At 44.0% G+C, this 106,876-nt stretch overlaps 6 protein-coding genes and 2 long non-coding RNA genes across 19 annotated transcripts; 5 read left to right on the forward strand and 3 right to left on the reverse strand.

Moving 5' to 3' along the window:
• Nucleotides 1-2,690: 2,690 nt before the first annotated feature.
• On the forward strand, nt 2,691-36,538 carry ZNF532 (zinc finger protein 532). Of its 9 annotated transcripts, none has more exons than XM_050986660.1 (12): nt 2,691-2,838; nt 3,311-3,459; nt 5,066-5,175; nt 6,117-6,270; nt 12,156-14,515; nt 19,092-19,273; nt 22,138-22,314; nt 26,268-26,430; nt 29,802-30,080; nt 33,423-33,535; nt 33,873-34,020; nt 34,279-36,537. In XM_050986660.1, exons 4-12 carry the CDS (start codon nt 6,201-6,203, stop codon nt 34,771-34,773), a joined length of 3,987 nt encoding a protein of 1,328 aa, XP_050842617.1. In that variant the 5' UTR covers nt 2,691-2,838; nt 3,311-3,459; nt 5,066-5,175; nt 6,117-6,200; the 3' UTR covers nt 34,774-36,537. The 9 variants fall into 9 exon arrangements, with proteins under 9 accessions (XP_050842617.1, XP_050842618.1, XP_050842620.1 ...); XM_050986661.1 differs by having other exon boundaries at nt 3,317-3,459; XM_050986659.1 differs by lacking the exon at nt 2,691-2,838 and having other exon boundaries at nt 2,994-3,459.
• Nucleotides 36,539-42,221: 5,683 nt separating this feature from the next.
• On the forward strand, nt 42,222-46,135 carry SEC11C (SEC11 homolog C, signal peptidase complex subunit). Of its 2 annotated transcripts, XM_009099647.4 has the most exons (6): nt 42,222-42,356; nt 43,035-43,144; nt 43,584-43,733; nt 44,858-44,977; nt 45,505-45,562; nt 45,953-46,135. In XM_009099647.4, the coding sequence occupies exons 1-6, from the start codon at nt 42,315-42,317 to the stop codon at nt 46,004-46,006; spliced, it is 534 nt and encodes a 177-aa protein (XP_009097895.1). In that variant the 5' UTR covers nt 42,222-42,314; the 3' UTR covers nt 46,007-46,135. The 2 variants fall into 2 exon arrangements, with proteins under 2 accessions (XP_009097895.1, XP_018780319.1); XM_018924774.3 differs by lacking the exon at nt 43,584-43,733.
• Nucleotides 46,136-50,052: 3,917 nt separating this feature from the next.
• GRP (gastrin releasing peptide) lies at nt 50,053-54,587 on the forward strand. Its single transcript, XM_009099646.4, has 3 exons — nt 50,053-50,307; nt 50,822-51,072; nt 54,158-54,587. Exons 1-3 carry the CDS (start codon nt 50,169-50,171, stop codon nt 54,209-54,211), a joined length of 444 nt encoding a protein of 147 aa, XP_009097894.2. The 5' UTR covers nt 50,053-50,168; the 3' UTR covers nt 54,212-54,587.
• A 4,831-nt stretch (nt 54,588-59,418) lies between these two features.
• RAX (retina and anterior neural fold homeobox) lies at nt 59,419-61,007 on the reverse strand. Of its 2 annotated transcripts, none has more exons than XM_030237270.2 (3): nt 60,764-61,007; nt 60,390-60,685; nt 59,419-59,871 (listed from the first exon to the last, which is right to left on the reverse strand). In XM_030237270.2, exons 1-3 carry the CDS (start codon nt 61,005-61,007, stop codon nt 59,419-59,421), a joined length of 993 nt encoding a protein of 330 aa, XP_030093130.1. The 2 variants fall into 2 exon arrangements, with proteins under 2 accessions (XP_030093130.1, XP_009097893.2); XM_009099645.3 differs by having other exon boundaries at nt 60,390-60,619; nt 60,740-61,007.
• Nucleotides 61,008-67,237: 6,230 nt separating this feature from the next.
• On the reverse strand, nt 67,238-74,907 carry CPLX4 (complexin 4). Its single transcript, XM_009099644.4, has 3 exons — nt 74,725-74,907; nt 72,736-72,823; nt 67,238-67,465 (listed from the first exon to the last, which is right to left on the reverse strand). Exons 1-3 carry the CDS (start codon nt 74,889-74,891, stop codon nt 67,238-67,240), a joined length of 483 nt encoding a protein of 160 aa, XP_009097892.1. The 5' UTR covers nt 74,892-74,907.
• Nucleotides 74,908-77,524: 2,617 nt separating this feature from the next.
• On the reverse strand, nt 77,525-90,949 carry LMAN1 (lectin, mannose binding 1). Of its 2 annotated transcripts, none has more exons than XM_030237390.2 (13): nt 90,755-90,949; nt 89,792-89,946; nt 89,601-89,708; nt 89,079-89,140; nt 88,261-88,360; nt 86,938-87,061; nt 86,522-86,580; nt 85,816-85,948; nt 84,824-85,017; nt 84,647-84,717; nt 82,306-82,456; nt 81,479-81,600; nt 77,525-80,434 (listed from the first exon to the last, which is right to left on the reverse strand). In XM_030237390.2, exons 1-13 carry the CDS (start codon nt 90,936-90,938, stop codon nt 80,398-80,400), a joined length of 1,500 nt encoding a protein of 499 aa, XP_030093250.2. In that variant the 5' UTR covers nt 90,939-90,949; the 3' UTR covers nt 77,525-80,397. The 2 variants fall into 2 exon arrangements, with proteins under 2 accessions (XP_030093250.2, XP_030093249.2); XM_030237389.2 differs by having other exon boundaries at nt 84,824-85,020.
• A 34-nt stretch (nt 90,950-90,983) lies between these two features.
• Nucleotides 90,984-101,712, forward strand: LOC115485126 (uncharacterized). The gene is made up of 3 exons (XR_003945883.2): nt 90,984-91,041; nt 98,248-98,376; nt 100,919-101,712. It is a non-coding gene; the product is annotated as an uncharacterized LOC115485126 (long non-coding RNA).
• Nucleotides 101,713-104,043: 2,331 nt separating this feature from the next.
• Nucleotides 104,044-106,802, forward strand: LOC108963582 (uncharacterized). The gene is made up of 3 exons (XR_007780443.1): nt 104,044-104,307; nt 104,818-105,222; nt 105,944-106,802. It is a non-coding gene; the product is annotated as an uncharacterized LOC108963582 (long non-coding RNA).
• Nucleotides 106,803-106,876: the final 74 nt, after the last annotated feature.

A 106,876-nucleotide genomic window follows, 5' to 3' on the forward strand; every position in this document is an offset into this window, starting at 1 on the left:
AAGGAAAATGAATTTTTTTCCCAAGAAAATACCTAGAGATTAGTGATAGGAGCATCTGAAAAGGGGAAATTTAATTGTAAGCTGGTCTTTAAATATTGAATGTTTAAATATATGTCCTTAAAGGATAGTACCACTGCATTCTAAACAGTGATAAAAAGAAAAATATAAGTATTCTAAACCAAGAAGTATAAGCTTCTGCTCTGCTCTTGTTGATCACGTTACAAGAAATTTTATGGTGAAAAAAGCAATGGAATTAACAAACACCATTAAGCATTTGCCAGAAGCTGTAAAGCTATTGCTCTGAAAATAAATTTAGGATTGGAAATATGGAATCTGTATTTTACCCTTCTTGCTATAAGTTAAGCATGTTTTGCTAGCTAGAAAGAAAATGTTCTCTTATTGTTCCCCAAAAGTAGGAAGGACAAAAGGCAGTATTTATTCTGACATTAAAAAATCAAATGTAAATTGACTTCAGTTTTTATTGTGCCAATCCACCTGCAAAATCCTCTTTGGTCCCAGCACATCTTTAAAGTCCAGAAGGTCTGTTTGATGCAGTTAAAATTGATCCCTGTACAGAAGGCATGAAATGAATACACCACTGTTCAGAGTTCTGAATTTCAAGAGCCTTAAAATCCTTAGAAGTTAAATAATTAAGAAGTTATTATTGCACTCAAGTTCAGCATTCACGGTAGCATCAAAGTGTTCTGAGTTGGCAGCACTCCTTTGCTGACTGCTCAGAAGGAACAGCAGGCAGCACTGGAGGCATTTCTCCAGGAAAAGAAAAGGAGGGGCTCAAGGTTCCCAGAGAAAGAAGTACGAGTTATGGGACTCTGGGAGATCCCACCTCAGAGCTGGAGTCCAGCTGGAAGGATCCACTGGTGGTGGTTTCATTGGTTGGGATGGAGATTGTCCATGAGAGGACAGCAGGGCTGGGGACTTTGAACCTGGCTGCTGCAAAGCCAAGGGACAACACAGGATAACTCAAACAAGGAGAATTTCTTCCACCACGGGTTCTAAGGATTATGTAGCAGAGTGTCTGGGAGAGTGAACAGGACCTCTCATCTTAGACTTCAGAGCCAAGACATGCCAAAAACTCCCAATGCAGAAGTGACTTCATGGTGCTGAACCTCTTTTTTTGTGTGCTTGAATTTAAAAAAAACACTGGACAAGTGCTATCAGCCTGGCATGACTTGTAAAATATACTTAAAATTCTCTTCATTTTATGTGTTTTAAGTCAAATACTTAGGGTGACAGACTTTTTCTCCTATGGAGTTGTCAAGGACACCTGGCTGGAAGAAAAACAAGTAGACTTGTGTGAAAGGCAGCACAAGCAAGGACCTTTGTGCCATGTATGAACTGTGAAATTGATTAACATTTCAGATATTAATACCAGAGTAGTACTAGTAGCAGCTGCCATCTTCTTTTATGCTATTATGCAAGCCGACCACAGAAATTCAATGTAAGTAAAGAGAGTGTAGTTTTCACTTCTTTAATCAAATCAGTTTACTGGTGAATTGAGAATAAATAGGGTGTTGTAATTATCATGGCCTAATTCTACAAGTCACTTGTAGGATGAGCCCAAGGCTTGTCCAAGCTGAATTGCATGACCCATCTTTAACATTAAAACTAGTGCACAAATCCACTTTTATATAATCTAAAAATTGATTTATTATATTAAAATTCAAATCAGTAGAACCTATGTTCTGCTGCTGTTTTGGTTAATTGGAATAAGTCAGAATTTTTATGTGGAGGCAGGATTGGAGCAGCCAGAATATGGCACGATGGGTAATTTCCTGTCCTACCGATACCTGCGGGCACAGCTACTGGGGCAGCTTCCCAGAAGGAGCTGTGCTTGTGCAGAACGCATTTGGGATTCTGCTGCCTTCCTAACAGGCTCCTAAGAGACGCTAATACACTAGATGCTAATGCACTAATATACATTATTTTATCTAGAATATTTAGTATACTGTATGCCCATAGCGTAAATTTGAGACGGGTGTTATATTTAAAGCTTCAATAAAGCCATTTGCGTGCAAAACTTGACATTCTGAAAATGGTGCTACACGGTGGTACTGGAGAGGGCGGGATCCCGTCCTGCCGTTCCTAGCAATGGCGATGCCGCCAGGATGCTGCGCAGCCAACAAAGGCGGCCGGTCAGAGGCAGTGCGCGGGCCGCAGGCGCTGCGCAGGCGGGCCCGAGAGTGCCCGGGTAACGAGATGGAGAAGGAAAGGCAGCATCGCTCCGGGACACGGTTCCCGGCCGCGCCCCGGGACCTGGGGGGGTGACCCCGGCCGGGCCCGGGCACAGCGGCCGCAGAACTGGCGGAGGGGCTGAACCGCCAGAGCTGGCAGCGTGTGGCTCCTCCCGTCCTTTGTTGGCCTGCAACCGGAGCAGCGGCCGCGGGCTCATTCCCCGACTGCCCTTCGCGGCCTGAGGCGCTCGGGCACGGGGAGAGCCCGGCGGGCCCCGGGGAGCGTCTCTCACAGCACCCGGGCGGCGCCGGCTCCGGCGCGGAGGAGATCGGCCCCGGCGGCCGGCGCGGTTCTGCCCGCCGGCACCGCTCGGAAACCCCCCCGAGCTGTGCGGGCTGCGGGAGGCCGCGACCCGGCCCCGGCCCCGCGGCGCTCGGCGGCCCCGCAGCCTCCCCGCCCCCGGCACTCTCCAGGGAGCCGTTCCACACGGAATCACACGGGAGCGTCTCCCCATCTGTGCCGCCGAGCACCCCCACCCCCACCGCCCAGCCCCGCAGCCTCCTGCCATTATGTTCCTCCGACGCGGGGCCGGGCCGCACCGCGGGCCGTAGCCCTCCCCGAGCCCGCCGGCTCCGGCCGCAGCAGGTGTGTCGCATGGGGACCGGAGGTTGCATGCTATGGGGTCGCTTCCTCCCGGCCTGGCGGCGGCCGGAGCCTGGCGGGCACCCGTGCACGGACTGCTCGGGCTGGCGGCTCCGGGCCGGCCGGGCGGGGGCGGATCGTTCTCCCCGCCGCCGAAGGGGCCACGGCCTCTCCTCCCCGGCCGTCCCCAGGGTTCGCAAGGCCCGCTCGGACAGGGCCAATTCAGGCCGGGAGCGCGCAGACCCGCGGGGAGGTGCCCGGTGCCGCGGCAGCCCGGAGGAGGGAGCGGCCCCCCGGACCGAGGGGCCGAGGGAGGGCCGGCCGCGGTTGCGGCCGCAGCAGACTGTGTAGGGAAGACGGGCCGAGGCAGCGGAAGAACATGGTGGTTCTCCCCAGAACGGGGTGGGGATGAGGGATGCGAAGAAGGTGTCTCCGCAGGGAGGGGTGCAGGGTTGTGCCCGAGACCTCTGTTCAGTTGCAGGTGCAAGCCAGGGGCAGAGGGGCTTTGTCGGGGTCGCCCACCCAGCCGGAGGGAGCCCTGCAGAGCAGCATCTCCCGCAGCCTCCGAGAGGAGGGGGTTTCAGCGCGTAGGCGGAGGTGGTTACTGGTGTTCCCAGAGCAAGGGTGAGTAGCCAAGAGGAGAGGGGTGGCTTCTGTCTCGGTCTGGGTGCCTGTCAGCCATGCAGGAGGAAGGCCCTTGTGTGGCCGAGGTGAAGGGGAGCGGGCAGGACCAGAGCGGCCACAGGCACAGGTGGGTGCGGACCCCCGGAGCGGCGTGGGCACCGCAAGGGGCTGAGACCATGGGCAGGCATCGCCTGAGAGGCGCAGGGCCGGGCAGGCGGTCGGTTCGCACAATCTCAGCGGGGTGGGAGCTGCGCAGAGCCTGACCGGGCCTCCCCAGCCGGCGGGTGCAAGCCGGGGGGGCTGCCCAGCCGTGGGGCTGCTTCTCAAGGCCTCCAGCATAGTCGAATTGCAAAAGAAAGAAAAAAAAAAAAAAAATCAGTGTAGCAGCCAAGTCGGTGCTGCGAGGAGGGGGCAAAGGAACTATTTTGTAGGCATCTTGCTGCTGCGGAAATGGATTTCTTGAGGGGAGGGAGGCGCATTTGTGGGTACTCTATAGTAATGCTGCTCAGAGCACAGAAAATGCCACTCGGGCGGCCCCAGATAGAATGAGGAGTGGGGAGGGCAGATGGGAGAATTCCTTGATCGGGCACCCCATGGCCGTGGGCATGAAGGGGCAGATGTGACGTGTGCGAGTAGCCACCCCTCATCTGGGGGAGCAGAGGGGCAGCAGCCCGGGTTAGCAGCCTGTCTCCCAGGGCTGTGGCCGAGCCTGCCTGGTGCTGCAAGAGAGATCCTATGAGGATTTTTATTGCAGTCTCTTTGTTAGCTACAGACAGGCACGCACACACAGCTCTCAGCCAGGTTGTGGGAGGTAAGTGGGGGAGGCGAGCAAGGGAGTGTGTGGGGGGCTCTGGGGAGCAGGGGCCGCGTGGGCCGGGCAAGAGGGGAGCCGGGGCACCGGGCTGTGCCGGCCCCACGCCACACAAAAACCAGCCCCTGCGATTTTCAGGGTCTTGTTGGCAACTCAGCGAGGGTTGCCATAGCTTTTTATGTAGGGTGACCAGAACCGGCTGGAACTGGTTTGAGGCAGATCAGCTCCTGAACACAATGCAGTCACTGAGCTACTACACTGGGATAGCTTCCTCCCTTCATGGCAGCCAAAAGCAGAGGAGCTTGCAGAAAGATACCATCCCAAAACAGTATGTGAATGCACACTTTAGACACACAGTACTGGTATGTGGCTAACGTAGTCATAAAGGGTTCTGTATGTAAATGTACATATTTGCAGTAACTGAGATTACTTTGGCTTTTTGTGCCTTTTTATGCTTAAGGAATGGGCAAGAGCTGAGATTTATGACCCTTACTAAAATATTTTTGCTTTGCAAGGGTGGGACACTGGTTATACAGTCTATTTTAAAACTGAACTAAATAAAATGGATTGAATTATTTGTAATTGTAGATATGCTTGTGACTGAGGATGCTTTGCATGCTGTTTTATTTACAGGGTGCTGTCTTGTGGTTTGCTTCCTTAGGAAACATTAATGGGGGGGGGGTTGCTGTGCCTTTCTCTAAGGCCAGAAGGAAACAATATTGTTGCAGAATTGTGCATAAAAGCATTGAAAAGATGCTGTAAGGCATACTCATTTTCCCTTTTTTTTTCTTGTAGGCCTATTGATTGGGGCTGCCTTTAACCCTTTGGTGTTTGCAGAGGTAATGCGGCTGTGGCAGTAACTGAGCACTGGCTAAAAAAATCCCTCAAAGGTCAAGGTTCACAAGGTGAGACGTGGTGCTTTGGGCTGAATAGAACAATAGCTTGGAGTTACATCCTGATTGCACACTTGGCACATTAGGAAGGAGACAATTGTTTAAGCGTTAATGAAGAAATGCTATTAAGGTACTCCAGTTTTAAAAGGATTAAAGCTATTATTTGTAAAGACTTACTGGTATCTTGGTTAAATACAGTATTTTCATTGAAATATATCCAGATAAACTTTTTTTTCACAGTGTAGTGTTAGGAATAGGCCTCTGAATGACAATCATGAATTGCCGACCAGTTGTGGCAGGGAGCTGTTCTGTGCTGTATTAAGAGACTCACACATGCAGGATTTGCTGTCTGATTATTTACACGTTGTTGTTTGACCACATCTCAGTGACCCAATACTTGTTCTTTAATTAAGGTCTTCAGTGTTAAACACGTACTTAATATCGCCTAAAGAGAAAAAAACCTGTGCAAAAAAATAGTATGGATAGCTTTTCTTAAACTTTTGTAACCTGGGGAGGATTTTGCAGCAGCAGAAAGATGTATTTTGGGGGCTGGATGGAGCTCCAGTGGTGTGAATTATAATATTGTGCATAGGAAACTGGTTGGGCAGTGCAGCAGCTGCAAAGGGGTGACTGCTTTTAACTTAAAGCAGTGGATAATGGATAGAATTTTTAGTTTTTCTTTCTGAACTAGAAAATACAAAATGTGTACTTAGATTTGAGCTGACGTTTTTATCTTACAGTGAAATCTGAAGGAGTCAGAGAGAGGGAGAGGGGCAGAGAGAAGGAAGCAGTAATGAATCTAGCAAAGGGAAGAACAAAGGCTGTTAGAGCTTGCACAGTGGATCACTAAACATTTTGCCTGGGGGATTCTTTTGCTGGAGCTGTTACTTCCTATAACAGGAAATCAGCAACTCTAGAATCCTAACCAGTGTGATTTTTAAAAATCTTCCCAGTCCTGGCTGTGTTAGCTGGTTTGGTAACCTACAATCAAGATAATATGGAGGCAGAACATTGGAAATACTCTGTTGTGATGTGAAATGAGGGTCCTTTCCTCTGTGCTCAGCAGAACAGACAGTCCTAAAAGCCTTGAGAGGTTGTGGATACTGGGTAAGTTGTATGCTGGCTGCTGAGGCAGGGTGACAATACAAGGGAACCTTTTTGTTTCTGACTGCAGTAGATTACGTAAGGCACTGAGCTATTAGTTGTAGAAAAGTGAAAATAGTATACTAACATTTGGCCTGAAATTCTGGGTTTGTGAGCTTTACTGCAGCTGTGATAAGTTGTTTTTCAGGTTTGATAGAGCAGTGAATAGCTTTTGGTGGAGCAAAGTGCCTGACAGATCACTGTGCTGATTTCTGCTCCTGTTCTTCAGCATCAGGATGCAGAGGGTCTATATTTGACTATAGACGTCTGTGGCAGAATGATGCTGCAAACAGGAATTCATGTTGCATGCTAGGAATAGGATCTCTTCCTGATGAGGATGCGTGTTCTTTTCCAAGTGTCAGCTAAAATTCATATATTACACAAGAGCATCTTTTGGGATTTTTTTTTCCTTCTGCCAGAAGAGTAGGCAGCTTTAAAATTTTAAGTGACAGAATTCCTTGAATCTGTTTTGTTTGGGTTTTTGAATGCTATCTGTATTATGAATTTTTGTTTTTAGCAAAGGAGATTTTGAATTTGCAGGCATTTTTGGTGGCTGTAAGATGAGAAAACTGAATAGATGGAGTCTGCAGTGTTCTTGGTGAGTTATCTTTTTTCAGTCTAGTAATATCTGTAAACGCTCTTCATCAGGAGATTTGGATTGTGCACACAGGCCAGCTTTCTAGCAGCAAATGCTAATGCTGGAGGGCTGGTCTTCTGTATCAGCACCCAGGATCTCATTTTGCATTGGTCTCAGTTATTTGATCTTCAGAATGAGGGTAAGGATTTATCACATTCCAAGTCCCTTTGGAATGAATTGACTAACTGTTGTTTTCCTAGCCACATGCTTATGTGTTAAAATACAAATATGCAGCAGAGTACCAGGAATATATGTTCAGAAAAACCCAAACTTGACCCTAATGTCTCGGGCCTGCTTGTTGCCCTGATGGGCCTTGCCTGGCTGGGAGAGCTCCCTGAGAGGCTACAGTTGCTCCTGCTGTGCTTCGGCCACAGTTGTCATTCACTTCAGAAAAAGTACCTTAAAGGAAAGAGGTGGGAAGCTTGTGCCATTTAGAATGTAATTCCAGCCTGCATTCGTTTGGGCATCTCAACATTCTCTTCATTGTTGTTGTGCATCTGAATTATTCACGTGGTACTGCCCCAGCCTATTTTTCATGTAGAAGTACAAAATTAAGCCGTGATTGTAGTTAATTTCTAAGTAGACTGGAAAAAGAGTGGTATATAGATTTCCCTGCTTTTCAGGAATTCGTCTCTGTTTTAGGAGGGATATGGGAAGTAGGTAGATCCAAACCCTGGCCTGAATCTCTTGATAAATACAGGTGGTTTTCATGTGGCCAGCTGTAGCTGGGGATGTCCTGTTCAGCCCCATGCTGTGCATAAGGAGATTCCTTGCTCATGTGTTGAAACACCCCTGTTCTTTTTGCCAGCCAAAGGCTGATTGTCCTGAACTTTGAACTAGCTGTGTGTGGTTCTCTTCAAACTGTGCTAGCAGTGGCTCAGACTCCAGAAGATTCCCCTCCTCCTTCCCATCTTGTTTTCTCATACTCAAAGAGAACCTGAAATACCCAGTTCAGAAATTGATGTGTTGGACTACAGGATGAAGCTCCTAAGAAGTCATAAACTACAAGTAACACTATTTTGGCTGTCAGAATGGTGGATTAAGTTTTTTACTCATTGAGTCTTGAGCATGGAAGCAAATTGGATTTTCCCCTTTTTTGAAGGCAGGTGGATATGGTGTATAATATAGAAAAAGTAGGTTCTTGGGATAAATTTTAACTGTAAAACACCCCATACTTCACAAAGATGTTTATATTAGGATGGCATGACCTTACTCATGCTGGGGATGCTAAATGGATGCTAAATAAGACCGTTATCCTAAGAAATTGAAAATTCCTAGGGTAAGAATTTCTTTGCGTATTATAAAAGGAATTTCTGGGATTTGTGGAACTGGGTGTTTGTCTGGGTTTTGCAAAAGTAGACGGTCTTGGGCCCTTTGGTAGTGAAAAGGAACCTGTTCATTATGTATATAAGCATGAGAGCCATTGCTGACTGTGGTTGAAGTGGCCTCTTGCACATCCCACTTGCCTGCTGAGTATGTCAAACTAGGCAAGGCTGTGATTGGAGATGTGGTTCCCATTTCCTGAAGAAGGTTTTGTGGTTAGATTAGCGTATTGCTTTGTCTGTCCTTACAATGCTTGGCTTTCAGAGCAAATGACTGGAAGTGTCAGTCATAATTACTAATAACCAATGAACTGCTCATAATAATGTATTAAGATGAAGTTTGTCTAATGTTAGGATATATGTTACTGTGATTCTGATCGAATCCCTTATGTCTTCTCTACCTGATGAAATTTCTTATCACAACAATACAGAAACCAAAACCCCAAAACGTATGGTTTTATGCTGGTTAGACTGGTATTGCTCCCTGTATAGGCATTTTCTTCCAGAATGAGCTTGATGTTACTTAGGCATCATTACTCTTGTTTCAAAGTGGAGTAATTATTCCAGATTACTGGAGTTCTGCTCTGGAATAGTGTGTCTGCCTGGGAATCAGTAGAAGTAACAGACTAAGTCCTATATGTGGCTGTAACAGAACCAAGATGCTGCCATGTGCCAGACCCTGAAAAGAGGTTTCTCAGTGTTCTCACAGTGTTCTCATTTCATAAAACTGGAAGGAATGCTGGTGTTTTTGGAAGAACATGCAAAGGAAAACATCTTCATCCTACAGTGTGCACAGTTCTCAAATGTATGTAGTATAAAGAGCAATAAAAACAAGAGTTTAAGGCAGGTAAAGGAATGTAGTCACAAGAATGTGAATGCCATAGGTACGGGAAGATTAAATTTTGTGGTTTTCCTTTTTCCTTTGATAACAAATGGATTTGCTGCTGAGGGAACTGAAGTTGAGTAATTGTCCGAACAAAAGCAAGGAATTAGATATTTAGATGGGATTTGAAGGCAAAAGGTAGGAATTCAGTAAGGCAGAAAAGATGGTCTGGTCCAGTTAAAGCCGTATAAAGTTGTTAGACTTGTGGTTTAGCTGTTTAGAAGATCTGGATGAATAGGAAGGTGAGTGTCAAGGAGGAAGAGTTGGTTGGTTCTTCAAAGGTTAAGGATTAAATAAAAGAGTAAAAATTGAGCATGTATGACCATGGTTGTGATCCAGAAATTATAGAAGACTTCATTAATAGAAAATATTAATTGGAAAAGTATTGGGAAGGGATGAGGATTATTTGCCATTTCAGGAAATCTTGAAGCTGTTCTTGTACCTGATAGACAAAAATTAGGGGTCTTAGCAGTTTGCAGATAAGACCTGGCTGGGAGCTGCCAGGTTATTCTGTTTCCTTGTCTTCATTAGGCTGTTGAACTTCCCCAGAACGATTGTGATTGGACAGTTTACAATTGCTTGGCTTTACCCAGAAAAGCACCTTTTAATCTCAGCAACCGCTTCTAAGCAGTTTGGTCTTTCTGTGGAGATTGCTGGTCCTAATCTGCAGGTGTCCTGAAGCCAGAGCTACAAGACAAAACTGACTTGGAAAGTAAGAAAAAATGTGTATGTTTCTCTGGTGTGTTCCCCATCTCAACAGAGAACATGAAAGGGGAGGTTTGTTTTTCCTCATATGGAGAGAGTTTTTCCACCTGTAACAGGTACAGATAGAGGAGTTGAGGAGGAGTGATAACAATTCCATGCAGTAAAACAATATGTCAGTTCTTCAGAAGCAGCTGTTTGCTTCTAAGTCCTGCTTGTCCTGCTGGCTGCTTCTGCTATCAGAAGGCAGTTCTCATGGTCTGGTTCTTGTTTTGACATAATTCCCCAAGTGAGTGCTTCACTGGAATGTGGTATCAGGTGAACTGGAGTATAAAGGCTGACTGGGAGAAGCAAGGCAGTGGAACAGACAAGGAGTGCTTTGCTTTGGCTGAAATCTTTGCTATGTTCTTCATGATGTTCATAGGAAACAGAGGAGATGTGTTTCCAAAGAAACAACAACGTAGGAAGTCATGCATGTTTTGAGAAAGCATGAACACAAATAAACCACTGCTGGTTCACCCCTAGAACTTACTTTCAGCAAGATGCTGATGCACAGATACAGGGGTGGGTATTGTGATGGAAAAGATTCAGGGAAGCCATGTACTAAGGCTATATTCAGAATCTGTTATTTTACGTTATCTTCCCAGAAGTTCTCTCAACCACCATCAGAAAAGCAGAACTCAGAAACATTTCCCCTCACTGCTTTGTGGGTCCCTAGCTGTGTGATTCTGTTTGCCATATCCAGATTTTTTCCTTGTTATTTTTATCACTGAGTGATAAGTAAGCAAAGTAATGCTTGAATTTTTAAAGAAACTGGTATTCTGTATAACTTTTCTCAAGTATTCAGCGCACTTTTCTAAGAAATTACAGTTCCTGGAAAATCATTATTTTCTAGGGAACCAGGAGCTTGCCATATTTCTTCTTCTGAAGTATTTACAGGCATCATGTTAGCCCAGAGCAGCTTGTCTGGCAGCAGAGGTGTTGGTTGATTTTGATCTTGGACAAAAGGAGGAGTTTTATCCTTAAAGGAAAGAGTTACTAAAAGGTTTGTGGATGAAAAAAAAAAAAAAGGGAGGAATATGGCTAGAGTCCTGGCAGTTGGGGTGGAAACAGTTTATATACTGAATCTTAAGATGGGTGCCCTAGAATAGTGAGGAAGAGATTAATAAAATGGCCAGGTTAGACCTTCTCTTCCTTGTGTATCCCAACTGACTGTGTTTGTCTCCCTTTTTGTTTAACTTTCTTCTAACTTTTCAAGCAATGAGAGAAGTTCTTGATAAGGGCAGCAGTAGTTCTCAGTAAAGGACAGCTGTGTCTCCTCTGCTGGGCATACTTGGAGGAAGAGGAATTACGTATGTAAGCAGGCCTTCATTCATTGTTATGGGTAAATGTTAATTAAACTCCAGGGTATGTAATTGGAGGAAGTTTCAGACTAGGGACACTATCTAGTTTTTTTTGAGTTGTATGCAACAACTGTTAAAAGACACCTATGGACACATGTACAACCAGAAAGCAACTAATTAGTATCCCAGATTATGAGAAATTGTGTCAAAGCTTTATGTCAGTTTACATGGATTTGATATGCTTTGGTATCTGCAGTCTTTTCCATTTAATCCTCATAGAAACTTGCTTTGTGATTTTGATTCTATGCATGCATCTGTTTTTTTATTAAGAACTTCATAGGTTAGACAAAGGGTCCAAAACCATTAAGTGAACTGTATAAACAAATTTCCAAGCACTTCTATATTTATTTGAAGCTGTTTCATGAAATGTCTGTGTCTATTCCAGTATCTTTTAAAAATTTTCCTCAGTTGCCTTCTCAAAGTCCACAATGACTTCCAGGTAGCTATGTTGATGAATACCTAAGTCTTACAGATGTTTATTACTTTATCCTTCATTATTTTCGGGAAGACTCCTCAGATTAATAGTGCAACTGTTAAGGAAAGTCAAGACTTAGAGGAATTAGAAGTGTCTTGTGTTATTTTTATGCATGTCCGGGTATTTTGCAGTCTGGGTGGGTGAGGATAGGAGTGACTGTAGGAGAGGGAATAGGAAGAAAGTCATTGCAATTTGGGCCCAGAATAAAATTACCAGGTTACTATCTGCGGAGTTTATAAATTACTATAGTTCTTGGTATAATAATTCAACTGTACACTTGGACACTGTTTTGTAATGTATAATCTCTGGAAACATTACTTCAGAAGTGAAATAGCACTTCTTTGCATGGCAGATGTGAACAAGCGCTTGTTTTGTATAAGACTGGGCTACTAGAGCTTTAAGTGATGACTTTCTGCTTATTTTACAGATTTGCTTACAATCAAATACATGGCCATGGGGGATATGAAGACCCCAGATTTTGATGACCTTCTTGCAGCCTTTGACATACCAGACATGGTAGATCCCAAAGCAGCTATTGAATCTGGACATGATGACCACGAAAGCCACATAAAACAAAATGCTCACGCAGATGAAGATTCCCATGTCCCATCATCATCTGATGTTGGGGTGAGCGTCATTGTGAAAAATGTGCGTACTATTGATTCTTCCGAAGGTCTGGATAAGGATGGCCACCATTCCACAGGCAATAGCTTGCACAATGGCTTTCTAACATCAGCAGCTCTTGAGAGTTACAGTAAAGATGAAGGGAAATCACTTAAAGATGATGGGTCAGCTTCTGAGACTACACTGAAGGATTCAGCTTTTAACCAGTTCAGCCCAATATCAAGTGCGGAAGAATTTGATGATGATGAGAGAATTGAGGTGGATGACCCCCCAGATAAAGAGGAGATACGCGCAAATTTCAGAGCAAATGTCTTGGCAGGATCTCTATCGCAGCAGGAATATGACAAACTAAAGGCACTTGGAGGGGAGAACTTAATTAAATCTGGAATCACTGTTTCAAGTAGTATAGATAAAAATAAAACTGGTAAACGAGAGACAGAGACAAGCTCCATGAATTTAGGTGTATATGAGTCTTTTAAAACTCGAAAAACAGAGGACAAGTTGCTAAAAGACAGTTCTGAGAAGCTTCTTGAAAACAGGGTACTTGATGGAAAACTGAGTACTGAAAAATGTGACACAAATCTTGCCAGCATTTCCCAGTCCAAAGCGAAGTCATCAGCAAAGCTTTCATCCTGTATCGCTGCAATCGCAGCACTGAGTGCTAAAAAGGCAGCCACAGATAGCAGTAAAGATTTACAGTCTAATTCAGGAGAATCTTCTCCATTACCAAAAGACATGAGTGAAAGTCCCCGAGCTATTGAAAAATCTCCTGAGTCTCAGAGTCTCATTGATGGTGCTAAGAAGCCGTCTGTCAAACCACCTGATAGTCCCAGAAGCGTCTCAAGTGAGAACAGTAGCAAAGGGTCTCCGTCTTCTCCTGCAGGGTCGACACCAGCAATTCCTAAGGTTCGCATAAAAACCATCAAGACTTCTTCTGGGGAGATCAAGAGAACTGTTACTAGAGTGTTGCCAGAAGTTGATTTGGACTCTGGTAAAAAGCCAGAGCAGAGTGCTTCCATGGTAACCTCCATGACATCTCTCCTGTCTTCACCAACTTCTGCAGCTGTTCTCTCCTCTCCTCCCAGAGCTCCTCTGCAGTCCTCAGTTGTCACCAATGCAGTTGGATCTGCAGAACTTGCCCCCAAACAGGTCACCATCAAACCCGTGGCTACTGCCTTCCTGCCCGTTTCAGCAGTGAAAACTGCAGGTTCCCAAGTGATCAATCTGAAGCTCGCTAACAACACCACAGTAAAAGCCACTGTCATCTCTGCTGCATCCGTGCAGAGCGCCAGCAGCGCCATTATCAAAGCTGCCAATGCCATCCAGCAGCAGACGGTCGTGGTGCCAGCATCGAGCCTTGCCAGTGCCAAACTTGTGCCAAAGACAGTCCATCTTGCCAACCTTAACCTTTTGCCTCAGGGTGCTCAAACCACCTCTGAACTGCGCCAAGTGCTAACAAAACCCCAGCAGCAAATCAAGCAGGCAATAATTTCTGCAGCCGCCTCTCAGCCTTCGAAAAAAGTGTCTCGAGTGCAGGTGGTGTCATCTCTACAGAGCTCTGTAGTGGAAGCATTCAATAAGGTGCTGAGCAGTGTCAATCCTGTACCAGTTTACATCCCAAACCTTAGCCCCCCTGCCAATGCGGGAATCACGCTACCGACACGAGGTTACAAGTGTTTGGAGTGCGGTGACTCGTTTGCTCTCGAGAAGAGCCTGACCCAGCATTATGACAGGAGGAGTGTGCGAATTGAAGTGACTTGTAATCATTGTACAAAGAATTTAGTTTTCTACAATAAATGTAGTCTCCTGTCCCACGCTCGCGGGCACAAGGAGAAAGGCGTCGTGATGCAGTGTTCCCATCTGATCCTAAAACCAGTCCCAGCAGATCAAATGATAGCATCTCCTTCCAGCAATACTGCTGCAGCCATGCTCCAGAGCGCAGGGGGAGCTGGCACGCACTCGGTAACAAAGATCCAGACTGGCTTAACTGGGACAGTGATCTCGGCCCCTGCGAGCTCTCCTGTCATTCCAGCTATGCCGCTAGACGAAGATCCATCAAAACTCTGTAGACATAGTCTAAAGTGTTTGGAGTGCAATGAAGTTTTCCAAGATGAGACATCTCTTGCAACTCATTTCCAGCAGGCCGCAGACACAAGTGGACAAGTAGAGTATCCTATGTTTACATTCCAATGTTTCATCTATAAGCCTAGGAGACTTTGGATATGTTTTTACTTTCATTTAGCTGTTAATTATCTGAACCTCTGTGATTAAAATGATAAATGAAAACCACAGAAAGTCTTGCAAGCACTTACGTAGTGAATGTCAACACTTTTTAAATAAGACTTAGAATCTTTATAGGCCCTGAAGTCTGATATTGGCACTGTATATTTTGCTAAAATTTAGCATTAGCTTTCTTACAGCTGAACATGATAATACAGAAAATAATTGTGGGTATTACTAATCATATGTTAATGCTTCTTTCTGTGCTTTGGAATTTAACTAGCTTGTGGAATCCACTTAATTGGCACCCTCATTAACAGCCCGTCTATTCAACCTGAATGATGGCTCGAAGTGATTCATTCTAGATTGGTCTTCAGGTTTTAGAGTTTTCACCTAGTGCCCTAAGTGAGCGAGGCATTCCCTTCACATGCAGGGAGGGACTCAGGCAGTGACAAATGGCACACTGACTACTGACAGGAATGCTGCTGTTTGCCTCAGCTCTTCCTCCGAAAGTGCAAAGTGCTGTTCTCACTTGCACGTCTTCCTTTCTGTGTGACCATTGGGTTAGTTGGTTTGGTTTCTTTTCCTCTTACAAATGCTAATGAGTTCAACATAAAAACCATTTGAAAATTATTTACTAATGTATGTGGCCTGACCTGAAAGAAATACGTCATTCAATAAAACTTAATATTAATCAGTGTGCGATGTATTTTATAATCCTGGCAGAGTGAAGGTGGTTAATTAAATGATATGGTTGGATCTCTGTTGGGGTGTGCCAATTAAAAGGGATTCTGGTGTGTTTCAAAGCATTCAGGTGAGCTTGGTGCTCCAGCTTCTTGCTGCAGGGGAAGCTGAAAACCTGCAAGCATGCTCAAGACAGGAATGCCCCAGGAGTCTTTCTGGGAATCACACAACAGTGGATAGGCTAAAGATTTTTAAGTCCTGCAGTTAGGAAAAAAATGTACTAGTCCTAGGAGCACAGGCAGGTTCCTGTCAGGATCTGTTCACTACATGTAGGACCTATTCTGTACCACGAAACAGCTCCACTGCACCTACCACTACAGGTAGTAATGTAAAGAGATTTGCACGTGGAAATAACCTTGATTATGTGGCTGTGCCTTAGCTCCTCCCTTTAACTGGCTGGCAGAGTTAGACTGTAATTACCTGGATTCCAGGTGGAATGCCATGCAAGTGAATTTCTGTTTGTAAGATACTCCAAGTGTGCATACCTCAGGGAGTTTCCTTCAGCAGAACATGTCCATCCAAAGATGTTGCTGCAGTTCTGAACAGGATCTAATGGCTGACTGTTAGAGTATATTCTGCACCAACTCGGGCTAATTAATACTTAGGGTGTTTAGCTAACTGATTTGCTGATGCTTATTGGTTATAGATAATTTTTTTTCCCCATAATAAGCCCATTAGGTAACATTCCCTCTAAGGTCCAGTAGACCTTGCAAAAACCTGGTGGTTTTGGTACTGGAAAAGCAAGCAAGTAAGAAGGTGACAAGACAAACCAGTTGGATGAGGGACAGAAAATAGGTTGGGAGGATGATGCTGAAACAGAAATTGAAAGAGAAAGAGAACAAAGATAATGTGATGTTCTCACTTTCAGGATGTGAGGATTTTTGTCTTTATGGCCAAGTAAACAAAACCTTTTGCCCTTCCCTTTCTCCCTCTGTCTGGTGCTTTTGCCCTGTTGCTGCTGAGTTTGCTCTCCATATGTGTCCTTTAGATACTGTTTATCCTGGTAATTTACTAAAGGAAAGCAACTGTGATGTTCACAGAATGCGAAAATGCAGCTGCAGGGAGGTGGAGAGAGAAGTATGGGTTCCCCGGTACTGCTATTCAAGGAGGGAAGCCCCTGGAGCTGCAGCCAGCAGCTGGCCTGTCAGGGTGTTTGTGTCTCCTCATGGAAAGCCGCTCTGCTGCGCTGCAGGTTTTAAAAAAACAGTGCAAAGCACTGGAGAAAAATAAGCTATTTTCATGTTCTTCCATTTGAAAAGAACACTTAATAAATGTAGTTTTAAATGCTCTTTGTTGAAGTATCCTTTTACATCTTAATTACACTTTTTTGTAGTCCTTTTCATATGTCAAGCAGCCGCTGTTTTTTATGTTGAGTTTGGTTGCATCCTGTAGGGGTAGTGTTTCCTGGAGAAAGGCTCTGTATAGGCATTTATTACTAAGTATGTTGCTACTTTTTCATTAGATGTTACCTCTTGAGAAGCTTGGATGAGAAATACTCTGACTTGTTTTCCTTCTTGGTGCTTGGCACTGTCTTTTTGCTGTAAAATTGCCATTATTGTGGGGGAAGAAGACAGGGAAGTTAGATGAGATTGGTATTTTTTCTTTGGAAGGAAGAAAGAATTAAAATAAACACTTAGATTTTGCAAACAAGTAATAGGAAAAAAGGTTATTTGCAGCTTACTGTTATTTCTAGTGTCCCATCTAATTGCTCCTGAAATGGAAAATGTATAGTTTTGTGTTTCCAATGAGTAAGTAGCTGCTCTTATACTCCTGTTATGAAGGTAGAATGTTTTGTTTAAAATAAGCAATGGTAGAACAATCTTATCAATGAAAATAGATTCACTATAAAGTTGTTACCCTTCTGTAATGTTTTATTGCCACTAATATTCCTGTTAAAGGAATATCAACCTAAAGGAATATTCCTGCTAAAGGAGTATTAACCCTGACTCACTGATAGGTTTTCTGGCTGAATAAAACCCTCATCTACTTGCTGGGGGAAAAAGGTAGCAAACCTGGGCTAATGAATGTTAGTATTTCTCTTAGTTATAGATAGGAGTATATAGCTCCCATGGAAACTGCATAGCTCATGTCCCTTCATACTCAGCGTATGTGTGTATCTTTATTTTCCACCTGCACCATTTTTCCTTCTAACCCTTTTTTTTTTCTGAAACTTTGACTTTAAATGCAGGCAGGTGATGATTTTCACAAACTGTGTTTTATTTTGGTGTGGGTTGGAATGAGAGAACTGGAAGTTAATGCCACCTTAAGCCCAAAATAAAATGGTAAGCAAACGTGCTGAATGTCAGAATTTCGCAGTAGATGCTTCTTGTTCTACTGTAATCAGTTACAATTAAACATTTTCTGTACTCATTGAAATAGCAGCGCAGGGGCTTTAACTAAGAGCATTATTGGCATGTTGGGTCAGCAAATATGTCTGTCAGCTTGCTGCAAAATCAGGAAGATCACTGAGCTGGGGCTGGAAGGTTGTGTGGCTCTTCCGTGGCATCACATCCCCGTTTCCTTCAGAAGTCCTGCAAGCCAAAGGCTTTGGAAGGATTGTGAAACCTCCAAATGTTTCTGTTACTGGAATAAGAAGTTCTGGTTTGCTGTTTTCTTACGTAATCAAATTATGCTCCAGATTCTCCAGTATTGCATTACAGCTTGTTAATACAGGAATAGCCAAAGAGTCATTTGGGGAATGGTACTGAGCCCAGTAAATGTGGCACTTATTGCTGGTCAGAGGGTTTTGCCTTTATCTGAACGTAAGACAAAATTAACACCCCAAAACAATTCTGGTCAGCCTGAGGCTGTGAGTCCCCTATTTTTGGGCACTCTTTGGTCAATTAAGGCCAAATATTTGGCATTTCAAAGTGGGTATTTCTTCGTGTCTCAGTATACCTTGCGACTGTGTCCCAAAGGCTCTAAGCAGGTGCCAGTTTGAAATCTCTGTAGATAGCTGAACTCAGGGAGAGCCTTGCGGGAGAGCAGTACATCTACCCATGCTGAACACTGCTGTAGTGGGCTGGCAGGAATGCCAGTGGAACCTGCATTGCAGTGATGGCATGTTTTCTTTGCTTAACATGCTGTATATTTAATGGTTTGCATTTTGCCATATTGCTGCATCAGGACATGGGAGAAGTCTGTTTGTACAGAGACTGTGTTCAAACACACTGGGCCACAGTGCTCCCAGAGCGTTTATTTCAGGATTTCTTCATGCATATGTTAGTAAATAATTTATAGTGCAGATCTGGAGATCTTTTTTTGGCCAATATTCTTGCAGAGTGTACACATCCCTACATATGCCAGAACATTCTTAGAACATTCCTAAAAACATGCCAAATACATGTTCAAAAACATACTGATGTCATGAAGGAGTCTTGGGTTTGATTTTAAATCTTTTCAAGTTGCTGGTGAGGTTCACAAGTCCCAGGCCGTAAGAGACAATAGCAGTAATTTGATTCTGGAGTTGTATGTAGGCCCCTTGCACTATTTAGGTAATCTGGGAAGGCACCTGAGTAATATTTCTGTAAAGCACGTGTATCTCCTGTGGTCAGTGGTGTAGGAAGGAGCTTTGTAGCCCAGGATGCCAGTCAGTCTGGCTACCAGCACCTGCCAGCTCTGTCAGCAGGGTTTGGGTTTGTACTTGCCTACTGCATTGGGTCCCATCCCAGTTATGACATTTAACCTTTATTTGCTGTATTGCAGTGTTTGACACAAGATGTTATGTAGAGCTGAACCAAACCTTTTGTCTCATCTATTCTGGTTTATCATTTAGAAGACATGCAATATCTGCCAGATGCTGCTTCCTAACCAGTGCAGTTTTGCATCACACCAGAGAATTCATCAGCATAAATCTCCATACACGTGTCCTGAATGTGGAGCAATCTGCAGATCTGTCCACTTCCAGACCCATGTCACTAAGAACTGCCTGCATTATACCCGAAGAGTTGGGTTTCGGTCAGTATAATGATTCCTTTTGCTGTCAATTTATGTATAATTTATGGTTTTTAAAGTGGTTTTCCATTTTCGTAAGCACTGTTTGGACAATACCAGCTTCATGGGTTTAAGATTGTCATGGCAACAGTAGTATTAGTACTGAAATTTTGGAATAAATACATTAGGATTCTGCTTTGTTTTGGGCATCCACTTTTGTATATGATTAAATCAGAATATTAGCTGGTGTAACACAAATTCAGGTTTATAAAGTCTAGAGAATTCAGATGCATTGTCTTAATTTCAGGTTTTCAAAAACCTGCTTGAGTTTTTCCAAAACATTGAATTTTAGATTGTTCTTTCTGGTAGAAGAGTCATTGTCAGTACTTCCAGAATGTATAGTTGAGATGTTGATGGGCATACTGCATCTGTCTGGTTGTTCTCTTTTCTGTGGCAAGTCAAGATTCCTTGACTTTAACACTTTACATCACTTGGAAATTGCCTTTCTCAAACAACCTTGTCTTTTGGTTCTCCTTTGTTACTCTTCAGTTTCCCTTTGACTTTTACATTTCCCTGTAATGGCAACTCACTGAGAAAATGGGGAGCAGAGGCATTTCATAGAAATGTTTAGTTTTGAAAGACTTGAAAAAATGCTTTCTGTTAGCATTTTCCTTGCACTTGAATGGCAGGCAGCACAGCAAGAGATCAGAAGAGCCACCTGTACCATAAGCTTTGCTTAGCACTCCAAAAACACGTCCACTTCTCCCTGTCTGCCTGGAAAAAGGCCAATTCTAAGTTTTAGAGCAGGTAGCTCCTTCCACCCTTAAGGTTCCACAGTTCATTTTCCAGGATGTCTGTGCAATTGTTCCCTAAGGGATGAAAGCGTTTTTACTGCATCAAGCCTCTGTTATCAGCTTGAATTCATGGCCTGACATAACTCCAAGCTCTTTTCATTTCTTTGGGTTCTTTTCTTTTACCCTTTTCTCTGAAGCAGTAGTCTTTCTTGTCCTGCATTTCCTCCATCTGCTTCCTGCACTCCACTGCTCTTCCCTCTGATGTATGTCTCTTGGGTTTGTACATGGAATCACCTCTAGGGACTCCTGGCATGCCCCGGTAACACCAGCAGAAAGAATCCCCTTCACTGGGAATCTAAGTCACTAAACTTTTCAAAATGTCTCATAAACATCTCATGTCATACTGAGTCAAGAATTTCTTGATCTGGTGAGACTAAACCAAAGCCGCCCAGGCAAGCAAAAGCAGTCTCTGGGAATGTTACTGTCTCACTCCTTAGCTTCCTCAGCCTCTCCTTAGAACTGCGGTGCTTTTCCCTATGAGCAGCATAGCCTGTCCTGCCTCTCCACAGGGCCTCTGCCAGGAAGTTCCCTCTGACTCCAGTGATTTAGGCTAATTGTCTGCCCTGAATCAGCTGAAAACTTCAGCCTGAAGTTTCACTGCATCCTGCTAAGGTGAAAGCAAGCAGCTGTTAGAACAGTCCCCGAGAGGAAGGCTTGGACCTTAGGAGCTGTGTGATATACAATGGTGGATGCTGAGGATCAGTAGAGAATAAAGTCAAGGTGTGGCACGGGGAGGTGAAAATGCCACCCCGCTCTCCAGAGGGACACCTCAGGAGTACATGTGTTACTGAGGGCATCACGCTGTGTATGGCTGTGAAAAGTGCTCAGCTCTCTGTGAGCACAGAAGCTCTTAACAGAGCAAAAAAAAAAAAAAACCAGAATAATCTGCTTTAGAGAATGCATTGGTAAGCAGAGACTAGATAGGTATAAACTCAATGAATAATATTAAGAGTGTAAACTAAATGCCCAGAAAAAGAATGGATAACATTTCATAAAATTCAAGGGTGATAAATTTTAAAAGTAGAATGGGATCCTTGAATTCAATGTAAAACTGCTTTATTGCTATCATCAGGGCAGTAAAACTATTGAAAAATTAAATTGACATTTATATGGAAACAATCATACTGCCATGATAGATACTAAAATTAAAATTCTGAAAGGGTTGAGGCCTTCTACGTTTGAAGAGTTTGTAAAAGTCTTACTGCAAAATACTGATCAATAAGAAATTGGCTCATTTGACAGGTAATTGCTGATTGCACTATGTTCTTGGACTGATTTGGGAGCATTTGCTACTGGAGATGTAGAGCATTAAAGGGGATCATTGTGTATAAAAATTCTTATGTTCTAATATTAATTCAATTTTTAATTGTTTCATTTTAGAATAGATGCAGAAAGGTCACAAATTTTCAACACAGCAGAAGTATGTTTTTGAAAAATATTTTCTGAATTCCAATATTATATATTGATCTGATAGTAGGGATTTGGTTTAGTTTTCCTGAGTTTCAATCCAAGTGCTGATTTGATTACATGTACAGAAAATCATTACCAGTATATCTTCATTAAATCTAAACAAGGGAAATGGTGAAAATATTTTCCTTACTGGTTTTTCATTTGGTGGTAGTTTCTAAATTGCTGTGGTGTACTTTAAGGAATGCCCTGCATGTGATAAAAATGCATTCTGGAAAATCTCTTTCCAAATTTGCAGAGGATTTAAGCATTTTTTCTGCAATCAATAGAGTATTTGTCTGTCCACCCTTCTATCTGTTTTACTGTAATAACATAAAAACATTCTGACCTAATATCTCTTAGATTTTCAAATGACAGTGTGTGAGATTTCTTTCCCCTTATTTTGTGATCTACAAATCACTGGTTATGTTGATTCTTACGGGGTTTTTTAAGTTGACAGAGTAATGTAGTTTTATCCAGTTGTTAGCCATGTGTGTTTCTCTCTTCCCTTTGCTTGAAAATCCATGTTGATTATGTCCAGCACTGCTCAGGGCAGGCTGCACTGACTCTCCTCCGCTCTCTCCGCAGCTGCGTGCACTGCAATGTTGTGTACTCTGACGTGGCGGCACTCAAGTCTCATATTCAAGGTTGCCACTGTGAAGTCTTTTACAAGTGTCCTATCTGTCCCATGGCATTTAAATCTGCTCCCAGCACACACTCCCATGCCTACACACAACACCCGGGTATCAAGATAGGCGAACCAAAGTAAGCAAACTTCATCTTCTACTGCACTTGCCTGCATTTGAATGACCCGTGAAATTGCATTCTGTCCGGTGCTTGCAGGACAGCCACCAGTTTGTCAGCCTGCTGGTAATGTGGGATTTGTGTAGTGCTTTCACGACTTTTCAGCTGGTAGTTCACTGGGCAAAGGTGACATTGCTCTGAATGTACTAGCAGGTCTTTAAGCACTGCATGCTACAAGAGAGTGATTGCAAAATGTAATTACACAAATTATCTGGACAGGTGGCCAGAGCGTTGCTCGTTCTGATGTTTTAATCTGCTTAGCTCATCTGCATTTTTACTGTGAATTAAAATAATGTGATTCCTGAAAGAGATGCTAATACTAATTGGTGCTTATGTGGTGTTTTTCATAACGTGGTTGAGAAGTTGAGAAAAAGCAATTTTTTCTGTTTATATAAGTTTTTTTTCCAATAGGTAATCTCTTTCCAGCTTAAAGCAGAAGTGGTTTTGTTCTGTGGCTAGGAACGTCGCCCATAAAAGTGGTAGTTTGCTGAAGGTGGTGACGCAGGGTACAAGTAAGACTCGGCTTCAGGGTCTTTTTTTAAAGCTGTTGGACAGCTCTGCTGAAGGTGCTGCTGTGTGTGCAGACTCCAGCCCTCGGGTGTGAGCCTCTCTGAGCACCCCTTCTCTCCATCTGCCTCTCCCTCACTGCCAGAGTGCACTGTTGAGAGCAAATAGGGATTGAGCTCCTTGCTTTCTCTGGGGCGTGCACAGAGCACCAGCATGGTAACAAGTTGCAGGCTCAAGAACATAGAGGGTGTCATGTGATGTAATAACCAGCGTTCCTAAGAGTTCAGCTTCTCACGACTTCTTCTAACATATTAACAGCAGATTTTTTTCTTTGTTTACACTTCCATCAAAGCAAAATGACAAACTTGCCATGTCTGATACCAAATGGAAGTAATTTCTGCCTAGTGGGAAATGATACATTATTTTAATTCAGGATGGTATCCATCAGTCAGGGGCTGTTAGATACCAGCATTTAAAACTTTTTTCAGGTTCCCATAGTTCTCATTAGAGAAATCTAAAAGATTAAGATCACTCTTTGTGTAAGATGCTACACATATAAAAAGCGAACTGTGCTTGGATCTGCCAAATTGTTTCTGATCAGGTTAATGAATTAAGTATTTTGCATTCGTTTTTTTCCATATAGATGCACTTATAATTGCATTCCTCTATGAATTTACTTCGATTATAAAAAAATGAAATTAAATTGTATTATGTACTATTGTAATAAGTCACAGAATCCAGAGTGGAGCAGTCCTCTTAAGAAGTGGTGTTTCCTTTAAATATGCCAGTTTTAATCACAGTGCTGCCTTAAATGTATGCAGAGTGACTGTTAGGATTTTTCCAGCCCTTGCAGTGTTCAGAGTTCTTGGCTTGCTTAGTTCTGAGCAGAGCTGACAGGTTGTATTTGAGGCAATACATTCACATTTGGGTTAATTGTGCTGCATCATGGAGCACCCAGGCTGTGTGACTGGCACCCACTGCAAGCCTGCCAGCCTCATTCCTGACCCCAGGGGTGTGGCACAGTCCAAGGACACTGGCCATGGCTTCAGCAGTGCCCCATGGCTTCTGAGGGACTCTGGAGTAGGTCACAGTCCTCTGTTTACAGGAATTGGGCTCCTGGGGAATCTGGCTGCCTGCTCCTGGCATTTACTTGGAACTCTGTGATTTACAATTACATTACAAACAGTTGCTGCAGAACAGATGCACTAAACTATTTAGTGTATGAAAAATTACTTTTATATGCAGGGATTCTCAGTGGAATGAAATGAGATTATTTTAATATAGGAAAATGGATGGCTGTCTTGTCTTTCAACTCTGGGAAGCTCTCTCCTGTCATACTCTAAGCTCTGGTTTCCCAGAAGACCACAGAGGTGATCTTTTTTCAGTAAGCAGTGTCTAGGAATGGCACTAAGATATTTTTCATGGCTGATCTATTTTTGAATACTGGAGAAATTCTTGTTTATCAAGCCAAATTATGGATATTTATGGTACTATTGGTAAAAAGTGTATTATCTCACAAGTTCCTTTTTTTCTAGAAAAAGAAATTGGGAAGGAGGAATACTATCCTCTGGTGCAGACGCTTTCCAAATGCTAAATGTTTTTTATATGACTGAAAGTATTTTCCTGAGATAACATTTGTATTTATTCCAAGATAGTACATGAATTTGCTAAACAGAGTTTTGGCAAGTGAAAAGGCCATGCGCCTGCTTTGGTGTGTACTGTGGGATAGGAGTAACCAGCCTGGGAGTGGGACGGGATGGGACGGGATGGGATGGGATGAACTACCTGACTTATTCCAGCATCCCTGTAAATGACATCCTGTGGAAGCACAACTGCCTTTAAGCTTTGAACAGCATTTTAGGCAGTTGCATGTTAAACACTGACTACTTCAATTAAATTTAAAAAAAAACCAAAACCAGTGTACATGGTTGCATGTATGTTAAGGATTGAAAATCATGTTTTTGCTGCGTCTGAAGGAAATACTCCAGGTGTGTATAGTCATAACTCATGCTGCGAGTTGTGTTGGTATGAATTTAAGTGAGTACAATCTTTGCCCAGAGAGTTGTCTGAAATTTGGATCTTAACCAGATAGTTCTGCTCTGTGAAGGCAGGGTAAAGTACTTTAGCTGCCACAGAAGATAGAGATATTTAGCTCGTGGCGTTTTTAGAGAGTTACAGTTTTAATATGTGATAAATTAAGAAAGAATTTCTACAAATCTCCAGATCTGCAGTGAAGGGTTCACCACAGAAAGCAGGATAATAGATCATCAGAGGATGCTGTGTAAATAATACATTTATCTTAGCATGTGTGAGAAACTGGGACCCCTTGACAGCACAAAACCAAAGTCTTTCCCAGTTAATACGAAGAAGTGCATTGTTTTTCATTTGGAGTTACAGGACAGCTTAGACATGGAAACAATGCCAACAATGCCCATACTCTTGTCATCTCAAAACACAGTGCAGAGTGATCCCTAGAGCTCTGGAACAATGCACTATCAATGATAATTACTTAGAGGGATATAGAAAGGATATTATGTGGCTAATGAGAAGATTTAGCGCTTTAGCAGGTAGGAGGGTTTGGTTTTGTTTTTTTTTTTAAGTGGAAGTTACTCTTAAAGATGGGAAGCGCCTGTTGCTGTACTGAGCACCTGTGGTTGGGTTTCTTTTATTTTAGCTAAACTTTCTCTGCAGCACTACAGATTACATGGCTTAGATTTCTCTCTAATCTCATGAGCTGTGGTTAGAAAACTGCTGTAAGAACAGGAGTCTGGGGAACCTATGTTCAAAAGTCACATGTGCTCCAAGAAAGGAAGTGTTTGGTGGTGTCTCTACGTTTCTGTGACAGATTCATCAAGGCTTGGAATGGCAGATCAGGGAAATCCCATCCTGCGCTGTTGGAGCTTCAGGGCATTGACAGAGTCTAGGTTTGGCATTCAGGAGCATCACAGCCATGAAAATTGCCAAAAATGTATTTATCTTGAAGTATGTTACTAACTAGGATTGAATGAATCACTCCCTTACAATATACTGCATATACAATATACAGGTTTGTAACCTGGAGCAGGGATATTATCCTTTAGCTACAATGGGAATCCAGAAACTGAAGATGTTGAACTGTCAGAGTATCCTGAGCAGATGTTGTTGTATCTGTAACTGGCACTTGCTACTGTTTTCTGGCTTCATGTTTGCACTTTTAAAATTTTTTTTCTATTTTTCTGTTTCTTCTCCTGCCCCAATATTTTGAAATTGAAGGATGTTTTGAATTAGTTTAACTTTTTTCAGGCAGTGTGAAATGATTGCTTAAATATGTCAGATCTTATCTGTGATGAGAAAAAAAGTTAACGTCATGATTCTTGCAAATAGATCATCAACATGACTGACATTGTTTACTGTGCTTCTGTTTTTAGAATAATATATAAATGCTCTATGTGTGACACTGTGTTTACTCTACAACCTTTGCTCTATCGCCACTTTGATCAGCACATTGAAAACCAGAAGGTGTCTGTTTTCAAGTGTCCAGACTGTTCTCTTCTGTATGCACAGAAACAGCTTATGATGGATCATATCAAGGTGTGTAGGCATCTTCTCTTGTTTCCTTCATGATACCATTTGTCATGCAATACATGCTGTGAAAAGGCATGGAGTTACAAGACTGCTGAGAGAGGTGTTAATAATTCTGAGGGGGTAATCTGTGAATGTTGTTCTCAAATGTTAGACTTTTATATTTTGTCTGGTTTTCAGCATATCTGTAATGACCCAGTCGGTTTTTCTGTAAGAATGTTGATTTTTGTATCCTGGGAATATTTCAGCAAGTCCAATCCTAACAAATACTGAGTTTTATTTACAGTATATTAAGTATTATTCCAATTGTTAGGAGCTGAGAATGATGAGTGCATCACAAAATCAAACCTTTGATGTTCAGAATTCACCAGGAAGCAGTATATTGCTAAATGTAGAGGTTACTTGTGTTATATGAACTTGAACATGTGTGCTTTAAAAATAAATTCCAGTGGATTTCCTCATAAACACCCTTAAGAGCTGACGATTCACTGTGATCCTTGTAAGTCCTGGTTTGAAGGATCAGCAGCCCCCTGGCTATCATTTGTTAGCGAAGTGTTTGAGACAGACTCTTACATCATGTCATACAAAATACTGTGGAGCTTGCTGCGCTTCTCTGGCAGTGACATAATTTCTGAATACTGCTTCTTTACCGTAGAGTGGAAGACCAGACATCTTTTTTGGCTGCTAAAACCATAATTTTGCGTTTTCATCCCAGCTACGGCACTTGTAATCACAGAATTCTCTGAAGTAGTGTTGAAAAGAGGATCACAAGTCTTAAAAAAACCAGGTGATCTTAAAGCCAGTCTTCAGCTTGAGGAGGAGATGAGGGAAAGGCTGAGCCAGGATGTTCAGAAATACAAGGACTGGGTATTTTCATTGTTTCTGAACTAGTAGCACTAGTTCTTGCATGTTTACTGCAAGATATCTTAGATGCTCCTCTCATGCAGCAATGCAAAACTCTGATTTCTGTTTCCTTTGATCTGTTCAGATGGTTGGGGTTTTTTTACTAAATAGGCAAATTCTGTGTATTGCAGTGTAGTCTTGTTTCTGTAATTAGTTTTTCCTGACTCAGATATTACTGGAAAAGTATTGTCATATCTGTACATGAGTACTTCTGTAAGACCCGAAGACAACACTTTCAGGAGCTCGATCTGACTGCAGTTAGGGCCAGAAGCTTATCTTTACAGAAATCAGGGTGCTTAGTATCTCACATTTCAAAGATATGCTCTCTTACTGGGGCACTACTTCACTTCTTTGGCTTTAGTTTCCCATGACAGTATTTGAACTTTCAACCAGTGGGGTTTTAGCGTGATTCACGATAAATGATTCGGACATTTTTGAGACTAAAATTAGAGTATTAATCAATACATGTGCAGTAGCAGTATTGCTGGTTTTGCATTTAGGATGTGTGTATAGCATTAGTGACTGGAGCAAAGCATTGTAAATTGGAATTCAGTTAAGGGGGACTGAAAAAACAGTCACAGGTTATAGATAAAAGCAGAAAAGGATTCAGGGAGAGAATAAAAGCACAAAAGGACTCAGGGAGAGTACAAGTGCCAGACAGAGGCAGAGCTCAGCTGCACAGAAAGTAATGGTTTGGTATGGCTAGACATAAACCATCAAGGCATAGACAGACCTGGTGAAAGTAGGACAGAAAGGGACAGAAGGAAGCTCAGGAGGAGATTATTTAAAGCTACAGAAAATAACCCAGAATAATTCCTGCAGATGCCAATATTTCTTGATGGCAAAATGTATGTCTTATTTTCCTGTAATGATTTGCTACAAGAAGATTTCCAGCAGCCAGTGAGAGCAGATGTTGAAGGACTTGCCTGGCCTGGAGGTGTAATACTCCCTGTTTGGCCAGAACTGGAACTCCATACTATGCTTTAATGCTCTTGGTGTAGTTTCAAATAGAAAATGAAATCTTAAGTATTATATTTACAAGACATTTGGAAAGTTGAGCACTAACATGTTACATGCTGACAGGTTAGGCTGGAATGGAATCTCCAGGTCAGCTTCAGTTGCCTGAGAGTACGGGAACCTTGTTTCCTGCTCCCCTGTGCAGTGGATACTAAAGCCAGCCTCCTCCTTTACTATACACCTGCACTTTGCTCTTTGTTGTTGGCCCTATGCCCTTTGCTTTTTATTAACAGTTATGGGGGGTTAATTACTGGCTTTTCTGCTATTTAAATCTGTTAAATCAAAGAACATGTTCTACTGATGAGGTTGATATTTGTCTAGAGCCAACGGGTAGTCTCAAGAGCCAAAGTATTTACAAAAGAACTTGTTGCTGGAGTATTACGTCGATACTCCTATATTCCCAGAATCAAGAATGGATTTAATGGGTTTTACCTAAAGAAAAAATAATTCTGTTTGGGCTGGTTAAATGTGTCCTCCAAGAGGGTTATAGAAAGGGTCAGTAGGTGAGAGGATCAGAACACTGTCCTGGTAAAGGACAAGCCTTTCAGACATGACCTCAATTGTGGGTCCATGTTCAGCAGTGGATTAGCTCTGTGCTGCATTCATCCCTGCTGGCCCACAACCCTCGGTATTCTTGCTGTGTCCATGTCCACATGTGGAACTCAGACACAGAGCTGAAGCCCCCCAGCCCTTTCTGAACTAGTCGCTTTGTTGGAAGGCTCAGGTGTCACACCAGTGCACTACACTGGTTTGGAAATGGAGAGTGGAGGAAGGAGGAGTTCTTCCCTTCTTACTGACCATTGACTTAAAGTGCAGACATAAGTCCCTGAGGAAAGCTTCCAGCCAGGAACTTCAGGGTCTGGAGAACAGCTGCTCAGACCCCTCTGATGTGCTGTGGGGCCCTGCCTGCCCCACACTACCTAGCAAGGTAGCCCTAAATGAGTGTGCTCATAACCTGACTAGAGAGTAAGGCAGGGTTCAACCTCAGCCTCAACATAAAATGTTAATAAATTACATAGCTGTGTGATATTTCCAGAGTTGCCTTATCTTATTTACCAATATGCCAAGTCAACATTTAGTCAGTAAAAATGCCTTTCCTTCTTGGAAAACTCCAGTCACATAGTCTGGAATGGGGATGCTCAACTAACATGTCATGTAAGTAAAGCGAGAAATTAAACTTAACATAAAGTACTTCTTGAGCCCTTTTTTCATCCCTGCTAAACTGCAACTTAAACTTAACCTCCAAAGTAAGTGTCTTATTTTTTTTGCGAAAATACCTATATACGGTGTCAGTTATTGTTAGGTCATGCTAGGTCTTGCCTTTACTTAATCCTGTTTCTTTGCAAATGTGATCTGATGATAATAGTATGCCAAAGAAGTAACTGAAGGCTTTTGGTTGAATACAACTATGTATGTCTATGTCAGTTTTATACCTTTTTTTCCTCTCTCTTTTATTATAGTCTATGCATGGAACTTTGAAAAGTGTTGAGGGGCCACCAAACCTGGGGATAAATCTGCCTCTCAGTACTAAACCCACAACTCAAAACTCAGCCAGTCACAACAAGGAGGACACAAAATCTATCAATGGAACAGAAAAGTTGGAGAAGAAATCTCCTTCTCCCATAAAGAAAACAGAACCTAAAAAAGTCACTAGTCCTGGCTGGACATGTTGGGAGTGTGACAGGCTCTTCACTCAGAGAGACGTTTACATCTCCCACATGAGGAAAGAACATGGAAAGGTAAAGGAATATATTCAGTACAAAAAGGTGAATTAAACCTGAAAGGTGAAGTATTTGTTTCTAAATTCCATTTGTGTCTCTGAAAATAATTCGTTTAAGTCCCAGTATTATTATTTACTGTTCTTATATCTATTTCATCTTTTTTGCTTTGGCTGCTTAGTTTTTTTAGTTTCTACATCATTCTACTGGGAAAATCAATTGTAGGCTTGTTCATTCAGTACTGACATTTTTTCAAGATGGAAAGTGTGACAGATATTGCTGTATTTCATCCAAACCATCTAATCTGTTCCAGGTTCTTATTTCTTCTTTGTGCCTTCTCAGTTCCCTCTCTTTACGGTGGTGTGGTCAACGTGGCAGTGCTGGGGTAATGGTTGGACCCAGTTTTAAAGATCTTTTCCAGCTTAAACAATTTGATTCTGTTCTGTTCTGAAGCTCAGTGCCTGTTAGCCTCAGGGAGTGGAGACTCAGTCATGTTTTACTCATCCAGTGAGTGCCAACTGGTGTTTCATTTAAAGGCAGACACATTCCATAGTTGAGCTGTTGCTCTAATCTGACACTTAAGAGTTCAGCTGAGTTAACAAGTTGAATTTTGTATTTAAAGCACCTGAATTTGAGCTATCTTACTTAAAACGGATTGAAAGCAAAATGTGGGAATGTTGCATCCTCATGTCATCAGAGAGACTGTTTGATGTTCTTCCTGCGTTCAATAGCATTTCCAGTTAAATGAAATTAAAAAGACTGGCAGGCAGGAAGGCAGTAGTGACCCTGCTTAGCTGTGGCAGGCTCCAGGCCCTTGCTGACATGTGGCAGCCACCAGCCAAGCCAGTCTTCACCTTTGCAATGCTCTGACTCTTTCCTCAGCTGGGAACCAGAGAGCTAAACTGATGTACTGTGCTGCACTGCAGCAGAAGAGCAGGACCGAGAGGGATAATAGGCTGATTTTGTCTAAGTGGAAGAGAACCACTCTGAATGAAAATCTGTAGTTTTCAGGATTCTAATGTGCTGTAATAAATGATTGCACATTTCCAGAGGTTTCTATTACAGTTATTATCTCTAAAGCTGTTCTGCAAATTATTTATTCTGTTTATAAACGTTTTATGGAAACGCTGAAAATGCTGGACTACTGAGTGTCACCTTCAATTTTCTTAGGACAACTTCAAGCAAATAGCACCCCAGCATCATTGCCTCCAGTAACTCCCGCCCCATTCCTTCAGCTTCTTGCTGCCCAAATATTAACTCAGCAGAGCTTTTACTGGCAATCAGAAATGCGTTTAAGACTGAATGCATTGTACATTTATGCAATTCTTAAGAATAAAGCAGCACAACCTCCCAATGAAACTGTCACTTCAGAGTTAACTAGAGAGCGATATTCAGTCTGATTCCATCCACAGCAGAGTAGCCAAAGGCATGTAAAAGAAGGTTAGTAACATATCAATAATGCTTTTTAAATATTAATTTTAAATCTGTGTCTTTCTCTCTCTGATGTTTATGTGAAATGTTACTTCAAGAATAGCCCTTATTATGAAATATTAGATAATTGTTGCACTCAAATCCTGGCCTGAAGGCCTCTTTCATTGCTTCCATTCAGGTGCTGGTTTTTATCCCCATTCAAGCCATTCCCTGAATAACACGGGAGGCACACAGATACTAAAATAAACAGAAATACAATTCCATGTCTTTCAGAAATGGGGGATACAGACCAGGTGCTACATTCCTTCCCAACCTGTCAAAATTTTTAGTAATTGTTAGCTGTCAAAAAGACTATGTTGAAAAACTAAACTTTTACCATAGAGAAAATAGAAATGAGCATAAGATAACCAAGTATGTTATATGGATCTAATAAAGCGAGGAAATAATTTACTGTCTTATTTTCTTAAGAATGATAGGTGTGGGTTAAATGCTCTAAAAGGATCCTTTCAGAATGACTGTTTAAAACTGTAATTAAGCAATTCATGTGCTATTCACAAAATCCATTGTCATGCAAGGTATATGAAAATACTAGTTTCAAACTTCTAATTTCTGCTTTTGTAGGACCAGAGTGAAAGATCTGTAACCCCTAGCTGATTCCAGGCTGGATTATTCATAGGAGAGGTACTGCTATGTATATCCCCTTTGGACAGATCCTTAAGGTTCCAGCCCTTACTGGGAACTGTCTACGCAGACAGACAGATTCACATTTTCTCATCCTCTCCTGAGGATCCTGGATGAAGGGAGCCAGCTGTAGGGTAGGAAATTTTGTAGCCGCCTTGGTGTGACTCTCCACCTGATCTTAAAAGTGCTGCCAAAAAAAAAAAAGTTACCAGCCCAGACAAGGGATGGTTCCAACAAGCCTGTATAACTCCAGTCTGAAACTGGATCATGTGTGTCTACCTTCCACCAGGCAGCCATTTGCTGAGCTCCTTGGGCTTGTGTGCAGGCGTGTTTCTGTGAAAGGGCAGATGTTTTCCAAGTAGGAATTACCAACTCCAACTTAGTCATTGATCATCCTCTTCTGTATGCTCCACTTATTTACAAAAATAATTTTTCAGTTCTTTTTGGTTTCGCTGCCATTGCAGAAACTAATGAATCCAAAATCCTGTTTGGGTCTTTATCTCGAGTCTCCCCAAGGATTTTAGAACAAGTGTGAGGTCACAGCTAGCTACTCCACATAGTGCCCCCAGGTCCTGCTGAGCATCATCTTCCTCCTGCTTTTCTGACCACGGGCTTGATGCTTCTGCTCACTGCCGCACAGCTACAGTGTGTGACTGCTCCAACCCTTTTCAATTTCTTCCTTTACTTTTTCCTTCCACTTGATCAGCTGCCACATCAGCCCCACAGAATTCCCCAAACAGATGGCCATCAAGTTGGCATCAGATTGTACTGCTCATTTTGTCATGACTTTCCTGAACCCTGTTAGTGTGTCAGTGAGATTCAAGTTTGGTCCTTCTTCTGTGCTCTTCACCACTCCCTGTATGTGGCTGAGGAGCTCCTAGTCAGCAGCTGAGGACATGGTTTGGTGATGGGAAGGGAAAGCAACCTCTTCATCCTGCTGCCTTTATTGATCCAGAAATAGTCCTCTGCTCTTCCGTTTCTTTGGTGGAAGAAATTCTCTTCATCCACTGTCCTTGACACCAGTTTCCAGCTGGAGACAGGTGTGGGTGTGTGTAGCTCATGGGGGCCACACTGCTTTGAAAGAGGTCCAGCTCTGACTTGTAGAGTGTTGTTGAAGAGGGGGTGTATGTGAAGTACAGTACCAAAAATGGGTAAGTGATGTTTCTTTCCTACTTATCAGAAGGTTCAACACAAGCACCACTTTTACTGAACTTTTTTAATGAAAAGTCTTTCTCTTATCTTTTTTTAAAGCAAATGAAGAAACATCCTTGTCGGCAATGTGACAAATCTTTCAGTTCGTCCCACAGTTTATGTCGGCACAATCGTATCAAGCACAAAGGCATTAGGAAGGTTTATACCTGCTCGTAAGTTTTGGTTTTATTTATTTAGAAATGGAATACAAAAACCGTTGTGAGTTGAACATCTTTCCTTAACTGTGGAAAAGCCAGTGTCCCATTCTTTCAGATGCCCAGGACAGGCTAAATCAATTACCTATCCTGCCTGCAGAAACATGTCAGGCTCCTGAGAGTGCAGTGTGTAAAGTCTGAAATTTTGCTGAGCTGAGAGCTCTGTTCCACTTTGGGGAACCTGGTTTTCAGGAGTATCTCAAATACAAAACCATTCTTCCAGTCTACAAAAGGCACTTGTTAAGCATGACACTTGAATGTTTGTGTGTGTCTGTGTGTGTGTGTCTATCTGCAGGCACTGCCCAGATTCGAGACGTACTTTTACCAAGAGGTTGATGTTGGAAAAACATATTCAGTTGATGCACGGCATTAAAGACCCTGATGTGAAAGAAATGACTGAATCTACCAACATGGAAGAAAGGGAAGTAAAAGAAGACACAAAGGTAAAAGCTTAGAAGACTCATTCAATCACTGAGAATTTTTTTTTTTTTGGCTGTATATTCAGGATCATTAAATAAATACAGGTACTTTGATGCCATAAATGACTCATCTTCTGTGAAGTAGAGCCCCAAAAGGATCATTTATCAGAGTTGTTTTAGAATTTGCCAAGGGAAGATTCTGACATTTGCAAGTCACAAATAGTTATTAAAAGAGCTGCATATTTATGCTTACATGACACACCATTTCTGTCTCTTTGTTAGGTTCCTAGTCCAAAGCGTAAATTGGAAGAACCTGTAATGGAATTCAGACCTCCACGAGGTGCAATCACTCAGCCATTAAAGAAGCTGAAGATAAATGTTTTTAAAGTTCACAAGTGTGCAGTTTGTGGCTTTACAACAGAAAATCTTCTCCAGTTTCATGAACATATTCCTCAGCATAAATCTGATGGCTCTTCGTACCAATGCAGGGAATGTGGACTCTGCTACACGTCTCATGTGTCCCTTTCCAGACACCTCTTCATTGTACATAAGCTGAAGGAGCCTCAGCCAGTATCAAAACAGAATGGGTCTGGGGAGGATAATCAGCAAGAAAACAAACCCAGCCATGAGGACGACTCTTCCAACAGTGCGGCATCAGACAGAAGATGCAAAGTGTGCGCAAAGACTTTTGAAACTGAAGCGGCCTTAAACACTCACATGAGAACACATGGCATGGCCTTCATCAAGTCCAAAAGAATGAGTTCAGCTGACAAGTGATCAGACTGTTTGGGATGCAGAAATCTCGCTCCACATTGGAATACTAATGACATTTTTGCTACAGAAAGTTCAACGTATAATAGTATTAACAGTACTGTTCAGGCTGTTGCAATATATTCTGCATAAAAGTGTTCCCTTCGCCTCATTGTCTATACCCTTAGAACCATTGAAGCAGTATTTGAGTTGAAAAAGGTTTGTATATATTTAAACTAATAATTTTTATACTCTTTGGTTATGTGTTTGTATCAGTATCTAGTGGAAAAAAAGGGGTTTTTTTCTGGTTATTTTCTGTTCTTTTGTAGTAAGTTTCTTTAAAACAGAGTTCTGAATGCCAGGGCAGTTCCTTAGGTTCTCCTAAACTGTTTGGTTTTTGAATGCTTCTGAAAGAAAGTCTAGCTAATGGAAGTTTAGCATCAGGAGGAGGTGCTAGGAGGGGAGAGGAGAGAGGAAGCAAGCTTAGGGGAGATTTTAAATTCTTATGAACTTGGACCTTCAAATGTCTAAGGATGCCTTTAAACTTTTTCTTACAAAATATATTATAAAAAAAAGACAAAAGTACCACTGCATGTGTAAAATAAAGTGCTGGTTTTTAGGTGGCAACACCAGAACAGGTGCAGACCTCCCGGAGTGGTGAAGTACTTTTGAAGTGTATAAATGCACAACTCTGAGTATCATGAAGTGACTTTTTTAGGTTACCAGGTGCTTGTGATCAAAGCTCAAATTGTTACAAATGGGCTGGGCTGCTCTGGATTTAAGAAATAAGATGTAATTAGAGGAATAGGTTTATAATGATTATGTTTTTTTGTCATGTAATTTATTAAACATAGAAATGAGTACACAGCATTATGTATTTTCCTTGCTGGTTATTGAAAGGAAATAGCTGACCCTTGCTACAGGGGTTGGGATTTGCCAGCTCCATATGATCATGCCAAACGTTCTTGGTGCTCAGTGTCACACACAGCCACAACTGGGAAGGAGCCAGCCCCAGCCAGGAGTGGGACTGGGGCTTGCAGCTTTAGCACAGGCCCTGCAGAGCTTGGCCAGACATTGCAAACTCCTGTCCAGCACCACTAGTTTTGCTTGCACAAGTACAAAAAGGTACCATACTGTCCCTTTCAGATAGAGTTCTCTGTGAGAGTATATTTTTAGTTTGTTTTTGCATTTTATACCTTGTATGTAACCCTACAAAAAAATTTTGTACTTTTTTTTAAAACAAATTGTGTATATATAGATAGCTGCATGATAAACAGTAGTAATTGTTGGGTTCCTTAAAAGTCTTGCTGCTGTCAGATGTTACTATACACTATGTCCATTACGACTGTATTAAACACATTTCATATGTAAATAAATGTGGAGCATTTTGCCCCAAAAGATTTGTGAGATTCTGTTATTTATCATTAAATTCTAATAGTTTTAAAATTTGAAGTGTTTAAAAAAATATGGGTCCTCTCAGCCACGTCTGTAAAACTTAATCATTCTGGAAATTGTTTATCAGTTACATTAGTTCTGCTCTCTCCACCCTCATTCCTAATTTGGCTCCAGGGTAGATGCTTGTTAGCCCATTTCTATTACTGGCATATCAAGTGCTTGTGAGGTACTTCATCCTACAGTGGGCACAGCACCACTGCCACCACTGCCCTTCCCATTTAGTGGATACCTCTGAACACTTGTTTGTTCATGTGCACTGTCAACTGTACAACAAATGAGTTATCACTATGCAGAATGGTGTTTTGTATACAGTGAACAGATAATAAAAGTTCAATTTTCACAGCCATTACTATTACTTTTCTTTATTTTCCCTTTTCTCTGTCTTACACCGGCACGTAACCTGATGATCCAAATGGCATCATGGTGCCAGCATGTCATGCTGCCACTCATGTCCCCAGAGGAGCTCCTGCACAGCCAGGGACTGCAGCCCAGCTGCTTGGCAGTGGGCTCTCTTCAGGTCTAACTGGCAGAACAGTTTAACTCTCCTGCCAGTAATCTCTTGAAAGGTTTAAGGGACAGAGGGTCTTGAACTGCCCCATAAGATCCAGCCACATTTCTGTGTCTGAGCTGACATACCTCCTTAACAGGAGAACGATGTCCTGAAAAGCAGGAGGTGAACAGAAGGTTTTAAAGCTAAGTGAGATATGGTGAAAAGGCACAAATATCAGTAGGCATGCCTAGAGGAATTATTTCCTGTTGTAAACTGTAGAAAAAATGTTTATACTTATTTTAGTCCAAGATCTGAGATTTGAGTTGTTTGCTTTTAATTAACAATGTGACACTAATAGTCAGTGATGACATAAATACTCCTCTTTTTTACCCCTTTCCTGTGAGGATTGAGTAATGGATTAAACCTCATAAAATCTCTCTGAGGATTAGGAAAGGGATCATGTAGACTCCACCATTTTGCAGCCACTCCTGTGGTTGGAACAAAGGTGCCTTAACAGTACAACCTCAAATAAGCCTATATCTCCTCCTGTTGTGTGCCTTCCCATTCCATCCCTTCTGCTCTTCAAGGAAGCAGGGAGCACAACGAGACCTCTGTCCAAATATCCAGCTGCAAATTGCCCAACGGGGACTGCACCAACGCTCAGGTCCCCCTGCCAAGACAGCCACAATAACACTGTTTTTTCACCTGCTAATATTGGTTAGCACCTCACCTCAGGGCATGTGGGCAGTGACTACCATGTGCATCTGCCTGCCTCATCCCTGGGGTGCCTGGACATGACACAGGGGTGCTGTGCCCTCCCTGCACAGTGCCCCCAGATACCTCCCTCAAGAGCTGTTGAGCCCTGGCCTGCTTGCCTGGAGGTACAGCCAGAGCCAGCTGTACTCAGGCCAGCCACAATCCCTGTAATTCTCTACACTTGTCTGGTGTTTGTATTTCTGAAGGGCATTTACAGATGCACAACTTGACCTGCCAAAGGCCCAAATGTTCTCAGTTCTTAACCTCTGTCTACCTGTGGGGAATTCAGTTTGGCAAGCCTATTTACTTTTAAAAGGATTTTTATACAACTCCGACCTTTTCATTCTGTTAATATTACCTTTCTCAGTACACTTGGCGTACACACATAGCTGCCAGGCCAATAACGGCACACAGAAGAACCTATTTTAGTTTAAAACCTTTCTCAAATATTAGGGCAGTTCAGTAGTCAATTATTTGTATTTGAATTTCAGAATATTTCTCAAAGGTTATCTGCCCAGGCTCTGTGAAGGGTGACTAGGAACAGTGGGGAATGGACTGACAAGAGAAATAAGTACAGAACTGGTCACCCATGGAAGGCACAAGCGTTCCTGACCTACATCCCTGAGCTCCGTGTACAAAGTAGATTCTGCAGCCAGGTATGGATGTGGACGCAGGAGCACGAAAGAAGGAGCTACTTCCCAGCTCATCACTGGGCACTTCCCCACTTTGAAAAAAAAGATTTGATTTGCTCCTCAACAGTGGCCATACAAAACCTGGTTTTGACGTTATTTCTTTCCTAGTTGGCAAAAAAAGAGCTTTGCTCATTGAGGACCAAATGGCCCATCTGAGGGCATCGCAGTGAGGCACTGAACTGGGAATGACCCAGATTCACCTGGAAAATTAACTGGAAGCACTACAGCTCTCTTATCTGAGCCCCAGGATTCTATTTTGAAGGAAGAAAAGTATTTGAAACAGTAATGTTTCAAATTTATTATTTGGCTAATTTGACTATTAGCCAAGTAAGATGAGCATAGTACCCTTCTCAGATATGTCCCCTTATATGATTTGGCGAAAGACTTTATGCAGTTCATTTATTTTCTGTTCTCAAATTGTGCTACTTTGTATTCAATGGCTCTAATATGATGGTGGGGATATGGATGCAGTGCATTACCAGCATTGCTCTCCCTGGGTCAGCCTAGCACTTGGCTAACAGTGCCATACCTCCGTGGTCCAGACCAATATTGCAGGTCAAGGACAACAATATTTCCTGATTTAGTGATTGTTTCTGATTTTTTTTTTCCCTGTTCCATGGGAGAAGGGGAAGAAAAAGAGAACATTAGTCGCTAAATTCAATTGAGTGTTCAGATAGCTGGATCCTTCCCTCCCCTTATCCTTCTTCCCGTGCAAAAGAAATTATTCTCACAAATAAACTATTCCCTGAAACAAATCCACTCAGCTGAAATCCAGTTAGCTCTGCAGACACAGGGTCACAGAGCAGACTCAAAATGTTGACTCATACCCTCAGAAAGTGACACTGGGGTTGCAAACTGTGCCTGTGAGTGGGTCTTGCCAGCTCCCAAGGCATATGACAAGGCTCAGGAGAGGAGTGACACAAGATAAAAGCCACACATGCTCCCAGGCAGTGGCTTCCAAAGTGGGGGCGTGCATCCATGGGCAAGCAGGAAGCAAATGTCTTTCTACTGTTACAAAACTGCAATGAAACACAAGTATTAAAAGTACCCAGAAGAGGGGAGAGTTCTTTGCCCGTAACCAGTCCCATGGAAAACAAAGAGCTGTCATTCAATATTAAATATACAAGTAGCACTAATGCCTGGCTGTGTGCAAAGGTCTGGCAAATTTGCCAGAATGTCAAGAGCTACATTTTCTGTGTACTAAAAAACTAGCATGATTTTCTAGCTGCAGAGCTCCAGAAGATTTACTGTACAAATATTGAAGTCAAACATCCAGCACAGGGAAAAACTTCAAAATACATGTAACCTTTAATAATCGAAATCATGCAGACGGTAAAATAACAAAGCCACCAAGAGAGGTGTGGGTGATTCCCAGCATCTCTGGAAGAGGAAGAAAAGCAACTTCCTAGTATGTTTCTCTTGCCTCACCACAAACAACGGAGGAGTCCAAGTGTTTTCTGAGCCATCAAACACCAAGCACAATCAAACCAACAGGCAAAGGAAGTGCAGTGTCAGAATTAAGTGTGGGTTCGTGCCTCGGACAAATGAAAGTCCCCTCTATGTGAGCAAAAACATAAGCAGCTTCGATCCTCCCAGGTCTCAACACAAAGCTGCCTTCTCACTTTTCTAAATTCTCCATACACTAACTCTGCTTCTTTCCTCTGCTTGTTACAGAACAAGATTTTACCACCTCGGTTTCCACTTTTAATTCTCTCCAACAGGAATGACTGCCAGGAATTGTTCTAATACTGAACTTTGTCATTTACATTCTTTCAGCTGCTGCCATCTCCCTTTGCCTTGTCTTTTGCCTCCAAAAATGATATCCCTGCTTCCCAATAGGCAAGAACAATTTACTGCCTGTTTGATGAATAAAGCACTACCCAGAAATAACACTCAGAGATTATTCTTCTATGACAGCCATTTGTCTTTGTTCTGTGAGTGGCAGTAGTGCAACTTTAGTCTAGGATGAAAATTCATCTCCATTTATATTCAGCCATTCCTTGTGTAACCAGGTAATAGAAAAGTCTCAAATATTTACTGTTAAGTGCAAATATATAAATAAATACAAAGTAAGGAATAAAATTATTGTACTTTAGGAGGAATTTCGGTGTGATACACAGTGTTTTGGAACAAAAGCTGGTTTCTTGTGTTTTTGGTTTTTTTTTCATATTGATGCAGACATGGTACCCAGCATTAATATAATGAATAGCTAAAGTGGAATGCACAGCTACAACCACAAGAAATGACAGAGATTTCCTTCCAATAGCAAAGCAAATTTAACAAAGATGTTTTTGTCAAATTGTTTTGGATTGCTATGAGTTAGTGGTCTGAACCCTAGTGTAAATTAATGGTATGTTCAATGACGTTTTTAGACACTGAGGTTTGTTAGTCTCCCTTACGTTAATTGTACAGCCTGTATCAATTTTGTCCCAATCACCATTTTTAATCTCTGTTTTCTTGGGGTTTTTTACAAAAATAAAGGCAAGAAGATTTGTACACAAAGGCAAAAAAAATATATTAAAAAAAAAAACCTGTCCAAATAGTATGGTATGAAAAACCTACTCAGGGAATTGCAGAAAACCTTTTGCTGGGCAAGAGTCAATACAGCATTTCAGTGGGCAGATCCCACTTGTACAGAAGATACAACATTGTTACACACCTCTTTAATTAAACTCTTAATTGCACAAAGAAAATTCAGAATCTTTTCACCACCTTTGAGTCTGTTCTTGTATATTTTCCTTCTCTCTTAGTAATTACTTCTGAATATTGCATCTGCCCAAAGGGGATAGTAGCAGATGCGTTTTTCTGAGTATTTAAAGGACAGCAGAGAACCTGAAACTATGTAAACTTACAGGAACTCCTGTATAGTAAGTAAAAGAACAGTGGTGTCACATAATTAGATAAGGTGAAGGATCTTATCTAGATCAGGCCTACCTGGCATCCTTGGAGCTTTCTTTCCAACCTGCCATTTCTTTTCATTCCTGAGAGCATCACACCTTCCCCTGTGGTCTAATGTCAGTTCTGCCTCTCTTAGTCAGTCCTAATCTGTTTCATCCAACTGTTTACCAGCATTAAAGTCTTGATGTATTTCTAGCAAATTACAAAAACACTGCTCTGGTCAGATGGTTTGTTTCCACTTATCTTAGGAGCATTTCCACGTCTTCTCTGTTCACCCATTCTCAGTGTTCAGGGGCTAATTTTAAACTTGGTGAATGCCTGACTCGTTTTGGCCCATTTAATTCTCAGGAAATCAGGCTCTGCGCTGCGATTTGTATCTGTGTGGCTGCTTACTGCTTCAGGCTCACGCAACCATTGAGTGAAGAACTGGAAACGGGTGTGAAGTCTGCCTGTGGTGCTGGGGGTCTGACCCACTGCCAGGCACACCGAGCAGCCCCGGCCCATCGCTGCGGGCCGCCAGGCCTGCGGAGGGCACCGACGGGCTGCCGCACACGGCTGCGGCTTTTCTGGGCCACTGTGCTCTTTGATCGGGGCCGTGTGCGGTGCCTGAGCAAACGCCGAGATCACCGCTAGCTGCTGCCATGAAACGATTCCCTCACAGCTGCCAAGGAGGACGCCGCCGAGCCGCTCGCTCCCTTCGCACCCCTCCGCCCTCACGGCCCCTCACGGCCCCTCACGGCCCCTCACGCCGTTCCCGCGCTTTGCACAGCGCCCCCCGGCGGACGGCGCCGCCCACCCCTCACATCGCCCGCCCCCCCCAGAGCGCGCGCGCCCCCCAGCGGCCCCCCCCCCCCCCCTTCCCGCCAATGAGCTGCGCACACGCAGCGGCGGCCTCGGGGTGCCCGCGGTAGTCGCCTGACCCAAGGCTCTCCGCGTCCGGGAGAGCGGCGCAGCCGTCCCGATGTTTCTCGGGCGGGTGCGGCTCTTCCCGCCGAGCCGAGGGGTCTGAGCCTTCACCCACGGTCCCTCGGTACGGCCAGCTGCTCAGGAACCTCCAGGCGAAAAGCAAGGGGCCTCGACCTCAGGACCTTTCGCCGCGGTGCATCTGGGAGTTATGGTTCACCTGGCCGCGGAGGCCCCCTGTGCATCATCAGGGCCGGAGAGGAAGAAGACTACAGATCCCAGAGAGCAGCGCGGGTCCCGCTGTCATCGCCGGCGCTTCGCTGAGGCGCGGGCAGTGCCGGTCCGGGAGCGGCGGGACCCGCGGCGGGGCCGCCATGGATCTGTTCGGAGACCTGCGGCGCATGAACAAGCGGCAGGTACCGGAGCTCTCAGCCTTCACCGGGAGAGGCGGATTGCAAACGCCAGCCTGCAGGGTCCTTCCCACCGCTGTCCCCCTGTGCTGACGAGGAAAGGAACAAAAAATGAAAGAGTGTGGTTAAAGCGCATCCGCTGCTGGAAGGGCTGGCGGAGCAGGAGCGTTGGGGGGCAGAAAGTCAAATCAGTGATTTTCTAGATAAGTTTCAGTATGATAATTGCAGGAAATGATCTTTTGTCGTCCCTCGTGTCCTCCAGCTCCTCCTTTTAAACAAAAGTCCCTCTCAGAACGGCTATAGCCTCTGCTGACAGCCCGGTTTTCCACGCGTCCCTCGGGGCATTTCCGAGCTCGGGAGGGAGGGAGGCAGGGCCGTGCGACCCAGCCAGCTTCGGTCGCTTGCCAGGTCGCTTCCCCGGCTTTATAAGACTTTCCCGGAGTGTTTGCGTCTGTCACTGACACACAGGAGGGGATTAACCCAAGACTAAGGCACACAGAGGATTCCAGCTTTATGCTGCAGCTTGGTGGATTTTGACATGGCAACCTGTGCTACCAGACTTGTGTTGGAATAGGATTTTAGCATAAAAGCCTAGAATTCGTGGTGCACTTGAGTTAAAGTTCTATGTTGTGCTTCTGAATACAATACAGGACCTTTAAAACCCATTTTTCTTGTTTCACACAGCTATATTACCAAGTCTTAAATTTTGCTATGATTGTGTCTTCTGCCCTAATGATCTGGAAAGGGCTGATCGTGGTGACTGGCAGTGAGAGCCCCATTGTTGTGGTGCTCAGGTGAGTCAGTGGAAGGGCTTTCTGCTTCAAGTACAGGTATTGTTGTGCCTTTTGTCTCCTCCCCCTTCCCCTTGGATACAGTTGGAATTTGAAATGTCACCTATTTAAAGAAGGACTCAGACACTTTCTTCTAGCTGTGTTTGGGCTCTGGCAAAAGTCACACTGTCAGTAGCCATGGCCCAGTTCCCGCTGAGGTGTGTAGGAGCAGTAAGTGTGTGAGACCTTTTAAGATCCAAGTTCCTTCACTTAGTGGGGAATCTCCTGCAGATTGCTTTCTGGGATTTGCATTCTGTTAAAGGTCTGAGCAGTGTTACTGAATGGGTGAAGCTGCAGATCTCTGTTGAAATTGTGGGTTTATCTGTGAGAATTAAATGTTCTTTGATTTCATGGTGCTTCTTTCATTTATGCCAACAAACTCTCTCTTTTTTGTTGTTTGTAGTGGCAGCATGGAGCCAGCCTTTCACAGGGGAGACCTGCTGTTCCTAACAAATTTTCATGATGACCCAATCAGAGCTGGTGAAATAGTTGTTTTTAAAGTTGAAGGCAGAGACATTCCAATAGTTCACAGAGTTATCAAAGTACATGAAAAGTAATGCAACTTGGTGTTTTTTTGTTTGTAAAGCTCCTTTCCTTCCCCACGGCTTTCAGTGTCAGTTTAATTGTGGTTTAGCGTGTGAGAAAGGCAAGTGAGGATAAGCAGTGAGGAAAGCTCAGCTGTAGGATGTGATCCACTTCTGTCCCCAGTTCTGTGTCACACTTTGTGGGGGTCTGAGACCTTTCCCTCAGCGCTGGAGCAGGTGGAGCTGTGCCCAGGAGGAATCTTGGCAGCAGGAATGTGCGTGGGAGCAGAATCCGCTTCTATGCTGCTGTTTGCGCACTTGGGATTTTGGTTGGAAGAGCAAATTTTCATGGAAGGCGGAGATTCAGAATCAGGGTGCAGCCTGACAGTGTGTGAGCTTTGCTAACTGAAGTTTTCCAAATTTGATTCAGGATTAAAGAAGAGACTCTTCTTATTCTTGTGTCTCTTGGCCACACTGCCCATGACAATTCTTGCTGAAAAGCAGCAGGGAGAGGGCTTGGTTTGGCCGTGATTGCAGATGCCTACCCTGCTAAACAGTTCCTCCCAAAGCACAGTTCTGCTCCTAGTTCTGCACAGTGAAAAGCCAAGCTGGAGGTGGCAAGCCCTGACATATTTGCAGCATGAACTGAAGATGTTTATTTCTTGATTAACATCTGTTCTTCCATGCTTTTTTAAAATTTCCGAGAATCGCCTATTTAATTTTTTTGATTTCCTAATTTGTCTTTATGAGAACTCCTCATTTCTTGATATTAATACTTGAACAAAATTCATTTGAACACTGTAAACTTAAGAACTTTATTTGAATTTGTGTCCTGTCGAAGATGCTGATAAACACACAGGGTTTTGCAGAGGAGGATTAGTGCCTGGTCCCTTTTGTGTCCATTGTGTAATTGCTTACATCAGCTGACAATCTAGGAGTGTTGTAAAAAATGTTTCTTGCTAATATCTGTTGATAGATAAAGTCAGTAAAGTTTGTAATGTTAATGATTTAATGGTGGTTGTTCAATAAGCAGGGCTGAAAGCAAACATTGTTATCTAATCTTGTAGCACTTTTCATCCTCATTTGCTTTGTAGATGTTAATTGAGATTTTTAGATTAAGTGCTATTTAGTTTATCACCTCATTGCCTTCTAGAGGAAATGGGAACATCAAATTTCTGACTAAAGGGGATAATAATGAAGTTGATGATAGAGGCTTGTACAAAGAAGGTCAGAACTGGTTAGAGAAGAAAGATGTTGTCGGAAGAGCAAGAGGGTAAGTAAAGCAAAATGTATTTTGTAATTAAAGAGAAAAATTAGCTCTTAAATCAGTTCTGCTGTTGATACAAACCAGATCTGATGTATTTTTAAAATTTTTTAAATAGAATTGCAGTTTAAAAGAAAACCTGGAAAAGTTGCATCCTATAGTCCTCAGACTGATGTGGAGTGTGGGGGGAAACAGGGATATTTAACAAATAGTTCACCTGAAAATACCGTATTAACCAGCTTCTCCTTGTAATTGCTGGGAATTTCTAGGAAATTGTTTTGGCATTCCACAGGAATTTTATTGGAGGCTTGGGCTTTTGACTTTGTCTCCTTTTCCTTCAGTTGAGCTGAAGTCTCTTCAGGTTTTCTCAGATAACTTTGATTAAGGAAAACTAATGAATTTTACTCCCCATTTGGATCCGCATTAGGCATAAATTATAGGATTGCACTGAAATATTCCAGACTGAGTAACATTAAAATACTTCCCATGTAATGTTTGAGGGTTAATTTTACATTCACCTGTTTTATCGATTACAGGTTTTTGCCCTATGTAGGAATGGTAACTATAATAATGAATGACTACCCAAAATTTAAGGTATGTATACTGACATTTTGAATACTTGCATTGCTAAAATAACAAGTACACACAACAACCTTGCCTTAGGCTTACATGTTAATAAATTTGTGTCTGTGGTTTGGTACCTAATGTAGGATGAGCTGGGTTTCCTTGCTTGCTGTTGGGCAGTAGAATTTGTTGTTTGTAAGGAGTTGAAAACATGTCATTTATTAGAATATTGCTAGTTAAGTGTATGCAGTTTTGATGCCTGAATTTGATCACTTTAAAATCTTCCTGCAATTTCGTAGGACCAGAGCTCTGTCATTGTGCAAAGTGTGATGTCTGAGAGGGCACCTTTTGAACAGTTTGTGCTTTCAGAGCTCAGTGGGGAGGAATTGTAACGAGTCTGTGTTCTGTGTTTCTTTGCAGTATGCTCTCCTGGCAGTGATGGGAGCATATGTACTGCTCAAGAGGGAATCCTAAACACAAGAACAAAGGAAAATACACAGGGGGGAAAAAACTAATATATTTCAGATGGTTTCATTTCTGTATACGGTTACAAAACTGTGCGAGCTTTTGTCTTGTCTAAATAAATGACACCTAATGAGTGAAGCTGTTGGCTGCTGGCTAATTACAAAATGATGTATTTACCACCTTCTGCAGACTGCTCTCAGCTAGCCTGGCACTGGTTTAGAGGACTTGGTTTAGCAGCCAAGGGCTCTCCTGCCACGCCACAGTGGGTTTTACTGACTGGTGCTGCATCTGAACCCACTTTTGCCCTCCTGTTTGTTTTGGGGGTTATTTTTAATCTGTCAGTGCCCTCTTTTCTCCACGATACATGCTGTTTTGATCAGTGCTTGTAAGGACACAGAATCTCTGAACAGGTAGGAAGTTCTAGGAGTTTAGTCAGACTTACGCCTAAGTTGGCTGTTTGTGGCTGCCAAAAACAGCCAGGAAGGGGAGTTCCACTCAGACTTGCTGCTGAGCAGTGGGGACTCAGAGCTTTTTCTTGTATTTGAAACTTGCTCCATCACGGGGTAAGGAAAAAAGCCCAGGTGGCCTGATTTTTAGAGGCCTGGTTTTTAGGGACTGTGTGTGTTGCTAGCACCCAGGCTGTTGACTATCTGCCTTTTGTGTTCTAGCTCTTAAACTAACCTAACAAAAAGGTTTTCTGGGGCTGTAATAACCCTTGTGAATTACTGAATGAATAGCACAGCAGTACACTTCAGGGATATGGCCAAGACAGGGAAACCAGAACTCTTATTCCAGTTTGGAGAATGTATTATTCTCTCCTATCATATAACACCTGAATAGTGTTAAACATAAAATTGATTTTTCATTTAAAAACTTACCTAATAACTGTCTTTTATGAAATTTGGTATTTTTCTCTTATCTTCAAATGTCGATGTTGCACCTTCAACGAAGCAGAACTTGTTTTCCTTGCTGGCTTTGTTTTTGTAGCTTTGATAAGGAACAGCATGATGCTTTTTTCCTCTGGAGTTCTGTTTCTTCTGTAATCCCCTACCTCTGCAAAAATACTCTATTATACAATAATGACACCTTTTTTGTTGTAACAGCTCATGCTCAGCAGACAACTGCTGAATTTCTCCAAGCAATATTACTTCTTTTGTGTCCTACTAAACGGTTTTCATGTCCAACTGTATTATAAAAATTACTTATTTTGTGTCAAATTATATAGAAATAAAATTGAGTATAATAAATGGCATGGCAGAATAATGTTGGGATCGCTAATGCAGTCTTCCTGGAAGTGTATCATCCCAGTTAAGAAAAAATAATGTGGTTTTTGGAGGCAGTGCGTGTGTGGAATAAGATTTTTTTCTTTCTCTTAGTGTTGCTGAAATCCAGATTTATGCGTTCCACCTACCCCAATGCGAGCACAGTCAGCTCCGACTTGGAGAGTGCAGTTGGACTTTTGTAGCTGGCCAATGTGACACTGGGATCTAGTCACAGGAGTGGCTCAGAGCCGTGCCAGGGGGGATCAGAGTGAATGTCAGGAAGCATTTCCATTCTGAGAGGGTGCTCAGACCTGGAGCAGCCTCCCTGGGAGAGGGTGGATGCCCCAGGCTAAGCATTCCAAGAGCACTTGGACAGCGCCCTTGAGCTTCTGGGCAGCCTGGAAGGGCTCAGGCTGTTGGGCCGGATGGTCCCTGTAGGCTGCTCTGGTCCACAGGCATGTCCATAAATGCTTCCCATTTGAATTCTCCAGTTATTGAACCCCTCCACCTCAAAAACCATAAACCCAAACTTGTGGCTCCCACGGCAGCCTGGCACAAGTTAAATGTGCGGTGAGCAATCACTGTGCTTAAGTTTCAACTGTCCAGGGCTTCCCAAAGTGCAGCACAAACAGTGCCAACCGTCTTACACTGGGCCTTATTAAATAAATGTTATTATTTCATATTATTCAGCCTCTTTAAAGTTGTGGAGCTCTTTTCTGAGAAATGTCTTCGGTTCATCAGGGAACTGTTGCTGCACTGAGTCGATGTTGAGGTTATTTGCAGAACACCTGCCCTGAGTGCAGGTTGGAAATGCTGGAGATTAGTCTATTCAGCATCTTCAACATTTACAGAGTATTCCTCTGTGATCACGCCTGTTATTACGTTGGAGGCAGGCTTCCGCCAGTGTTTGTTCTGTACATACATCCTGGCTGTGTGTAACGCCAGGATCCCTACAAAGAAAATGATGAAAGGCACACCACTCTGATATTATCCCTTTTTATAGCCAGCAAATATGTGTTGCTGATAGAACAATGATGCTTTTCTAAAATGTAAAGGAAGCAGATTAAAGTGTTATCATGGTAACAGCATTTAAAAGCCATGAATGTTTTCCTGCTGTGAAGCACAGCAACATTGTGCTTTGCCATGGGATATATGAAAAGGGGAAGGGTATTTTAAAACAGAGAGAGCTGTTCCTTGATATTTAAACACAAATTGATGTTATCAGGCTTCTTCTTAAAGAGAAATATTGTCTTGAGTGAGTTGAGTCACTCACAGTTTGTAACATCCTTTGGTTGTACCTGGTTCCTTTTCTGTAATAATATTTCTCTATATAATCAAGTTACTATTTTCCTTAGAAGGGTAATCAATTAAGAATAGAATAAATCCTTATGAACAAGTAAATAAATAATAAAGGCGATAGTAATAATAGTACATACACAGCATATGAGAAAGGTGTATTTGTTTGCATGATATTTTCAGTACAAGAGATTTGGGACTGAGTAAGAATTCATGTTTGGTTGGTTTTGGTTTTGTTTTCTGAAAATGGACAATTTCCTGGATTTTTCAATTTCCTGCCTTGATTGCTCCAAACAATTAGAAGTTTCTCTGGATGGCAATATTTTATTTGATCAGCTGTCACTCAGCACAGAGCACATGTCGGTAGTTGCACTGCGGGCTGCACAGTCCAACTTGAGGCATGAGAATACTGTTGTGAATTAAGCAGGAATGCATAATTAATAACCAAAAGAAAAGAATGAATCACATTAATCAGTAAAAGAAGACTAAACAAACTGTGACTAAACAAGGGAACAATTTGGCTCAATACAGCAGGATGCAGGATTTACTTCAAAAGGATTTGTACAAGAGTTTGCCTGGAAATTATGTTAATTCACATCCGTGTGAGTTTCCAGTAGGGGTAGTTCAGTTCCAGTCATGTGGGGCTAGCTGGAGGAGCTGGCAAGTTCCTTACAATCAGCTCTGCTCTCTATGCATCCCAGCTCCTGACATCGTTCTGTAGACAGCAAAATCATCACATTACACGTGCCTTCATCCTACCCCTGCTGTTCTCCTGGGTGACAAACAGCACATCAGGACTTCATATCCCATCGTTGCTCACCCACCTTCACTGCAGTGAAACCACTGTCAGTGTTCCACTTCAGGGCCTTTCCAGGGATGTACTGCCTCTATCTTTTCCCTGCACTGCCTCTTCAGGCTGGAATTCTTTTCACCCATTTACTATAAAGTTGGCCAATTCCAGGTGCCTTAAGGGCTTCAGAGTTTACAGGGTCCCTGTTCAGGGAAAGCAGAAAGTCCTGTAAATGCGCATCCACTTTGCTGTCATTGGTGACAGGAAACTTAGGTGAAACTGGAAATTAAAACAAGCTCTTTGCACCAGACTTTCTGTTGCAGCGAGGGACGAGGCGGCCCTTTGCCCCAGGTGCAGCCGAATCGAAGCCCGCACGGTCCCGCAGGGTGAGGGTGACGTCGCCCCCTGCAGCTCCCGGGTCCCCTCCGCGGCCGTCGCCGCTCTCCGAGGAGCTCCGGTGCCCGGGCGCGGCCGGCAGCCCCGCCCCGAGGTGCCCCGGGACGCCCTCAGCGCCGACCCGCGGCGAACGGAGCAGGGGAGGACGAACTTGTGGGACCCGCCCGTGTTGCGAAGGGAAGCGGGAGAGAGAGCGGCCCCCCCCGCCCCGCCCGGGGCAGCGCCCGGGGCCGGCACCGCCTCGGCTCCCCCCGCGGGCGGCGGCGGGGCGGGAGCGGCCCCGTGAGGAGGCGTCAGGCGCGGGGCTCCGCTCGCGGGGGCCCGGCTCCGGATAAATGGGGGGCGGCGGCGGCGGCGCCTCGAAGCCTTGGCGGAGCTGGAGCGGAGCGCGGCTCGGGCAGCACCGGCAGCACCCGAGCAGGGCAGGATGCGCGGCGGGCGGCCCGCGGCGCTGCCGCTGCTGGCGCTGGCGCTGCTGACGGCGCAGGGCGGAGCGGCGCCCCTGCAGCCCGGCGGGACCCCCGCGCTCACCAAGATCTACCCCCGCGGCAGCCACTGGGCTGTGGGTAAGTGCGGTTTAACTGCTACAAAGGCGCGGGAACGCACGGTTCCCGCGTCCCCTGTCGAGGCAGGGTAAGTTTAAAACCTCAGCTTCCCCGTCCACTTTTATTCCAGTAAATCTTACCAAGAGCCTCTCCTCATCTCCACACAAAGCTCTTGTTAATCGCTGCTCCTTTCTCGGCCTCGTTTTCTCTGACCATGTAAATTGTTCAAGAGACAGAAGGAATTAATAGTACTGGGTGATACTTACAAAACCTTCACTCCCGGTAGTGCTACAACTCGACATTATCTACCCTTTTCCCTTCCCTTCCCTTCCCTTCCCTTCCCTTCCCTTCCCTTCCCTTCCCTTCCTTCCCTCCCTTCCCTGTCCCTTCCCTTCCCTTCCCTTCCCTTCCCTTCCCTTCCCTTCCCTTCCCTTCCCTTCCCTTCCCTTCTGTCAATAGCAGTACCACTGATGTTTGAACAGTCAAATTTTTACCCATTTTAGTTAATTTTGTGCTACTTTAATTGCTGTTACAGGACATTTAATGGGGAAAAAAAGCAGTGGAGATTTTCCTTATGGTTTTGAAGAAGAAAACAAGACACCATTTTCAGCATTACCTGACAATATCAAGCAGCTGGAAGAGTATCTGCAGTGGGAAGAAATCTCAAAATATTTGCTAAGGCTGCTGGAAAGGAATGAAAATAAAAGTGGTCACTTTTCAAAAGGAGGGCTCCCCTGGTATACCAGGAACACCTGGGAGACAGATGACAATAGCAGTTGGAAACATGTAAGTAAGATAAAGCCTGTAAAGATGCTCCATGTGTTCAGTTTTTGGTTTACAGTATCATATCAGCTTCCTCTAACTGGTGGATTGTTCAGAAAAACAGCAGAAACGCATATCATGTGTTAGACATTCAGTACAGTAAGACTCTTCTCTTGACTGCAGATTGTCGTTCACTGGTTGTATTTTTGGTGACTTCATTTGCTAGTGGGCATAAAGACAGCATGCATTCAGTGCCTGGGTTCCCTTCCAGCTGCTTGGTTGGGCTCTTTTCTCTTCCTCATCTCTTCCTCATCTCTTCCTCTTCTCTTCCTCTTCTCTTCTCTCTTCTCTCTTTTTGCTTAGGTGATCACATCAGCAGCAGCACATATTGCCCAGCAAAGCCAAGCTGGTGTGAAAAACAAGTGTGAGGCAGGAGGAATCACACTGACCACCCCCCATTCAGAATGTTCTGCCTTGGGCCAAGTAAAGCCACAGGGCTGCAGAATTTTTTCTGGTCCCAGCTTTGTCCCTGTTTCCTTTGCCTTAGGGGCTGGCTATTGCTGTGGTCATTCCTGGGTTTGCTAAAGGACTCTGGGGCTGCTGATAAACTGCCCCTCCTCATCCCTCAAGCTGATGATCTTCCTAGTGCTGTTGCACAAGACAACAAGGTTTTGGAACAGATTAATCCCTATTATTTTGGGAAATCCTATAAAATACACTGGGAAGGATAACAGTGATGTTTTACAGAAAGTAGTTGGGGTCTAATATAAATCACAGGATCCACCACAAAATTCCTTTCCTTATAATACCTCAGACACAGTCATGGCAATAAAGCTTCAGAATTCTTTTGGGTGACAATGAAATAGAATAAAAAGATTAATACGCCCTCTTAAAGACATCAATGTGAAGAATTTTTCCTTTCCGTGTTCTACTGCAATATGATGTCATTAATATTCCTGGGCTAACTTCAGCCTGGTTTCCCTCCTGGAATCCTGGTGCAATCAAGGCAGTGAATACTTAGCCTTTTATTTGAGTGTGGGCAAAAACTCACCCTTTAAATTAAGCTATGATTTAAGTCTCTCACACCAGTGATATGAATGCTGCCCATAGGTTTATTTTTGGCTATAGCTTTGTGATAGTGATGCATCATAGTAACTGATTATTAATACTATCTAAAAGATAAACTATTCCATCTTCAGTTCTGCAGTGTGCAGCTTTGTAATCAAACTAAATGAACAAATTCCATTATTTAATGTAAAGAGGGAAATGTTCTGACTTCTAAAAGTATCTGTCAATAAATCCTACTTAGGAGGGCTGGAAGTTGCCTCCGGTAAGTTGAATCATACCCATATGTGTGTACTTTCACTGTAAATTAACATCCGCATTTCTGTGGCCAGACATTGAACGTCCTTATAGAGTAATGAGGTTATTGCCTTAAGCATCCAGATTTCTGCAAGGATTAGTAAAACAAGCTTATGTTTTTCCTATGACTAAGATAGAGGGCAACTTGCAGAACCTCATTTGGCCATAGAGCCTTTGATGCCCATCATTCAACGGTTTATTTGTCTCCACCCTGAAGTAAAAACTAATTAAAGGAGCTGTAGCTGTACTTTCCTGCTGTTGGACACAAATATCTGATGATACACAGACAGGATATGATGTCCTGTTTTCCCCTTGGCTTCAAGAAAGCACCTGAAATTTAAGGTATTTCTGACATCTTTCTTCTAGATGAAGAAAACATGAAGATCAAAAGGAATGTGCTTTACTCTTTTGAGGGCTGCGATAGTTTCCTAAACATTTAAATAATGAAAATTATTTTTCATTTTAAAGTTATTTTGAACAAAAGAGGCCTTATTTATAAAGGTGGCACTCTGATATAGGGAATGGGACATTCCCTGTAGTGTGCATAGTCTTTGGTTAGACAACACCTTGGGGTAAGGGGCTGCTGTACCACTGTGGAAGGTGTCCACGCACAGGAGAGGATTACCAGGTACAGGAAGCTGAGGATGATGGCACAGTGCCTCCAGAAAATTTGTCCTTGGCATTAAATACTTTTCCAGGCATATTTCATGTGAGTTTGGAACAGAAACTTTTTCTAGGAGGAACCAGACACCAGATTTGCAGCGGGTTACTGCTCCCTGTGCAGTGGCCTGTTGGTCTGAGACACTAAATGTGACCAAAAGAAGGTAAATAATGAACCCTGCTGCCAGCTTCTGGAATGGCTGTCCCAGGAGCACATGCCCACTGAGGGCTGCAATTCCCATGCACTGACAGAGATGCCAACCACGAGGAGCCTGCCTGCAGCCCTGTGCTCCACCTGCTGCACATGGCAAAGACTGGCTGTGCTGGGAACAAACAGACTCCAAGAACTTTGTTTCATGGATGCTTTCAAATTTAGCTGATTTAATTTAAAACTTGAATTTTAAGTTTAAGATCAGGAAGCCCCAAAGCTAGAAGTAATCACTGATAAGTACCTCAGGTGACTCAACTCAGTGTCTCTCTTATTAGCCCAAATCATTCAGTGCATCACCAGTGATGCTCACACTGGGCTGCACATTTCTTAAGAATAAAAGAATTCTTTCTAAAGGACTCACTCAGAGGAGGGAAATAGCTGTAACACACAAATAGTCAAAAAATGGAAGACGTGAGCCCTATACTTCTTGGAGTTTGTTTTAGGGTGGTGCACCTGTGTTATTTTATTTTCAGTAAATACCTTGCCTGCTCTTTATTCTGTGAATAAATTACAGTTAATGTAGTTAAAGGGGATGCAAATCTCTCCTGCAAGTTGGACTGAGTGCAAAAGTAAGTTGGAAAATAAACTTTAAATTGTTTCTATTAGTTGGCTTTTTCACACTAATGAGACAGGATATAAATGAGATGGCACACAGAATTATTTGGGAGAATGACTTTCCTCCTACTTTGACAGTTGGTTATTACACTAACCAAGACAAATGGGGTCTGTTTCAGAAAGATTATTAGGAATATGTTTGTTATGTCAATGCACAGAGCAGTTATCTATTAGGTTTATTAACTTATAGAAGGTTTATTATCTTAGTGAATTACTTTTTCCAGGACTGGTCTATAAATAATATATTTTTCTTTTTATTAGATGATGGACTATCTGCTTCAAGTTCTGAATATGAAAGAGAGCACTCCAAGCTGAAAGAAGATCACTAAATCATGAAGAAATTTAATACTTTCTGTAAGAGACTATATTTCACAAGCACTTGATTGTATCAGATAATCAACACGGTCACTTTTCTCTACACAAGAATTCTTTGTGTAAAGTACTTAAATAAGAATTCTTTGTGTAAAGTACTTAAATACACATATTCTTGAATGGTTCGGCAAGGACTAAATCCTCTACTTCATTTTCAAGGTTGCATTTTCTCATTTGAATGGCTTTGATATATATATACAAAATTGTCACGGAAGGGTCTTCCAATTAATTATATCACTTACCTATCGAATCATTTCATCTCTTAGTTTGAAACTACATGACACTGCAACATTCGCAATAAATAGTACCAAGAAAAATGCGGAGTTTATGCTTTTATTTGAGTTAAGCAGTGAAATTCGCTGTGTACAAGCCAGTAGCAAAGGCCAGCGCCTCCCCCGGGGACAGCGCGTGTGGAGCCGCTGTGCCGGGAGCCCCCGTGCCCCGTGTGTGCCCGGGAGATGGCGCTGTGCCCGCGGCCCGGCCCGCTGGGGCAGCTCCGCCCGGCACGGGGGCAGAGCCCGGCCCGGCACGGGCCCCACGGCCTGCTCCCGCCGCGGCCGGCAGGGGGCGGCCTCGGCCCGGCCGTGAGGGGACCGCTCCTGTGAGCCCGGGACCGGTTGAGCCCCGGGACCGGCTGTGTCTGGGACGGGCTGAGCCCCGGCCGTGAGGGGAGCGCTCCGGTGAGCCTGGGACCGGCTGAGCCCCGGCCGTGAGGGGAGCGCTCCTGTGAGCCCGGGACCGGCTGAGCCCCGGGACCGGCTGAGCCCCGACCGTGAGGGGAGCCCGGGACCCGCTGAGCCCCGGCCGTGAGGGGAGCGCTCCGGTGGGCCCGGGACCGGCTGAGCCCCGGGACCGGCTGAGCCCCGATCGTGAGGGGAGCGCTCCGGTGGGCCCGGGACCGGGCCCCGGGACCGGCTGAGCCCCGACCGTGAGGGGAGCGCTCCGGTGAGCCCGGGACCGGCTGAGCCCCGGCCTTGCAGGGTGTCCCTGTGCGCTCCGGTGCCAGGTGAGCCCCGTGGCTGCGGCTGTTTGCCGTATCTCAATCGCACCGCAGTGCCCGGCTCCGCAATCCCAATCTTTACGGGGCAGAAGTGTCAGATGACACAGGAGTGACTGCCGAATGTCAGCCAGTTTTGACATAATGCCTTGGCAGAGCACAGATGCTCAGAGAGGAGCAGTATTTGGTAATGTCAGCGTCCTGGTCTAACGAGCTTTTGGTTTCACGTTTGTTTGTTTGGTTTTCTGTTTTCGTTTTTTTTTTTTTAATTGTTGTTGTTGTTTTTTCTTTTTTGTTTGGTTGGTTTTGTTGTTGTTTGGGGTTGTTTGTTTGGGGGGTTCGGGGTTTTTGTTTGTTTTGGGTTTTTGTTTCGTTGTTTGTTTGGGGTTTTTCGGTTTTGTTTTGTTCCACTATTTTTTCCAGTGCTAGCATTTTGCGGGTGGGTACCCTGTGGCTGACAAACTACTGAAGGAAGTCCCAAGGTTTATAGCAGCGACAAGGAGGACCGCTGACAGCATAGAAGAGAGAAGCTGAAACACTGTAGCTGAAGGGAACCCACTTGAATTAATGACTGTTCATAGTTTGTCCCTAGAGATGAGGAAAGATGTAACCAGGAGCTTTAAGCAGCTACTTGAGATGTTGCAATAGTAAGAAACTGAATGTCCATAATTGAAATGCCTGTCAGATGTAGCCTGGGCAGATGGAAAAAAAGAACTTTCAGCTTTCTGTGCAGAGGAAGGGAACAGTATTGCCCTCAACCCCAGCAGCTAGTAACAGAAATTCAAACTATGGCTGAGCAACGTGTGTTTTCCTGTCACAGGGGCTGTGAACTACCATGGCAGTAACACACACAACAGCCAGCCTGCTGCTCCGGAGGGAAGGACAGCTTCCGAGCCATCCAGCAGGGACTGAGGGTCCTCTGCACACAGAGACAGTCCTGCTCTTCCCATTGGGAAGCCAATGAGCTGAACCTCAAGTCAAAATTAAAGAGCTCAGGTATCTGCTAGTTTTCTTTAATATTGACAGGATTATGAGCAGGGATAGAGAGAAGGAAGGGAGACCAGAATACACTCTTGAGAACAAATTCCATCATGGCATTTTCCTCACAATTACTCATTCTCTGGTAGTCTTTTTTCTGTATTATTCTTCCTTATAACTTCAGGTGTTGAAAAGTATGGACACTAAAAATACTATGTTGCTAATGCAGTTCAAGCAAAAGAAAAACCTTCTGAGACCACTCAGAAGGCCATGCTAATAGCCTTAGCAAAGTTGGAGTAAAGAAGTGGTTAAGGATCTAGATGATTTAATCCAGTTTTAAGAAAAGGTTTTACAGTGAGCAATTAGATGCTGTTTAAGGAATTAATCGCTAATGGGTCATTAACTCTGACTGGTATTGTACAGTTAACAAGCCGAGGCAGGATTATTAGACTCAGCACCCAATTAAGGAGGAGAAGATATTTACAACAAAATGAACAAATGGGCTTTTAAAATGGAATGGGACAATTTGAAAGAAAGTGTAGGAACACAGAAAACTAGACAGGCTAGAAGAAAGATGTTTGCATATGCTTCTGTCTCTTTATTTGCCCACTTCTGCATAGCTGGTAAAATATTCATTTTTAACAATAAACTCACAGCTTTCCTTGAAGGACATGGCTGCACAAAGTCAATCCACTTACACGGTTCACCTGTACAAGGTGTAAGAAAGACTTGTTTATTATGCCAATAAAAGAACAACCACCATATCTTGCCATAATCTTTATTTGTTTCCAGGTGCTGGATCAGGACCTTATTAAAAGTGAGCAGGTATCTTCAGCTGCTACTTCTGCTGCCCTGTCATTGTAGTTTTATCTACTGCCGGTCTTTGACTATCTCAAGGAACCAAGCATCCGTGCTGGTGACAGCTGATCAGGAATTAGAGGGCTTCTTTCCAACAGCTTTACAGGATACAGAAGAACTGCAGGTAAGAGAAAGGGAGGGTAGTAATGCCAAAATATGTAAAAGCACTATTGAAATCTTGGGGAGTTGCTTATTAACCATGAGCAATAAGCACAGGCGAGAACTTTAGGGCAGCAGTTTAATGTGCTTACCTGCACAGGAGGGTTTTCAGCTTCAGAGCCACAGCTGGACTGCAGCCAAGTAATGACAAGTGAGATTGTTCCTACCCTGAGAAGGAAGAGTGTGCAGAGCCTGTGCAGTCACTCATTAATATGTGTCTCTTACTGTCACAAACCAGGCTATGCAGGCGCTTCTCATGCGCACCAAGAGAAATCCTTCTCTGGCAGCCACCAAAAATGCCATGCCTTCTTGCAACTGGTGATGCAAGCAAAACTTACCTGTGAAAGGACCATTAGAATAAGACCTAAAAACTGAAGCAATATGATTTTTGTTCTCCTTCAGGTTTTACTAGAAGTTAGCAAAATACCTCCCTTGTCCTGACAGCAATGGCAGTCCTTTTCTGGCAGCACTTCCTCTCTCTGCCAAGGAAGCAAAGAGATGTGTGCTGGGAAGGGTGGGCACCGCCACAAATGCACACACAGTAGAACTGTCAAGTCTGGAGCCCAGCAGGACAGTCTCCCCCAGCAGGGCTTCATTCCCCCCAGATTGAAGGGAACCACTTACTTGGCTTCCTTGCATGCCCTGGACCAGCACAGCTCAGGGGAGGGAAGCCGGGTGTCCTGAAAAGTGTGTGCTCTGGTCCAGAGAGGCAGGTTAGATCTGCAGGGAGGCTAGGGACAGAGGAAAAGACATTTAAAAACAAGAGGGATTCCTATTATCTGTAAAAGAAGCTCTCCATACAATAGATGGGGGCTGCTGTGGAGAAAGCTATGAAGGGATGTTTAGAAACCGCTGTCTGAGGTTAAAAAGCTCTCTGAAGTGAAGCTGAACAAGGCTGACATACTTGTTTCTGACTGGACTCTTAAAAGATACGCACAGATTGTGAAAATATAATTAGACGCCAGCCTTTGTCTGGCCACAACGAGTGGGAAATGGTGAAAGGAGAGGTCTCCCAGTCTGCATTGAATCATCCCCAGGACACAATGAGGGCACTTGTGCATCCTTCTCTCTTCCCTAATGAGAAACATTAATTGCCACAACCTCCCGAGTGTGTAGAGCACCCCATGCCCAGCAGAGGAGAAGGGGTGTTTCATTACAGCTTCTCAGCCCCATTACAGGCAGTAACGGAGATAATGAAAAATAAAGATGCCGCAGTTTTAGTTTGGGCAGCCTGGCGATGGGCACTGGGTGGGCAGGGGAGCGGGCATGGCCCAGCTCTGTGCCAGCCTCCAGGGGCTGTCCTGGACAGCCAGAGTGGGCAGGATTTACCTGCCAGGTCCCAGCCGGGTGTCAGTGCCCAACCCGAGACCATCTGTCTCTCCCTGTGGGTGAGACCAGCCCAGATGGGCTGCAGGGGGCAGGAGCCCTGGGGGTCCTGCCATTCCCCTTCTTTGCAGAGGCAAGGACTGTCACTGACTCCAGCCAAGCCCACCTGAGCCTGGCACTGCTCTACAAGTGCAATGTGGGGAGCAATGTGCCTGGCCCAAGGACTTTAAGGGCTCTGAGCCCCCCTGTGCCCACTCCCATCTGGGCACACTCTCCATCATGGGGATGCAGGCCCCAATGCCACAGCCAGCTTGGGTAGGGTTCTGCTGATGGAGGACAGAGAAGAGCCCACAGCCAGGCATCTCCCACCCCTTCGTACATCACACACAGAGCAGAGGGTCCAGCCCAAGATGCCCATTTGGGTTCAGAAACATGATACGCAGCCTCCATGCAGATGGTACCATTTAATGGTGTAAAAGTAGAACCCCCTCCCCAGGTACAGCCATCCTGAGCTCCCAGCCACCTTACATAGCTCTTTGCCCTACTGTAGCTTTTATTACAACTAAAGCATCCAGCCAAAGAAGGAGAGCAAAAGAGACTGTTTTTCCTAAGCTATGATCAGGCCCCTAACTCTTCAGGGGTTGTGGAAAAGGGAATCAAAACGACCACAAAAAACAAAAGCAAGTCAAGGCGTAGGGGAAAGGCAAGTGTAAGGGACAGCCCTCCTGTGCCTGGCCATCCATCCATGGCAGCCAAGGCAGGGTAAGGGTGTCCCTCAGATGTTCTGGAATGCGCCTTCCCCATGGCTTTCTCCCAGGTGCTGAGAGGGAGTTCAGATTGTCTGCCAGGGCTTGCCGATGGACTGGATGTGCTCCTTGGCCTTCAACCGCAGGGCGGCAATGCTGGTGTTGCGTGGGTCTGCCTCATCCAAAGGGAACTTGTCCACAAAGGTGGCCCCACACTGATAAGGCGGCGGTGGCCCCATGGCCCCCAGGGGCTGCAGTGCGTGGGTCACTGCTGGAGAGTTCAGGAAGGGTGGTGGCGTATAGCTGCCAGGCAGGCTCTGCGGCGAGGCCACAAAGCCAGGCAGGGTCTGCAGAGCCGTGCTGCTGGGCACCGGTGGGCTGAGCCATGTCTCCAGGGGCAGGCTGCTGCTCAGAGGACCCATGGGTGCTGCCTGTGGTGAGCGGTTGAACGAGAGGATGGGCGAGTCCTGCAGCTTCATGGAGGTCACCTCCAATTTCTCCTGCCGCCTCCACTTAGCCCTTCTGTTCTGAAACCAAACCTGCAAGCAGAGCTGTATCAGCCAGGCCCCAGGCAGTGGAAAGAGGCTCACCTCTGGCTGCAGCGGTGCACGCAAAACAGAGTGAGGGAAACACGCCTTGCCGGGCTGGGGCAAAAGGGAATTTGGGGGGCTCGGGCGTTCTTCCACCACCCACAGCCCTGCGCTCGGTAGAAAGCAGTCCCGCAGTGGAGCCGGCCCGCCCATCCACCCGCCACTGCCCTGGCACAGCAGATTCAGCGGCCCCGGGCTGGGACACGCCACACAAAGGGCAGCAGCACCGACGACGCGGCTGCCGGACGCAGGTCTGCCCCGAGCCCCGCGCTGTCCCGCCGGCCGGGCCGGCTCGCGGCTGTGCGGCAGCCCTGCCCAGCGCTCCAGCGGAGCCCCCAGTGCGACCGGAGCCGTGCTGCGGTCACGGGCCTGCGCGCCGCACCCGGGCTGCTCCGGTCGCCGGGACCACGGGGCTGCGCCGAGGCACGTCGGACCGGGCCGTCGCGGGGGGCCGGGCCGGGCGTTACCTGGACGCGGACTTCGGGCAGATTGACCTTCATGGCCAGCTCCTCGCGGCTGTACACGTCGGGGTAGTGGGACTTCTCAAAGGCACGCTCCAACTCGTGGAGCTGGTACGTGGTGAAGGTGGTGCGGTTTCGCCGGTGTTTCTTCTTGGGCTGTTCCTCTTCAGACGGCTTCCCCTCGCCGCTGCTGCCAGCGGGCAACTCGGGGCTGGCGCTGCCGGGACAGTACGGCTCTGCGAGGGGAAGACGGGAGGTCACCGGCGGGATCTCCCCGCGGGGCTTGCCCGGGGGCGTTGGGGAGCGGCGCCCACCCGTCCGCCCCCCGGCACCCGGCGTTCGCCCACAGCGCTCACCTTGGAAGCGCTCAGAGTGGCCCTGGGGCTCTGCTGGCGGCTGCTCCCCGGGCATCTTGGGCAGGCAATGCCGGGGCCCCCGCCGGTCCGCCTCCTTGGCGCTGCCGTCGGGCGGGAAGGCGCCCAGCAGCCCGTCTTCCTTGGTGAACCCCAGGATAGCCTCGATGCTGTGAAGCCTCGATGGGTTTCCCCCGGGGCTCCGCGCCGCCGGGGCGGCCAGCGAGAAGGCGCCCTCGGCCATGGCGAGCGGGGCGCCGGGCGGGTGCATGAGGCGGCCGGCCCGGGGCTCCGCCGCGCCGCTGCGGTCTTACCCGGCCTCAGGGCGGCGCGGGCAAGTCTGGCACGGTGTCGCCGGGCGGGCTGGCCTCCTTGGGGCGGGGGAGGAGTGCCAGGGGGCGGTAAGAGAGAGGGAAGGCGAGGCCCCCGCACCTCTTCGGCATGGAGGGGGAGGCAGGGCATCCCTCTGCCCCCGCCGGCCGCCCCGCCCCTCCCCGCCGGCCCCGGCCCCGGCCCCAGTCCCAACCCCAGACGGCGCCGGGCCATGCCATCCGGGGCCCCCGAGGCGGAGCGGGGCGGCCCCCCCACCTGCATCCGGGGGCTAGCCCGGGGCGAGCGCCGCGGTCGGAGCCCCGGGACAGGGGTAGCGCTGTCGGAAACCGCGGTGGGACGGGCGGCGAGAGGCACGCCGGGCACGGGGGGATAGAGCCAGGACGGCGGGAGCCGCGGCAGCCGCTGCCGGGGGCGCGGTAAAAGGGGACTCAGCGAACGGGACGGGAAGGGGCGGGAGCCCGCAGGTGCTGGGCCAGAGGACAGCGGGTCCCGACACGGCCCCGCGCTGTTCGGCGGCTCTCGGAGCCTCGCCGCGTTTCTCTTGTCCGACGGCCTCAGCCCAGATCTCTCCCGGACGGTTTGTAGGTGCGCCGGTTTCAGCGCGGCCGCTCGAAAGCTGCTCTGCGGGACGATCTGCAGCCCCGGCCCGACTCAGGGGCTCTGGGGTAAAAGCCGCTGCGCTGGTGCTCTGCGGGACACTCGCCCTGCGCCCGATTGCCTCCAAGGGCATTTCACAGACCAAGTGCTTCCGGGCAGGATAGACGCAGGAGGTGGGCTCAGCTTTTCAGACTTCACAAACTCGAGGAAGCTCTAAGCAATATTTGCGAGGAAGTTTTCAAGTATGCTGCTATAGGACAGAGCCTGTGAGAAGAGCTGATTCGGTGACCCGAATGGGCTGGTGGGCGGTAGCAGGCAGGGCATAGCTTCATGGGGGACGCACAGAATGTTTTTGGAGGTGAGGCAGGAAGCCAAATCCCACACATTTCTCTTTGTACTTGGCTTGGTGGAAGACGTGGACCTTCCACAGGACCAACCGGGTACAGCATCACGTATCCTGCATCGATCTTCTCCCTGCTTTTGTCTTTCTGTCATTTTCACACTAGCACTTCCCAGTTCCTCTGAGGTACCAGCTACTTTTTGTCTCAGCTTGTTTATGTGACAAAAGCAGTAACATCCAGAGTGGTTTGCAGTCTACACTTAGCTTCCATTGAAGCCTGAGGAGAGTGAATGTGGAAGAAAAACACCACTGCTACTGCTCGTTCTTCCAGATATATTATCTCGTCTAAGTATGACCTCTCTCAATAAATCTGCATTTTTCTATTCCCCTTCTGCCCCAACAGGCTCCATATCATGTAGATTTTTTCAGAGGAATTACTTCAAGATTGGTAATGCTTGCTTCTGCCAGTGTCCACACCTTTTGCAAGTTTATGTTCTGATGTCCCAAAGCAGATTTCTTTTGGGACTGCATGGCTTTTCCTAGCTTCAGGTGAGGTTTGCCTTCACTGACTGCTTGGGGGTTGGTTTGAGGCCGAAAGAACTCAGACCTCCGTTTACACAGAGGGAAGAGGCCAACAGAAGAGACAAGAAAAGGTTAGTGTGGCTTTTGTGGACACTATAAAAAGCCAGTCAATACCATTGTAGGGACATTGGAGGGTACTCAAAGCAATCAGCTAGGGGCCATTGTGTTCCTTTAATCTACATGTGTGTTTCCCAGGAACTCTATTAGTGAAGATGAATGAACTGTGCAATGTCCCTAATTTCTTCTAATTTGAAGCTGGGGGTTTACAGCACTCAAAATCAGCACAAAACACACCTGTCCCTCCAGAAGTCCCGGATAAAATTAGGAATCAGTTTTGCTTGTTGTAGTTAAAAAAGATAGGAACGTGAAATGAAGGAGCAAAAATCCTTTAGTCCAGGGCATTGGATCCTGGCACAGATGCTGCTTTTGGGGTACCTGCCAAAGTTGTCAGTTACAGAGTCAATACTCGAATTTTTTGCTGTTAATCACAATATGAAGGCAGAAAAAAAGCTTTCCAGCCCTGGAGCACGGTGCTTGAGTCCCACACAGGACACAAGAGACCTTCCTCCCTGACAGAGAAGGTTCCTCTTTGCTGAGCAGTAGAATATTCCACTTATGTTTTCCATGTGGAGCTACATTTGTCACTGTAGCATCCTTCTAGCAGGTAAGTGGAATTGTTGAAAGAGGAAGCCACTCCCTTAATCCCAATTTGAAAAAATACCTGAAAAAACCCCATAACCCTGTAGCAGAGCAGAGAGAACTCTGACTCTTCCAGCCCTAGATCTGTCTGTTCTCTCTTGCCATGCTTTAGGCACAGACTGTGTGACATGCTTGAGGCATTACAGTGCTCCAGGGAGGGAAGAAGTCTAATGGTTCCTCTGATTGCACAGAGGGTTTAGATAGGCAAAGAATGGTAACTGTACTTTCCCCTTAGGGTCTGATGTCCCGGCTGTCAGCTGAATCGCTTGCAGCCTTCTGGGATTTGTTTTGTATTAGTATGAAGCCTCAGAAACTGATCCTGTGGTACCTCCCAGCTTTGCAAAGACCATTGACCTTTGGAAACTTGTGGGGACAACCAGAATCAAATTCGAGAGTATTCGTTAGGGGATGAAACAGGCAGGGTTTGTTACTTGCCTTTCCAAGGGGTATCCCCATTTCATCATCTTTTTAATTTTTTTGCAATACATTATTAAAATTTCTGCTGAAGTTATGCTTGGAAAGGGACAGAAGTTCTCAAGGCGGACCATCTGTAAAGTGCAGCTGTCTTCTGTACCTCCTTCCACATGTATAGTGGAGACTAAAGGGAAATAATTTTCATCCTGTTGAGACATATGCATGGGATGTGGTTTCACGCAATCAAATCAGCACCATAAAATGCCACAGGTTCTTCCTTCCTTTTCTCCTGCCTTTTTTTTATGTCCAGGTGAAATAATTACTGCCTTGCAGAGCAGAGATTTGAAGCTGAAGTCACACTGCAGGAGAGCTATCACTCTCCAGACCAAAGATGTGCAGCATGGGGGACCTGAAAGATAGATGGGGCTTCCAAGGTTAGACTGCAAATCTACAGGAGGGAAGCAAGGAAAAGGAGGAAATATTCACCTAGAGTGAACCTGTACCCTCCTGATGTTTGCACGCTCTGTATCATCCAGCAGATTGTTAAAAACAACCCAAAAAAGGGAATTTTTCCTCTCCAAAAATTCCTAAGGGCACAGTTTCAGAACCTTCTTGAAAGCATAATGCATGAGGAAGCCGTCTCCTCCTGTCTCTGTATTGCTCACACTTTCGTTGTTTTTCTGCTGAAACTTTGCTTAATCTGCCCAGGAGAATCAGCTGTGTTTTCTCCACCTCCCAGAGTCCTGTCTGGCACCCATGGGTTGCACAGAGATCTTGTTGTCCTGCTGCCTGTCCAGGTTGTGGGTGTGGAATAGGCTCTGGGAGCCAGGCAGCCCTTTCCAGTGGGAGCACCAGTGACTGGGTTTGAGGGCGCTGGCATTTAGGCTTGCCATGCTCATGGGGGAGGTTCATGCTATAAGGCTATATTAACGCAATCCTTCTTTACTTGTTTTCCAATTAGCCTAATTGAATTCGGATTGCTTAAGAGTGGGCACTAGAGACATTTATCTTGATGGGATGACGGTCTTGAGCTCCAGCGATCCTATTAACTCTAAGAACCCAAATCCCAGGTAGGGTCGGTCCAGCAGTAGCTGCCATGTGACCTAACCCTTTAATCTGCTCCTGACAAAGACACACGGACACACAGACCTGTCCCTGTCCATTCTCACACGTGCATAGCTGCATGCACATGCGTGCATGTGCATTTGTGCACAGCTATGGACACAAACATTCCCAGACTTGCATACCAGCACATGCAGTGGCTGCCCTGTGACCTGTCCCCAGGGCTAAGCACCTTGAGAGCTGCATGTACCTGGGGTGGCCTCAGCACCTCCTACTCATGTGCCTCCTCTGGCCTGTGGCTAGCAGCTGAAGACAGGAACAGCCAGTGCTGGAGGGATGAGCCCTGCAGGTGCTGCCAGGAGCAAACAGCCACCTCCAGCAAGCTGAAGATCAGGCTCCTGCTGAGGGCAGCACAGATTTTCCCCCCTGCCCTGGCCCTGACACTCCAGACTAAATGTGGGAGCTCTGGTGTAACAGTGGTGCCTAAGGCAGCTCACTCCTGTACCAGCAGCACTTCAGTGGGGCTGGCCACCCATCCTGTGCCAGTCCCAAGCCACCTCCCAGTCCCGCTTATCTCTGCCAGCCCTGACACTTTTTTAGAATCTCTTTAATCGTTTGTTTGGTGATTCTGACTGTACTTTCTTCTCTGACCCTTTAAACTGTGAAAATTCTGATCCTACATCTGCTGGCAAATTTAATTAGATCCTTTAAAGCACCAGATGCTTTCAGTAAGATTTTTGGGATGTCCCAAGAACATTTTAATTCAAAGGTCAAAACCCTTAGGCTTGTTTATTTTGGTGTTTTATAGACAGGACAATTCAGTTTGTAAAGCAACAGTGCAGAGGTAAATGCATTGAGCCTCACAAACCTCATGCTGGTTGAGCTGAGCTGGTGACTATTTTATCTACTTCATGCAAAGACCTCCTAAAAGACCCCACTTATCTTTCCACATAGATAATTAGAGTCTGTGGTGCCATGTGAGAGCATAATCCCAAGAGGAAGAAATCGGATCAGAAGTCTTGGTAGTTTTAGGCAAAACAGCTCTGATGTTTGAGGGACCTGCTGAAGATAGGTTTTGTCCTATCTTCAGGTAAAGAAATTACCTGTTGAATGAGGGCCATTTAATGCACTAGGACATCCTCTGGAAAGAGCAAGGAAGGGCAGAACTTGTAAGCTCTGTGTTTCCTAGGTAAGAAGAAAATGAGCAAGGAAAAAAAGTGTATTTTCTCAATGCTACAATTGGGAAGAAAATGGATAGCAGGTTTTCAAGCAAGGGGAGGGGAGGGAGGGGAGGGAGAGAAGACAAAGAGAAAAGGAAGGAAGCAAGCAAGGAAAGAATGACAAGAGAAAGAAAGGAGATAAATCATACTTAGTGAATTTGTTAATTTAAAATGATTATTTTTACTTGATTGTCTGGAGACAGAAAGAGGGAGAGAGAGAGAGAAAGAGACTTATAAACCTGTAGGAAGGTGCTACATGTATTAATTTCCAAATTTAATTTCCAGGCTAGCTCCTGGAGAACTTACAAAGCCATTCTTTTTATAGAATTCCTGGGGAGTAGCAGCCTGCATGTCCCATAGACATAGGCAGATTTAACATTAGTGAGAGCTATGCCTTTCCTCCGGTTTAGGTGCCCCACCCTGGCATAACCCTCCATGTTTAGCCTTCGATGGAGACAACTCCCAGAATCAGTGTGGGGAGCTGGTTTTAGCCTTGTGCCGGTACCCCCAGCCCCAGAATTTGGCACACAGAGCAGACAAGCAGAGAGTCACTGCTGTCCCTTGGTGTCTGAAGTCTTTGAGAGGCTGGGAAATGAAAGCAGACTGGAGAAGCCTGCATTGCTCCAGAGCAGGGCTCACTGAGAGCCATCAAGCCTGACTTTCCTACACGTCCCCACTCAGTGTATATGACAACATTTTTGACCCAAGCTGTTGAGTTACGTGCTTCACTTTTTGCCTTTTGCTACAGTTAATACAGAGACGATTTTAAAAATCAAGGTTTTGCAGCAAATGTCAATATCTGAGCACTGTGTTTGCCTCAAGATGCTTGAAACAGACATGTTCTTATAAGAAATATATGTGTTTATTTCTGAAATCAGAATTAAATGAGTGGTTACCTCTAAGTGATGTATCAGAAGTACAATTTTGTTCAAACATACACATTTAATAGGATTTCAGTCATGTGGAAAAAATGGAAAAAGGCACATTTTTTCCCCAATTTTAACTCTTTTAAAGCCATTTTTTTCCATGGGGGAAAAAGTTATGTTCAAAACTGAGGATCAATTCTAACTTCCCTCTAGGCAGTCCCAGCAGGTGAAATTTTACTCTCCCCTCAGGATTTTAAGTCTCTCTCTCATCACTTTTCTATATTTACACTGAATGCTACAGAGCTAAGTGCTTCCCTCTGCCTGCTCTCCCTCTGCATCCCCAGCAACACAAGACTGAAGTTACAGCCTTTGGGCAGTGGTGGCTCTTCTACATCATGGAACATTTCTGCTCAGCTGCCTGTTTCATCTCAGTGAAGGTGGCTTGTGCCTTTTCTTTGATGGCATCCATGTCCATATTCTGGATGTTCTGCAGCTGGCCCAGGATAGAGTCCTTGTCTTCTTCCTCCTCCTGATCTTCTGCCACCATCTTCTGAAGGTCTTCTGGCAATCCCACATCATCTCCAGCCATTTGTATTTGATTCTCATCCAATTCACTCTAAAGCAGGAAACAAAATCAGCAAATGAGAGTATTTCTGCTCTCCCAGGATCTACCAGTGAGCCTCTTGTTCTGTTCTTTTTTGGGATTTTAGGGAGAACCAAAACATGCACAGATTTTTCAGTCAATTTTTTGTGTGCCACTTAGGAATTCAGGGCCTCAATCAGTCTCCATGAAAGTTCTAAGATTTTTGGGCAATGCAAATTATATTTCTTTGAAGTGCTTCAGGACTGTCAAAACTGAAGCCCTCAGTGTCACTTGCCATTTTAGAGATCTTTGCCATGCTGATGGTGCAGGAATTCCATTCCAAGTTATTTGTAGCCCCCAAAACCATGCTGCAGGACACTACTGAGCCTGTCAGCTGCTGTGCTCTGCCTGTCAGCTTCTGGTCAATGAAACAAGAGCTTTAGAAGAGCTGTGGTACCATTTCCTTATTCAATTGTTGGGCAGGGTAAGTAGGGGGGATTTTTAGGTATCAGCACTAAACTGAAGCCTTCTGGAAGAAAGATGCATTAAACTTCAGAATTAATAACTAGAAAAAGGGTCCCCCATCTTCCCAAACCACATCTAAACTCTGTCTAGGTCTTTGGTTGGCCTCTCTGAGTTGTGATGAAGAGCAGGGGCTGCCTGACACATAATCTGTGTTGCAGTGCTGGCAAGTGGGGTAATAGGAGGACTTGGATGACAAAAGAGGAGGAGGGAGGTTGGTTGTGAGTCTGAGAAAGCAAAAGGAGACAGGAGAAGAAACTGGTTAAGCAATTAAAAGGGCTGAGATGCAGTAAGCACTACACACACTTGCTTCCTGCCTGCCCACTGAAACACTCCATCAGTGGGATTATGTCAATTTTTCAAACAATGGTGATTTTGTTCACATTTTCTGGTGGATTCTGATGGATCCAGAGCTCAGAAGAACAGGATATTTCGACACAGTTCACACATCAAAGATAAGCATTAATGCCTCATTACATCTCAAAAATTAACCATGACAGCAGCAAAGGCCTGATATGAATAAGCAGCAATGCTATCAGCAGGAGGTGTTTTTTAGAGTGAGGGGTCTGGGTTTTGCATGAATGAAAGGACAAATGAATGCAAGGACATATATGAGCAATGTCTGTGTCGTTGCAGGCCGTAGCAAGGACAGGCAGGCTGGGGGTGGTCAGCTGCATAACCACTCCTTATGGTTCCATATTTCCACACTTTCTGTTTACAATGACTGTACTTCCCTTTAATCTGATTTCCCCCCATATCTCCTGTGAAACTGTAGGGAGCTCTAGCAGGATTGTACTGCTATGTGGATAAAATGGGTGAGGACATTCCTTCACCTTTTTGATAAGGGTTGCTGGAGTCTGATCTGTGGGAGCTAGAAACAATCTCCTGAACAGAAGAGGTATTTTTTTTATTGATTGTGTAACAGGAAAAATTGTTTTAAGCTTTTATTCAGCAACTGATGGCTATCAGATGAGTTAGCCCTTTTGAAATCCTCAACAGCAGCAGTAGAGGATGATAAAAAAATGTTAATTACTGAACAAGTGCCCCTAATCAGACAATCACACATGTTCTTTCCTTTAGAATTATTTCCAATTTAAGACATCATCACTGCACATTACTGTAGTGATTCACATCTTTGACAATGCAAACAATTGTCTGGCATGTTCTTGCACCGAAGACCACTGTCCTGTGGAAATCTGGGATGTGATGTGCAACAGTTTGGGGCTTCAAAGTGTTCTCTGACCAAAAAAGAATACACTGAGATATAGTCTACAGCAGTACAATTCTGCCCAAGCCACCTGCCTCTACCCACTTGGCAGGTGGCTTGGGCAGCTTTAGACCTTTAGCTTTAATAGACCTAAAACAAGTTTCAACAGGGTGGGGCTGCTCAACAAGAAGCAAAGAACCACATGATGCACGTATGGCCTCTTCGCTTCCTTCTAAAATTTGAGTGTTACATTCTTGTTTACTTTGATTTGTAATGGAAAAGTGAATACAGAAGCAACATCTATTTTACTAAATTAAATATGCCTGGCACTGGTCTCTTGCCCCAAGGCCAGCTGACCTGGAAAAACCCACTGGGATGCTATTGAACTCTGTTGCCCTACCAAACAGGGTGGTCCTATGTAACTGCTGATTGGGAACGCCTGCCCTAACTCCCAAACTGGCCGTGGGAACTGCTTGGGAGAGTGCCCAGGCCAAAAGTGGGTCAGACATTATTCTGACAATTCAACAGCATAGGCAGTAGAGTCTGAGTGCGTGTTAATGTTTTTTGACCCTGATTATGCCTCTGACGTAGTCAGTCCCAGATCTGTTTTGCTATAGATGCAACAGAGTTCTTTATATATACAATGATACACTGGTAGGTGTGGGCAGAAAAATGTCTAAATATCTGCTTTGTTACAATTTGACAGTAAAGTCCTCTGCCCAAATTAAGGCGCAAGGGTCCAGTTCAAGCATACCAACTTTATTTTGTAGCTTTAAATGTGTACAGAAATGAGAAAAAAGGTGAATGAGAGAGGGAGAAGGATTAAGACAGTGCAAGCAGGAGATGGTCACCATCTGATATCACAGGGGAAATTCCTTCTCTGGCTCCCATGGGTAAAGGATACAGTTTAATATTAGACAGCTCCATGTCCCCTGGGCAGGGAAAGCAGTGTCCCTCAGGGAGAGACACAGTCCGTGCTCACAGGAAAAGCAGTGTCCCTCAGGGAGACAGCTTCTGCCACTAAAAGTTTTGTCAAGCTCCCTCAAAGGGAGACAATGGCCCTCGACGAGAGGAGAAGAGCAATCAAAGTTTGGTATTGCTTGTTTAATGGCACTTCTGGTCCTCTGAGCAATGATGTTAAAGTCTTCTGTGCAACTTAAGGAGCAAAGAAGACCAAATGCTGGTTCAACGCTGCTTATATGAAGTCTACTTGTAAACGAAAAAGACCAAAGCTCTCAGACTAATCCACAAGGGAGCCAAACTGTTTTCCAGCATCCCTGTGTGAAGCACTGCTTTCCTTGTGCCTAACTTATCCTGTCTTAACAGTTACCTATGCTTATGTGCAGAGATCCTTAGGTAGCTGACTCCAGACCTTCTCCTGTGATTCATCCCCTATAATGCACCAGTAACATACAAAATCAGAGTTCACCTTGCCTTGACCTGCAGGTGGGACTTAAATTAGCAATACAGCAGCAACACCGTCCTTTTGCCACTGAAGAACTGCAAGTACCTTGCTAGTAGCTACAAGGAGCCAAATGTTGGAACCAGCAGCCTTCCTCCCCAGGAACACCCTCAGAGAATGCAGAGATCACAGCTTGGAGCACAGAGCTGGTGAGTGGGGACTGCTTCCTCCTGACATCTGCACTGGGACTCCTTTTTCCACAGCTCACCATCAACTCATGCCCTTGGGTTTAGACCTTGCAGAAATTAATTGATTACTGAATCCCAGTTCAGGAAAAAGGCAGCAAGTGGATAAGAGAGTTTGGTGAGTTTTTTGTAAAAATCATAATTATTATTAAAATATTAATGTCTGTATTTATATAATTTTAAAATTGTTTTGTATGAATGTGATGCACTGAATACACCAAAGATGAAAAAGTTGTCCATAGATCAAATGTCTCATGGCTAAAAACATCTTTCTGATGACAAACCTAAGTTGACAACTTTGTTAATAGGATTAGGTTCATTAAGGGTCTACTTTCTCTTATAAATCTGGCCTGGATAGCATGGAGCTTTAGATTTTACATGGCAAAGGGGGGCCCTGCTTAGTCCTGATTTTCATGCTTTTACCTAAAATGCTTGCTAGTGATTGATACTGGTAATATTCAGTGTTTCTAGACCATACTAGGCTACCTGAAATTACTTTCAATTTTCAAATTATTTAATGCATTATCACAAGCCTGAGAGCATTTGCTGCCAGTATGTTGTATTACAGCACAGAATTGTTTTTCAGGGACACATGAGCATGCATGTAGTTGTTTCATTTTCTGCTATAACATGTTTTCATAAAGGCTGATGAAAACCAAGACATGCTATACAGGGAGAAACAAATGCAGGAAAACGTATCCTGAAATATTGTTTTCTGGCTTAGAGCTACTCTCCTACCTTAGAGATAAATCTTCTACTGTTATTACTGAAATATGGCCCCAGAGAACACTTGGTACATGCCAAAGCCAAGATCCTACTGGAGATGGGTCAGAACACCACTGCATACCAGTGTGTCTATGAGGTGCTCAGACCCGGATGCCATCTCCAGCTGTAAAAAGCACTACAAGTGGGAGAACTTGAAAACCTGAGACACCCAGCTCCACTGGTGTTTAGTTGAGACCTGGACACTCAAGTATCCTGGAGCTTTCCAAAGCAGCCCCTCTTGGAGCTGAAAGCCCTGGCAAGGGGCTGGGTAAATGCAGTTCAGGAGCTGTTTCAGTCGATGCCTCCAAAAGGAAAGCAAGGCCTAATGATATTTTACTCCTCAGCTGCTAATTAAAATGCTGGTGTTTAGAGACTTAGGCCTCCAATCCAATCAATTACTTAAAATCTTGGACTTAATTTTTTGCATAATTAATCTTTCTGTAATTAAACTCACCCTCAGGGTATGTTGTCCAGCTAGAGCACCAGAGGATCCAGGCTCTTAGGGGTGGAGTACATCTTACCTGAGTTCAGATGTCACCTGGCTTCCCTCTGGAAGAGACACAGCCACTGGGAGGTGACCCAACTCCACCTTGAATGCTTATTTAAAAGTTTGGCTAGATGAGGCTACAGATGCTGGTTTCTTTCTGTTGATGATGAGTCCCTAAATGACTTGTTTGGATTAAGCACTACATTTTTTAGCAGCTAAATTTACAGGAGAGAGATTCTTTACCTTCCTCCATTTTAAATAATCAAAAAGCATGGGAAAGTACTGATCAGAAAATGAGTGGTAATGACTCAGAGCTGGCAGGTGAGTAATACAAATAAACTTTCAAATTGCTAAGAAGCACATACCCTTGAGGGGTATAAATGAAATATGCCAACATCTTCCCAGAAGTGACAGATCAGAGCAAACGTGTGATCCAAATCCCTGGAAAGAGTACTCTGTCCTGTATTACCTCTCTGCTGCCCATGGCAGAGGCCTAAAAAATAATAATTTAAAAAATAATTTGAAATATGTTGCTTGAAGCTTTTGCTTTCAATATTTTGGTTTTCCTGGAAATATTTGACAGTGCCAAGATCACTAAAGAAAAAGGAATGGGCAGTTTCAAATTAGTTGAAATTTGGCCTCTGGACTAGATGAGCTCGTGAGCTACAGGCTTACCTTGGGCAGTCTGTACTTTTCTCTCAGGTGAACCCTCAGAACAGCTCGCTCTGCTTTTTTCTGTGCAAATGCTGCATCTCTTTCCATCCTGGAAACGAGAAAAAATGTTCCTTCAAGATGCTAATAAAAACAATCGTTTGAACTGAACCAGTTGCTTGGCTGCAAAAAGCTACACATGGGAGTTACTCCCCAAGATAAGTAACTTGTCCAAAGGCAAAAAAGGAGCAATACCAATAAAGTGATGCCAAGGGGCCACACTTCCTGTGTTTCTGTTACCTGTGAATTTTCCTGGTCTTTCTTTGTGCATTATTTGCTTCATAAAAGCAGTGAATTCTGAAGCTTCCCTGTATGGAAGAGCACTGACTTAATCTGTGATTTTATAAAATGTTTTACTTAGATTTAAGAACTGGTCTGCATAAATTTTTTTTTCTTTTAGATTTCATATGCATTTATTTGCAAAATGTGTCTCCTCAAAGATTTTTGGTAACATTTGATAACACTCACCTTTCCCTCCCCTCTCCCTTTAATTTCTATTTCCCCCAGTAGCATTTTCATGGAAGTTCTATTGCAAAATTGATCTTGTTTCAGTATAGGTATTTCGGCACATAAAAGCTACTTCCAAAATGAAATATTACTTTTCCTCTGCTTCCAAAATGTGTGTTTGGATTTCTCTCCCTCAAAAAACATAAGCCCCACAAACAAATCTAAAATCTGAGAAGCACCCAAAGCCTGGTTGGTTTCCGGTTCTAAAGTGCCTGAGCACGACTTCAGCAAGGCATATTTACTCTTCTGGTCTCCACTCCTGCACTGAACACTGGGCAAAATCTGTGGAGCTTTGAAACAGGACCATACTCTGCCCATGTCAGAGATTTCTGACAGAGCACCCCATCTCCTCCAGAGATGATCTTTTCTCTCAGAGTTTCCAACTGTCCTACAGGGTTATTCCTGCTCTGCTTCCTCGGTACAGCTCAGCAGGGAAAGGACACGTGCCCCACTTAAAAACAGTATAGAAGTAATCGTTTTCCCAGGCATTTCCCTATCCCAGGAATCCTGTGTTTCTTCTCAGTCTCCCTAAAGCATCTTCCTGCCAGCAGGTGGTAATTTCTCTTTTAGATATCACTTGCCAAAAGGCAGAGCAAAACATTCTGTGCTTTTTTTCCAGACCAAATGAGACCTCTTCAGGGCTTCCTGATTGAAATATCTGATGCTAAATACAGACCTGGATACCTCAAATTCCATCAGTCATTAACCTGGCACCTATAATCATCTTAGAAGAAGGATTTACACAACTATTATGTAATTGACCATTAGAGGAACAGATGCATTTGAGATTTAAAAGTCAATCGTTTTATTTATAATTATGCATGGTTTGAACTCTTACACACGCCAAGTCCTCTGTTTTACTTGTTTTCATAAACACAGCAAGTGATAAAAATTGTCTTTACAGACAAAACTGAGACTTAATTGATTTTAAAGTTCTGCTTTATTCAGTAGATTTTAGGAAAAAAAATAACCATCTTAAACCTTTGCTCAAGATGAGCAAATGAGTGCAAATGAGCACTCAGTACATTTCAGGTCTGCCATAATAAATGTGGACAATGAAATATTACATATTGAAAGTGTACTCCATGTGGAGTTCTAGAACAAATCATATGCATTAGAGAATTAAATCCTGCTCTACAAACATATTGGAAAATTTTTCTAGATAAAGTAACATAACGTAGGAATGAGTCCAGCATATCAATGGAGATAGCAGGAAAGCATAGGAGAGAGTTACAAGGAGGAAGGGGGGGCAGGAAGAGGGAATGCAATATTTTACCATTTCCAGTTGGGGAACTTTTATTTTGGAAAGTCTTTCTAGCAAAGATTCATCTGCTTTTTAAAAAAATAGCAAAAAGCAGCATGTTTGGCTTTTTCTTGGGTTATTTTCATTTGCACAAAGTTACCAAGAATCAGCCCCGTACTCATAATAAGGGAACAGGTACTCACTTCTCCTCAACCATTTGCTTTTGATATTCCTCATACTCCTCTCTGGTCATTCCTGCAGCTGCTGCTGGATCAGAAGGAGTGCTTTCTTCTTTGCTTTCGTCCCCTCCACCTCCAAGTCCCAAATTCTTTACCTGGTTGCTCAACATACTTTTCATTAGAAAGGCCATCTTCTCAAAAAAACAAAAAAACCCCAACCAACCAAACAAAAAAGGAGCTCTAAGAAAACAACTACAAGAAAGCCAAACAAAAAATGTTTTCAAACACAACAGTTGTAAGCGAGAGAGTTTCTACAGCCACATCAGCTCTTCAAGGGCACAGTGCTAGTGAAACGTGAATGCCAAAACCAGTTTGTCAGCCATAATCTGGATTAAAGAAAGAACTCCTTAATATATAGAGGCAGATGGTTCAGATTACTCCAAAAAAATCATTAGATGCAACTACCTACTTTTTCCATTAATACTTTAAGCTAATTGTACACACACACACAAAAATCAATTGTAGTGTGCAATAGCATTTTGACATCTTCAGTCTTGAAGTTTGCTCTCACTTTCACAGGGATCACAACATTCCCTGGATCTGAATTTAAAACCTGCTTGACTCAATAGCCACAATAAAATAGCGAAATTCAGGCTACTGAGCTGAAAACCCTCTGATTTGAGATTTGAAAACTTGAATTCTTCATTAAGCAAAACCCCTTATTCTTTTTGTCCATTAATATTTTATCCCACTGGACAGAAATATTTTGTGTGGTTTTTCTTCAGCCCCTCTTCATATGGTTGGTTTATCTTGCAGATGAATGAGGCATCACTGTTATGTTAACTTTATTTCAAGAAATATAGTTGAAAGCAAGTCAGATCTTCCTAGCCTACTTTCTTTTGGGTTTCTGTCTGCTCTTCCCCAGGCTGTTTCCACCTAGACCCCTGCTTTGGTGCTGCATAAAACACCTGTGGTTTGTAATCCTAACTGCTGATAAAGCATGAATAAATCTGAATCTGTATGCCAGAAAACAGTATGGATACCTTTTGAGTTTAGATTGTTTCTGTTGGTCCTTATCCTTCTAACCTTTAGTCACATCATTACCCTCACCAGCTCTACTCAGGTGAAGATTTCCAGGATCTGCTACCTAGGTCATAGACTATTTTGAGAAAGAAAATCACCTGCTAGGTTTCCAAAGTTCATGAGTTTGGGTTTTGAGCATTTATCCTACTGCAATGACTACACAGGCCTTAATGCAGCATTCTGGAATTTTGATTATCTAAATGGTTCTCCCAGCATTCTCATAATTTTGATGAGAACTGGGAGATGGGAGGATTTCAATTTGCCTAATGCCTTAATCTATATTACAGCCTTTCTAATTAAAGCAGACCTATTACTATTAAAAAAAAAATCAAAACCAAAACACCACAAAAAACCCCCCCACAAACTCCCCCCCAAAACAAAACAAAACAAAACAAAACAAAACAAAACAAAACAAAACAAAACAAAAAACCCCAAACAAAAACAACAAGAAAAAAATCACCACAGGACACTCTGAAATCCTGGATTATTTTTTTAATTAGTGACTAAACAAGAAACTTTTTCTTTTTAAAACTATCACTCAAAATCATGAATTCCAAGTAACAACTACTTCATCTTTATTTAAAATTTTCCTAGCTGGAACTTTGTAAACACTGATTTTTCCAGTGTTAGGTCTCAAGTGTCTTCTCCAACTGTACGGAAAGTGGTACCTGTTAAGCTTTGTGCTGTTGGTCTTTACTGAAAAGAAGCTTCCCTGACTTTGATGTAGGCGTTGATCCCTCTAGAAATGTTTCTAACATAATTTTGTGCCTAGATCTGATGCTTTCACAGGATTGAGAAGGGCGAGGACTGGCTTGGGGAGAGACTGCTAAGAGGTCTTGCCCTCCAGCTCTCAACCTTACAATCAGCAAAAGGCTTCCCAATGTTAATTTTGAGATCAAAGATAACAAAAAGGGCTTTAACAGTTACTTGACCTATTGGCACTGAAGCTGCTGAGAAACACAGGAGAGACTGGTGACAAAAGGCACAACCCACCCCAGAGTAATTCTGTTCCAGGCAGGTGCTCTACTGCAGTTTAGAAACTTACTGCTTTTTGTTGATGACAGCAATCCCAAACTTCATGAAAACATACAAAACAGCAGCTAATAAAGTACACATGCTGTCACTTCGTTTGCTTTAAATCTATGTTTTTTCGTTCTAGTCTAAGTGAAATCAAAATTAAAGACTCTGTTCCTGTTTTATCTGATGAAAGTGGGCGATATATAAAAGCCTGTATTCCACACCCAAGGAACACACAGATCTCTAACCCCAGCACAAAATTCAGTCTTGAAACAGGCAAATTCCAGAGGGAGGCCAGCCCAAAAATGGCATCCAAACTCCCAATCTTTTCTAGATTCTTTGTTCCTATCAGTCACATAATGCAAAAATACTTACATGTTCTTGAAAGAACTAGGACTCTGCTTCTTCCCCTGCATCCCTCTGCTTCCTCCCTTTACCAAGAGGATGTAGCCTTTTCTAGCAGCTGGACCATCAGAAGGAAGTGTTTTAGGGTTTTGTCAGCTAGAATAGATTCAATTCAAGATTCCTGTCCTCCACTTGCTAAGAACCTTGCTCCTGGCCGAGGAAAAGTCACAGAGGGAATTCAGACTCAAAATGCCATTAACTCCCCAGTGTTAGGTAGAACTAAACCCAGATCTGTTCTGACTCTGAACTGAGGGTAAAGAATGCTTCAAATACACTTGCTTAGATTTCATGGACATGTACCAAATGAAAAGAAAAAGGCTTACTAAAAATACGCACCTTTATTCAAATAAGGTTATCTCTGAACTCCAAGTATCAATTTACATCAGTCAGAAACAAACATGAAACTGTCAGCTGTTTGAATTTAAAATAATAAAAGAAAAAAGTTGACATTTCTTGGTGTTACAGTCATCGATCATTGAGAAAGGTCAGATTTTCTTCCCACAGAAGTTACAAACCAGAGCAATTAATTTACAAACTGTAAACCAGGTCATTTAAAAACCATATTGTGCATTTGACTTGTGAAAGATTCAGGGGTGACCATGTGTTTAATAAACTCCCACCAGTACAATCCCATTATCTTGTCATTGCCAAATATTTGCGCTTATTATCCACAATTCAAATATAACTTGTTCTCCCTAATACTGTCCAACTGCATTCTACATCTTTTCCTCCCAGCTGTGAAATCTTACTGGATAAGAATCAAACACAATTGTCACTGCTGAAAGACACCTAGCAGGAGGCTACATTGACTGAAAAATATTCTTAAAATCCTGATTTGTTGCTATCACTTCAAGAACAGACAGGATGAAATTTGAGCTGGGCAGCTGGGAGTTTTCTTTTGATCCAGTAAGTGATGGAGGCTCCAAGGGGAGACAGCTGTGAAATGATTCATGAAGCAGTCACCAGTTTTCTGGTGTTCCATATTAGACCTTCTGCTCCCTAGCGCAGGAGTTTTCTCATTGCATGTGGGAGACATGTCTGATCCAGCAGCCTCCTCCTGAAAATGGTAGGCTTCAAGCTTCCTTCTAGACATCACCCCCAACCTGCTCTTCTTTCTAACCAAACAAACAGAAGTATGAGCTGCTCCAGCTTTAAATCAAAGGAATGGGTGGGTAAATTCACAGTAACAAAAATTCAGGCTCATTCCAATGGACTCATCAGAACTGCTCCTGATTCTGCCAGATATGTATCAAAATATTTTCTGCATAAGGGGTTTTGCAAAGCCTGCTGTGAGAGGTGTTCTGTTTGGATGTTGCACTGATGCAAGAAGGTCTGCAACTGAAAGGAAACACCACTGTACAATTTCAGAACCATTTAAGAAAATATATTAAGTTTCATTACAAGAGTCCGGGTTGTAATAGCTTAGACTCAAGGCACCTGGAAATATTTGCTGGTGTTGAAAGAACTGAAGAGATAAATTCCAATGGGTTATTCTGCTTTATCTGAAAAGTTGTTTATTCATTGATTAGCCTGAGGCAGTAGTTTCTCTCATTAGTACAGCAAAATCTGCTCAAATTTAGAAATGAATCTATAAAGCTATACCACTTGGAGTATCCTCCATACTGCAGATGTGTTAATTGGTGTGTAGCCAGTGTCATTTTCTTAGTATAGCACAGACATTCACTTTTTGGACACTGTATACTTAAAGTAACAAAATACATTGCATAGATTTATCATTTCTCCAAACTGACAGGCACGATACTGAAGTGTTCTTCATTACAGTGAATTTGGCAGCACGTGTTGAACTCCAAGGGAGCAGACTGCAGAAATGCAATAGGAGTAGTCATATTACAGATCATTTTTGCAGATTCAGACAAACAAATTAACAGTTCTAAGTGAAATATCCTGATGCATTTGTGTATTCTATAGAATTTAGGAAACCACAGAAATACTTATTCTAATTCTACATACAACTCAAGGACAAAGTTACCACAGATATGTAAACAAGGCAAAATTAACTGACTTCACATTCCTAAGTTGGGCCCTCTGCTTTCTTTCTTTCCTGAAGCAAACGTTCACTTGATAAGCAGTATCAAAATCATATGTTCAGTCTTACGCTTTTGATATCCAAACAGGAATTGACACAAAACACTGGTTCTACAGATTAACAAACGTGCCTGAAGCAAGTTTGTGAAAAATGGGTTAACACTCAATAGCTGCAGTTTACAATATTCACCACGTCAAGATTTAAACCAAAGCATCTGTACTTGATTTGTGAAAGACACAAGACAGCTTTAGAAAAATAAAGACAAATTCACACACTAAATATATCCTTGATACAATCAGACTGGAAGATGGATAAAACAATCACCTTTGTTGGGAAAGTTCCACAAATCTCCCCAAAAAATTACAGACAGACTTGAAACCATAAAAAAAGAAATCAGCCCCACAATGTACTTGAAGAAACTACTGTATCACATTTTTTCTCACTGCCCAAAATCAAACTCCAAAACTGGGAGAGAAGCCTTTCTTTGCATAATTGTATAATTATATATTGTTCTGTATAATTGTTTTTTTACATCAAGTATCAAGAGTCAGGGTCTTAAAGGCCTGTCTTTGTGTCCACATATTAAAAAGTGTTTTAATAAGAATTAACTAAAATATTCTTATACTGTTAAATCCAAGTGGTAAACAAATAAAATGTTTATAATATTTTTTTACCCACCAAAAAAACCCCAAACCCCATAGAAGAACAGTTCTTTGAGGTCTGGGGTTTTTTTACCTTTTTTTTTTTTTTTTTTTTTTTTTTTTAAACTTCTATGTCAGGACACTTAGTAGCAAGTTTTCTGCACAAATCATCCATCTGCAATTCACTCTGAACAAACACCAAGCCTGGCTGTTTCAACTCCTCCTCTGGAATCTTAACAAAAGCAGAGGAATGGGGAGTTTGTCTTTCAGTATTTATGAAAAAGTCAACTGAAAACACAGACAGGGTGCACAGTCTTACCCCATCCAGCATTTGCTCCCTGTTTTTAGCATCAACACTTTAAATGGGAACTCATTTTATTTAACAAAATTCAATAATTTATAATATTGAAGTATATCCAACACTAAATTTTCCCTCATTTACAGAAGTGTAGAATTTTCTGTGCATACAGACTGTTGTCATGCATGCACAAACGGAACAGGTCATCAAAAGAACTTTTTGGCTGCTGCTTCTTGTTGGCTCCTGAAAGAAAAGGCAGAAAATAATTCTTCAAGTCTTTTTAAGTGGAAACTAGCTAACTGCTTTAAATTTTCATTTATTTGAGGATTAGGAGATTCCATTCCTTATTAATAGAGACTAAGAGAAAATATAGTCATATCACAAAAACAGAATAATTTTTCTATTCACAAAGACACAGGTAGCATCACTGTACTTCCAATTTTGCATCAGACACAAAAGGAAAAAAAAAACCAAACAACCCCACATGAACAAACAAACTGACTTTTAAAATACTCTTGAACATTTTCTGAAGCTTCTCAGTATCTGATTTGCCTAAATATCAGGGAAAGAATTGACTTTAAGTGGGATTTCCTTTTACCCTCTGGAACAGATCATTAATTTTCTTAGTGGATACAGACACTGTGGATCAACCACATCCAGGTGCTGGAATTACAAATGCATCACAAAGAACTGCAGGGGACCAGCTCCTTGTTTGTCTTGGAAATCATCATTCCAGCTCATGGCAAAAAGACTACCAACATGGAGGTTGTCCTTTTCATCAATGCAAATAGAATTTCAACATTATGACATCACAAGGAGGGGGAAGAGAAGAGAAAGACAGAAGGGAGAAGAGGGAGAAGAAGGAGAAGAAAGACAGAGGGAGAAGAAAGACAGAGGGAGAAGAAAGACAGAGGGAGAAGAGGACAAAACAGTCAGGTTGAACCAGGTCAGGTTCCCACTTGATACATGGTGGGTGAATGGGGGTAGAATAAACCAAACTTCATTTCGATAATTCAGCATTTCCAGTGGGTCCTGGAATAGTGGTAAATTTTGCATTCTTAGAGGTTTTGAAGACCTGACCAGTTTAAATCCCAAGTGATCCTATCTGAATTCAGCGTGGACCCCATTTGGAGCAGAAGACTGAACTGGAGACCTCCCAAGGTCTCTTCCAATCTGAATGATTGCTTGTTTTAACAAGATTAACACAATGATACCATTCCAATGACATTATCAGTCAGCAGTTCTAAAACTATTTGCCCTGCTGTCTTTAAGCCACACAAGACTTACCTATACATTACATAACCAATGAATAACACAGTTTGCACTGCCACAAATATGAAGAAATGCATTGTAGATAAGCAGGATGGAAATGGTGGCAACTCTGGACACTTTTGTTTCTCACTGGATGGCTAAAAACCAAGAAAAGAGCAAACAAGACATCCCATCAAAAGACTTACAAAACAAAGGCTTTGCAATGTGATGTAAAAATCAGAGAAGATGGAAAGAAATGACAATACTCTGAAAAAAAATCTTACTACTCATCTCACTCTCCCCTTCCACCTTTACATTTCTCAGACAAATTGCCTGATGTTAAATTGAGGTTTACATGGGAAAGAATACATAGATATGGTAAATTAATCAAGGACCTTCTACAGATCATAAACTAATTCAGCGTAACTGCTACCTAGGCTAGACTAAGGTACTGCTGAATGTGAACAGAGTCTTTTTTTTTTGCATCAAGAAGCCTTAAGCAGAGCCTGCCTGAGTTTTCCCTGATTAAAGCTCTCCCTTGTGTGCAGAAGCACCACAGAATCTCCTCTGTACAGAGCTGTTAAGTAGGGGGGAAAACACACAAAAAAAAAAAAGCACCTAGAAAACCTAATTGCTTGACCTTGTTTCCACAGGAAATTAGACTAAAAATCATGCTCTTTGTGCAAAACTTCTCATCAAGACACAGATCATGCAGTTAGGTCAAGGCAGCATAGTTTTAGTGAAGCAGCTTAATGAAGGATTAATTACTCCCTAAATTGCATGCTGGCTCTTCCTAGCTTTTCACTAACAGCCAAAGACAGCCGTGTTACACTCATGCTTTACACTCCCAGCACATAAATTACCGTGTTGCGTTGCACTAAATGCTCTATGTCCCTCTTTACTACATGAAGGTGTTCTTTGATGTCATTGAAGTGCTGTGCTGTTTCATAGACTCCTGCAGAGCCAGGGTGCTGAGCCCCACTGATGGATCTCAGAGCATCAGTCACAGAGCTTCTGAAACAAGACAAATAACAAACCAGCTTTCATCACACACCAGCTTTTCTACAAACAGCAGCTATTCTGGACAGCTTTTAGCTCATTAGAATTAGGCTGAAATACGTAATTGCACCAAAAGGCAGCAAATTTTACTAGCTTTCAAGAATACCTCTCAAGAAATAATCCTTTAGTCAAACTACAGTTTTAAAAAATAGTTAATTGTGCAGACAGTTGCCATTTGTAGAGTGCCCCATCTCTCAGTCATGCTGAGAATAAGAACTAGCAAATATTCTGTTGCCAGATATTTGCTTTGCCTGCCTGACTGCTGAGGGCTATAGAACAAGAGTTCTGTCTGAGGCACTAGCCAAGGCTTTAGGATCAGCAGAGTTTAATACAATCTTTGAAGAAACCCAAAAGCTGTTTGAAAAATAAACAAACAAATAAATAAATAAATAAAATCAGTCGTGTAAGAAATAAAAACAAGGAAGAGGCTTTAGGGATAAGAAAAGATTTAGATACATCCTTGTTTCATGATTACCATTTATATGAGGAACTCAATTCCCATATGCATTGTCAAAATACTTAATATTGTCTTATTGTGAATTCATTTTTCTTCTACAACAAATGAAATTAAATCCAGGAAAAGTTGAGGTTTCATAACTAATTTGGTTTGAAGTAAACTAGTCAATGAGAGAAAAAAACCTTAATCTCTAATCAATATGTTCATATAATTTTCCCCTACTGTGCTGTTTCTTTTGAGTTGCAAAGAGGATTATTCTACAGCTAAAATATTTATCATGTGAATTATAATCTTTTCATTATTAACAGAATAGACAATCAAAATGTATGCCTTTGGATTTCTTTTTAATTTACTTAGAACTTTTCATTTGGTCCAGATGGAAGCATACTTCAGTGCTTATTTGGAGCACTCCTAACGCTCTGTAGAGTGGTCAGCAATTTTTCATTTACCTGGACTTGCAATTAGTGTTACAATGATACATTTTAGAAGTAAATTTCTCACTGGAAGGTTTTATCTTGCCCACTGCCTAATAACCACTGATAGTAATTCTGTCTTTCCACACACCTCACAGTGTTACAACACAAGCGGGACACTCACTTGTTTCTTCTCCCTCCTAACAGAACCATCTCTACATAATGAACAGAAATCGGCACACCCACCTTCCCCCAGACCAATCCAGACTTTTTGTTGAAAGCAAAATAACTTCCCTTAATAGACACGGCTGTATCAAATTGAATTTATATTGACTTTTGTGTTAATAACACCCTGCTGACAGTTTCTATTGTAGGAACATGCAAGATTCTTCTGTAATCAGGTGATTAAGAAATCCACATTCTTGCCAAGAAAATTACTTGGCCCCTAAGTCCTTTTCCTGCGGGATGACAAGCAATGCACAGAGGGGCTGTTTATTTCTCTCTCTAAATAAAGCATTTCTTTAATCTAAGAAAAGTATTAAGATGATGTTACGCAAACTGTGAGCTGGTAAGCAGTCACTAAAAGGGCAGACTGCCAATGTTAACAAGAAAATCTAATTTGCTTGCAAGGTATAAAGATTTGTCAAGAATATTAACATAAAAGCTTCTGTGGAAGAACAAGTGCAAAAATGGAAGCACTCTAATCTTCATTCTACAAAAAACTGACCTACTTAGATAAATCACAGGAGCTGCCCTTAAACTAATATGGGGGTGGGGGAAGCACAACTGAAGGAATTGTTTTTCTCCTTTTTTTTTAAATACAAGGTAAGTAATGTCATGTTTTAGCTGCTGCAAATGAAGGGCTAAACCAGCTTAAAGCCATTCCTGATTTAGACAGCAATAGTAAAACAACTAAAAAGAAGTATTGAGACACCCCCACCAAACACAAGCATCTTCAGAAATCTATTTTAGCAGTATAGCACGTTCAAGATAAGGGGTTTACTTCATTGTTTTTAAAGGGGATGAACTTAGCTGCTGAATTTCATTATAAAAATCATGGAATTTCATTATAAAAAAGAGACAAATTAGGGCACTTAGCAATCCTTGGGGCATGAACTGACTTTATTACAGAAGTTAAATATATGCAGGGAGTCTTCACTAAGGAACTGACACAAACATCAAGTTTGTCAATACTGTCTCACTGAAATAATACAGAGGATTTAAATGGAAATCATAAAATTCAAACCACAGCCATAATATTTGGAAGGTGTTTACCTTATTTCCTTTACTTGTCTAATGACCTCTTCTTGGGTTTTCACAACTGTCTCTATCTCTTGCTGGGAAACCTGGTAGGGGCAGGGGGGGAAAAGAGATCAACATATCTTGGAAAAAACAAATGGATCGCACTGCTGAAATCAGGCTGGGCTCTGAATCACCATGGGTTTTATTTACCTGTCCCTGCTGACCTGGAAACCCAGCTCCTCTTTTGGCAATCTCTTCTGTGACTGCAGAGACGTATTTCCTCTGCTCATCCAGAATCATGTCCAGCTGTCTGTTAAGCTGTTTGATTTCCAAATGAATTCGATTCTGCCCCTCAAAGATTTGTCTCAGTTCACGATCACTCACAGTTTCAAAAACATCATCTGCTGCTAAGGAAAAAACACAGGGGCTTTTTACACATGTGCACATTCCTCACAAGTTGCATTGGATCATTATTGCTCCATTAAGATATTCACATCCATCTACCTTCTACAACTTCACCATCCCAATGTCCAAAAGACTCTGGACGGGCAAAGGGATTATTTCTTATCAAAGAAAGGCTGAACCATATCTCAAAAATGCAGACCAAAATAACCTATAGGACGTTTAGAACAGTCATACTATATCACTGTGCAATTAAGATGACAACCTGAAATCTCACATCTAGATTCCCAAAGTACATTCCCAGTGTAATTGCAGTCATATACAGCTATTAAAATCCACAGAAGTAACAAATGGCTTCTGTTATATCTTCAAATAATTTGGTTCTTGTCTGCCCAGCATTAGGCAAGCATTAAAAAGCTTTTCCATGGTAAGCATATGTTCCAAGATATACTCTAGCCCACCTCTAAAAAAGTTTTCTATGAATGTGCAGAAACAGACCAAAAAGATGTCCTTTAAAAAATGAAAAAAGGCTATGCTATCTTAATCACAACTTTACAGAGATGCATGACCTTCTCTCCCTTCTGTTCATAATCCCCACCATGTTTCCAGTCATTCATTTTGTTCTCAATACAGGAACCACCAGGATAACTTTAAAATCAGGAAATAAATTACAGCAAAGATTTTAAAATAATGTAAGTAACATCAGTGGGAGCTTAGCAATATCAGCCAGGGTATTCCTAGTTCAGAACATCCTGGAAAACAAATGTTCTCCTGGACATATGAAAAATAGCTCAACTTGCCTGGCTGTCCTTGCACATCAGGATGTTCCTTTTGAAATTCTTCCTTCTTCTTATCCAATTCTTGCTGAAAGTGTTCAAACTCTTCTTGATACTTCTCTTTATCTTTCTGAGGGATTTCTGCATCTGGTGTTGGCTTTAAAACATTATCAGAGGGAAGGCCACGTGTGAGATTTTTTCATGTCCTCCCCCCTCTTAACACAACTGACTCTCCTGTTCAGATTTCAGATGTGAACACCTAACAAAATTACTGCAGCACATTCATACATTTAGCTGAAGTGAAAAATCACACATTCCCATGTAGATCAAATAGAAAATTTTCCCAACAGAAAATTAAAACAAGTTTAACAAGGATAAATGTTGTTTAGCAGTACAGAATCATCCTAAAAGTAGGGAAAGTTCAAAGTGAGAACAGGTATTTCCCAATTCCAAAAGAAAATGTACTTTATAGTACTGCATGGTTTGATTTACCATCATGTTGTTTCAGTGGTGCTTCCAGAATTCTGGTATTGAGAATATTAATGACAATATTACTGAAACATTACAATACTAGTTTAATTTTTCTAAACCACATGACAGCACAGCCACATGCCAAAATTGTGAAACAGGAATGCCACGTGTGACTTAAGAGGAAATACCATAATTTGGTGCTGCACATACAATAATATGTCAATAAAATATTTTACTAATCATGCATAAAAATTCTTACTGCTTCCTTCCCAGGTTCAGTCAGCTGGAAGGTCAGAAATGAGAGCACATCATGGTCATCTGTATTCAACAAACAAACAAAAAAAAAAAACACCTTACAAACGTGTCTAACTCCCAAGCCAACCTTCCACTTGCAAAGGATCTTCAAAAAACAGCATCCTCACAAGAGTTTGTGCAGTGGGGAATGAGACTATACAGGGGCTTTGTCAGGAAAAAATTAAAATTTTTTAGCTGGAGCAAGGAAAAGTCCAAAGCATGTCTGTAATTTGGGACTGCAAGAGGGTTAATTATGTCATCATGGTCAAAAATTGGTATAATGGATCAACACTAGTAGTCAAAACCCAACCACCCAACCAACCTTTCTTGCAAGCCTTGCAAGTCCCCACAGCATTTGCCATAATTTTTAATGTTTTCTACCTGCAAGTCCCCCTGTGGCTGCAGATATTCCAAAATATCCCTGTGATGGCAACACCATATCTTCCACTTTGGCACAAAATTCATAGTCCTCTTTATCCGGAGTAAAGCCATTATTTATTAATACCTAAAAGGACAAACACTTATGATTTTCACCACATTTGTGTTAATTATTTTGTCAGTTTGCAGTAATGCTCACAAAATACAACTGTATTGGGTTATTCATTAGCTCATACTGGAAACCAAAAACTATTTCTTTTCTGAAAGAGACATTTTACCAACATTTTACATAAGCATTCTATTTGCAAAAGTCCACATCCTAAGAAGGTTCTGGGCAACACAGAACTGATCTACACCAGTCATGCCTTGCAGTTATGATTCAAAGCTTAAGGAGATTCTGCAACTGCATTTCCAGAGAGAGAACTGCTAAGTTTAGCAGCCACATCTGGGACAGAGGAGTTCCTAGAGGAGGCATCAGGGCCCAGGTGAGAATAGAGTAGCCTTGGAGGCAGAAGTTTAACTTTCATTCAAGAGTGACAGGCAGCTTTTCCCATTACAACATGGTACAAGGTCTGTCCTCTTCTAGGTGCAGTCATGTTTACTTTTAGAGAAACTTCTACTACAAAATGATAGCTCTGCACTTTATGGCTGCTACCTGTGAATATATGAACAGCACCTTTCCAGAAGGGATCAGATGCCAACAAACACACACTCTGTAGCTTTCACAACCCAGCACCATATTAGTATTTTTCTCTCCTTACCTAGAAGGAATTCACAATCAGCTAGTATGTAGAGAAGCCTTAAAGACCCCCTTATACCAGTGGGTTTTAATCTTTAGTCTTGAAAGCCCTACTATTTTTTTGGAGGTGAGAAGCCTCAAGTAGAAAATTTAAATCTACTGTAGAATAGTTTTAGGGTTTTAGCCACATCCACATTTCAAGACCCTCTGGTTCAAAAATCAGCTATAAAACCCTCTCCAACTCTTAGATTTGCTTAAGAAATACCAAGCTCAGGAGCAGCTCGATCACCTGTAGCTTAAACAGATCCTGACTTTGGTACACCTCTCTAGGCAAGTCCAGAGCAACAGAAGGGTTTGAGCACACCATGAGTGTGTTTGCACAACTGCCTCCTAAGTCACATTAGAAAAATCAGCAATACCTGCATTCTAATGCAGCCAAAAGAACCTGTGTAGCATTTAAACACAGCACCTCCTTCCAACCTCTGCTGCCAAGCTCCACATTTCCAACACCGGAACTGACATATTGCAACCCAGTCTCGCATTTAAGAAGCTGAGAAAGACAAGTAATTCTGTTATTTCAGACTTACAGTCAGTGTTTTTTGGTAGTATGTGATCTTGACCCGCACAGGATAGGGCTTGTTCCGAAAGTCCCTCTGACAGGATGCCAGTGCTTGTGTGGATCCATCACTGTGCAAAAAGAGAACATCAATAAAACTCTGTGTTATGATTAGTCAGCTGGGACAAAAGAAGTGTCTGACTCTCACTAAGCAACTCATCCCAGTTTTTCAATCTGCAAGCTTTTCCAGGCTGTTCTGCAATTGCACTGAGCTTTCTGCAGGGATCTCCAGTACTGCGTGCTGTACTCAGGACACAATGCAGAGGGAATGCAGCAATGAGGAATTCTGTTTTCTAAGATACATCCTAAGATACAATTTTCAGATATACTTCTGCACCCAGGAACCTAGATGGAAATAAGCAGTAGTGATTGCACCAAGGTAGACACCTCTCCTCTCCAAAATCCAAAAAATGTCCATTGTGCTGCTGATAAACAATTAGAAATCAAAATTAATCCAACTAATTTACCAGCAATTTGCTTTCAGTTAGTCACTTCTGCCAATTATTAGCTGTGTGTGGAGGACCCCCAGAAGCAATAGTCTGTACTGTACTGGTATTCATCTGAGTTCATCCATCCCAAAGGGCATAGCCAATAAAATATCCACCAGTTGCCAATTTCTCTGCTGTTAATGCCAAAGCAGTGTTTTAACAAATAAAAACCCTCAAATGTAAAGGAAACAACAAAGTTTTGTATGAAAGAAGCCTTTATATAATGCTTCTTAAAGGGTTTCATGGAACAATTCATCATTCAAAAGCAAGCATTCAGCAATAACACTGAAAATAAACTTACTTCTGATGGTCATACAGCAGCTTTCCATTGTTGCCCACCACAATCACTCCAGGATTGTTTTTCTAGGGAAAGAAATGGCACACAAATGGATTAGTTTAATTTGAAAGAAAATATCAGCAACATCTCTGAAAGCCTTCTGCTAACATCAGTCTAAAATGTCTAAAAGCAAGCCAAAGGTGTGCAGGGAAAGCAAAAGCACCAAAGCAGACCTACTATGTATTGTTTAAGTTTCAGGATCATTCTGGACTGGAAAATTGAGACTAGAATACAGCAACTGTCATCCTCATCTGCTACACAATCTTTGCTGATGAGATGCTTAAAGCAGATTTCTTCCAAGAAAAAAAGAATCTCTGAAGACATGCATAGAAATTGGTGTTTCCAGTGTAAGGGCAACTTGACTATTTTATTTTATCCCTTTGAAGTGAAAGGGGGGAAGAGTAAGAAAACAACATCCTAGTTTCTTCCTCAACAGGCAGTAAATTAATTTGTCATCTTTGCTGCAAGAGTTTCCTTCCAACCAACCTTCCCATCATTGTCAAACGAATCAAAGAAAATTCCAACACCATTCCATTTATCAGCTGCCCCGAAAACAGGACCTTCCAAGCCTTGCTCTTCTGTAAACCAGATTGCCTACAAAGAAAGCACAAATTCATAAATCAAGATTCACTTTTAAAGCACATTTGTTTTTCTCAGTTAGATTAAACTGCTCCTACCAATCCATCAGCTCCAATGCGGCCTCTTCCTGTAACTCGAAAGGTCACTTCCACTTCCCAATATTCAAATATTGATTTGTTTTTTGTCCACACTGAGCCCTTCTGGCTTTTCAAGGAGGTTGTTATACGGATCTGATCTGCACTTGGGATGGCATCTAGAAAGAAAACAAGATGTTCTAACTTTCTGTTTAGCGGTATAAAAGAACAACAGGCATACATTCAGAGAGAGAATCATTTGCTCACATTAAATAACATTACTTTTAGGGATTATTGTCTTGAAAAAGAAGGGGGAAAAACTCATCTATAGACAGTTGTCTTCATGTCACTTGCATCATAACGTCAAGTAAAAAAAGGTACATTTAAGAATTAAGCAGTAGCAACTAAATTAAAGTATGACAAAAACCAAAACCACAGCAGAAGTCACTGCAGAGAAACTATATGAACATGGAACTGTAAATGTCAACACCTTTCACAAGGGGGGACACTCAGGAAAGGCAACAAGCCTTTCGGAGCATCACGGAACCCTTAACCCCAGACCGCACAGAAACAAACGTGGTTCAACCAAGTCCTATCTGCCGAGGCACACTTAGCATTTCGAGCTTTGAGACGACGAAACCCAACAGTTTGTCGGGCAGCACGGCCCGGGCCGACCCCGAGCGCGGCAGCAGTGACACATCAGCACTTCCCGGCAGCGCCACGAGTGCCCTCGCCAGGGCCCGCAGCCGCCACACCAAGAGGCCATAGGTGCCTTCGCACCGCAGGTAGGAGCCCGGGCACCTCCTCGCCACCGCAGCATGTCCTCTGCCCCTCCGGTGCCACGTGGAGCCCGAGGGCACGGCCGGCACCCACGGCCAGCTTCGCCCGCGGCTTCTCCCCGAGATCCCGCGTTCCCCGACCGGACACTGCTGCCTCCAGCTCAGGAACGCCACCGGCCCGGCCCCGTCACCCCCGCCCGGCACTTACTGCCCGTGTGCACCCAGAACGGCACTGTGCCATCCGCCTGCACCAGGTGCGGCCCCTTGAAGCTGTACTTATACTCGAAGCGCCGATGCGGCGCAGCCGCCGCGCCCTCCGTGGCCTGTGCACCGGAGAGCGCCGGGCAGCCGAGGGCGAGCAGGAGCACGAGCGGGGCGAGCGGCGCCGCCATCTTGGCCGAGCTACGGGGCACTGCACAGGGCCAGCGGGGCGGCCCCTGATTGGACGAGCGCAGGGGCGGGCACGTGAAGGGCGGGGAGAGAGGCGGGACCGAGGTGAGGGCGAGGAGCGGGAGAGGAGTGGGGCCGGGCTGAGGGCGGGCCGGGGGCCGGGCTGAGGGCGGGCCGGGGGCCGGGCTGAGGGCGGGCCGGGGACCGGGCTGAGGGCGGGCCGGGGGCCGGGCTGAGGGCGGGCCGGGGGCCGGGCTGAGGGCAGGCCGGGGGCCGGACGCCGGGCTTCGGTTACCGGGCGCGGTGGCAGCGTGGTCGTGATCCCTGTCCCTCCTGGTGAATTTCCCAGCTGCCCCGGGTCCGAGGGGACGTGCGCTGTGAGCTGGTGTGCGAGTCAGCCACGTTCGTGCGGCCTCTCAGACAGCTGCGAGCTGCTAACAGTGCACAGAATGTCTAAAAGATAAATACCCTGTTCGTTCTCCTCAACATTACTTTCTTAGCAAAGACAGCACTTCCAGGGGCTCTTTTCAGTTCATTTGCAGAGTAGTCAGAAGTCCCGCGGGAAAATCCACACTGTTTCTCCCAACATGCGAGACCAACCTTCCGCAGAGGTGAGCCAAACAAAGCACAGGTGACAGGCAGGCCCCAGCCGTGACAGGTGACAGTGGTGACAGGTGGGAAGAGCCCCGACACTCTGCCTAGATGAGAAACACGGCTGCTTGTCAGTGTGCAGCGTCACAGAGCGGGGCAGGGCTTGTCTCAGAGTTAAACCAAGCGCTGAACCAACAGTTAAGAGTTTCCTTTTCCATTCTCTTCGTTTTCAGCCTGTCTTACAGCCTTATTGGAGTAGAAAATAATTATCAAGAGTGTTTTTCTTTTTCAGTTTATTTACACCCTTGGGTTTTGTTTTACATTTTTCATATCCGTTTGATTCTGGCATCTCTTCTTTTCCTCTTAATCTGCAAGTATGAGCAATCTAAGACTCAGTAAATAGGTTCAGAGCCTGCTAAAAAATAGGATGACCTTGGAGGCATTTGGGAGAGATTAAGTTCTTTTTCTAAAATGGCACACATTTCCTTCAGCATGGGTGAAAGTAAAACCTTGCATTCTCACTTCTTTTTCAGCTACACGAAAGAGTAAGCAAATATATGACCAGAAACTTGGCAAGCAAAATGTTTCTGAGATAAATTTTAGAATGGCTACATATAAATATATTGAGGATTCTTGTTTCTATAGAGAAATAAGTGTTTGATGTTTTGTTTTGTATAGTGTCTTCCATCCAACAATACTCTAAACCATCCCTGATTTATGAATCTATTTTGCTTTTTTAAAGCATATATGTGGGAGATGTCAAGGGAATTGGGAGTTTCTTCTTGGCAGCTTTCTAGGCACAGAAAACTCAGCTGTTTTTCTGTTCTTTAAAGATCTAGAAAGTAATTTTTGCGGTAAAATTCTGGAATTACTTCAGGAGGATAAAATGGTGTGTGCCTCAGAGGTCCAAGCAAAGCAGCATGGGGCCCTCTCCTGTCTGCTTCCTCGATTTGCCAGTAACCTCCGAATTTATGCCTATGAAATACCAGAACCACGCTGAAGGAGACTAGAAAACCAAAAGCACAAGCCTTGAAACAATTCCCTCTTACCCAGTCACCCACACATGTGAGAGCAGGCTGAAATTTTGCCATTTAGAGGCATTGGCATAGACACTGTCTTAGCAATTGTGCATGGAGGATTTGTAAAACCTCCTTTGAAAATGTAAACTCCTTTAAAAGTCTTCTTCCCAGGCATGGAAACCTGCCCTCCAATCCACTGTGACATGCAGGAAAACATCTAGAGATTCCCAAAATTATGGATATTAGCAGCTTAGACTCTTCAAGGTGTCTCCTCAAATTGTTTTGCTACATGAGCACACTAGAGGAAACAAAAATGTTTCCTATTTGAAAGAACTTCTTGAATTCTGTCCTGAAAATTACATTTGAATTCAAAGGCAGTAACAGGGAAATGAAGGCTCAGCAAAGAGAACAGAGAATGGCCCACCAGCCTGAAACACAATTGGATTGGCAGGAGCTGCCTGCACTGGCAGTTTGATAATCTGTATAATCATAATTCTGTACAATCATAACAAATGAAATACCTTAATTGTCTCTAATTCTGTCTGGAAGTAGTTAGTATAATTTCTCTATCATTATTCTTATAAAAATCCCATGATATTTCCCATAGGTCTTATCAGGGAAGTCAAAACCCCTGTGAACACACAGCAACTACAAATCTCTCCTTCAGCCTCCAGAGCTCTGAGCATTTGGACACATTAACAAGCCCATACTGGAAAGGGCAGAGGAGAAAAAAGGAAAACAAATGAGGCTCCAGTGAGTGAACTCCTAAAAAGTGTTGGGAGAAGCACCGCTTATGCTAATAAACTTTTGAGGTATCTTGTGTTGAACTTGAGGATTTTGAGTAGAAATGCAAGACCTGTCTGGTCTCCTCCCATCTCAGTGACCAGTCCATGATTTTTATAAATATCCCTGAAAGCAAGCCTTTGCCCACAGGCAGAATTATTTCCTGTGTCACAATAGATGGGAATGCTGAAACAGACTGGGTTTTTTGCACTGGCTGTGCTTTAATATATGTGCAGTTAATTAAATGCTGTGTGGAAGTCACAGAGGATTTTACTTTTGATTTTTGCTGAGACCATGCCTTAGCATTTGAGCCTTAGCACAGCTTTATAAAGCCACTCATTGAAACCAAAGACTCACTGTCCTTGAGCTGCCCCGGGAAACAATGGATAGGAAAAGCACTGGGCATCTTAGAGAGCCTTACTTTTTCTCGTTATTTCTGTTCATCAAATCAGTGAAGGGAAGGTGGGCTTTCAGAAATTTTAAGCCATTCTTCAACAACCAGCCCGATTTAATCGCTACTCCAAGACATCTGGAAGTAACAATTTTTCCTTTTAGAATACCTCTAAGATCATCAATCCAGCCTTTAAAAAAACCTTTTTTTTTTTTTTAACAGAAGAATTTCTTCAGATGTATCACAATTTTAAAAAAGACAATATATTGAGCCCTGTTTTTCTGTGCTTCATCTCCCTGTCATAGCCTTGCGGATTCTCCCTCGCTCCTCCTCCTGGGCCAGCAATCTGTGTGTGAAAGTGTATTATTTAATTTCAATTACAATGTTAATTACAGAAGACAAGTGGTTACTGAATCTTGCACCGTAATTAATCAACCTGATATTTACTTACTCCGTTGTTCACACTGGATTAAGCTGGGTCTGGACAAGCAGGGCAAGGAAAGTGAGTGACAGGAGCATTATCATGGCACACTGCCTCCCATTGGGAAAGTTCATCTTCCTTCTGAAAGAGACGCCTTCAGGGATCATGGAATTTGAATTCCCTGTGAATTTGGTGTCATCTTAGCTTGACCAGCTCTGGAAGAACATATTAACCTCCTCTTGTGATTTTCAGAAAACCATTCTAATTTAGCAAGTAATTAAGGGTCACATGTAGGATAAAGAGCTAGATAAGCTTGGATTACGCACAGGAAGCTTTGTTTCCAAGGCAACCCGAGCAGAGGGGGTGTTAATGCTGAGGTCAGGCACTTAATGAACTGGGAATGGTTTCTGGCTGCAAAATGTATTCGAACTGGGCAAGGCGAACTAACAACTGCATTACCATTTAATGATTTGATGAGAGAAAACAAATGCCTACAGGGCTACTTATCGGGCAAATACTGAAGAAAAAGCTTACAGGCGGTGCCACCGTTCTGCTAAGCGAGGTCAGGAGAAGTCCAAAACAATGACGCTTGACAAGCCCGAAATACTTCAGTCAGCACGGATGGATTTCGTGACTTCCCAGTGTGAAGGTGTCGCTGTGTGCGTCAGCTGCCGCTGCTGACACACTCACCCTGTGCTGCGTGCTCTTTTCCTCCCGAGGTTAGTCCTGCCCGGAGGTTGCTGCCTGTGGAATCACCCTGGGGGATTTAACGCACTGAAAAGCAAGACAGCTCTTCCTAGAGCTCCGGACGCAATCCACTCCTGGGACTTTAGACTCTGGGAATTAATCCCTCGGGGCGTTTGACAGGGCAGATCTCATACACAAATACCATGCCCATAGATAAAGTGGCCAAATCTGTAGCAAAATAGATGGATTTAGTCAAACACATTAATGTTTTCAAAATGGATTCTTGCATTGTTTTGTTCTGTATGCCTAAGGAACAGCTGGGAATGAGATTGCTGTGCTTGAAGAATATTAGAGAGTACAGAAATTAGAGATGACCAATTATTAAATATCTGCCGCTTTCTCAGTTCACTTGGACCATAGCTCTGTGAGAGAAAGAATTGCATAGGCACTTTTCAAAGCTTTCTTTAAAACAGACAGGCATTCTCTGCTTTTTTGGACAATATAGACAGGATATTCTGTAAGGCTGGGGTGTTCTTGTGGCAGGAACACAGGCACCTCTAATTTTGTGCTATGCTTTTTCAAAATATGTGGATATATAAATCGGGGCAATTTTAGAGGTCAGCTGATCTCTCTTTTTCTTCTGTGTAGCCTTGGAATAAAAGCGGGTGATTTTACATTAGGCCACCTGTTTGCACAGTGGAAATTGAAACACTCTGCTCTCTCAAACAGGAACTGTAGGACTTTCAGTTAAGGGTAACTGTGCTGAAGGTGAGCTGGCAAAACCTGAGCCGCTCACAATATTCAAAAACAAACCAACACACAAAAAAGCCACCAACAAAAAAAAAACCCAAACCAAGCTAACAAACAAACATCCAGAAGGGAATTTACCTTCTTTACTCACAGGTAGCCAAAAGGAAAAAAAAAAAAAAAAAAGTAATAGCCTTAAATAAGTTAAAGATTTGAACAGCGGCAAGGAGAATTTATGCAAAATATTAAGGGATATTTTGCTTTTCTTCCAACTGCCAAATACCTGGCGAGAGGGCCAACAGGGCTGTAGCCTCTCTACACTGGATTTTTGAGGATGCCATCACAGGTTTTTTGGTTGATATTTTTTTGAGACACAATTGGATACTTATTCCTGGATCAAGGCTAAATCTTACAAATATTAGCTGGGCATCAATTAAAGGGCATCATGCCTTCCACAGCCCACTTCCTAAAAAAGGCTAGATTTCAAAAGGATGCATCAATTGGGTGCTAAATCCACTAAAGGAACTGCAAAGAGCTTACCGTGCTTGGGAAAATCAAATGCCTTAATCCAACTTTGGCCTGTAGAAACTTCAAGGTGGCAATTACTGGTTTGATAGTGACCAGAGTAAGGCCATCTGAGATGGAATCAAGCTGCACCATCTTCACTTTCCTCTTCAGTGAGAGACCCCTTTCTAAAATGTCCTTCTGTGGTGATGGATGGCTCTTTTTTATTTGAATTTTATTAAAATGAACAATTGGACCATGTTTATCTCAAACAGGGATGAGCTGAACAGATTTTAAACCATCTAAACCTCTTTGAACATTAGGAGTTGTCAAATTTAGACTCTCTTTAATAGAATGACCCAGAAGTGAGCCATAAAAACCATGGGAGCAACCCTGCCTTTGAACTTTGGCTTCTGGACTGCAGGCTCTGGATGAGCTGCTGGTGTGATTCTCAGCACAGCTTGAACCACCCAATTTCTCACTGCTGCCTCGCTTCTGGTTGTGTGACAAGTCCCTGTCACTTGTCAGATGTCTAGCCCACACTCACCTCTGCTATACTTTTGTTATCTCCCTTGTTTTATCTCCCCTCCCTACCTTTGCTGATTTCTTTCTCTAGCACATTTCTCTCTCTGCTGACTCTAGGTCTTCTCTCAGCTCTGCTCAAGTTTCCATGGCCTTGTTGTTTCTCTAAAGCCCTATATGTCCCAGTCTCAGTAGGGAGGGCAATAAAGGGTATGATCCCTAATGCATCTCTTGATGAACAGATAATTCCATTTTTAGTGCAAGCACATCACTGCCACTTTTCTCTATTTCTGTATGTGAGCAGGAAGGAGTTCTCAGTGGGTTTGGTACCAAAGGAATAAGTATGGGGAGGTCCCCTTCAATTGAGTTTTACTGAGAAGAGCTCTTGAAAACACTACGAAGGAAGAAACCCGTGGAACCCCGGGGATAATAGACCCACTGACACACCCACACCAAATTCTTTGCTGTCACCCCTCGTGTTTTTTGCCTCCAAACGAAATTTGTAAATCTATTAAACATTACCCCATGTGAATTCCTATTGAACTAACATTTCTAGAGTGACCAAAATTGAGGAAAAGCCGTTTTCAAACTATGAGACAAAGCAGCAGGAAAGAGGATTTCCCAGCCTCTCCTCTACTGCTTGCTTGCTTTCTCCAGCTTCATTGATGTCAGTGACTGATGGATACACTGCCATCTGCCACCTCTCCTGCAGGGATAGCTGCCAAATTCCCTCTGAGGTCAAAGATGAGGTTTATTGGTCCCTGATGGTAGAAGCCACAGATGAGATGGCCTGAAAATGCAATCAGGTCCCACCAGAAGCAAACCAAAAGATGCTCTACTCTAGCAAAGGCAATGCTGCTTACAAAGGTGATTTGGCACATGGCACTCCAGGAGCTCTGCAACCACTGAATTGCTCTCTGTGTCTGCTGGAAAAAGCAGGGTTTTCCAGTTTTGCATCTTTCTTGGCTGTTTTATAGCTGGATGGCTATGGGCACCCGTTTGGAGGAACTGGTTGGAACTTTGTTCGCTAGGAAATTTCTTTCTAGCAGCCAGCAAGAGATCCCTCGTTTTCCTGACAACCAAAAGAAAATAAGTGACCATGCATTAAAGTGAAAAGAATCCAGTTTAGAATGTGGATAGAGCTACAAGTTACCAAGTAAACACAAACCCAAGGAACTCATGGTTTGTATACTGATTGAGTTTTCTGTACACATGTAAAAAAAAAAAAGAAGCGAGGAAAGGAGGAGCTCTGACACTTTATTGCTCATCTACACAAACAGATAATCAAAATTGTCTTACTGAAAAGTTCATTGTGTTCTTGAGCTGACTGGAGGAGTTTTAGCTCCACGTTCCTCTTTTTATCCCATAGGAAACTGCTTAGCTGCTGGATTTTGAAGAATTTAGAGAGCGGACTGTTTGTTCTGAGCCCATGCCAGAGATTCCGAACCTGTCATCATAGGGCAGCCTCTTCCTGAGGCCTAAAAGTGCTGCTTACTTGGACAAACAGCCTGAAAAAGCGTCCTGTGCCTACACGTGTCTTAGATTGGATATAAAAAAATTCTGAAATATGAGAGTATTGTGTTTAACACAGGGATTTGCAGTGTCACCTTCAAAAAGCTCACAGAATTATTTCTGTGTCTTGCCAGGCAACACCAGCAATACTGCAAGGCCTTTTTGTACTCTCCTTTTGCACTCAGAATACTCTCAGTAGCTGGGAACTACAGAATTGGTCTTGAAAACGAGGAGCTGGTATCAACCCACCTACAGAATACACGGTAAATACTGAGTATTTAGTATTATGCTAACCCGTTTTTTAGGAAATGAATTTGCATATGGCAAAGGCCGGAACTCTGGCTCCAGTTGTAGTGACCACAGGTTTAATACTCTGATGGCAGAACTTTAAATTAAAAATAGAAAAGAAAAAAAAAAAGAGAATGCCAAGGACGCTGGACAAAATGTGGGCATTCATTTAGTGTTGGAAGAGTCCCTTTCTCTCCCAAAACTCAAACCCTCATAGCTATTTCCTTCATGCAGTCATTTCCCTTCTCGGTTTAGTTTTGAACAAGAGGAGTTGATTAGGGTTTTTGGGTTTTGAGGATGGTTGGTTTTGGTGGGGTGGTTTTGGTTTTTTTCGTTGTTTTTTCTCCTTTTTTTTTTTTTTTTTTTTTTTTTTTTTTTTTTTTTTTTTTTTTTTCTAAGCCCTCATTAACTCCACTCACGCTGTCTTACTCTGTTTGCCAGTGGTTAAGTAGTGCTTTTTTAAAAAAGCAACCAATTAGCACTTCATCAGCTTCAATTAGAGGAGACAAAAGCAGTGTAAAGATAACTCAATGAGAGGGGGTGGTACAACATCATGTAATCACTTAAGACAGCGGTGAGCATTCACTGTACTGGCTCTGCTGGGCTGGGCCTATTCACCTTTTTTTGCTTCTTTCTGGGTGCATTTAAGACCTTTTTTTTTTTTTCTTTTTTTCTTTTTTTTTTTTTTTCTGGGAAGCCAGGCCTCCCAGGAGTCTCAGAGTCTGTCATTCAGGGCTACCTGTTTACAGCTCAGCGACCAGAAGGACCTAAACAATCCTATATTGTACGCCCAGTGCTTCCTTAAACTTAGGCCTCTACAAAGGCATGTTTTCAGAAGCTGGGCAGAATAAGTTAAAGGCTGGCTTTATACTCATTAAGTGTTCTGCTTGTACTGTCTTCTAATTACATGGTAGGGCAACAATGTCTTTTTTTTTTTTTTTGTCAATGGCGTTCTTTGGAGCAGTTAATTTGGTGCCTGTACTAAATGCCCCCAAACATTAATTAGTGTGGAAGGAACCCTAATTTCCTCGGCAGCTTTCCTCTCCATTTACTTCCCTTGTTTTCACATAGGCTTGGATGAGCCTCTATAATGAAATTACCTCATTAATGCCTTTATTCTTTCAAAGTAATTCATTCAAGATCTACCATTTAGTTTTAATTTGATGCTGTCAAAAGCAAAAGGTGCATTCATGTCTTTGATTAGTGCATTTTTTTCCTCTCTAAAGAGTGGACAGATTTAAATTATTAAGATGGCAAGTAGTGAGTTATAATTGGATACAAGCAGCACTTCAGTGAATATTAAATGCTTTCAAAGCCTAGCCTATCTGCTCTGCTGACTATTAACTGTGTCCAGTGAGTTCTTCTGTGGGGTTTGAATTAACGGCACATTAGCTACTGTGAAGCAAATGAAGTTTAATTTTGTTTATAAAAAACGTTGCAGTTGCATTTATCAACATGACATTTCCTTGTAGCAGAGCTCAGTTTGCCCCATTATCCTACTCTGACCTCATTGCTTGGTTAGTCCAGCTCACACGGCAGCTCATCCTGTGCTCAGCCTTGCAAAGTCTGGAGACCTACCTGGGTATGGCTTGGAGGATAAGACCTGGGAAACTCTAAATATTGTCACCTTAGCTGCATTTAACCACCCTGATAATTTGCTTACAGAGGGGCAAAAAGTGTATTGATGATTAATGGGCAATGCACTGGCATGGACTGAGCAGGGAGGATTTAATACCAAATCTTTGATCTTTTAATGTCTCCATCCTTCCTCCTTTCATTCACAACTCACGTCACAAACTACCTGAGATGCATCAGAGAAACACAGATGGCAGAAGACTTCTGCAATCTGTTTGGCATGTGCAATTTAGGACTAATTACTTAGACTTTATTGGATGGATACAGTGCTCCTAGTCATCTATGATCAGTCACATAGTCTGGCCAGGACCTCTGCAGGGGCCTATGCTCCCAGGGCCTTTCAATTTGGAATATCTCCAAGGATGCAGATCCCTCAACCTCTCTGGGTACCTGTTGCAGTAGTTACCTGACTCCAGATGTTTTCCTTCACTAATTGGCAGGGAAATATTATATATTCAATGCAAGCATCAACTGTAATAGGATAATATGAATTTATAATATTTTATTAATAACATCTATAATAACTTTATATTGTATTATATTTATTAAAATATCTGATATATTTAGTGCATATTACATAGGATATGTGTAATAGATAAATGTTATACATCTATTATGACTGCAATCACAAGGCACACACGGAGCTGCGCTGTTTATATTTACAATCTTTCCCACCTGTGCTGTAAAAGCATCTTGGGTTTGGATTAATTTCTCCACCCAGCAAGAGCAGGAGCAAACCTTTGTATTTACATGTTCCACGGTGGAGCAAAATCGGGGGAGTTTTGAAGTAATTTCTGAATGCACGGCTTTCACCATGAGCTGTGTCTCACTGCCCTCTCATGGCTAGACTATCCATGGATATTCCACTCTCATCTCCCTTAGGTTCTTGCACGAATGTTCTGGCCAGCATAAACTCTCTGAATTCCTGCTCCTCTCGGCACAGCCAAACACCACAACTCCATCATCCCAAAGGAACTTCGGCGTTTGCCTCTTTACCCCCTCCCTTTTCCAGCGGACGCGAGTAGGACCGGGCTGACAGAAATGTCATTCTCTAGGCAGTTTGTCCCAGCAGATGTGAAAAGAGTTCCCGGGAACATGAACACAGCCTCTACCTCCCACCTGGCTGAGCTCGGAGTCCATGCAGCACCCACCGAGAGCTGCGGGGAGCTGAAATTCTCCCTGGGAAGAATTCTGCCCTGCCCGGCAGCCCGTGCTCTCAGCCCCGGCCCCCGCGCCTCTCACCTCCCGGCAAAGAGCGGCTGCCTCCTCCTGCTGGCTGCTCCGGCTGCGGGCACCTCCGCCGACTATGCCAAGGGCAGGTGACAATGCCAGTGGGTCACGCCAACGCCGAGGAACCTCAGGCTGTTTGCAGGGAACAACCAGCCAAGCAGGGATGCTTTTCCGCTGAAAGGGGACAACCAGGGACAAGAACTAAAGAAGCTGGGGCAGCACAGCCACCAAAACTGCCCAGTCTCCAGCTGCCACACGCTTCCGTGGCCAGACAGGACCCAAATCCACACCCAAAACAGCCTGGAGGGAGGTCCAGCTGCTCATCTCCAGCCATGCCCAAGCATCCAGTTCCAGTGTCTGTCAGCCCCGTCTCCTCTCTGTCCTGAACTACCGGCGTCTGAGCCACATTGGCACCGCTGCATTGATTAAATACCCATTAACACATATTGCCAATATCAGATTTCTCTGCCCATCCAGGCATGCCAGTTAGGTGTGTCACTTTCTTCTACACTCCCAAAAGAGACCTTCTCATTCCACATCCCAGTTCAGGGAACACCACCTCAGCCCTGGGCTGGGAAACGAAAGACAGCAAACATTCAAAAAAACATCCCTGCCTTGAAGCTGTCCAGGCCTGGGAGAAAACACTTTCCACCACCCTCTTGGCCTTTTCCCAGTCCAGGTAACTGAGGAAACGCACATTCAACCCCAGAACAGACAGGCTGGAATGTTGTCTGCACACCAAACACCACAGGCCCATGCACCGGCTCTGGATTGCACTTCACAGCCTCAGTCAATGCCACATGGGAAAGCTAGGTGACTTTTCCTTCACTGAGAGACAAAAAAAACCAGCAAGGGCTGTCCCAGCTGACCTGGCCCTCGCGGACATCTGCATCACTGAACAAAATAAGCCACCATATCTCACTCTGCTGTAGGAAAACACTGCAAGTGTGGGGTCTGTGTTTTAAAACCTACATTTAGATCAGCAAAAAGGTCCCTGGCTGGGACAATTCACTGAATTTACTGGTGGGTCCCAAAATCCGTTTCCAGGTGCATAAAAACCCAAAGGAAAAGCTGAGCAAACAGAAGTTCAAGGTTCTTTGGACGCTTTTGGATCCCTGAACTGCAGCAAAATGGTCCCAAGTCTGCACTTAAGCTACACCCCCTGCACCTGGTATTCTCCAGACCAGTCCCCCTATCGGAGAAGGCCAGGGAGAAGGGAGGGGGCAAGGGAGCCATTCTGGGAGTGAGCAGTGATGCTGTCAGTGCCTGCAGCCCTCACCCCAATTTGTGTCACTCAGTGGGTGGTTCCTGATGTGGCACTTGGGGACGGGGTTGGGGGTGGTCTTGGCAGGGCTGGGGCAGCAGCTGGACCCACCAGTCTCCAAGGGCATTCCCAGCCTCAGGGATTCCATGGGACACTCTGCGACTGTCCTAGCTGCACAGGCAGGCACAGGAAGCTGTTACACACAGATTATATTGCCATGAGCCAGAGCACTCCAGGTCATCCTTGAGAGAGTGTAGAGAGCAGGAAAAAGACACAGCACTGATCCTGCTCCATGCTTTCCCAGTGGTGTATGAACACCATTTCATCCTGATGCTGAGAGCTCCAAGGAAAAAACTACTGAGATGGCATAGAAAATGCCACTTTCCTGACACTCCTGCCCCAGAACCACAGCCCAGCAAGTTTCTGTGGAAATTGGAATTATCTTATTAGTTCAGAAGCTGTATGTCCCTAAAGAAATCCCTTGGGAACATGAAGCTTCCCGCTGGCATTTTTTACTCCAATGTACACTTTCAGTGCACTGAGACTGTTTAAATCAGAATGAAGTGACTTGGTGACAGCACAGCACTAGATCAGGGATGCCAGGAGACTCGCCAGACAACATTCACCATGGACTCTCCATTCCCATTGCTCCCGCTGCAGCATCCTCATTTCTCACAGTTCTGTTTCAAGGACTCCCCTCAAGAAAAGGATCTCACTAGTCCCAGCAGCAAATACCCAAGGCAATTTTTACTCCCTGCAAACAGCAGGAATGACCAAGGACAGCTGCTGTCATAGGAAAAGCAGGGGATTGTGATGATCACACACCTTCCCTGGTGAAGGCTTCAGTTCCAATCACTGCCCTCGAGCAGCTCTGCCTCGGTCCTCTCCACCTGCTCCAAAATGGCTCCCTGGGGTTTAGCTCCAGCTCTTCGGACTTGTCCATCCCCACTGCTCTGCCAGGCAGCAGCCAACAGCACAGCAGAGGAACACCTGAGCAGGTACAACCCGAGGCACACCAAGGGCACCAGGTCCTGCAGCACAGCTTCTTGTGTTTCAGGGCCTCTGATTTTTGGTAGAGAATCACTGGAATTTATTTATAAATTAATTTTGAAATATGCCCTATCGATCTACTGTACTATATACAGGAATATAAGAAACTCTGAAGATACATCTGAAGGTTTTGAAAGTAATGCCGTAACGTTTTTATCTAGGAATGAACCAAGCCGTGCCCTGAAAGCATAAGAGCAGCTGCAGGGGCTGAAGGGATGGAAAGGGCTCCGGCTCCTCTTGCCTCCGTTCTCCGCCTGCCCCCGCGGCGAGCGGCAGCCCCGGCAGTGGCCGGCGGCAGTGCTGCCGCCTTGTGGACAGGGAGCGGAACTGCGTGCGTGCACCTCTCAGGACGGCGCAAGCAAGAGCCTGGCAGGACCCTTCCGGAGCCGGGCCGAGCTCCAGACACCCTCAAGACGGCGCTGCCCCGGCGGGATTTTCCGCGGCGTTTTCGGGGGTACGGGCACGGGCTGCGGGCTTAGCGGCGCCGAGGGCGGGAGCAAACAGGCAGCGGCGGGGACGCCTCTCTCTGCGAGGTCCTGCCGACATCTGGGGGGTGGCCCGGCGCCGTGGCGTGCCGGGTGCCCGTCCTGTCCCGGGTGCATCCCCGCCGTCCCCGCTCTCCCCCGGCCGGGGGAAATGGAGGAAAACACAAAAGATCAGGGCAGAACAGTCTGCCCGCAGCCGGGAGTAGTCAGCAGGAGCCAGCAGCTGCTCTTTGCCAGTAAAGGTGAGACGTGCGGCGGGAGGGGGGTTTTCCTTTCAGGACTTCCCAGAGGAATTTCAGCTCCCAGCAGCCGAGCGCTGCTTGGAGTCCGGGCTGAGGCAGCCGGAGGTGGGGGTGCCGTTCACGTCCCCGCCAGCTGCTGCTGCCCGAAGGGCAACTCGTGGCAGCCTGGTGTCCGTGTGTGGAACCAGCTCCAGTGCTCAGGCAGCCCGGCGCAGTTCTTCATTGGATGTGTAGCAAACGTGGTGTTTCAAGCTAGGAGAGCTCTGTTCCCTGGGTGGGAAAGTCCTTGAAGTAGCCAAGGTGGGCTTGAATTGCTGAGAATTCCAAGCCTCGTGTCCCGCTATGATTCTTGATGCAATGTTTAAGTAGTTACCATCGAGTTGAGGCAGCATCGAGTGCATTTGTTAGAGTGACAGAAATTATTTTTCACATGGAAGTGTATTGGGATAAGCAACCCTCCTTAATGCGGAATGAAACGGTTTTCCTTCCTTTCCCTTTTTATCTTTCTAGACTGTGGAGCATCAGGGAGAATATTTGGCATAAAGAAATGAAAGGCACGAGGGAAGCTTCGTATTCCCAAGGGAATTCTTTGGGCACCACCTGCATCTTCTGAACTGCACCGATAATCCCGACTCTGGCAGAAACCTTCCAAAGCTGGAAGGAACAGGGAAGAAAATTCCAGGAGCAGTGGGAAGTGCTTTCTCACAGGTCACGGTGGTGTTGAGGTTCGCATGAGTTCCAGACATTCATAGGGCCTCTCCTGTTGCCTGCCCAGGACGGAGGCGGTGTTCCTTGAGTGGCTGCAGTTCCCTGCATGTGGAGGGAGCAGGTCCGTGCTGGAGAGTGGGAGAAAGGTCCCTGCTGCTTGCCGTGTCCTTGGTGGGCAGGCAGCTCTGCCCTTGGCCGGATGGGCTGGTGAGTATTGGATCAATGCTTTTATGTATTTAGTGACTTCTACGGATTTATTCCTCAGGTTTTTTGAGTTCACAGAATCATAAAGTAATTCAGGTTGGAACGGACTCCAAAGATTACTTTGTACCAAGCCTGCTGCTGTAGGCAGGGATATTTGCCCTAGAGCAGCTTGCTCAGAGCCTCATCCCAGAGCACCATTGGGCCTTGAACACTTCCAGGCACGGGGCAGCCCCAGCATCTCTGAGCAACCTGTGCCAGCCAGGTGCCAGAGGAGGAAGAAAGCCCTTCCCACCGGGAGCAGAGGCTGCTGCAGCTTCGTGCAGCCTCGTGTCACCGAGTGTGTGAGACAGAAAGGCCCTTCCCATGGATGGATGGCAGCACTTTTTCGGAAAAAGCAGAGCAATGGAACACCAAAGTAGCCTTCGGTTCTTCCAGCAGGTTTGGGAACAACTTGAAGGAGGAGCAGAGCTGGCCTGGTGCCTGCCAGCTCTGCAGGCAGTGGGGATGGAGAAGCAGCAATTTTCTGTCTTCTCGGCCGAGTCTTTAAAAATGAGGCGCTTTTCTGCAGCTCCTTTTCAAGCATTACATGAAAGTTCCCCCTAGAAGTCCAAAGGCAGCTTTTTCTTAGCAGAAGAAAGTCAGGAAGAGGCAAAGCAGGCAAAGACATCAGATAAGTCTGGATAAAAAACTTGGCTAAACTATTTTTTCTCCCTTTTCCAAACAGCCGATTTCGAAGCATTCTGCAGAGATCTGCCTGGGAGGAGAAGCAGAGCCAAGGACTGAGAACTGACATGTGAGCTCCGGTGAGGACTGCCGCTCCCCCTGCCTTGGTGTGGGACCTCCTGAGCTCCCCTTCCTGTGCTGGGAGTGTTTCTCCTCTCATCCAGCCAAGCCAGAGACCTCCTAGGGAACAAGCAGGGAAGGTTTAAGTATCGAGATCTCCCATGTAAGAAGCGACATGACAAAAGGAAATGGCCTCAAGTTGCAGCAGGGAAGGCTTAGGTTGGATTTGAGGAGAAATTTCTTCACTGGAAGGGTGGTCAGGCCTAGGAGCAGGCTGCCCAGGGAAGCCCCCATCCCTGGAGACATTTCAAGGGTGTCCAGATGTGGTGTTTAGGGACCTGGTTTGGGAGGGGCTTGGCAGTGCTGGGGCAACAGCTGGGCTCAGTGACCTTAGAGGCATTTTCCAACCTAAAGGATCCTATGGTTCTGAAAAGCCTTGACCCCTCTGGCTCTAACACAGCATCTGGATGCTGACAAAAAGAAGGCTGGTCATAGACATTCGAGGTCCCTATCCCACAGGGAGGGGACAAGCCGGTGTCACCTGCAGGGAGGGTCTCATCCCCAGAGAGCAGTCAGTGACTCCATCCCTGCCTGGGGCTCTGTGTGCACCCTCGGAGTGGACACCTGCCCTCAGGTTTCCCTCTGGGCATTCGGGGAGAGAACCAGGTCCATCCATGTGACAGCTCCAGGGCTTGCAGGCTTTTGGGCCTTGCAGCTGTGCGCCTTGTCACAAGGTGGCAGGGACATGACACTGCCTGGAAACGCTCCTGGCCTTGGATCCTTGCTGCTTTCCTCCTTAACTGATATGGACTTGCCAGCAATCCTCTGTCTTTTCTTTGAAACTGTCCTTGGGGTAATTCAAAGAGAGGATAAT

The sequence above is a fragment of the Serinus canaria genome, chromosome Z (assembly GCF_022539315.1).
Source record: "Serinus canaria isolate serCan28SL12 chromosome Z, serCan2020, whole genome shotgun sequence".
In the NCBI taxonomy this organism is placed as follows: Eukaryota; Metazoa; Chordata; class Aves; order Passeriformes; family Fringillidae; genus Serinus; species Serinus canaria.

Bases quoted from the DNA above. Each gene is read 5' to 3' on its own strand.
- LMAN1 (XM_030237389.2), bottom strand. From the start codon at position 90,938: ATGGCGGCGCCGCTCGCCCCGCTCGTGCTCCTGCTCGCCCTCGGCTGC. The intron at 84,718-84,823 runs GTAAATAAAACC...TGCCCCTACCAG, and splicing joins TTCCAGGTCAGCAGGGACAG to GTTTCCCAGCAAGAGATAGA. The intron at 80,435-81,478 runs GTAAGTCTTGTG...CTTTTCTTTCAG, and splicing joins ATTGGTTATGTAATGTATAG to GAGCCAACAAGAAGCAGCAG.
- ZNF532 (XM_050986660.1), top strand. From the start codon at position 6,201: ATGAGGGTCCTTTCCTCTGTGCTCAGCAGAACAGACAGTCCTAAAAGC. The intron at 6,271-12,155 runs GTAAGTTGTATG...CTTATTTTACAG, and splicing joins TGAGAGGTTGTGGATACTGG to ATTTGCTTACAATCAAATAC. The intron at 33,536-33,872 runs GTAAGTTTTGGT...GTCTATCTGCAG, and splicing joins AGGAAGGTTTATACCTGCTC to GCACTGCCCAGATTCGAGAC.
- CPLX4 (XM_009099644.4), bottom strand. From the start codon at position 74,891: ATGGCCTTTCTAATGAAAAGTATGTTGAGCAACCAGGTAAAGAATTTG. The intron at 72,824-74,724 runs GTGAGTACCTGT...TCTCGTTTCCAG, and splicing joins AAGCAAATGGTTGAGGAGAA to GATGGAAAGAGATGCAGCAT. The intron at 67,466-72,735 runs GTAAGCCTGTAG...TTCCTGCTTTAG, and splicing joins AAAAGTACAGACTGCCCAAG to AGTGAATTGGATGAGAATCA.
- SEC11C (XM_009099647.4), top strand. From the start codon at position 42,315: ATGGATCTGTTCGGAGACCTGCGGCGCATGAACAAGCGGCAG. The intron at 43,145-43,583 runs GTGAGTCAGTGG...TGTTGTTTGTAG, and splicing joins CCCATTGTTGTGGTGCTCAG to TGGCAGCATGGAGCCAGCCT. The intron at 44,978-45,504 runs GTAAGTAAAGCA...TATCGATTACAG, and splicing joins GTTGTCGGAAGAGCAAGAGG to GTTTTTGCCCTATGTAGGAA.
- GRP (XM_009099646.4), top strand. From the start codon at position 50,169: ATGCGCGGCGGGCGGCCCGCGGCGCTGCCGCTGCTGGCGCTGGCGCTG. The intron at 50,308-50,821 runs GTAAGTGCGGTT...TTGCTGTTACAG, and splicing joins CGGCAGCCACTGGGCTGTGG to GACATTTAATGGGGAAAAAA. The intron at 51,073-54,157 runs GTAAGTAAGATA...TCTTTTTATTAG, and splicing joins ACAATAGCAGTTGGAAACAT to ATGATGGACTATCTGCTTCA.
- RAX (XM_030237270.2), bottom strand. From the start codon at position 61,007: ATGCACCCGCCCGGCGCCCCGCTCGCCATGGCCGAGGGCGCCTTCTCG. The intron at 60,686-60,763 runs AGGGCCACTCTG...GTGGGCGCCGCT, and splicing joins GCAGCCGCCAGCAGAGCCCC to CCCCAACGCCCCCGGGCAAG. The intron at 59,872-60,389 runs GTAACGCCCGGC...CTCTGCTTGCAG, and splicing joins TGCCCGAAGTCCGCGTCCAG to GTTTGGTTTCAGAACAGAAG.